The sequence below is a fragment of the Cervus canadensis genome, chromosome 30 (assembly GCF_019320065.1).
Source record: "Cervus canadensis isolate Bull #8, Minnesota chromosome 30, ASM1932006v1, whole genome shotgun sequence".
Taxonomy (NCBI): Eukaryota; Metazoa; Chordata; class Mammalia; order Artiodactyla; family Cervidae; genus Cervus; species Cervus canadensis.
Window position 1 is genome coordinate 43,933,504 of NC_057415.1, and position 144,179 is coordinate 44,077,682.

The window sequence follows — 144,179 nt, forward strand, 5'->3', positions numbered from 1 at the left end:
ATGTTATCCTTTATGAAAGGTAATTGTTTTCTCCCTAATAAGAGTTTAGTTAGACTATTAAATGATAAGCATAATGGTTGAAGAAATGTAACAATTCATTTTGAAACATGTAGTTAATTAACATATACCTGCTTTGGGAGCCTCTGAAGTTAGTTAATAGTTATCTCAAATAAAATACATTCCTTTTGGAGGGAAAGAGAAAATTGATTGTAGCTGAAACACTGGAGTTTTACACTGTTTACAAAAAAACACTTTTCCATCTTACAACGTACATCTCCAGTAAATATAAGTTAAACGCAGCTCTCCCCTTTATGATCCAATATTGCTTTCTCAAAAAACTAAATCAAATCTAGCAAAATAAATTATTTTTGTTGTTGTTGTTGTGTAATTTTCTCCCTTATCTTTTCTGGGCACTTCAGAGTGGAAAGCTGTTCACTTACTAAAGGAGGGAGTTAAATTTGTTAATATGAATATATCACCTCTTCTTGCCCAAAAACAGATGTGAAACTTGTAGAGATTATTTCAGTGAATTATCTTCAGCTTTTTGTAGGAAACTTCTATTTTGTTGTTGTTAAACTTTGCTGGTAACTATCATAGAATTACATAGCTTTAGACTTCAGAAACCATCCAGTCCAACCACCATTTCACGCAAAAGATAGGGGAAAGTCTAAACAATTTGCAAAACCAATTCCACATTTTTGTGTGATCCAGTTTACATATATTATACTTCAGTTTGCCTTAACCAGCACAAATTAATTTAGCCAATCAGATGTGTTAATAGTCTGTACAACACACATATTTCTGGTGATTGTAGAGCTCCAGAAAGTTCATTCTGGCAATACCACAAGTGGAAAAGCTCAGCAGAGATTCTAAATCCATGCACTCTTTTATGAAGTTGAAAAAGTTTGTTAAAAAGGCTCATCCAAACTGAGGGCACCTAGTCATTTCAGCCTGTGCAAAAATGGATGAACTAACACATGAACTGTCTGAGCCTTCATTGGTAGATCTCATGAATCTAAAGACTGACTAAATACCAGTTTTGTCACTGTTGTTTATACATCTAAGTATCTAATAAGCTGAGCTGAAGTGTTGGCATATATATAAATGGGTGATAGAAGCATTCATTCAAGAAATCCATTGTCTGTCCCATTTAAAAACTGTAAAATAAAAAAGGATAACAGTGATTACTATCAAGGCTTTTTTGACTGGTGTAATTTGGGGTGCAGTGGAAGATAGTTCTTACCGGTATTTTTTAGAAAAAAAATCTAGCTTTTGATACGGTAAGATTTAGAAAGAAAGATTATATGCAAATTTAAAATAATATGAGATTGGGCTAATTTCTTTTTTCACTGCAGCAAGATGTTTTTCCAAAAACAGATTTACACCAAAATATTTTTTCATAGAAACGTCACACGCTTCCACTATGCTGGAGGGGAGTCCAAAGACACCCGGCTGCACAGGGATGCTGCTGAGAGCTGGCTGGGAAAGACTTGTCACTAGGCGGTGCTCTCCGGAGAGCAGCGTGAACTCCATCTACACACAGAAGGGAAAAAGGAAAAATACCTCTTTTATCTGCCTCAGAGCAGTTTGATACGAGGTTTTACTTTTCTAGAGTACACCTTGACAGAAAGTTCACGTTTTAGTCATTGCTTGGAGAAAGAAAAAGTTCACTGAGAAATCAAACCATCTCCTTCAAACACATACCCCCCACAAGTGTGTGTGCAGAAGGGGTTGCGTTTAGATGACCACGATTTTTCAGCCCTATTCTATTTACCCCACCCGACTCTGCCAAACACTTTCCTGAGGACGCGGACCGCCGGGAGGGAGCGAGAGGAAGAGACGCGGAGACCAGCGCGGAGTCCGGCCGGGGTCGCCGCGCGCCCGCAGCGTCCCGGGAGCATCCAGCCGACCGGCGGCCGCCGCGCTCGCGGCAGAGGTTTCCATTCCCGCCGCCGCGCTCCCTGCGGGTATTGCGCCGAGAATACCTTTCCCAACCAGATCGCCGGTTTGGAGGAGGTCCAGCTCTTGCCCAGAAAGGGCCAATAAAATGGGAAAGTGCGCAACTGATTGATAATACATTTTACAAGAAGAAAAATTAAAGGAGGTAAACTGTTGAGTTCTCACAAATGGGCCTGCTTACAACCTAAAACTTTCTGCAAGACGCGGGCCTGGACGGAGGGCCCGGGAGCGCTCCCGAGGGCGTCGCCGAGAGAGCCGGCGAGCCCGGGGCCGAGGGTCCAGCGCGCCGTCCTCCGGGGGCTCGCCGGGCGGGTGAGGGTGGCAGGGGGCCGCCGCGGTCCAGCTGGGGGGCTGTGTCCGGGGGTCCCAGCGCTAACCCAGACCCTGCCCTCGACCGGTCTGGGGCGAAGCGACCTCGCTCCCGGGAGTGGTCCCCAGCCTCGCCGGCAGATCCCCCAAAACACACAGACTCTCGTTGACTTATTAAATGTGAGGCAATCAGGCAGCTCCTTTTTTAATAGCCCGAGATCTACATTTAGACAAAAACAGATCCGAGTTCCTGGTAAAGGCGTTTCTTCTCATCCTGTCATAAGTGACAGGAACGGAGGGAAATAGACTGAAGGAGAGAAGGGGGGGTAGAAGGGGAGGAACAAGGAGGGGAGGGAGATGGGAGAGGGGGCCGCCGGGGTGGGGGTGCAGGGTGGGCAGAGGGGGAGGGGGAGGGAAATGGGGGAGACGGGGAAAGGGGGATCGGGTGCGCGGGGAGAAGGGGTGTAGGAGGGGTCGGGGGGAGGGGAGGGGAGGAGACGAGGAATGTGGGGAGACGGGGCAGGGAGGCGGGGAGGAGGGGGAGACGCGGAGGGGCGATGCGGGGGGGGGGCAGACGGGGTGGGGAGACGGGGAGGAGATGGGGGTGGTGAAGGGGGTGTCTGACGAAGATCCGCGCGGGGATACGAACACTCCGGCGGCTTCTAATTAAAGACCCGAGCCGGGCCCTCGGGGACCCGCCTGACGTCGGCAGCCGCGGGGATAAGAGGCGCCCCGAGGTCCGAGGCCGGACTCCGCCAGCCCGCACCCCAAGCCACCGCGAGTTCCGCGCCCGCAGCTCGGAGGCTCCGCGTCCCCTCCCCGCGCGTCCAGTGCGCCCCGCGGCCGGGCGCCGCCGGGCATGGAATAGGGATCCGGGCGCCAGCTCCGGGGCGCGGGGACTGACGCCGGAGGACGCGCACGGCTGCGGGGCGCGGGGACGGGCGACCCGGCCGGGTTCCTGCGCGCAGGTGGCCTCGCGGCTGGCGCCGGGCAGGTACGAGCCGGGCTCCCTCCCCAGGGCAAGGGGTTTTCCAGAACCGGGCCCAGCGGGCGTCTGGGGAGAGGGTCTCGTCGCGGGGGCTTCTCGGCGGAGATCGGGAACACAGGGAGGAGGGGGCGACCGCCACACAAAGGCGCTGCTGGAAACTTGAGCCCGGCCGCCGGGCAGGGCGCCCACCTCCCGCCCCCCGACTCGCCGGGGTGCGCTGCGGATCCCTGAGGGAGACGACTGGGCCCGAGCCCCCGAGCCGCCGCTGGCCCCTGCTCGGCGCCCGTGGGGGACGGAAAGTTGAGGCGCCGCGCCGCGGGGCTCCAGCCGATGAGCCATCTCCAGGAAAGTTCGGGGCCGCGGCGGGGCCGAGGCGCTTACAGCCCGGCGCGGAGGGCGCGCGGCACCCACAGCGCGCTCTCCACGTCGCCGCGAGGGGCCTCGGAGAGGGGGCGTCCTCGTGCGGACCCCGCCCAGCCTCCCGCCCCGGCCCCGCAGCGGCCCTCCCGGTCCGGACGGCGCGGGGCGCCCCTCCACCGGCTTGGCGCGCGTCCTCCGGGGCGCGGGGGCCGGGGCGCGCGGTCCGAGGGGAGTGGCCTCGCCTCCCTCCCTGCCGACCGGCTCTCCGGGTCTCCCCGCACCCTGTCCCTCCAGCGAGCCGAGCTCCGGGAGCGAACCGACCCCACCCGGCCCGGCCGAGCGCAGAATGCACGGACCCGGGCGCCCCCTCCTGCTGGGGCTGCTGCTCGTGCTGGGGGCGGCGGGGCCCGGCAGGGGCGGCGCGGAGCGCCGGGAGGCCGCGGACCGACAGACACTGCTGCGGCTCATCGTGGAGATCGTCCAGGAGCTCAGGAAGTACCACTCGGGGGAGTCCAAGAGGCTGCAGCTCTCGGGCCGGCAGGACTACATCCTGGACCGCAGGGAGGTCGCCGACTACGCCTACCCCGAGGAGCAGAGAGTGGGTGAGTCCCCGCCCGCCCGCTGTGGAGGCGAGCGCGCCGCCTGCAAAGGCCTCCTGCGTGTGGGGCTGGCTGAGCCCCCGGGTCTGCCTGTCCTGTATCAGGGGACGCTAGAAGATCCAGGACTTGCTTGGAGATAGAACTCTGAGAACGCATACGTAGTTTTAAAATATAAATGCATTTCTACTGTTTAAAAAAAGCTGGGAAATATTTTTATTTAAAAAAGGATATAGGAATTCCATGAATGATGCCTGGCAGATAACATAACTACCCCTCATCCACATCTAAGACGTGTGAGTTGTTACCCTGGTCGGTAATTTCAGCATGGAACTGTCATCTGTTATTTTGGAAATGGAAATATTTTCAGCAAAGCAGTTTCAACTGAGACAGAAATGTTTCAGAATCCCCCACCCCCATCCCCACGGCAGAGCCTTCCCAGAGTGGCTGCCCTCTGGGAAATTTCCAAGGAAAGCATGCAAGCTTTTAATGCTTTCATGACACAATCAGGTCAAATATGATAAGGTCAATTTTATATAGACTGACTAAAGTTAGTTGTAAACGAAGACTGACATTTAGGAGATGTCTAAACCTTGCAAGTAAGATTCTTATAGAAATTTTCCCTCTTTGAATGAGGAGAATTGGTGGTAGTGTGACCACATGCCATCACATTACCAGTGCAGATCAGGTGAGTAAAAATGAATCCAGATGACTGTTAAAAAGAGCAAACACAAGGCTGAAAGCAGAAAGGATGTCAGTCAGGCTAGTCACCAACTCCAGCTAGGACTGCGCAGACACATCTTTCCCTGGGAACTGTGCTTTTAGCTCCTCTACGCGGTTCTGTCTGTCTGCATGCATTCATATCAGCCTTCACAACAGGTGGTACTGACATAATCTCACCCTTTTTCTAAGTAAATACCTAGAAGAATATGCCTATAGCAGATTTTTTTGTTTGTTTGAAGGATGATATCAGGTTTTCTTCTTAGAACTTTGAGAGATTGTTGAATTTGATTCTCTAGGTCTTCAAGATGAAAATGTCTAGAGTGATTTATTCACTGGAAGATAATCGTCTCACACACACACACACACACACACACACACTCACTTCATGGTCCCTGACTCTCTCCTGGTGGTGGAGATTGGTGTTAGTAGTGGATCTTGGAGAGTTGTGAACCTGATTTGAGGACAATGTGCCCACTCACCCGTCCTCATATTGCCATGTACAGCGATCAAGGGACTGCTGTGATTGCTGTTTATAGCAGAATATCCAGTAATTTTAAACATCCACTTCAGATCACATGAGAAAGTGCTTCTTTTGGTCAAGTTAATAATTTATTTCTTTTCCCTTAAACAGAAATTGTCCCTCGAGATCTAAGGATGAAAGACAAGTTTTTAAAACATCTTACAGGTAAGCTTTCTGCTCATTCCTTCGCCTCTCCCCAGATACTGGCCTCCAGGAGCTCTCACTATCTGTTTCTTCTTGTGCGTTCCAGGTCCTCTGTATTTCAGCCCAAAGTGCAGCAAACACTTCCACAGACTTTACCACAACACCCGAGACTGCACCATCCCCGCATGTAAGTGACCGCATCTGAATCGCTGGGCCCTCCACCTGGGTGAATAGGCGCCTGCCTTGTGTCACCTAGACTTGCTAATATTTACTCCCTGTTGACTCTGCAGTCAGGGGCTGGGCTGAGTAGACCATTGAGGAAGATAACGACAAGCAGCAGCTAGTGCCAAACAGAACACGGTTTACATTTGCTGGAATTAATGAACTCTTGGAATGGGCTGGAATCTCCCATGCATTTCTTGAATTCTGGCCTCGTGCCTGTCCTTGTATCCACTCAACTCTAACAGTGGAGCAAATGCTTAAGATGAGTTGCTGAGATGACTACTATAGGGTGTAAAGTATTGAAGGATGGGTCTGGACCATTCCCACCGCCCTGGCCACAGACTTTTTGTTTCTACCAGTAATTATAACCTCATCACCCAAGAATTTTACTGCTATTTCAAAACTTTGCTCTTCTGCTTGGCTTCATCATTCATTCAGAAATGCAGGTGCCCCCTCCATGTGGCTCTCAGCTGCAACTTTCTGGGTTATCTACAACAAAATGGATTTCATTTCCCCCAAAAGTGGCTCCTTGTGCTCTTCACAAAACCTGCAGTGATGACAAGTAGCTTAGTAGGTAGAGTGACATGTGCTAGAGCCCTAAACCAATTTTTGTGTGTGTAGGGACCACAGGGGGACAGCTGTGCAGATAAGTCAGGCCTCTTAGGAGCTGCTTTCAGGACCATCCTTAGCGGCAGCAGACCAGCTCTGCCTGTCCTGCTCAAAACACCAAGCCCCTTTCCATGAGTAGGCAGCAGAGCCACCTCATGGAGCTCTCCTACCCCCAGACACAGCAGGAAGGCAGGGAGCTCCTGCTGGAGGGAGGGGCGGTGGCCTCGGGCAGCGCTGTCACAGGACCAGCGGCACACGCGCTATCTGTGGGCTTTGCAGACGCCACAGGCTCATCCACAGACCCTCCCCGGGAACCCCGCCCCCGACACTTGCTGCCTCTTCAGCTAACATAACTGAGTCACCCACGATTCTCCTGGTCACCCAGAAGGTGAGGTGGCAGGATCAGGGCGCATCACGGCTACACCTGGACCTGGAGATAGGTCAGTGCCCTGGACGCGTGGCTGCTCACATGGCTTCCACCAGCTCATAATGAGCTTGGAGCCGAATCTGGGCACGTCTGTGCAGTTCAGGGCTGCATACAAGGGTTCCCAGAATCCTGGCAGGTCAGACAGAAGGAACAATAGACCTTCTCACTCAAGGTGTGATCTTGGGATGAGCTCCTTTGAAGAGCAGGACTTTTGAGTCCATCACACCCACTGAGCAAAGTCGGCACCTTAAGGGGACCCCCCCACCAGGTGGCCATCAGAGTGGAGAACATGTTTTCCAGCAGGGAGATGATTGACCTCGGGATCTTAGGGCATGTGTCAAATGCCAGTATCTTCTTTGAGCTCATATAATCCACTGTATCACATATGGTCTGTTTAGGAAAACCACATCCTAAAAAACGTGGTGCATCTGGTGAAGAGCCAAAAAGTCAGGAGTCCCAGTGACCCTGCTTCCAGCTGTCAGATCATCCTTTGAGTCCAAATTATGTCCTCTAAATATTTATCAGGTGTAATTTTTGAAGAATTAACTGCTTGTCTACCATGCAGTGCATATTTATTGCTGTCAATTTATTCATTCACTCGGAATTTTGGCCAAGAGTATGAACTCTTCTGTCTTTAAGTAGGATTCTGTGACTCTTGAGAAGTAAACTCTGTCTTGAGGAATCCCTGTGTGGGCGTGACTGCTGAGCTGCCTGTCCTCTGAGGCAGCACCTATGAGACGAATGGCGCAGGAAACCGCGGTGGCTAGGAAGGCCAGGCTGCACTCAGAAACCAGCCCTTGCTTCCCTCCATCGTCCAGCCAGGTGTTTTCACTCTGGTACTTGGCTGCTGACCCACTGTCTTTAGAATTTTTGTGTGGAAGGCTTTATGTTATGATCAACTCAAGAGGGGACCCGGCCTACACGTGACCTAAAAGTTAAATAACACAGGGCACGGAAGACCGTCTGCCAGGAAGCAAACGAAAGCCATTTTGATGAGCCCAGCAACCACTGTGAGGAGCAAACAGGCAGAGAGCAGGCGTGTGGACGTCCGCGTCCCTGCCCGCCATGGCCCCCAGTCACATCACTTATCTTCTGTCACGTGACACTCACGGCCCAGAGGTGCCATAAATTATTAAGTCAGCAGCTTCAAGCCATGATTGCAGATGACAGTCTGCGTACTGCTTCCAGGGAATTTAGAGTGTTTAAAGGAATGAATGGCTTTCGCAGCTGCTATGGTTTTTAGTGAATGCTGTTCATCTAAGTTGCTGAGTTATCTGACAAGGGTCTGTGATCTGTCCTCACTTGCAGACTACAAGAGGTGTGCCCGGCTTCTTACTCGGCTGGCAGTCAGCCCAATGTGCATGGAGGGATAAGGTAAGCTGGCGGCCCGGTCACCATGGCCTGCACACCAACAACGGGGTGCGCCTGGGACATGAAAAATTCACGGGGGTTTAGAGACAGTCTTTCTCAGCGAAAGTAGAGTTACTGTGGGTCAGGCTGACAGAATACTCCAAATGTCTTTAAATACTGGCCAGCAGTAAAACACACAGCACCGCAGACAGCTGCTGGGACCCAGTCCCAGGAGGGCGCGCTGGCCGAGTGCACATTGATCTGCACACAGCCCGCTGGCTACTGACCTCAGCACGTGCTTGGTGCATGTGTGAAGTCCTGCTCACCCACTTACAGGCTCTCATTCAGACATTCACAGGTGAGTATCTGACTGACTGTATCCATGCAGATTCTAGAGACACACTGTTTGAGGCGGACTTCTACCAGGATGTCAGGGCACTCAGGAACAGCTGCGAACAGGCATCCTCTGTGTCTTGTGTGCCGGGCCAGCCAGATGCCGGGTCTGCCTGCGTCTGATGGCTGCCCCTGCGTCTCCCGTGAGTCGAGCAGGGGTGCTCTCTGTGGCAAAGGCCACGCTGACCAAGGTCTGCGCGAGTGCCCGGGGCAACCGCCGTGGGTGCTGCGCTGGGCTCCGCCCACAGCACCGCTTCTCCCCAGCGGGAGTCCCTCCAGCAAACAGGGGTTCAGGCAAACAAGCGGTTACTGGAGGCTGTGACCCCACACTCTCCACAGGCTCATGAAACTTACAACACTTCCTATCTGGGAGGAGTGAAAGCACATTTTTTAAAGTGAAAGCTGTGAAATTCCTCCTCCTTCATTTTTCATCTGAATGCCGTCCAGTTTCTCTTCCACTGCCCACGTGGCAAACAGAACACTTATTTTTAAAACAATGAATGGATTATTATAAGTCTCCCAAAGTACCTGCCAGGAGAGATGAGAATGCTTTTATTAAGTATTTCTTTATAGTTAAAGCATCACTGTTTCCAAAGATGAACCAGGCACATCCTTGGAAAACAACTGCCTTTACTCACAAGTGGGGAGACCGACTCAGGCCGCAGGCTCCCCGCCTCCCTGCCTGTGAGCTGACCCCTGCGTCCCCTGACTGCTCTCCTGCAGAGACAGCTTGCCCGAGTGCAAAGGCGGGAGGAGTGGCCCCCTGGAGCCCTGGTGGCTGTGGCTCGGCTCCCAAGAGTGGTCCCGCTCTGCTCTGTGTCAGGAAGCACGCTTGTCACCACTGTCAGGAACCATGTTCATTTTGGCCAAGAAAGGTGTCATTTAGAATACAGATTCTCATGCTAAAATACCTTTATAGTACTTTAAAAGATTAATTTCTTCCAATTCCAGAAGCTTTAAGCCCCAATTGCAAATGCTTAACTGGTTGGTGACAGTGTAGACAGTCAAGGGTCGCCCTGACCCCCTGGAGGGCAGAGCTCACATTCTGCATCAACATCCGACTTCGCTTGCAAGCCATAAGTTGTGCCCAAGCGCCTCTTCTGCGGTCCTAACCCACGAAGAAGTCAGGACGCTCCTGCAGAGGGAGATGCCTCTTCCCACGCCAGACCATGACCTCAGCCTCTTAAAGGCTGGTCTAAGGAAGTCAGGCTTCAGGGGGTCCTGAGCATGGAGCCCCTCCACTCCATGATCTCAGAGCAGAGCCCTCTCCTTCTTTCTGAACCTCACAACCTGATCTCCTCCAGCCAGAGGAGTCTAGCTTTCCAGCCCCTCTCCCACGTGGCAAGACAGCCTCCCTCACACCCTTTCCTTGATCTGGGCTTCCCCTCGGTAATTTCAAGGCCTTAGGCCAGGAATATTTTCAGAGGAAACAAGTAGCAAGCATCCACCTCATTCTACAAAATGCAGCCTGATCTGAGCAGCCCAGGACCACCCTAGTCAGTTAGACTGCACTGCCGAGAACCCACAGCAGACGCGGCAACACTGCGCTCGTCTTCAGCCCGACAGGCATTCTCTTCATCTGAGACAATTTCACTCCTTCAGCACAGCAGGCCAGTGGTGACAGCAGGACTGAGTTACTTCCCACAGTAAAAGACTCACAGGAACATGGGGAAACATGCAGACTCAAATTCCTCAGGTCTGGACACACATCACTGTCAGTCACTCAGTCTGTCTGACCCATGGACGGTAGCCCACCAGGCTCCTCTGTTCACGGGATTTCCCAGGCAAGAACTCTGGAGTTTTCCTTCGCCAGGGTATCTTCCTGACCCAGGGATTGAACCTGGGACTCCTGCATCGCAGGTAGATGATGTTACATGTAGTTTAACATATAGGTCTTCCAGTGTGAGTCATTTTAGGAGACCAAGCCTGTCTGTTTTGCAGTGAGCAGAGCCGTGCAGCAGCCCAGGACCCATGAGAAGTGCCTTGGAGACCAACAGGACAGAACCCACTGCCTTCTGAACACACCCCGTGAACAGAGATTTATTTTTGCAGACAGACTCTTCCATAATTCCTTTGAGTTTCGTATGTTGTTGACACCATATGTGGACACATTCAGTAAATTTGTGTGCCTGACAGCAATGCTTGCCACTCATCATTTTAGACAACAGGACTGCATTTGATGTGTCATGCTGTGAAATGGCAGAGAGAGATCTTTTTTCCTGATTAGGTGACATCACAGATATTTCTTTAGAAACATAAGCAGAGTCAGCAGAATCTAAAAATATATTTTCATATAGCATATGGTATTAATATTTTATTATTTTTACAATTAAATTCCCAGAGTATTATTTGGAGCTGCATGGAAAAAAAAAAAAAAAGAACTTCAGTGTGGAGACATCTGTGTACATGCTCAGGCTAATTTCATTTGTCCTTTTGTAAAATAAATGTAAAATAGTATGCAGATACTGTGCAATATGTAAATACTGTAAATAAAACACAAGTAATAAATGAAGTGTTTGTTACAGTGAAGTCTTCAGAGTGACTCTTTACTTCTGAAAAAGTTTATCTGGGGAATTTGTGATTTACAAATCTTTATGAGACTGAAATACTGGCAGAAGTCACAGAATATAAAAGGTATAAATAAACTGAGAAAGCTACAAATTCTTGTAAGGGACAATCAGCATTTTCTAGGAAGTGGTACTATATTGGTGACATACTCCATAAGATACGTGATTTGGTAGTGAATAGTTCAAGTAAGTTTGCCTCTGTATTTCCTGTATGACTTTGTAATGGAAACGTGCAACTAAGCTTCCAAGAAGCTCCAGATCTTATAGGTAGATATATTTTCTAGGTAGATGTATTTTATAGGTAGATGTATTCTATAGGTATACCTGATATATTTTGTAGGTAGATATTTGATATGTTTTGAACAAATCTGACTGGATCTGACTTTTTTAAAGACAAGTGAATCCAGCAGTGAGTTCTTCTGTTCAAACGATCCCTGGTCTGAACACAGCCTGACACGTACTGTGCTGCTGTGTCCGTCATGTCGGACTCTTTGCAACTGCATGGACTGCAGCCCGCCAGGCTCTGCTGTCCATGGGCTTCTCCAGGCAATAATACTGGAGTGGGTTGCCATGCCGTCCTCCACGGGGTCTTCCCAACCCAGGGATCTAATCTGCGGCTCCTGAGGCTCCTGCCTTGCAGGTGGATTCTGTACCGCTGAGCCACTAGGGACGCCCCAGATAGAGCCTAGGGACAAAGTCAGCTAGAATCCGAGGATTTGTGTGATAATCCGCATGTAAGACATAAACATTAAGTAAACTATGAACATGAAAGAACAGAAAGAGTAAAAAATTCTCTTGCTCTGAGATTATTAAGCAATTACTAAATGGTCAAGACTCTGGGGTTTAGCTTCTGAAGTACTTTACTTTCCTGTTTTCTAGCTGCAGTTAAACTTTTCCCCTTGATTCTTTACTTTTTAGAGCTATCATTATCAAATCCTCAGTCCACCTAACTCTCAAGTCTTCAGGATAAGTCTCACGTAGCAGTCTTCTGGCCAAACCTCCCCAGCGTTTCACCTCTGCTAACCCTGACGGCCAGGGGTGACGACAGCCTTATTCGTCCCTCAGGCCCAAGTTAGTTTAGGACTAAATGCCCCCACCTGAGGCCCTCATGAGACTGAGGCCTGGACGCCATGCCTCTGAGCTCTTCCTGCTTCTGAGTGACCGTCACTCAGACTGATCTGAAACTCAGTGCTCCCAGGATTTCAGGTCGCCAACTGTGGACCGGGGTGAAGACTCGGAGAAACGGAGAAACGCGGTTCCTCATCCAGCCCTTCACGCAGAGTCTCTCTTGAGTTCCCAGCCCCGCCCTCTGCTGAAGGTAAGGGAGGCAAGGCGGCTACATAGGGCTGAGGGCCACCATCTTCCCCCATGAACAGATGAGTCAGGCAGAAGCAACGCGCTTGCTTAGTAGGTCCGCTCCTCAGGCTTCTGCCCGACCCTCAGCAGAAGGCACACCACACCCCAAACACAGAGACGGGGGAGCCCGGGCGTTCTGACTCTTCCTCCCCTCTCAGTAAAAAGCAGGCAGACACCAGACTTGCACCTCAGTTGTATTTTTCTAATTTCCCCAGTTTATTTGAGAACAATTTTGTCTGACATACATTCATATGAATTTTAGATCAGTTATTTCAAAGTGCGCACAAATTATGTATATTTCCCTACAACCAGGCACTGACAAAAGAATACTTAATATATCAATATTTAAGTATTCCAACATAAAAGGACTTTTTCCAACTTAATACTTTTTCCTACACAAGGTGATCTATAATTGGCATTCAGGCAATTATATGCATGTAGAAGCAGACACAGTCCCCAAACTGACCATAAGATAAACCAGCACACACTTCTCCTGGATATAATTACATTTCCAGAGGCAAAGGGGTTCAAATGGGAACAAATAAGCTGACTTCCTTATGAAATAAGCTACACAGACACAAACTAAGAAGGAGTGAAGGTGCTAAAGGTGAATCCCACAAATCTCTCTCCTTCCTGTCCTGAAAATACACGCGTGGGCACTGTGAGCGCGTGACACTCGACCAGCGTTGCTGGACGCCAGGCCCTGGCATCGAGAGGTAGTGCAGGCAGGGGCCCGTCCGGAGGGAGAGGTAGTGCGGGTTCCTGGAAGGACGTCTTATTCACTTCATCATGTTCTACTGTGCTGCTCCACTATTTCCACTGTTCCACTGTTTTTGTAACTGGGGCAAAGTGGGAGGTTTGTAACTGGGGCAAAGTCTAAGGAACTCTTACCCCATAAACTATCTGAATCAAAGATTTTTTATTTACTCTTGCTAAACACAAAGACTGATTTCCATCTACAATTATTTTGTCAGGTGAGAAACAGCGAGTAAGCTGAAGGGAGGGCTGCAGCCTTGGCTCAGAAGGGACACTGTTGACAGTTGACACATGGCCTGGGGGGACGAGCCTGGGCCACAGCGGGACGGCCTGGTCAGCGGACCTTCTCCAGGAAGGCCCTGCAGCACCGCACGCACTGCTGGTAGACGGTCTCAAAGTCCGCGTCGTTGCCCTGGAAGGACAGGGAGAAGGGAGAGTAACAAAAGCACTCAGGGACTCGCCTTCAGGGCGCCTGCCTCTGACCCCCAACGGCAGGCACTCACGCGGGCTCTCTGTACGTCGCCCTTGTCTGTGAGCATCAGGACGGAAGTGAGACCACACTTACATAATAGGGATCTTCAATGATAAGTTGTTTTTGTGGATCATAGCTCCCGAGTAGTTCGATTTTCGCTCTGCAGTTTTTAACTTGATTACTTTTTCTATTCAAATCTCTGTAAAATTGAAACATGAACTTAGTTTTCTGATCTATGGCTTCCAGTTAAACTGGGACATCTGCTAGGGTTTTATGAAGTATCCGTATCAAAATCCAGCAAAAGTGACCTGATTTAAAAAGGAAACCAAACACTCGGCAGTTCGGCACAGCCTCCACGTGGCTGCCCCAGCGGGCTCTCTCTTCCAGGCAAGGGGGCTCCAACAGCAGCAGGCTTGCACAGAATGTGCACCCTCAGGTCGGACAATAATTAGCACTCTCCTCTGAAGCACATGTTCAGAAAGACCCAGGGTCAGCAACTGAGCAAGACAACAGGATGGAACTCCAAAAGCCACGAAGACCAGGTCCCAGAGGGTGGCAGGCTCCCTGGGGAGGTGTCCTGAGCAGACCCTTGGCCACTCCGTCTGCTCCCACCTCAGCCTTCTCACTGAGCTTTGTGGGGCCTGGTTAACAAACCTCCAAGGGGGAGGCCAGGGTCTTACAGGAATCCTGCAGGCCTCAGAGCACAGAGCCTCCCCGAGAAGCCACGGGGCTGAAACAAGAGGGGCGGGTAGGACTGGGATGGCAAGGGCTGCACCACCAAATGCCAACCACTTCCGGAAATTTATCTAGTAAACATGCCACACAGAGGTCTCTAGCAAGATGCTGCTGACAACGCTGATAAGCTATTCAGTGAGAAAAATGAGGCCAAACAAGTGAAAAGCAAAAACACAAAATATACGCATTTTAATGGACTTAATGAAAACCCAGGTAAGTTTGGTGCATCTGTACCTGTCCGCTCCACAACAGAGACTCCAGGAAAGAGTTTCTCTTCATTAAACGCAGGCGCATTTACGGGTTAGTAGGGAAGCAGTCAGGGTAGCCCTGTGCTCACGCGGAGGGCTGCTCTCTGTCCCCTTGGTGTGGGCAGACGCTGGGGGCCCTGCAGGCCCTGCAGGCAGACTGTGACCTCCCCTTGGTGTGGGCAGACGCTGGGGGCCCTGCAGGCAGACTGTGACCTCCCCTCAGTGTGGGCAGACGCAGGGGGCCCTGCAGGCAGACTATGACCCGCTGTGTGACAAGCAGCTTGGCGCCTGCCTTACAGCGGGCACAGGTCACACAGTCCTCTGAACTGTCAGACACACTACTGTATTCACTTATCTTTGCACAGTCGGCACATTATATCATATTGTTTGTTAGGTTTAATTTTCACACAGGTGGCCCACCCTAGATGTCACAAGAGAGGCCCAGGTGACCAGTGCCAGGCACACACCGCTGCAGAAACGCCACCAAGCTCCTTGCTGCCCAGATTTAGGTCCCGAGGGCCAAACCCACGTAAGTGACAGCACAGTGGTGGTGTGACTCACGTGTGCAGAGCCGAGGCCTAACGTGGGCCACGTGCACCGCTGAACCGGGAACCTGGGCAAGCGACGAACCTCCCTGTGCCTCCAGCTCCTCTGCGATAGCACGGGGCAAGCCTGCAGACTTGTGGGCTGAGTCTCTGGTGTGCAGAGCCGCTTTTGTCTAATACCTTCATCTGACAGCTTTTGTTTTTAAATTGTTTAAGGCAATGAACAATTTAAATGGAGTAAAAAGTCTTTTTTGGTCAGTCTTTCTTTCGGGGTGGGCTGGGGCAGCAATAAAGGGGAGTAAGATGAGAAACACAGTAAAACACTGTGCTGCCCATGAGTCATCAGGGCGAGAACACTCTCTCTTCTGCAAAACAGAGAGTCCCTTACATATCAGACTTGTCCTTATCCAAAGATGCGTCTCAATCAAACACACCTATGAGACTCAATTCTAAATGACTGGATTTCTCACTCTTCTAAATAAATAATTCTGCATATTATGACCATCACTATTTATTAAAAGTTTAAGGTAATAAAAAAGTCATTTGAACAAACTGCTTGGCCTATTACTGAAATGAGTTGAAGAGAAATAGTTTTTAAAAATGTGATTACCTCAGATTGCTCTCATCCATACATAGTATATAATCAAAAGTGGCAAAGTCTTCCTTGGTAACCTGAAAGCAAATGAGAAATCAAAACACAGTGTTTACATTCAGACCAATCAAGCCTAGAGGACCAAAAACAGAACTTAAAAAAAAAAAGCTATACTTGAATCTGCTACTAATTAAGTTGAACCATTTAGGGCACTTTAGAGTTAAAACAGAGTTAACCTATTAGTAATTTCCTAGAATTGTATCACAAAGTTTTATAAAGCTTCCTGGAGAAACCATGAGATAGTCTTTTATCGTATGTGCATGCCAAGCTTATACTTCATCTTAGACTTCTCAGAAACAAGGTGTAACACAGCTAACTCATTGCACACTCCACATCCGAGTCCTGTTCTTCACTCTCCAGGCCCTCGTTCCGAGCCCCCGTGATGGGCGCCCCCTGCAGGGTAGACAGCTGTCTTTGTGGGGCTTCCCCCACGCAGGGCGGGCAGCTCACGGGAGTGACTGTGTCTCATGGAAAAATAAAGCAGAGAAGAGGGGAGAGGAAGATGACATGTAAGTAGGGGTCAGGGAAGATGAACTAAGACAGAAACGCATGAGTGACACTCTCTGGATCGTCTTTCTTCTGACTGAATATTTATAATCTGGACATGACACAGGAACAGTGCCACTCAGTAGTTTTACAAATTCTAACCTAAACTTAGCATTTTGGGGGGATCCCCTCATAGCTCAGTTGGTAAAGAATCTGCCTGCAATGCAGGAGACTCCGGTTCAATTCCTGGGTCGGGAAGATCCGCTGGAGAAGGGATAGGCTATCCACTCCAGTATTCTTGGACTTCCCTTGTGGCTCAGCTGGTAAAGAATCTACCTGCAATGTGGGAGACCCGGGTTTGATCCCTGGGTTGGGAAGATCCTCTGGAGGAGGGAAAGGCTACCCACTCCAGTATCTAGAACTAAGAAAGAAATGCATGAGTAACAGTCTCTGGATCTTCTTTCTTCTGACTGAATGTCTACAATTTGGACACGACACAGAAGAGAGTGCCACTTGATATTTTTTACTGATTCTAACCTGAGCTTTTCATTTCTTGACATTTATAAACACACGCCTGCTAAAATATAAATGAAAAATTATTTTACGAGTTTTTACTGTTATAATGACAATAAGAAAGGAGCAACTATATTCAATTTTAATAACCTATAAGGGAAAAGAATCCGAAAAATATATAGAATAGAATCACTCTGCTGTACTCCTGAAACTAACACAGTATTGTAAGTTAACTACACGTCAACTAAAAAAACAGCAGGAAGGGAGGGAGGGAAGAAGGAAAACATGCCCCAAATCAAAGGTGGAAGTAATTTCTAGGAATGCAATTTCAATAATCATCTTCATCACTAAAAAAAGTCCTCTGAAATACAGTGGTACAGTGACACCACAAGGAAGATTCTGATAATCTGGTTAAGCAGAGAAGTGATACTCGACTATACTCAGTTTTGCAAAAGAACAATAAATATACTCATTATTCTGTTAAAAATAATAAATTTTGGCTCTCAGTATGCATTTGCATTAGTTTTCAGCATACTATATTAATAAAATACTGGAATCAATTTTGTTCACATTCCCAAGGTACTAGATTATTTCAAAATGTATTAGAACAAACATTATAAGTTATTGCCCCAAGTTAGTTGTCTGAAAATGTCCTGGGATTAAACATTAAACATTGTCTTTAATTTTGGAAAGACTGTGACTACAGACCCTAAAATTTAGTAACTGACAGCTACATGTAGCTACGTGATGTTAAGATGTTAAAATAATTGCTAAAGAGTTGACAATTAACATAAAGAATGCACAGTAAAGGATTTCCGCTTGCACCTATAAATGAAATAGCTGTGACAAAACAACCCTATTGCTAAAAAAACCTAGAAAATGCCCATCAAAACCGAACACATCTGCACAATCATTAACTCGCTCCCACGACAGCCAGGCTGAGAAAGACCAAAATCCCAAGTGCCTGTGCAGAGCCAAGGGTGCAAACCCAGGGGCTCTGCTGCTGCGGACAAGCCTGGCTGCCTGAGAGGCTGACCTGCCAGAGGCAGCCAGCAGCCTGCTCCCGCCCCCAGAGCACTTGCTGACCCTGCACCTCGGCTTGGGATCAGAAGAGAGACCTTAAACTTCTTGGTTTTAACTCTTAAGATGTTTACCAAAGTTATTAAAAGTAAAATTGTTATAAACTATTTGCTTAAAATAATAAAAATTCATGACTTGTTATTATAACATTTTTGTAAATGAAAAACAGCTATACTTTCCACACTGAAACACAGGCAGGAGGAGAGTTGCACTGTTTTACATCTCTGCAAATTTCTTAAATATCTGCTTATTCAAGATGGGTGGTTATCCTGTGTGCTTCAGCATCTGATCGGCTGAAATACCCAAGCCCAGCCTCACACAAGTACATAGCTTGAAAGAAGTCTTTTAACACCCATTGTATGACTGTGGATCTTCTTTGATCTAACACCAAAACTCACTAAGCAGTGATTTCTCACAGGTCTCTTACAATGCGGAGTATGAAACCACATCAGCAAGCTTCTCCTCTGTCCACGTTCACTGGCTAGTCTGACCCTTTGAATGGACCCCTCACTCACACATTTTGACCTCATGACCGAGGGTCCCTGGACCCCACTGTGGGGACCACGCTCTAGACTCACAGGAGGGACTGTCAGCAACATCTGAGTACACTGTGATCACAGCAATGGGGGGTAAAGTGGGTGCTCAGCATCAGGAGGGTAGAACCATGTGGCCTCCCGGGCCATGAGAAGCCTGGGCAGAAGCACCAAAGGACAGCCAGCAACCTCACCAGTCGGAGAAGCTAGAGGCAAGGATGGCAAGACGGCCAGAGGAGGAGGGAGCCCCAGAGAGGGGAGCCTGGCCCCCACAGGGTCTCTCTCAGAGCACCTGGTGAGCTCCTAACAGACTCAGCACAAGAAGCCGAGAGGACAAGCGGCAGGCAGCAACAGCAGACCCAGGGAGGGAGAAACAGAACTCTGCCTCCAGACAGAAGCAGGCACCCCGATCAGGTAGGGCTCCTGAGTTCCCCCGAGAGGAGCCGACCAGGATGGTCAGAGCCCGGTGAAGCAGGACGAGCTCCCAGTCAGCTCGGAACCAGACCCTTCCCACCAAAGCGAAGCCCCGAGGGCGAAGGACCTGCACGCGGAGCATCCACACAGCTCACAGATCAAGCTCGGCATTTAATCCAAATCAGCACAGAAGCAATAAGCAAAGGGGAAGCAGAGGAGACTCACAAGGACCCAGGTGTCAGTCACCAGACTTTATTTTATTGGGTTGGCCAAAAACCTCATTTGGGTTTTCCAGAATATGTTACAGAAAATTCCAAACAAACTCTTTCCAAATAAACTCTTGTTGCCGTTGTTCAGTTGCTTGTTGTGTCTGATTCTTTGCAACCCCATGGACTGCAGCACACCAGGCTTCCCTGTCCTTCACTTTCTCCCAGGGTTTGCTCAAACTCAGGTCCGTTGAGTCAGTGATGCCATCCAACCATCTCATCCTCTGTCACCCCATTCTCCTCTTACTCTAATCTTTCCCAGCATCAGGCTCTGTTCCAATGAATTGGCTGTTGGCATCAGGTGGCCAAAGCATTGGAGTTTTAGCTTCAGCATCAGTCCTTCCAATGAATATTCAGGGTTGGTTTCCTTTAGGATTAACTGGTGTGATCTCCTTGCAGTCCAAGGGACTCTCAAGAGTCGTCTCCAGCATCACAGTTTGAAAGCATCAATTCTTTGGCACTCAGCTTCTTTACGGTCCCACATACATACATGACTACTGGAAAAACCACAGCTTTGACTATTTGGACCTCTGTCGGCAAAGTAATGTCTGCTTTTTAACATGCTGTCTAGGTTTGTCAAAGCTTTTTGGCCAACCAAATAAACAGCTATGATCAGAATTGTTCAAAAAAATATAGGGCAAATTGCATAATTTCACCCGAGGGTTGGAATCAATTTTTAAATGAAATAAAATGTATTAAATAAAATAACAGACATCAAATATTCCATAAAGGCTTATATCCTGGGTGTTCACTGGAAGGACTGATGTTGAAGCTGAAACTCCAAAACTTTGACCACCTGATGCAAAGAGATGACTCACTGGAAAAGACCCTGATGCTGAGGAAGATTGAGGGCAGGAAGAGAAGGGGACGACAGAGGATGAGATGGTTGGATGGCATCATTGACTCGATGGACATGGGTTTGGGTGGACTCCGGGAGTTGGTGATGGACAGGGAGGCCTGGCGTGCTGCAGTTCATGGGGTCACAAAGAGTCAGACACGACTGAGCGACTGAACTGAACTGAACAGTTTGAAAACACAGAAAGACTAGTATATCACAAAACAGGTCAGTAGAAAATCTCAGACTAAAAACCAGAGTGAAAAGGATGGAAAAAGTAGAAAAGTCATAAGAAATTTATGTTTAAAATACATTTAGGTTGAATTTCAGAAGAATGAGGGGAAGAAAAATATACACAGATAACAGCCCAGAATTTTCCAGCACTGATAAAAACCATCAAGACGCAAATTCAGGAAGTGAAGTTGACCACATAAAATTGCCAGAAACTACACACCAAAGAAAAGCTAAAGACAGCAGAAGAAAATGATAGCAAGTGTCGGAAACAACAAAATTAGGATGGAGCAGATGAACCCTTCCCAGACGGTTACAGCAGAGACATTGTCGCTGTTTGGCGAACGTTCTGTAAGCGAAGAGAATATCAGGCCACCCGTGTTACAAGGCCGCTCCGCCCAGAGGCACGATAAACAAACTGCCACTAACTGTGCAATGACCCTGAATCCACAGATGAAGATGACTGAAGCTCTGCTATGAGCAATACGGAGAATCTCACAAAGGAAAATGCTGACAGAAAGATATGCACTAGAGGATTCTACCGCCATAAAGGTCAGAAGGCACTCTGAGTGGGGCCCTCTGCAGTAGAGGAGGGGAGCCGGTATGACGCAAGATGCACTGAGCACCCAGACATCTGTGTATGTGTCAAATAAAGTTTACTAGAAAGGAAAGAATGTATGGTAAAGTAAACAACCCCACAGAACTAACCGGATGAGAGTTCACATACTCCAGAGAACTGATTTACACGCGATACAGAGAGAAAAGCACCCCAAATGTATTTTGTCTGTTAAACTCAGGTTTAGTAGAAGTATTATAGTTCTCATACAAGTTGTGACACTAAAGAGGAAACCTGTAAACATTAGAAAATGCTAAAAAATAACAAAGATCTGATGTGACACTGACATATCCTACTACAACTTCAAAATTTAAAAAAAATCTCTGTTGAGAAGTTTCTTAAAAGCAACAAGGAAAAGGAAAAAGTAGATTATGTGGAGATACCACTTCTAAAACGGGTAATAATTTCATAAGCAATAACTTTCTAGCTTTGTTTTTCTAAGGCATGTGTATTTAAAATACTTCATTTGTGCCCATTTTTATTATAAACTTAATGTATGAAAAAAATCTGATCTTAAAAATAGAAAACATGAAAATATGATTGCTCATAATTCTCAAGGACTACTCAAAATAAATCTGTTATTTAAAAAACAGAAAGTAGAAATTGGCAAGGAATCCAAAACCCTGAAGAGATAAGAATGGACAAATGATATAAAAAATGTTTAATCTCTGTCCAATGAAATTCCACTTAAGAAAGGGTTTTAAAATAGTTAAATAGTAAATTGTTAACACACACAGTCAACTGACATAGCCAGAAAATTAGTTCACAGATCTCAGATTATTCTAAGACAAAAATAATCTGTGTATTACTAATTCCTGAGACATAAACATGTTAAAACTATTTCTATAGCAATTTTGTTTTGTGGATTTTCTGGCCTACATTCCACCAAATAAACCTGTAATTAAATCCAAGTTCTACTACTTGGCAGCTGGGTAACCTTTAATAAGTCATTTATTTTCTCTCTGGAAGTGTTTCTTGATCTGAAAAATGTGTTTATCAACTACTTCCTGCCACAACTGATAAAAATTAAGACAATAATAATTTAAAATATGATGCGTGGCAAAGCAATCTGCAAAGTTTTCAGCAAAGACAAGATTCAGTGTAACAATGACTAAGGAATCTTTATCTAGTTTTACAAAAAGTTCTGATTTAAGCACTAGTACTCAATTATAGTTCCCACGCTGCCATCCATACTTATAAACATGCAATATATTTGACAAGCGATTTTCAAAATACTTGGCTTCTCATTTTGAAGGCCTCAAAAGCTCTTCCCCAGGCGTGGGCTGTCATGCTCTGACACCAAGCCACAGCCCTTCTTGGGCTGTGTGTGGTTCAGCTGGAATCCCAGTCCACAGAGCTACATTTTGTTAGGATGATACAAAACGAAGTTCAAAGGTTTTAGACAGGTTTTTTAAAACATCCAATTGAATCTCCACAAAATAACTGCACCGATAAAAGTAACAGTTCCCGTAGAAGAACACAGCAGTCAGGAAGAAGCCTATTTCTGCAGAAGCTGGTCCCTGTGCCTACAGAAGCTCCCCGTGCCAGCACCCGCTGCAGCTTCTAGACAAGGAGAGACAGGGTTGGCTGCCCTTGGGCCCCGATGTCTTGCCAGGCACGCCGCTATGGAAACCTCACTCCCCCACCCCATAGTCCCATGTGAGTCTGGAACCCCATAGGCACCCACCAGACCAAATGGCTATTGAAATGTGTTATAATTTAAAATTCAGCTCCCATCACACTGGCCTTATGTCAAAAGTGCAAGAGCCACATGCAGCTGGTGGATTCCACCCTGGAAAGCAGTAGATGCACCCGCCTCAATGCAGAATGTTCTACTGGGCCACACTCCAGAACCCAAACTCAGAAGTAAAACTGCTGTGTGCAGAATATGCATCCATAAAAATATCAGCATTACCCTGTATTTCTAAGGCACTTCACAGTTGAAAATGATTTTGTATTAATAGCAGCACTGTATTCTATTGGGTTGGCCAAAAAGTTCGTTCAAGTTGTTCCGTAAGATGTTATGAAAAGCCCAAACAAACCTTTGGGCCAAGCCAACAGTAACAACCTTGTAACGGAAGCAGACTAAGTCACCATGGACCAGAATACAAAAGGACACCAGAAATACAAAGGACACGACAGCTCAGGTCACCCAACGCTCAGTCACGGCTCTCTCGACCTCGCACTCTAATAAGCCAATTCCAAGGTCACACAAACCTTTCAGAACTGTGGACCCAGGACAGGTGCACTGTGGCTGGTTAAGCCAACCCTACATAAACACATTCATTACACGTAAGTCTCATTAAGCTTCTCACAACTCTCAGGTTATGGGATCAACGTATGAGAAATTAAACAAGGTTTCTTCTACCTGTCTTGCTTTATGGGCTGTGTTAATGCCATGATTTCTTAGGCAGCTCACAGCTCTTGGATCTGGTGACCGGCCCACGTTCCAGTCAGAAACAGCGCCACTGTCAATGACCCACTGCAACATAAAACACACAAGTGCACTTTCAAGGTCAAGTACGGTACCTGCCGGGCAACGTGACTCATGGGGATACCATGCTTCTTCATGCAAGCCTGCCCCCGATAATCAGGAGGGTTTCCTAGTTCATACGTGGATGTCGCTGCACTGTCTATCCTCCACTGCAGGAGAAAAAAAGAATTCTTTTCACAACTTTCTGCCCCAAAGCCATTCAAGTTGGCCTCTTTAAGACAGTAACAGTACTTACATTATCTGAAATGTTTTGATCAGTTACAAGTTTCCTGAAAACCGCTTCTGCGATGGGTGATCGACAGATGTTACCTTAAAAAGAGGTGGGGGAGCAGAGAGTGAGCGTCTGGTTTGAGGGAAGTGCAGGTGTTGAGCCCAGCACAGAACAAGCTCACAAGACTCCACACAGCTGGGGCAGCGAGGGAGCAAGGCAAACACTCTTCCCTGCGGTGACTGTGCTACCAGCACGTGGCAGGACCCAGCAGGACAGCTGACCCAACCCCACTCGATGACTGCAAACCAACTGTCCAAATACACAAAGTACAATGACAAGGACATTAGAAATCAGAACAGTTAGGACCAAAATCATCGTTTTTCAGTTTGCTATCACTGACCCAGAAGCTAATCATGAAATCAAATGAATGGGTTGCAACCAGTCTATTTTAAAATGATATAGAACAAGAGTTTTAAAATATGTACTTTCAAGTATACTGCACACAATAAAACAATACATTGTTTCATAAAATACAGAAGCAAATACATTTAGGCCGAACAGTGGTTCTACACAGACTCCTACTGAAGGACCCGTGCAGAGCCCTTGCTTGAGCGCCGTGCCCCCAGGAGCCGGAGCTTGGGCAGGGACGGGCCTCCAAGCTGTCCAGTTGGCCCAGAACTTCCGCCCAGAACCAGCTGCAAGTTCATCGATTCCCAGGACCACCATCAGTTCAAACTAGCTGGCCACAAATTTGGGGGTCCGCACCTGATGTGTAGAGCTGACTCAATGGAAAAGATCCTGATGCTAGGAAAGACTGAGGGCAGGAGGTGAAGGGGGTGACAGAGAATGAGATGGTTGAATGGCATCATCAACTCAATGGATATGAATTTGAGCAAATTCCAGGAGATAGTGAAGGACAGGGAAGCCTGGTGTGCTGCAGTCCGTAGGGTCACAAAGAGCTGGACACGACTTAGCGACTGAACAACAACAGGTTCAATATTTCTTTAAAAGGATTGTAGAATTCAGGAAAATGTTATAGTTTTACTATTACAAAAAGACACAGAACAGAACCAGCCAAACTCAGAGGGCATATTGAAGATTCTGGAAGAGTTCCAAACAGGAAAGTCTGGTCTTCAGGGACAGGTCACCTTCCCATCATCCATGTGTGACTCTACTCAGGGTACTGCCAACCCAGGATGCCACCCAGAGCTCCAGTGCCAAGGACTTACTGGGAATGACTACAATTAATTTATTGCTTAATTAACTATAATTAAACTCAATTAAAACAAGAAAATAAATGCTGATAGATACAAGAGAACAGGAAAAGAAGACAACATTTCTTATAAGAAAAAAGAACAATTAGGCTTGGTTTGTAAAGTATGAGAAGTATTTATCAATAAATACTGATTAATTGTAGGAAAAAGGTCACCTGACATCACTGTGTTCTCATTTCCCACGGTGCTGGCTGGGACAACATAGTCCATCTGCCTGGCAAAAGTACTGAATACTTCATAGTCTTGCCAAAATTCTTTTCTGCTATCACCCTTACCGATGGTAAACATGTGACACTTTTCTGCACTTCAGTCTGGCTCAGAGGTTAAAGTGTCTGCCTGCAATGCGGGAGACCTGGGTTCGATCCCTGGGTCGGGAAGACTCCCTGGAGAAGGAAATGGCAACTCACTCCAGTATTCTTGCCTGGAGAATCCCATGGATGGAGGAGCCTGGTGGGCTACAGTCCACGGGGTCGCAAAGAGTCAGACATGACTGAGCAACTTAACTAACTAAATGTTTGAAGGAATAAAACTTTCACCTTTCGGAAATGCACTGCTGTTACTGTTCTGCATACAGGCTGCCAAGTGAAATGGCAAACTGTGACCTCAAATCCCCTCAGAACTCCACGTCTCACCCCCTCCACCAGCAAAGCTCTGGTCCAACACACACGCTCTCTTTCAACGGTGGGTCTCCCTCTCATGGCTTTCGCTCTTCTTCAGTCCAATCTCAACACGACAGCTGAACGGCCACAACACCTGAACTTCCCACCTCTGCTCAAAACCCTCCTAAGGCTTAACTCACTCAGTGATCCAAGTCCTTACACAGCTTCACCAGATCCATTTTCCACAGGACCTAATGTGGGTCTGAAAACTAGGAATCAGGACCCACCACCTTTGTACACAGTTCTCAATGCTAAAAATAATTTTTACATTTTTAAGCAATTGAAAAAACTCAAAAGTACAGTATGTTGTAACATGAGATTATACAGAATTCAAATTCCAGTGGGCACGAACAATCACACCGAGCATGACTGTTCACGTACTGGCTAGGGCTGCTTCTGCACTACACTTCTGGTATGACCGTCAAAGCACAATATATTTGTTCTCTGGCTCTTCAAAGGGTTTGCTGACTCCTGCCCCAGCTCACTGCACATGCACCAAGAATGGGACAAGTTTCGGATCCACTGGGCGCTGAGAAAACAAGTCAACATTATCTCCGAGTCCTCGGGAACTGAGGCAAGTCTGTTCAGAAGCAACTAGAGCACCAGACCCAGCGCTGCAGCTTCCCTGCTGAGTCGTGAACATGGCCAGAACCTCTGTTCAGAATCTTTCACCTGCTTTCCTCCAGGTCCAGATGCTTTTCCAAAATACCCTATGCTTGCTTCCCTACTTTTTCCAAGTCTCTCTTCAAATGGCACCTTCTCAGTAAGGCCTCCCCACAAAACCCTTCTTACAACTGCACTCCACTCCCGTCCCCCCTTCCTGCCTTAGTGTTAACACCAGCTGACTGAGTAGCCAAATCCTTGACTGTTGATGATACAATGTGAGCTCTTGAGAGGCAGGGATTGTTGTCTGTTTTCCTCACCACTGTATCCCTAGCACTCAGAACAGTGCCTGGTACCATGGCAGTTGCTGGAAAAAGAAAGCGTACTGAAGATAAACACACACAAGCAGATATCTCCCATCAAGAGCCAGCAGAGTGCACCATGTCAGCCTAACCAACACTGCTAAGTAAAATAAGCAAAGCAATGGAATCCTGTTAGATACTCAACATAAACCGAACTGCCCTTTAATAAAGCTGTTGAGTCCATCAGTCAGCCTTCAGTGTAGAGCTTAAAATCAAATGACGCCCACTGTCAACGTGAAACAAGGACGCCTTTTACTTTTTCCTTCATAGATATCCAATTCTACAAATATTTGGTGAACATATTTTGTCTTAAAGCTGTAAACAGAAAGAAAAATAAGCCACAGTCATTGCCTTCAAGAGAGTTAAATCTAGCTATAATTGCAGCAGGCTTTCAAGTAATTATAATAAAATTTGTGTGAGGGAAGATGTATATAAAGCGTCATGGGAACAATTACCTGTACCAAGAGGATCTGGAAAAAGTAAAGAAGGGAATGCTTGGGTCTGACCTTTTAGAAAGATTCTCCTGGAAAAATGCAAAGTGAGTTCCCAGAAAGAAGTACACAGTGGAAGGCACGCTGAGCAGCTGAAAAGCAGGGGAGCAGGCAACCAGAGGGCGTGTGGGTAGGAAACAGGAAACCAGGGAAAGTGGGAAAGGCCAAGCAGATCTCTGTGGTCTTCCATAAGAGTGCATCTAAGGAGGAGTGGAAAAGCTATTATTCTGCAGGAAATGCAGGCTCATCCAGAGCTTTTTATGGACTACTGGCCATTTAGGCCTTTCTGGGAATTAAGGAGATGGGGTGAAGTGCTGAGATGCGGTATCAAATGAAGAGTCCCGAAAGCTAAAGGAACACTGAACTCTATTTTAAGAATGGAAGGCTGATTGCTGAAATCTTAAAAATGAAATAATTCCGAGCTGGAAAGTACCTAAAGAATTAAAAGGGAGAAAAATACCTTCATTTCATGTAGAGAAATATTGGCACATGGGGCTGTTACACAGCCACCTAAAGAATCAAATCTCCCAGGTTTGAATTTTACAACAAGAAATCCTAAGCCTTCGCATTCCATCTGCCTTTAAGTGCGCTCCATCTGGGAGCCTGAGGCAAGGAAACAGGCCAGCAAACCAGTGCTATCATGGGTCTCGGGTATCAGCAGACCCTTAAAGGTCAGATCAGTTCAGTGGCCTGGGGTTTACCTGCAGGGGAAGGAGCTATAGCCAAGTACAACGGCAAGACCCCGGCTTGGAGTGCAGATGCTGCAGGTGAGCGGGGACCCGGGCTTGAGAAGACTGAACAAAAGCTAGAGACCCAGACCTGCACAGAGGAGTCGGCAGGCGACAGAGGTTCTGACTCAGACACCTGACTTAGAACCGGGCTTGTCAAGAGCACCCAGCGTGCAGAGCCGCGCTGCGGCCGCGGGGCGCACACAAGGGGCGCCGCGCACCGACCACCCTCGGGTCTCCCATCTCTGGCCGCCTCCCCATCGCTTTCCCTGGTTCAGCAGCGCAGAGCAGCTCAGAACGCATAACGCCCTACCCAGCCCTCCGGAAAGCTCAGAGCAGGGCTAGATCGGCGCCGTCTCACCCAGACACACGAACAGCACCGACTTGGTCACCTGCTCAGCCATCTTCCCGCGCGCGCAGAGGCGCCCAGTAAAAACGTCGGAACGCTTCCGACGCAGCGCATGCGCAATGCGAGCGGCCCGCCGGTGCGCCTGCGTAGTCCGGCGCCGACCTCTGGGGCGAGCGGGGCGGTTTTGCGCTGGCGCAGTCTGGCCCCAGCGCCGCCGGCTGGAGGCGGAGCCGCGAGCCACCTGGAGGCCTTGGGGGAGGGGGATGGCGGGGCGGTGCCGAGAGCCACCTGAGGGGGGAGGGCCCCGGGGAGGAGCGGGGTGCGCGCCGCCGAGTGACCGCCGGGACCGGAGTGGGCGTAGCCCCGGGCCACAGGGGTTCGTGGGACCGCAGGGCGAAGCAAGCGCGGCGGGGCCTGCTCTGTCCCCTCGGGTCCTCGGAGAGCGGAGGGCCAGTCCTGCGCTCAGGTGAGCGCCCGTCAGCGAGCCACCGGCTGCACGTGACGGCCGCCCTCGGGGGGCGGGTCCACTCGCGCCTCGTGAGACCTGGGGCCCCCGCCCCCGCCCGGTGGGACCGCCGCGTTCGGCCGGCGCCGCGCGGGACGGCCGTGGGCTGCGCGCTTGTCAACGACGGGCTGCTTCCGGGCCCGAGGGCGGGCGCGCCCCCTAACTGCGAGTCCGTACAAAGCGGTGCTCCCCCAGTGGGAGCGTGTGGACCTGCCCCTCACCTGCCTCAGGTGTGCGCCGCCCACCGCGGCCATACCTGCCCAGGTGTGCGCCGCCCACAGCGGCCCCCGCCCGGAGGCGGAGCCGCGGCAGCGCTCTTCCTTTCCCTGGGCGCGGTCCACAGCGCCGGGGCGCCGGAGCGGGCCAGGCTCGGGGTCGCGAGTGAGTAGGGGCGTCGGCGCGGGCCTCTCCTGGCCTCGGGGCCGCCGCCGGGCCACGAGAGTCTCGCTGGGGAGGGCCAGTCTTCGGGGGAAAAGGGAGAAGCTGTGTCTCTGGGATTGTTTGCTCTTGCGCGTCTTTTAATGCTGTCATCCCACAAGCTGTCAGAAGTTAAAAGGGCTCTCCACAAACGTGGTGTGATGCGGACTCAGCCCCCGTCGATTCGATTCACAGTCAAGCTCTTCTTGTTTACAGTTTTTATGGTTATCGTTCATTTTATACGATGTGTAAATATCTAAAGCTTGAAAAGCCAGGTATTTGTTGCTGTCCTTTCCGTTTCCTGTGTGTAAGTGCAGGTTATTCTGGACCTCTGTCAGAGCCGTCTGGGTTGAGCCTGCCTCTGACTCGGGCAAGAGTCCAGGTGCTGCCCTTGCTCCGCGACCTCCTGAGGCGTAACTGCCAAGCCCTCCAGGCTCACCGGCCCCGCATAAGCCGCGCTTTGCGGGTATCGCTTAGGGTAGACTGACTGCAGCCTGGCTCTGGGGGCCCTGGACCCCGTATCTCTGTGCTGTGATAGCTTTTCCTTGTTTAAAGAAGCAGAAAACTGCTCTGAGTTGGTAGACGACCAGACGATGATGAGATGTGCCCTACTAGCTGGAAATGTGTCATTTTCACTTCCTTTCAATTGGAGTGTTGCCACTGCTGCTGCTGAGGCTGAGTCGGAGAGAATGACACAGACAGGGGACCCCTGCCCACAGACAGTAGGAAGCTGATGGCCCCAGAATGTTCTACCAAAGAGGTGAGGTTTCTAGGTTTTATTTTATATACAGAACATACAGTGTTCTGCGTTTTTGTCCTCATGAAAGTTTTATTGAGATGTGAGAGATGCCTGAGTTAATAATGGGTTAGTCAGAAACTCTGCACACACCCACCTCAGAGAAACAAGTTTCCAGTGGTGCTGTTTAGTTCTTTGTGTGGCCTGCTGTTGAAATACCTCTGCAGTGACCAGCTGGAGGTTAAAGGAAGTTATTACTTCCAGCCTGTTTATCGTGCTTAAACTAAGGAGAATTGGTTACCTGGTTTACAAATGTTCTATTTAAACAAAGTTTCTATAAAACTAGTTAATACGGCGCCTCATCTTTTGAAAGATTAAAAAAAATACTTAAAAGAAATCGTTGCTCATCAAGAGTGATTTGATGCTTTTATTCCATTTAGGAAATTTTCTCAGGGAGTTTCTCTCTGTTTAGAAATTAGGAAGTGGTATTTGGAAAGAAGAGATTGCCGTCAAGTCAAGGGGATGCTGCTGCCGTGTCGCTAAGTGACCGGTGGGCACAGACGTCTTTCTGTAAGTTGCTTTATGAGCAAGTGGTCGTGGTAAGACATCATCCTGTGCAGATGAAGACCTTAGCATATTGAATTTTTATTTTCTTTGGGAGGAATCAGTTTTTCACAGTCAGTGATTGGACTAGAGTGGCATATGTAGTCTTACTCTGAGCCAGGATCACTCTTCAGTTTGAGAAATGGTAAAGCGAGTATAAGTCAAGGGTCTCCTTATGCTGGAAGTTATGGGTCTCGTCAGTCTACACTTCTGTCTCCTGTCCAAAGCCTGCAGTCAGGGGAATGGAAAAGAGGCAAAGGCCACGATAATGTTTGGGGGTTCAAATTATCAGTTTGGTTTGAAGTTTGGACTAGAAGGTTAATGGCCTGACCAGAGGGACCCGTTTTGATTTCTAGAACTGACAGACTTTGTCTCCTTAAGACAAAGGAAGCAGTTAAGCCTGGGCCACGGAAAGATAAGAACTGGTTTAAGAAAAAATGGCCGTAGTTCTCAGGCAGTGGTGTCCATGATGATAATATACTAATAAAGCTAAAGGCAATATTTCAGAGGTTTTTGAAAGATCACATACAAAGTTTCTTTTAGCTAAGATTTATAGCCAAAATAAAAATTTGTAAAAAATTTCCTATAGATAGCCTTCTCGTAATTGAGACTCTGTTGAGGAAAATAATATATTGGATGCTTTTGTCGACAGAAGGAAAGTTTGGAAGCCCTTGAAGTCTTATGATGAGGTGCTGGGAGGGGCCGTGCCTCTTCTGCATTCATTCCAGACCTCTGAAGGGCCAGACAGGAAACTAGTCAGTCTTCTCCCCCAGGTGGCAACTTTCTCTGGGTAGATTCTAATGTCCTGGTTGCCCCCAGTGCCCCCCGCCCTGAGTTTAATACTCTCTGATCAATATGGAAATTATTTCTACATCTTAAGGTCATTTCAAGGTTTTGAGGTTTCAAAAGTAAAAATTTTCTCCTCAGTATTTAAAAAAAGTCCTCTCAATTAAAAAAAAAAAAAAGACTTAGTATGGGAATTTCAAATATTTTAGTTACTTTTTTAAAATTTTAGTTTATCTTTGGCTGCACAGGGCTTTTGTGGCAGGGTGCGGGCCTCTCATTGTGGTGGCTTCTTTTGTTGCGGAGCACTGACTCTAGGCACGTGGGTTCAGTAGTCGTGGCTTATTTGCCCTGCAGCATGTGGGATCTTCCAGGACCAGGGATTGAACCAGTGTCCCTTGCATTGCAAGGCAGATTCTTAACCACTGGACCACAAGGGAAGCCCTATTTTAGCTACTTTTTAAAGGAAATTTCCCTCTATTTTCTTGGCTTGAGGTTTGGCAGCCATCCTTCTCTTGGGAGGAAACTCAAATATTTATACATAATTTGCTTTGCCTTGGAATTCAAGAGACTTAAAACTTTTATGAATGTTCAGATGCAAACCAAGACTTAATAGTGACCTGTATCTTCATAACTTCAGGAATATAATGATACCAACTTTCTGATCAGACCATGCCCCTCTGCCTTATGGTCAGCAGAGGAAAGTGGAAGAGCCACGTGATACTGAGGACTGGAATTGAGGCTTGTTTCCAAATCATTATTGTTACTTGTTGGCTCTGGCAGAGAAATTCACTATACACAACTGTGACTGGGCAATATGCTTTTATTAGAGATTTAACAGGATCTGTGCTATTCAAACCCATTAGCCCGGCTCTTCTGGAGCTCAGCTGGACATGACGCTGTCTGCACCACTGCCAGCTTTGTGACGTCAGTTCTCAGTGACCAGGGCTGTGTCTGGCGCTCAGGCTCAGTGGTCTGCAGGCATCCCAGCTGGACCCGAATTCCCCAGCCCAGTAGCTGCCCTTCCCATGTTTATGAAAGGCTCTGACCTTCCCTAAACAGGATGTTTGCAATAGCAACTCTCAACATGGAATTTGCTTGTTTAACTGGTTTAACTCTGCTTGATTGATAGAGTTCAAAGTAGAAGGTCTTTTGGGGGTAGGATTTATGATCATTTACTAAGCTTTAGTTGCACGTTCCAGAAAATCTGATCCAAACTGGCTTTAGCAGAAGAAGATTTTCCTGGCCCATGTGCCTGAAGAGGGGGCTTCCCAGGTGGTGCTAGTGGTAAAAAATCCGCCTCCAGTGCAGGAAATGCAAGAGACTGCGGGGCTGCTTGTGGCTTCAGCTGTGGCCCAGCTCAGGGCGGAAGGAGAGCCAGCAGAGCCCGGCTTCTCTCTCTAACTCTAGTCAAGAGCTTCCCTGCACAGCTCTGCTCTCAGGCTCTCCCCAGTGGTGAAAAAGTCTTGCAACAAGTCAACACAAGTGCCTGCAAGAGAGTTCTGGCAGCTCCCACACAAGCCCAGCCAGATGCTGGTGTGGATCAGCTTTGGTTACAAAGCTCTGCTGTGGCGCAGGGAAGACACTTGTTCTGATTCAGCAGATGGGTCACCTGTCCTGCTCTGGGTGCTGCAGCAGGGGGAGCAAACAAACTGCTGGTCCCCCCAAAAGACATAGATATTTAGCAGCCAAAGGAACCAATTTCCACTGCAGTTTATTAATGCAAGGCAGTGAGAGAGATTGAGCATCTGTGTGTATGGGTGGGGCTCTGCAGGGCAGTGCTTTGTAAAAGCACTCCTTCTGACCCGTGAGGACTGCAGCTGAGTGGCGGACAGGTGTGTGGATGAGTCTCAAACCACACACTCAAGTGCCAGAAATGTAAGCATTTTATCCTGAGCCCTCCCGCTCAGTCACTTTTCAGAGTGGGTTTTGAGAAGAGGAGTTGGGTCTTTGCCGTCTCTGCCTGGTCAGGTTTGCTTTTGGTCTTCACTTGTCGTTAATTCTGAAGATGACCCTGGTTGCACTCACCAAGTCTGACACTGCAGCTCCCGGGTGGAGCAGCGGGCATTCCCTCAGGCACAGCTGGCTTTCCTGTGCCTTCTGGGCGGAAGTGCTCTCAGTGGGGTGAGCACCACTTCAGCTGGAGCCACACGCAGGTCTCCTCACCTTCAGTTCAGCTTGGTTTTGTCTTCCCTTTCCTATGACAACTTTGAAAGGACTATTTTAGGGACTACACCACTTATACCTTACTACCCCCTTACCCTCCACTCTTTTAAGGTCTGGGAAATGTTACAGATTCTGAGAGGCAGGGAACCTTTGCTCTTATTCAGCACATATTCTTCTAAACCTACTGGATTTTCCAAGTAAATGAATCTTTCCTAGTCCACACAGAGATTTGACATTTAATTCCAAAAAATCACAAATGCTTTATTCATTTAACAAATATTTATTGGGCACTTACTGTATGCACTTATGATGTGTGTTGGAGATACTACACTGAATAAAATAGTCAATGTGCTTAACCTGTGGCACTTACATTGTAGAGAGAGAGATGAGGTTAGAAAGATTAGACAGACAGGGGAGCGATACAGCCTGTGTTGTTGACATTCAGTCGCTAAGGGGTGTCTGACTCTGTGACCTCACGGACTGCAGCACGCCAGGCTCTGCTGTCCTTCGCCATCTCCCAGAGCTTGCTCAAACTCATGTCCATTGGGTCGGTGGTGCCATCCAACCTTCTCATCCTCTGTCACCCCCTTCTCCTCTTGCCCTCAGTCTTGCCTACCGTCAGAGTCTTTTCCAATGAGTCAGCTCTTCACATCAGGTGGCCAAAATATTGAAGCTTCAGCTTCAGCATCAGTCCTTCCAATGAATATTCAGGGTTGATTTCCTTTAGGATTAACTGTTTTAATCTTGCGGTCCAAGAGTCTTCTCCAGCATTACAGTTCGAAAGCATCAGTTCTTTGGCACTCAGCCTTGTTTATGGTCCAGCTCTCACATCTGTACATGACTACTGGGAAAACCATAGCTTTGACTCTATGGACCTTTATTGGCAATGTGATGTCTCTGCTGTTTAACACACTGTCTAGGTTTGTCATAACGTTTCTTCACTAGTGGATCAGATGGTAAAGAATTTGCCTGCATTACAGGAGATCCAGGTTTGATCTCTTGGTGGGGGAGATCTGCTGGAGAAGGGAATGACTACCCTCTTCAGTATTCTTGCCTGGAGAATTCTATGGACATAGGATTCTGGCAGGCTACCTTGTCCCTAGGAACACAAAGAATCAGACAACACTGAGCAGCTAACCCTCTCACTTTAACTTTTCTTCCAATTAGCAAGTGTCTTTTAATTTTACTGTCCACAGTGATTTTGGAGCCCAAGAAAATAAAAGTCTGTCATTGTTTCCATTTTTTCCCCATCTATTTGCCATGAATTGATGGGACAGATGCCATGAACTTAGTTTTTTGAATGTTGAGTTTTAAGCCAGCTTTTTCACTTTCCTCTTTCACACTCATCAAGAGGCTCTTTAGTTCTTCGATTTCTGCCATTAAACCATCATCTGCATATCTGAGGTTGTTGATACTTCTCCCAGCAATCTTGATTCCAGCTTGTGAGGAATCCATCCTGGCATTTTGCATATGAGCTCTGCATATATGTTAAATAAGCAGGGTGACAATATACAGCCTTGATGTACTCCTTTCCCAATTTGGAACTAGTCCATTGTTACTTGTCTGGTTTTAACTGTTGCTTCTTGACCTGCATACAGGTTTCTCAGGTGACAGGTAAGGTGTATTCCCATCTCTTTAAGAATTTCCACAGTTTGTTGTGATCCACTCAGTCAAGGACTTGAGCCTAATAAATGGACAAGTAGTTTTCTTTTTGGAATTCCCTTTCTTTTTCTGTGAGCCAACGGATGTTGGCAATTTGATCTCTGGTTTCTCTGCCTTTTCTAAATCCAAATTATACATCTGGAAGTTCTCTGTTCATGTACTGTTGAAGCCAGCTTGAAAGATTTTGAGCATAATCTTGCTAGCATGTGAAATGAGTGCAATTGTACTGTAATTTGAACATTCTTTGGCATTGCCTTTCTTTGGGATTGGAAACTGATGTTTTCCAGTCCTGTGACTACTGCTGAGTTTTCCAGATTTGCTGGCATATTGAGTGTAGCACTTTACTAGCATCATCTTTTAGGATTTGAAATAGATCAGTTGGAATTCCATCACTTCCAATACCTTTGTATGTAGTAATGCTTCCTAAGTCCCACTTGAGTTAGCCCTCCAGGATGTCTGGCTGTAGGTCAGTGATCACACCATCATGGTTATCCAGGTCATTAAGACCATTTTGTACACTTTTTTGTGTATTCTTGCTACCTCTTCTTAATATCTTCTGCTTCTGTTAGGTCCTTGCCATTTCTGTCCTTTATTGTGCCCATCTTTGCATAAAATGTTCCCTTCATATCTCCTTCTGAAGAGATATCTAGATCTTCCCCATTCTACTGTTTTCCTCTGTTTCTTTCCATTGTTCACTTAAGAAGGTTTTATTATCTGTCCTTGCTTTTCTCTGGAACTCTGCATTCAGTTGGGTACATCTTTCCTTTTCTCCTTTGCCTTTCACTTCTCTTCTTTTCTCAGCTGTCTGTAAGGCCTCCTCAGACAACCAGTTTGCCTTCTTGCATTTTTTTTTCACTTGGGGATGGTTTTGGTCACCAACTCCTGTACAGTGTTATAAGCCTTCATCCATAGTTCTCACTCTCGCATGTCCAACTCACATCCATATGTGACTACTAGATGTGACTAGATGGACCTTTGTTGGCAAAGTGATGTCTCTGCTTTTTAATATGCTGTCTAGGTTGGTCATAGCTTTTCTTCTAAGGAGCAAGTGTCTTTTAATTTCATGGCTGCAATCACCATCTGCAGTGATTTTAGTGAGTGAAGTGAAGTCGCTCAGTCGTGTCCGAATCTTTGCGACCCCATGGACTGTAGCCTACCAGGTTCCTCCATCCATGGGATTTTCCAGGCAAGAATACTGGAGTGGGTTGCCACTTCCTTCTCCAGGAGATCTTCCCAACCCAGGGGTTAAACCCGGGTCTCCCACATGTAGGCACACACTTCACCATCTCAGCCACCAGGGAAGCTCTGCAGAGATTCTGGAGCCCCCAGAAGTAACGTCTCTCACTGTCTCCCCATCTATTTACCATGAAGTGATGGGACTGGGTGCCATGATCTTAGTTTTTTGAATGTTGAATTTTAAGCCAACTTTTTCACCCTCCTCTTTCACTTTCATCAAGAGGCTCTTCGGTTCCTTTTCACTTTCTGCCATAACGGTGGTGTCATCTGTGTATCTGAGGTTATTGATATTTCTCCCGGCAATCTTGATTACAGATTGTGCTTCATCCAGTCTGGCATTTCACATGATGTACTCTGCATATAAGTTAAATAAGCAGGGAGACAGTATACAGCCTTGATATACTACTTTCCTGACTTGGAACCAGTCTGTTGTTCCATGTCCAGTTCTAACTGTTGCTTCTTGACCTGCATACAGATTTCTCAGGAGGCAGGTAAGGTGGTCTGGTATTCCCGTCTCTTGAAGAGTTTTCCAGTTTGTTTTGATCTACACAGTCAAAGGCTTTGGTGTAATCAATAAAGCAGAAGTAGATACTTTTCTGTAACTCTTGCTTTTTCAATGATCCCACAGATGTTGGCAATTTGATCTCTGGTTCCTCTGCCTTTTCTAAACCAACTTGAACATCTGGAAGTTCACAGTTCATGTACTGTTGAAGCCTGGCTTGGAGAATTTTGAGCATTACTAGTGTGTGAGATGAGTTCAATTGTGCAGTAGTTTGGGCATTCTCTGGCATCGCCTTTCTTTGGGATTGGAATGAAAAGTGACACTTCACAGTCCTGAGGCCACTGCTGAGCTTTCCAAGTTTGCTGGCATACTGAGGGCAGCAGTTTCACAGCATCACCTTTTAGGGTTTGAAATAGCTCAGCTGGAATTCCATCACCTCCACTAGCTTTGTTGGCAGTGATGCTTCCTAAGGCCCACCTGACTTTGCATTCTAGGATGTCTGGCTCTAGGTGAGTGATCATACCATCGTGGTTATCTGGATCATGAAGATCTTTTTGTATATTCTGTGTATTCTTGCCACCTCTTCTTATATCTTCTGCTTCTGTTAGGTCCATCCCATTTCTGTCCTTTATTGTGCCCATCTTTGTATGAATTGTTCCCTTTGTTATCTCTGTAATTTTCTTGAAGAGATCTCTAGTCTTTCCCACTTTATTGTTTTCCTCTATTCCTTTGCATTGATCATTGAGGAAGGCTTTCTTATCTCGCCTTGCTATTCCTACTTCAATTGCTATTCCTTCAATTTGAGCCTGCATTTTGCAGTAAGGAGCTGATGATCTGAGCCACAGCCAGCTCCAGGTTTTGTTTTTGCTGGCTATATAGAGCTTCTCCATCTTCAGCTGCAAAGGATATAATCAGTCTAATTTTGGTATTGGCCATCTGGTGATGTCCATGTGTAGAGTCATCTTTTGTGTTGTTGGAAGAGGATGTTTGCTATGACCAGTGCATTCTCTTCTCAGAACTCTGTTAGCTTTTGCCCTACTTCATTTTGTACTCTGAGGCCAACCTTTCCTGTTACTCCAGATATCTCTTGAGTTCCTACTTTTATATTCCAGTTCCCTGTGATGGAGAAAGTGTTAGTCACTCAGTCGTGTCCAACTCTGTGACCCCAGGGACTATAGCCCTCTAGGTCCTCTATCCATAGGATTCTCCAGGCAAGAATACTGGAGTGGGTAACCATTCCCTTCTCCAGGGGATCTTCCCAAGGCAGGGATCGAACCTGGGTTTCCAGCATTGCAAGCAGATTCTCTATCATCTGAGCCATGAGGGAAGCCTATTATGATGAAAAGAACATTTTCTTTCTTTCTTTTTTTTTTTTGGTGTTAGTTCTAGAAGGTCTTGTAAGTCTTCATAGAACCATTCAATTTCATCGTCTTTGGCATTAGTGGTTGGAGTATAGACTTGTATTAGTGTGATGTTTAATGGTTTGTCTTGGAAACGAACCAAGATCATTCTGTTGTTCTTAAGACTGTATCCAAGTACTGCATTTTGGACTCTCTTGTTGACTGTGAGGGCTAGTCCACTTTTCCTAATAGATTCTTGCCCACCGTAGTAGATATAATGGTCTTCTGAAATAAATTTGCCCATTCCCGTCCATTTTAGTTCACTGATTCCTAGAATGTCGATGTTCATGCTTACCATCTCCTGCTTGAGCATGTCCAGTTTACCTTGATTTACCTTGATTTGTTGGACCTGGACCTAACATTCCAGGTTCCTATGCAGTATTGTTCTTTACAGCCCTGGATTATACTTTCACCACCAGACACATCCACAACTGAGTGATGTTTCTGCTTTAGCCCAGCCTATTCATTCTTTATGGAGCTGTTTCTCTGCTCTTCCCTAGTAGTGTATTGGACACTTACTGACCTGGGGGGCTCATCTTCTGGTGTCCTATCTTTTTGCCTTTTCATTGTGTTCATGGGGTTTTCAAGGCAAGAATACTGAAGTGTTTTGCCAGTCTCTTCTCCAGCGGACCACGTTTTGTCAGGCCCTGACTAGCAGGGACGTGCCCTGCAGCCATTCCCCGTAGCCGGACAGCATGCTGGCTCCCTGGTTGTCCCACAGCTGGTCCTCACTGAGCCTGTAAACCTTTACTGGCCACCCAGTGTCGATCAGCTTGCCACCTAGGGGCCTTGGCAGAAGCCATGCTGAAGTACCCGGAAGGGGGCCTGGGGAGGCAGGAGCTGAGGTTGGAGCACACCCGGAGTGCGTGGTTCCTCAGCTTCACCGCTGCCACTGGCTGCCCTGGGGCTGATCTGCCGCCCGCATGCCCCGCAGCCTGCCGAGCTCTGGGTCCTGTCTGTCCTCTCCTCTGGCTCCTCGGCCTTATTATTTATTCAGCCCCAGCAAGCCCAGTCACCCCACATCTGCCCCACACAGATATAGGTTATGGTGCAGGCTAGATATGATGGAGGAACTTTAAGGGATGTTACCAGTGGACTGCTATTATTTGAGATATTACTTAGAGCATTTCTTTAGAGAAATGACCACAGGAGTTCAGGACTGGAAACAGAAACGCCAGAGGAGGCTGTGGAACGGACACCACAGACTGATACTCCCTGGGCCAGGCTGGAGGCGGGAGGAGGGTGAGCTGCAGTCAGATTCTAAGCTGGAGGTTTGTGTTGGGTGCTGTGTACTGGAGGGTGTCAAGGCATGAGAGAAACGTGGGAGTCCCAGCTGGTCTGGGGTCTGAGCGTGAGCCCCCCGATGGATGAAGCCCTCCTGGAAACGGAACTTGGGGAGCAGGCGGCAGAGGGGCCAGGCGTCCCTGTGACGTCTAAATGCGATTAATCTGAGATGCTGACTTGGTTTCAAGGTTCAATTAGTACTTGATACTCTTGAGTCTGGCATTTCGGGAAAGGATTACCAGATATAAATGGTGTTTAAAGTCACAGGCCTAGGGTTGAGTGCGAATAGAAAAGGATGGCACCTTGGGGAGGCTGAGAGGACCGCAGCCTCCACCTCTTGGCTCATTCCTGGAGGCTGTTGACTGAAAGAGATGCACAGCATGAGATCTGAGAGTTCAGCTTGTTTGGTGCAAAACGAGGACCGTAACCGAGCAGTCTCGGAGGTACTGCTGAGGAGCTGCTCTGAAGAGATGGGGCAGGGAGGCCAGCACTTCTGTTTTGCTGAAGGGGGTACCTGCAATCAAGCACACGTTTTGGCAGGAAGTTGCTGCTCGTCACAAGGAAGAGGTGTCTCCATGATTTTAGCGCTCTTCTAGATATGAGAAAAGGCAAGAAATTGGGCTCTTAAAATCTTCTTCTGAAAATAGCTAACTATCTGAAGGCCTGTTCTACCAGTTTTTCCAGAGGACAGAGGTCTTTGTTCCTGACCTCTAGCCCAAACTCCTTTCAGGGTTTGTGGAAGGTCAGCAACTGCAGTGACCTAATCTTTGTCGAGTCAGATGACAAGTGACAGTGTTGAGTTGGCAAGGCAGATGAAGTCAGCATTAGCAACCATGGTGTTGCTGGCCCCCGGGCCTCACCCTCTAGGCATGGGGTCAGGGTGTTCCTCACCCCTCAGCTCACCTGTGTTTTGTGTGGTCCAAGTGGTGAGGCTCTGCCTAGCTGCCCCAGGAAGGGATGACCCGGGGCAGGGGGGTGGGTAGGAGGGCTTCGTGCCAAATCTCAGGCCTGGTCTAAGATTTCAGTTCCTCAAAGGGCTGTCTGCGTGCAATGATTTCAAGTAGAAACAGCTTTTAAAATTGATCTTGAAGAATGAATGGTATTTTAAGAGGTCAGAGGTTGCCATTTTTTTCCTGTAGGGCCAGACAGCCCGTAGATCAGGCTTTGGAAGCCAAGAGGCAAAACTGTGTATTGACACTTAAACAAGAGAGAAAACTATCTTCCACAAATTTTTATTGATAACTGGATTATAATAATAACTGAGCACTTCTTTTGTAATCCAAGTGTACTGATGCGTGAACTGTGATTCTCTTTGTGGGAGAACACTTTCGACTTGAGCTCACTATTTAGTGCCCTTTACCACGACAGGTCACGAGTGTTCAGCTGTCAATGCTGATCTAGGACGGGATTTTACCTATTTCATCTTTGAAAGTGTGTTTTCACCCAAAACGTTCTTTTGATTCAGTTTTTTGCAACCAACCAGTCTCACATCCAGGCCATAGGAGAACAGGTAGCGGCTGGATTTGCCGAGTCCTTGGAGCTCTCGGCTCCACACGCGGCCTTCAGCGTGTGCCCTGGGAGGATCAGCAGAGCTCCTTTAGAGGGGCCGATGCCAAGCTTCCTCAGGAAGAGTCAGGCGGGGTCAGCGAGTGGTAAGAGGGCATCCGGCAGAGCCTCCTGAGCCGTAGGCCCAAGAAAGGCCCCTGGAGAACTCCGCATAGCCCCCTGCACTCAGAAACTGGAGCCCCCACGGGCTCTGAGGGTCCTGCCCCTGCCTCACCCAGATCCCACGCCTGCCTGTACCCCCGGGCACAGCTCCCAGAGGGGCCCCGCCAGTGGAGCAGCCGTCCGCAGCTGAGCCTCGCCTCCTCCAAGGAGGGCTGCATCCTTGCACATGTCCCCCTTCAGAGCAAATGGTTCTCACAGTTAAGGTCCACCTGCTGTCGGACTCCGCCTGCTGCACCTCCTCCAGACGAGTGGGGGAGATTACAGCCGGAGGGGCTGGCATAACTCGGGGGGCGCAGGAGGGGAGCACAGGGAGGACCCCCTGATGTGAGGCTGTTTCCAGGCTCGTGCTAACTAAGCACTCAAAGCACTCGGGGCACCCAGGATCATCTTTTCATCCATTTTAACATGTAATGAGAAGGCAAAAAGCACACCTTTGCTTTCTTTAAGGAGGACTTGCAAATAGTCTATTATAAAAGCTATGTAATCAAAGAGAAAGATATTAACATAGGTATGTTATATCTTAAAAGTGTTTTTACCCATTTGTCTACCTCCCCAAATTAATTGAGTGATTAGAATGTATATAAAACAAGTCAAGTCTAGTTCTAAGTTAGAAAATAAAAATTGCAAATATTTTTCCATATTCTGTAGCAGATGCCATGGAGAGATGATAAGTTTCAGCCACAACAACAAGCCCACAAGTCTCGATTTCTTGCCATGATAAGAGTTATTTCCCCCTCATGCTCCAGGTCATGGGCAGCTCCCAGCAGCCAGTAAAGGAGAGGGAGAGGGTGGGGAAACACGATGCCCTGCCCTGGCGAGAAGTACCGCATGACGCTGTCCGAGCAGCCGCTCCCTAGGATGGCGCTGCGTGTGTGGGTGGGAACTCCTGCCCAGCCAGTGCAACTCACCCAGCAGCCCTCTGCGTGCAGCCCGTTCATTGTGTTAGGAGGAAGGCTGCGTAAGAGAATAGAGGCCTGTCTAGTCGGGTGCAGTGTGCAAACAGGTGCACACTCGTCAGTTTTCCCGTCGTGTCCCAGTGTGCCCTTCTGACTCCTGCCGGCTCAGCTCCTCCCTCCTCCTTGTGATCACTGCAAGTGGGGCTGGCTTTCATCACGTGTTCACTCTGGCTGTGGCTTTCAGAGTCTGTTCACTGTGTCAGTACTGTATTGAAAACTTGGAATTGCCCCCACCATATACGCTTTTTCTTGATCACTGTGGAATATCAAAAACAGTTATATGTCTTTACCCTGCTACTGGTGGCACTAGTGGTAAAGAACCCACCTGCCAATGCAGGAGATGTAAGAAAGGAGGGTTCCATCCCTGGGTCGGGAAGATCCCCTAGAGAAGGAAATGGCAACCCACTTCTGGGTTCTTGCCTGGAGAATCCCATGGACAGAGGAGCCTGGCGGGCTACAGTCCTTAGGGTCACAAAGAGTCGGATATGACTGAAGCAATGTAACACAACATTAATCAAGTCATGACTAACAGCTTCTTCTATAAAATGTACTTTAATGGCCCAAATATCTACATAAATATGTTCATTTGGAATTTTTCTAGGTTATATTTTTCTAAGACCTTTTAAATCCAGATTGTATAACCAAAGCACTGATAATAGGAAATGTTTAAAATGGCACTTGTACATTGACATACTTTTAAATGGGTGTTTTAAGATTCCTTCCCTATTTAAAAATGATGTGCTTCTGAGAATTTTTCTGTGTTCATCTTTGTGCTTCGTATCCAGCACTGAAAGTGGCAGCAGAGTACTGAGAGCATCAGCCTGTCCGCATCTTAGTGCCGTCAGCAAAATGGGGCAGTGTGGTTTTAAATACATGACTGGGGAGACGGAGAGCAACTGTACATGGTTCCTAAAATTAAAATTTAAGAGTTAGCAATAATATACAAGTGCATATAATAATAATTGAATATCTAGTGTGTGGCTACTCACCAAATCCCTGTCCTGTGAATTCTGTGTGTGTTTGTGTGTGTGTCCACAGAGGCACAGAGAAGGGGAGGCTGTCTCTACTCTTGTTTGTGTAAAATGTAAGGATATATTTTTCCCTTTTCTATACCTCTTCATACAAGACATGTTCGTTCTGAGAGGTCACATTTTAAACAAAAGAAAGTGTATGGAGTAATTATTCATAATATACATTTTTTAACAGCTGGGGTCATGCATTTCCACTACTACATTAAATATTTAATTGTACAATATTCAATTTATGCTGAGCAATCTTTGTTATGTAATATTTCATACATACAACATACAAAGGACTATTGAGAATAACAATTTACCTCCATGACTTACTATACATGGCACACGTTTCCAGCAAGCTTCCTATATAAGCCTTCCCCACACCCCACAGCAAGTATCATTATACTTTATATATAAATATTTATATAAACATTTACATAAGTGTGTGATACCCTATATATCTTTATGTAGCTTGCTTTTCCTCCTAATATTCATATTTTGCCATGCTGATACATGTAAACCTAGTTTATTTGGAGTTCTGTATAGAATACAGTTTTAATACTATACCAAACTAGGTATATCCATCCTCCTCTTGAGGGGAATTTGTTTCCTGCTTTGAAGGTGTTTGTTTTTATGTGCTATTCTTACTATTTTGCTATTAAAAGCCTTGCCCCCCGTGAACCTTCTTACACATGTAGTACTGGTTTCCTGGGCTGCATGACAAGCTATGAGGAACTGGTTGACTTACAGCAACAGGCAGGCGTCTCCCACGGGGGAGGCCTCCCGTGGGGAGTCAGCGGCCGCACCTGGAGGGCCCCGCTTCTCCAGAAGGCCCGCCTTCTCCCCAGCTCCCCGGCCAAGTGCTCCAGGCTGGCGGCCGCATGATGCCGCCTCCCCTCCTCTCCAGGTCTCACCCTTTCTGTCTCCTTAAGGACAGTCATCCTGCACTTAGGGACCACCTGGGGAGTCTGGAGTGATTAACTTAGTTACATCTGCAAAGGCCCTTTTGCCAAGTGAGACCCCTTTCACAGGACCTGGTGGACGTGAATTTGGGGCCACCGTCCCGCCCAGCCGCCACTGTCTCCGTGAGCGCATCCAGGCATGGAATTGGTGGGTCACCTCTGCTGTCCTCAGAGAGCTCCCGCAGCAGCTGCCCTTCCTCAGGACCTCACCAGCGGGGCACAGGCTTCCCTCCGTGCCCCTGCATGGCCTGCACATGCGCACTGGCAGGCTTTGTTCATTGCTGTCCACCTAAAGGACGAGAAATGATAATGCGTTATGGTCCGGCTTTGCACATCCCTGGTATCTTAGGAGTTTGAGCCACTTTTCATGTATTTATTGGCCATGGTGGTCTCCTCTTCTGTGGATTAGTTAGTTGAATATTTTGCCTAATTTTCTATAGTAATTTCATATTTTTTGATATTAAAAGATCTTTATATATTCTTGAAGTGGTACATATATACAGTAGAATATTACTCAGCCATAAAAAGGAATGAAATAATGTAAGTTACCACAACGTGGATGGACCTGGAGATTGTCACACTGAGTGAAGTAAGTCAAAGACAAATATCATATGATACCACTTATGTGTGGAATCTAAGAAAAAGGTACAAGTGAATTTATGTATAAAACAGAAATAGAGTTACAGACATAGGAAACAATCTTATGCTTACCACTGCTTAAGGGGTAAGGAGGGATAAGTTGGGAGACTGGGACTGACATATACATATGACTATATATAAAATAGATAATAAGAACCTACTGTATAGCACAGGGAACTCTGATTAATGTGCCTATATGGGAAAAGAATGTTTAAAAAAATGGTAGATAAATATGTAAGTGACTTCTGTACAGAAGAATCTAACAATATTGTAAATCAACTATATTCCAATAAATTTTTTTTTTCTGAGAAAGGAGAAATTGAAGCAAAATGTGCAGAACCAAAGATGGATTTAAAAAGTCTACATGAAGAACTCTAAATTTTAAATGACAAAAGAAAAAATACTAAGGATATGATAGAAATGCAAATTGAAAAATTCAATGATTTGTAATTATAATAAATCAATAACCATAAACTATATCAATCATAATAAATGTAAATACATTTAAGTTTATGTATTAAAAAGTAAAAGATCTTTATATATTATAAGTTCTAAATCTCTGTCATACTTATGACAAATATATTCCAGTCTGTGGTTTATATTTTTATTTTTAAATATATGTTGATATACAACTTTTTACATTTTAATGTAGTTGAATATATCTGTAGTTTCCCTTTATTTTGTGCCTTGGTTATACCATTCCTCCATCCTCAGGTCATTAAGATATTCCCTATTCTTTTTATTCTAAAAGTACAAAGTTATGCTTTTAATATTTAGGCCTTCAGTTACATTGAATTTTTTGTATGATGTGATATTGTAATATTATTTTGTTCCCCTTTGAATGACCCAGAGTTGTCCCAGAACAATTTATTAATCTACTGTGTCATCTCTCATATATTTTTAAATATATGAGTATATATATTTATATGAATACTCCTTTCTTGCTTTTGTTGTGAGTATAGCATTGTTAATTAAGTGCTGTGGTTTATTCAATAAATTGTGTCAAATATGTTTAAAATATTAGGTTCTAACTTCACATCCTATACAAACACAAGTTTGAGGTATGTCAAATATTTAATGTAAAATAAAAGCTCTGAAAGAAAATCTGAAATAATACTTGTAAACTTTGTTCTTCAAATAAGACTTTTAGTCACAATAATAGAAAGATGATAATGGTAGAAAGCCCAGGGAGGTATTGTCACATAAATGAAAATAAATACTGAGAAACTATACATAAAAGTGTAAAAAACAAGAAGCTGAGATGGAAACTTGCGACATGATTAAAATTATAGATAAAGGCGTATAGGACCAGAAAAATAGGCAAAGAGCACCAACAGAAAATATGCAAAACAGAATGTAAACAAGTGAGACCTCGGCTGGTGTGGGATAAACTCAAACATGAGTTTGCTGCCCTGTTCTGACATGCCCACCCGGCCTCTGCGGCTTCCCTGGTGACATTACATGTCTCATGGTAACACTCTGTGGTTCTAAGGTTGGAGAATAATTTTAGAAGGCGACCTGATAATGGAAAAAAGCCTAAAAAAATTTTTTTAAGTCATTAATTCCAACTCCTAAGATTCTCTCAAGATAATTACTAACAGTGGTATCAATAAAAGCTAAAAATGAAATAATCTACTTGTTTAACAATAGGAACCAACTGAAGCACACGCTAAATGCAGACAGCAGTACTGGTGAATATCAGTGGTAGGAGTGTCTTTTTTCCTTCAGTATTTGCATACCTATGCTTTTTCCTTTATTTTTATAATGCACTTATGCCATAATTTTTTTTTTAACTTTTCGTCTCAAAATTCACGGGCCTTTTACGCTATGAATTTGAAAAGTAATTCTCCCAAAATTTCTAGTTCTTTTATGGTTTGACTTTTGGCATTTTGAATCATTGATAGATTTGGAGTTTATGTAATGTGACGCTGAGGATGATTTTTTCCCCCCAAAGGACCACTATTTATTGTGTAAGGCAATTTTTCCACATTTATTTGAGATGCAGTATTCATCACATATTAAATTCACTTATACATTTGGGCCAATTTTTGAATTTTCTATTTTGTAAAGTTGATTTTTCTGTCCATATTTGTATCACTAGGAGGTAAATTATTGAGGCTTTATAATATGTTAGACGGAGCTTTTCACCCTTATTTTTCTTGTTTCACACATTTTCTTCTAGCCTTTCTTGCTTATTTTTCCAAATGAATTTGAGGACTACTTTGTTTTCATTTTTTAAAAAGTAGAAAAACTATCATAAGAAAATTGAAAAGACAAATGACAAAGAGGAAATCAATGTAACTTGTATTCTAGAAAAAAAGGTTAATTCTTTAATATATAAATCAATAAGAAACAGAGAAATACCCTCCCTAAATAGACAGGAAATATTAAAAAAAAAAAGATTTGACAGAAATGGAAGGATACTAATATTACTTATCATAAAAGAACAAATTAAAGTGCACTGAGAGCTTCAAACGAAGACACTGGTATTGGAATCGCCATTTGCGTAACAGCCAGAAACTGGGGGAAAAGTTTCCAGCATCAGTTTTTACACTGAATGACAGCAAGTGGATCTAGGATTCCTGAGGGGAGGGAAAGTTGAGGTGAAGGCCAGGATTTCCGCTTTTCTGCCTGGAAGCTGCAGTGCAGGAGAGAAGCCCACCTCTGCCTGTGTTCCTTACAAACTGTTGCTATTCAGTTGCTAAGTCCTTTTAAGATCCTTTAGATCTCTGTGATTTTAAATTTCTGAGATTTTTGAGAGTTTAAGGTTTCCCAATCTCAGAGTGAATTTAATTTATTAGGAAAATAGAGATGAAATGATCACTGAATAAGGATTTTCAATTTATTTCCTTTGGTAAGATACAGTTTGTTAATGCTTAATTGTGTATGACAAAAATGAAATTACAACAAACTTCTAACTTCTATTTAGTAGATTTTTTTCATTAAAATCACTTTTTTAATCTTTTAGTGAACAACCCTATACCTTCCAATTTGAAATCTGAAGCAAAAAAGGCTGCTAAAATTCTAAGAGAATTCACAGAAATAACTTCCAGAAATGGACCTGATAAGATCATTCCTGGTAGGTGAATAACATAAGTACTTTCCACTTCTACATTTGCTCTGTTTCCCAAATTATCTTCTCAACCCTTGACTGCACACAGGTCCTCAGACCACCTTTCTGCTCTGGGCCTGTCTTCCCCACCGGGCTCTGGGCGGTCACCTCTCCCACCTGCCTTGTAAGACCCCTGCTCCTTCCCCCTTTTGGGGGCGCATTGCTATAAGTATCCCCGTGTCCTTTGCCAGCGCCACTTCCCTCAAACTCACAGGTCCTTGTCCGCAGTTTCTGAGGACGTTGCAAACTCACTAGCTAATCTCATAAATAAATTTTAAATTTGTGTTTTTTCTTTCTAGAAAAGATAGTTATACCTTACAGTGGTTTAAGAAGGCTAATCAATGATTCCCAGTACAACTGCAAATCTGTGTTCCTGGGGTCAGAAACCTCAGTTCCTAAGCTCCCCCAGACCTGCTGAATCAGACTCCGTGATTCTCCTGTAGTCAGGCGGGCCACACCAGACCTGGTCCAGAGGCAAGCCTTTGGGAACCACTATCTGTTCATTACTACTACCAGCTGTTTCTAAAAGGTGTTTCAGAAAATACTTATCTGATGCTAAGAGACTCATATGCAAACTAGCTTGGGCAGGCAAATTTCCCTCTTAGTGCAGGACTTTCATCCTTCATTTAAGAAAGGAGTTTAATTTCTTAAGCTAGATTTTCTGAAGTTGTTTAACAGATCTTTAAATGTTTTTAAAAATTACTAATTTGTTGTTGTTATAATAATAATACTAATTGCTCTTATTTTGGCCTAGCCACTCCTCTCATCTTAAGAAAACGGGGGTTTTTAGAGCATTGATACTTTAAGTGCAGACTGGACAACATTTGAGCATCACCTGGGAGCTTGTTAGAAATGCAGGACCTCAGGCTCTTCTTAGACCTAAGGAATCATAATCTGCATTTTTCACAAGATCTCCAGTGAGGTGCATGCAATTGAAAGTTTGAGAAGCACTGCATAGGACTTGAAGGAAAGTCAACCAGAAAATTTGAGTTTTCTTAGCTCTGTTCTGAAGCAGGAGGTAGAAGACATTTCTTGGTATATATCAGCTACATATCAGGCTAGCCCAACTTAAAGATGAAGTGTATTTCCTACCATAAAAATATCTGGGTATGGATTATTTCTCAAAGATTTTGTCCAGCAGAATTCTGTCTTGCCTTTTCTGCCTCCAGTTAAAGGCCACCCAACTCCTTTTCACTGGCTGTCACTCAGGAAATGAAAATCTGTTTACATAGGAGCCTCAGGAAGAGCTTGCTCCCAGGGTATGCAGACTGTGAGTGGAGGGATGGGGGTGGGAGGCAGGAAGGCCCAGCTGCCAGGGGAGCAAGCCTTGCCTTTCCATGGGATGCGGAGGGAGGAGCATTATGTTTACATTAAAACTGGGGAGCTCTGTTATGAAACAGAAGATGAAGTCTCAAAGCATTTTAAAACAGAATGCCCAGACCTTTAGACCTCCTTGGCTGTGAGTTCACAGTTTTCTGGTGTAAGGGCTCTGAGATGTGAGACTGAATTTAGAGAGTAAATTTGCAATCGATCCATCCTCATTACAAATGAAGAGCTAACTGGACAATTATTTAGTGATTATTGGTAGTTTACTGTCCCTGAACTTGGGTGGGTAAGATATTAAAAATACACCTGACATTTGAAATGTGTTCATTAAAAAAATCTACTTTTGTTCTATTTAATGTTTCTGAACAGAGGCAGTGCTCACTGTAAAAGCACTGAGAACGGCCTGTGAGGTGCTGAGGATGTTCTGCCAGCATGTGCTGTATAAACAGGCTCCCTGACGTGTAATGAAACTGTCCATTATCATTACCTTGTTACACCCGGTAGAACTTGAACTCAGGCCCCCTTAGCAGGTGGCCCTCTGAACAGCATCACTTCTCTCCCTTGCTTCAGCACCAGCAGCTGCAGAGACAGTCTGCATGTCACCCTCCATGTGCCTGTGGTCGAATCATCTCTGAGAGTCTGTTATTAATTTAAATTTTGAAATGGTATGCATAATTGTATTAGAAATTTAGTGTCTCCTAAAAGTCGGACACAACTGAAGCAACTTAGCAGCAGCAGCAGCAGCAAGGATACATACAAAGTCTTTTTTGTGTATTTGAGTACACTATTTGGTTTGACTTCTTCAAAATAAGAAGGGCATGGCAACCCACTCCAGTATTCTAGCCTGGAGAATCCCCATGGACAGAGGAGCCTGGCAGGCTACAGTCCATGGGGTCGCAAAGAGTCGGACACGACTGAGTGACTAAGCACACAAAATGATGATAAATTAAACTACCTTAGAAGTAGTATTGGGATCCAAGAATAATTTCAGTCTTAAGGCTTCCTTTGTTATTTGAAAGATGTACTATTGTGTAAATAAATCCACAGAATAGTGAGGCACTGTGTTTAGTAGGCCCTATGTTAATAACCTTCCTTTTATGGAATGAATTTCCCTGAAATGTGAATAAACCAATATTTTGTAAATGGAATTATATTTTCAGTGCCTTGGTAGTTATGTGTTATTCAAATACTGATCAAATCATTTTATAAAGTTAAAAACCTTTTTTAAGTGGCAAAATCATTAAATTTTTCTGGTTTTGAATCCAGATTTTCATATTATTAGCAGGTGAGCTCAGTGATGTGGCTTCAAGCTCAAACACTGCCACACACTGCATATCAGTCACTGTTTAAGTCTCTCCTTAATACTCTGTAGATCTTAATTTCTTTGAATAAATTTGAAAATTATACATTATGTTCTAAATTAATTGAAATCTCCAAATTATTTGTCCTGCTACTAGACATCAGCATGGTCTCATCCCAGGCTCTCATTTCTTGTGGCCACTGCAGAATTTCTGAGCACCTGTCCTGTCGGGTTAGGGCCACCAACGGCTTCAGGCTCATGTGGGATGGATTTTCCTCAGTTACCTGTGCCACTCAGACCAGGGAGACCCGGGTCCGGGAAGCACAGCTCCATGCCCAGGCCTGACCCGTCCGGGCGCACACTCTCCTCTTTTGCAGCACATGTCATCGCCAAAGCCAAGGGCCTCGCCATCCTTTCTGTGATAAAGGCTGGGTTTCTGGTCACCGCGAGAGGAGGCAGCGGGATCGTGCTGGCGCGCCTTCCAGACGGAAGTAAGTCAGTGACTCTTCACCGGGAGGAGCAGAGAGCGCCTCCCGCTCGTGTTCTGTTTCCATTGGAACATGTTTCCTCGGGAGGGAGGCGGATTTTCTGGTCCCACCGGAACCGCCTCCCTTGGGCCGCTCCCTGGGTGTTCTCTGTGAGTCAGCCAGCCTGGGAGCCTCTCGGAACACCGGAAGGCGTGCCCCCGCCTGTACATATTTTCTCCTCCTTCCGTGGAGCAAATACTAAACGTTGACATTATATTTCTCTTGTCAAATATGTATTCTTATTCATCAGCTTCAGGGTACTACTGTTTTCTTCTGTTTTATGGAAGCTGATGAAGTGAAAGAACATCTGTAAGCTTTTCCCCCATTTTTCCTGTAGGAGACCTTAAAAACTGAAACATTTTAAAGAATATCCATCCCCAGGGCAGAATCATGTCAAGATCAGTATAATTTGGCTTTACTTTCTGGTGTGAAATCTAATACCTGATTTTTCAGACATGACATCAAAATATATTTGCCTTGAATCTCAAGAACCAACATTTACCATATTTGAAATGTGTGTAGGTATGTGTAGGGGCTTCCCTCATAGCTCAGTTGATAAAGAATCTGCCTGCAATGCAGGGGACCAGGGTTCAATTCCTGGGTTGGGAAGATCCCCTGGAGAAGGAAATGGCAACTCCGGTATTCTTGCCTGGAGAATCCCACAGACAGAGAAACCTAGCAGGCTGTAGTCCACGGGGCCGCAGGAATCCGACACGACTTAGCGACTGAAGCCCCACCAGGTGTGTCATAACCGTCTAAAAGCCTTTTTATATGAATTTAACATTAGCTGTTCAGTTATATAATTGAACACATTTTTCTGTTAATGTGTTAATGTGTTGGGCTTCCTTTGTGGCTCAGCTGGTAAAGAATCCGCCTGCAATGTGGGATACCTGGGTTCAATCCCCTGGAGAAGGGAAAGGCTACCCACTCTAGTATTCTGGCCTGGAGAATTCCATGGACTGTATAGTTAGGCTCCAGGTTTGCAAGAAGCCTCCATCTCGCCCGGCAGGTGTGCACTGTGGTGGACAGGTGCCTGTCAGAAAGCGGAGGAGCTGTCCACCCTGGGTCTCCTCTCAGAACCTCAGGGGGACCTGCCCACTGGTTTAAGTACCCAAGTTTCTCTCTCCCATCTTCCCAATTAGCTGGTGGTCACTCTGCAGAGGGTATTTCAAAAGCCACCCAGTGTGGCAAGCAAATTCCCGGACCCTGGCCAGGTGAGCCGTCTTTAAACGGACAGTCCCTAACCGAGGAAGTGGAAAACAACTTTGGGGTTATGAGACATTAATTTCTATAGTCAAAACTCCCCTAAGCCCAGACAGAGGAGTTCTGGATACATTCAGGCACCAGCCGTCATCCAGGAAGCCTGGCAGCAGGGAAGCGAGGCTCAGGCACCACCGAGCGCCTTCCTGCAGGACTCCAAGGTCACCCCCACCCCCCGGCTGCTTTTCTCTAGACTTGTTTAGCATAGTTGTGTCTACATCAGGAAATATTAAGCATAAGTAATCCTGAAATGTACCGTATCATGGCAAACGGAGTTATTTTGCTTAGCTTCCAAATGTCAGGATAGGTATCTTGTTAGAATTTTAATAATCTTGAATTGATAATCTGTTTCTTGTGCTTCTACTAGGCACAAAGGGTGTCAAAACAGGGTTTGCCCTCAGAGACTTACAACAGAAACCGTTTAGTATTATGTTACCCTTAGAAGTGACTATAGTACTCTTGAATCCTTTTGCTCTCATATCTATGATAAAGTTCTAAATAAAGACTAGAATTCCAGCTCAATTATCTTACGAAACATTATAAATAGTGATGGTTGAAATTGTCAAATGCTATGTATAGTTAATCAGTGAGAATTCAATAGTTTGGTATTATGCATATTTATTATGCATTTTTTTTGTGACTTCCCTGGTGGCTCAGATGGTAAAAGCGTCTGCCTACAATGAGGGACACCTGGGTTCAATCCCTGGGTCGGGAAGGTCCCCTGGAGAAGGAAATGGCAATCCACTCCAGTACTCTTTCCTGGAAAATCCCATGGACGGAGAAACCCGGTAGGCTACAATCCATGGAGTCGCAAAGAGTCGGAGATGACTGAGCGACTTCACTTTCACTTTCTATGCATATTTATAGGGAAAGATTGGAAAACATAGACTTGTGAGTCTATGAGGCTCATAATACATATCTAACACCTTTCAAACATTTTTAACTTAAAAAATTACATATGTTTATTAAAGAACATTTAAAAACATAGGCAAAAATGCCAAAGTCTCATTATTTTAAAAATAAACACTATTCATTCACATTTTAGCATCTTTCCTCTCTATATTTATATGCCAAGGAGTTTTAATGTTAGAATTGCTTGTTTGTTTCTGTTAGAATGGTCTGCACCTTCAGCCATCGGGATAGCTGGGCTTGGTGGAGGATTTGAACTAGGAATAGAGGTGAGTAGGTGATGTGTGTATGTACAGTTGCCTTATTCTCTAAATGCAGCTGATACATGAAAGGTGAGAGATTTGAGATTTCCTCCTGTTCTTGTTTTACCACCTGTGGAAATTGTTCCCCTTTATTTTCTTGAATCTCTGCCTAAAACTATGGAATGGTTATCATATGTCTCTTTTTTTTCCTTGGCTGTAGAGTTTCTTCCATATACCATGTCATATGTTCCCATCTTTAGCACATCTGAAAAGCAGTTATTCTCAGATCTGACAAAATTTAATTGGCAGCTTCTGGCTTCTGATTGCAGTCGTGGGTGCAAACAGCTTAACGTTATATATCATCATTTCTGGCAAAATCCAGTTTGTGTTACTACTAATGTTCAAATTACTTCAAATTTTTTAAGTACAAATTGTCTTTGTATTATTTCATTTTGCAACTTTGCTCTAATTATGGTTTCTATCAAAGGGACTAGAAATCACACCAGCACACACTCCTTTTCAGAGGTCTCGCTAACAGGGAGCATCTGCACAATATTAATCTTTCATCTGTTGTTTTACTGCTGAGTGATTGGTAAATCAAATCTCCTAATGTTCCCAAATCATTTTTTTCTCAAATTTCAGCCAGTTTCTTCCTTTAATGAATTTGCTCTGTTGCCATAGTTTAAAATGCCCTTGGGCTTCCCAGGTGGTGCTAGTGGTAAAGAACCTGCCTGCCAGTACTGGTTAGATGTAAGAGACATGGGTTCGATCCCTGGGTCAGGAAGATCTCCTGGAGAAGGAAATGACAGCCCACTCCAACATTCTTGCCTGGAGAATCCCATGGACAGAGGAGCCTGGCGGTCTACAGTCCCTGGAGTCACAAAGTGTTGAACGTGACTGAAGCAACTTAGAACCCACAAACGTGGCCTTATTAGGAGGAAATACTTCCACTACCGTTTTTTTTTTTTTTCGACCTTTACTTGCTGCTGCATAAATCTGTATCATAAAAAGAGGAACATATTTTAGTTTTGCTATTACGACTGCCTTTTGTTGTATATTCAATGAAATCATAGCCTTCGGCAACATGGCACTTGTATGCAAAGTGTGTTTTCAGCATCTGTTGTGCACCTCTGCTCACACCTCCTGGCACTGTACCCACGTGTCCCTGTTGTCACTGCCCTCTGACCCCAGACTTTGAGGCTCCATCTCAAATAACATTTACCTACATGTGCCATCTTTGGGAAATTTGGGGCTTCCCTGGTGGCTCAGATGGTAAAGAATCTGCCTGCAATGCGCGAGACCTGGGTTCAATCCCTAGGTTGGGAAGCTCCCCTGGAGAAGGGAATGGCTACCCACTCCAGTATTCTGGTCTGGAGAATTCCATGGACTATATAGAGAAACCGGAGATCAAATTGCCAACATCTATTGGATCATCGAAAAAGCAAGAGAGTTCCTAAAAAACATCTACTTCAGCTTTATTGATGACGCCAAAGCCTTTGACTGTGTGCATCACAACAAATTGTGAAAAATTCTTAAGGAGATGGGAATACCAAACCACCTGACCTGCCTCCTGAGAAATCTGTATGCAGGTCAAGAAGCAACAGTTAGAGCTGGAACAACAGACTGGCTCCAAATTGGGAAATGAGTACGTCAAGGCTGTATACTGTCACCCTGCTTACTTAACTTATATGCAGAGTACATCAGGTGAAATGCCAGGCTGGATGAAGCACAAACTGGAATCAAGATTGCCGGGAGAAATATCAGTAACCTCAGATATGCAGATGACACCATGCTTATGGCAGAAAGTAAAGAAGAACTAAAGAGCCTCTTGATGAAAATGAAAGAGGAGAGTGAAAAAGTTGGCTTAAAACTCAGCATTCAGAAAACGAAGATCATGGCATCTGGTCCCATCACTTAATGGCAAATAGATGGGGAAACAATGGAAACAGTGAGAGACTTTATTTTCTTGGGTTCCAAAACCCCTGCAGATGGTGACTGCAGCCATGAAATTAAAAGATTCTTGCTCCTTGGAAGAAAAGCTATGACCAAAAAGCAGAGACATTACTTTGCTGACAAAGGTTCATCTAGTCAAAGCTATGGTTTTTCCAGTAATCATGTATGGATGTGAGAGTTGGACTATAAAGAAATCTGAGCACTGAAGAATTGATGCTTTTGAACTGTGGTGTTGAGGATCCCTTGGACTGCAAGGAGATCAAACCAGTCAATCCTAAAGGAAATCAATCCTGAATATTCATTGGAAGGATTGATGCTGAAGCTGAAGTTCCAATACTTTGACCACCTGATTCGAAGAACTGACTCATTTGCAAAGACCCTGATGCCAGGAAAGACTGAGAGCAGGAGGAGAAGGGGACGACAGAGGATGAGATGGCTGGATGGCATCACTGACGTGATGGACATGAGTTTGGGCAAAAGCTCCAGGAGTTGGTGACGGACAGGGAAGCCTGGCGTGCTGCAGTCCATGGGGTCACAGAGAGTCGGACACGACTGAGAGGCTGCACTGTGGAAACTTTGAACATAACTTACCCTCGTGGCTGTATAGAAATTAACTCTGGAATTCTATTTGAATATTGTACATGGAAAATACATGTTAACTTTGAAAAATATCCACTTCAAGTAGAGATTAGACTGTCGTAGGAGTTTGTGCCTCTTGAATATGACCCGGCTTTGCTTCCCCAAGCACAGGTGTAAGGTTAGAGTCGTCAGCCGCTTTTCAGTGCTAGGAAGAGGCCAAGCTGGTCCCTCAGGAAGCATCTCAGTCCTGGACAGGAGTGTGTTTCCCTTCTGGGCACACCCCTGACCCAGGATAGGTGAGGAAGCTGGTAGGTTGTTGGCCACGAGCCCACAGAGCTCCTGCTGCTGGATGCTTTTGTTGGCCCAGCTCTGGTCCCAGTGAGATGCAGCAGAGCCATGGCCAGTGGGGGCTGAAGACCCCCGCCCCAGAGTCTGCAGCCCCCCGGGCTTCCTGGTCCTCCCTCTGGTGTTCTTCTTCCACCAGACACTTGCTGCTAGTGAGATGGAGTGCTTGACACATGATCCAGCCTGGAGGTTTTCTTGTCTGGCCTTTATCTGAATTGTCAGTCCCTCGTACCTATGTCCTTAGACTGACCAAGTATCAACCACAAGTAGACACACAAAATGTCTATTTCTTTAAAGCACTGGCATCAGTGGTTCAGACTATCAAATATTTGTTGAATAATTATCTGCCATTCTGTTTTAGAATGGAATAGTTAGCAATAATGGTTATAGTCTCCTAAAATGCTCACATATCTTCTTACAGAATCATTTCCATACCATAGTCATGAAGGATGTCATTGTGTAGATAACTGAGTTATGTGACTCCTCCAGTGGAGACAGGCAGAGAGGGACAGGCTGGTTATTCAGAGGGAGGCCTCTGGCCCCAAACACAGTCGGCGAGTTGTCTGCAACCCTGGGTGCTGGTTCCCTCATGAGACGTCTCGTCTGGGCCGCCTTTCGCAGGCAAGGAGGTGGAGGCTCGGAGACATCGAGTGCTGTGCGCTTGGTTCCTGGGCTGCTTCCGGTGCCCCATTTGGTCTAGACTGTAACTGCCCGTCCCTGTAACATGCTGTGGATTTGAGGGCATGCATGAGGTAGGCAGGGTACCTGAGAGTATTTCAGCACTCAGAGATGCTCGGCACCATGCAGAGGTGGTGTGTGGTTGTCTCTGATTGGTTTCCCTGGAGACAGAACCTGAGACGGGACTTGGGGCACACATGATTCACTGAACAAGTGTTCTCAGGGGGACTGTAGGGGCCAAGGGAAGCAGACAGATAAGAAGAAGCATCCGGGCAAGGCTATCATCCCCAGTAAACTCAACATGGGCTGATGACAGGGAGCTGAGGCTCATCCTACGACAGAGGAGAAGCAGCCGGTGTCTGGGGACGGCTGCTCTCACCACCTGGCAGCGTGAGGGGGCTGAGTGCTGGGTGCAGGGCTGGAGGAGCCGGGGGTGCCCCTGCCGTGTGACCAGACCCCTCTCCTGAGCCCAAGACCCCAGTGAGTTTCCACCCTCCACGCTCCCTCCCATGGGTGGCGACCCCTCCCATACATGTGGAAATGTGGATTTGACCACCAGGAAGTCTAGATTTATCTCTGCTTTGCAATCTAGACCAGGCTAAGACTATGAAGTCCTTCATAGGACTGTCATGTTTTGACAGGATCTGTTGGCCTGTATTAGCTTGGACATTAGTTAAATATATATTCTGGCACTGGTCCACTTGAGAGAACTGCTGAGAATTCCCAAGGTTGTATAACTCATACATACCCACCAAACACAATAACAACAAAGAAAAGTTTTAAAAGTCAGTGGAGTCAGAAAAGATAATGCTAAGACCTAGTTTAAATGCTACTAATATTTTCTTTCCAGGACAATTATAGCAGAGCCCAAAGCTCTGAAAACCCCAGTACCTCGGATTATCCCATTGTTTGTCGTTTACCAAAAGCCAGAATCCACACTGGGCCATCGAGTCTGATCAGTCTCACCCAAGACTGTAATGTGAAAAAAATGGCTCAGTCTTTCCCAGGAGAATTTGGATGAACTCTTTTACTTTAATAATGAGAAAGGCTAGATCTAGGCTTAAACTGAGAAGCTACTGTTAGAGATCAGAGCTCAGTGTCTAAGTCCCCTAAGGTTCTGTGCAAGAGAGGATCTGTTGCTGTGAGGAGTGAGAGGCGCTGGGAGCCTCTCAAGTTTGGGTTGGATGTTGAGGCTGATGATGCCCCTGAGTGAGAGCATGAAGCTTGTCACCCACAAGAGGAGGCTTTCCAGGGGAGTGGGGCAGACTCCTGAGCAGAATGGCTGGAGAGATATAGAAAAAGACCGTCTGAGCTTCTGCAGAGGGTGGAGGAGGTGGAGGCAGGTCTCACCAGAACTACAGGAGGAGCCCTGGGCTTTCTCACCAGGTTGCCTGGATGTGGGGCTTAATCACAGGACCGCAGCATCGGGGACTCGGGTCCACGGTGGGTAAACCTCTGAGGGCAGAGGGCAGGGTGTGTGGGGCAGGGGGCCGGGGAGCTGTGGCCAGTGGCTCCTGAGAACACTTTTCGCTCGCCTGCATGATAGTGATTTTTTTAAACTCTTGTTTAAGAATTGGGTTTAATTGTAAAACTTGCATTTTATTTACAAGTTAATTGTATCTTAATTCAAACTTCTTAAGAAGCCCTTGTCAGATTCTCAACTGTCAGTCTTACATGGCTTATTTGCTCGCTGTTCCAGTTTTCTTTCAGGAAACCCACTCTGCTTTTCATTCTAAGCTGTGGAAATAAGTAAAGAGCCATTGGCACTGTTGCTGCTATTCAAACTGTGGAGCTTTGGACCTGGCTCTCTGTCTAATTGGTCGTGTCACCGAAGAACACAGGATTATCTTACTCTTATTTCAGGAGAACTGAATTGAGATTGGACATAAACTTAAAGGATTAATTTATTTTCTTTATTGACTCATAGTTGTGCCTTACTTTACTAAGATGTACCATCTGCAGGAGACATACAACTAGAGTACCTACAAGGTCATGACTGGAGATTTAGTACTTAGTGTGTATACACTAAGCATTATGCAAAGTAATTTCATGTATATTATCTTAAAAAGTATGTATGGTTTGGTGATACAGTCATTGGCAAAATTGCTTAACTTTGCATGAGAGATGCTAAATAATTCTGTATCGTTAAACACCATGATCCCCAGAATTCTTCGTGTATAAAGTAGAAATAACAATTGATATGAGTCAGCGGTATGTTTTGCATGGGTCAATTAGCTGGCATATTTACTCTGTCCTGTAGAACCTGAGTGTACTTTTTCATGAAGTGATTCAAATTAAACTGTATCAGGAATTCTACTAGACCCTTCCAAGTGCAATCACATTTGATAATAATTGGATTCTTCTGTCAGATGAAGGCATCGACTTGAAAAATGTAAAGAACAGTATAAATGAAGTCATCTTTTAAGAATTAATCTGCTTGGCCTTTGCATATTTTATTGAGATGTAGTGAATACGCCAGGCTTTACAAATTATTTCAATTCATCTTTCAAACAACTATGTCTGTGCATGCACATATATACATGCATAACAGCCGACTCAGTGGAAATGACTCTGATGCTGGGAAAGACTGAAGGCAAAAGGAGAAGGGGGTGGCAGAGGATGAGATGGTTAGACAGCATCACCAATTCAGTGGACGTGAATTTGAGCAAACTCAGGGAGACGGTGAAGGACAGGGGAGCCTAGCATGCTGCAGTCCATGTGGTCTCAAAGAGTCGGACACAATTTAGTGACCGAACAACAATACACATGCCTATGTGAGTACATATACTTATAAATGTGGGCACTGTCATTACACCCACTTTATAGAGACAGAGACTGAAGCTCTGAACTGCTCAGTTTGCCCAAGGTCACACAATGTGCTGGAGAAGGAAATGGCAACCCACTCCAGTGTTCTTGCCTGGAGAATTCCATGGACGAAGGAACCTGGCAGGATACGGTCCACGGGGTCGCAGAGAGTTGGACACGACTGAGCGACTAACACACACACACACACACACACACACGTGTGCAGGGGGCATAAGTGGAGTTATCACCCAGATGGCTTTAATTTTGAGCCCAGATATCCAGCTAAACCCTCCTGCCTTTTGTTTTCTGGGCACTTGACCTCCACGTAGCTTAGGGGGTAGGTCCTGTTGTGGACTTTAAATATGAAAAGGCCAAAGCTACCCCTGGTGTCCCTGGGGCCCTGCTAGCTTTTGGCCCTCCTGGCGGTCCTGCCCCAGAGTCTGAAGAATACACCCCCCAGGGCGTGTTCTCCCTCCAGCTTTGCTTTTATTGTACTTGGAGGACTAACCGTGGTGATAGGCACAGCTAGTGGCAACAAGTCTTCCTCCTGACATCTTGCACGTTGCAGGGTGGGGTTGGGGGCGTGGGTGGGATCCGGACTCCAGATCCCTGACCTTCTAACCTGCTCCTCACTCTACTTTGCCGGCTCAACCTTCGCCGAGTGTTTAATTTGAGGAAGTCCTTTGACCTTTCACACCTACCTGAGTGTGAGCCGGTCACTAGGACACCCACCTGGCCTCACTCACCCACGAGGCTGCAGAGAAGCTGCAGTGGCGCCGGAGGCCCCCAGCGGGGTGCCCGACCCCTCTCCTTACCTGGGGGGAGGGGGCTGCTTAAGTCCTCAGCTGAAAGGAAAGCGCGACTCTGCTTTCCTACTCTTTGACCACATTGGAATTCTTGCTGCATTACATATTGCATGTTTGAGTTGTAATAAACATATTTTAAATGATATACAGGCGGGGTTATTTAAAAATACTTGGTTCTACATTGCAGGTATCGGACTTGGTAATAATTTTGAACTATGACAGAGCAGTAGAAGCTTTTGCCAAAGGTGGTAACCTGACACTTGGCGGGAACCTCACAGTGGCCGTTGGGCCCCTGGGAAGGTGAGTGCTCTAAACCCTTTCTGAGCAGCTATGGACAGTAAAGACTTTAAAAACCATATTGTTTTGCATTAAGAGAAAATTGAATTAGAATGACACAAATTTATGATTTACACATGTCCCAGAGGATTTTCCCAGGTGGAGCAGTGGTAAAGAATCCGCCTGCCAATGCAGGAGACAGAGATGAGGATCTTTGGATAAGGAAGGGCCCCTGAAGGAGGAAATGACCTCCCACTCCAGTGTTCTTGCCTGGGAAATCCTGTGGACAGAGGAGCCTCGCAGGCTACAGTCCATGGGGTCCAAAGAGTCGGACATGACTGAGCACACACACATGCATAGAGGGTTTGAGGTTGCTTACAAATAAGAAACTTACACAACACAGCCAGTGTAATGAAATGAGAAAGTCTGAAACTAACACATGTAAAGAGAAACTAAATTTCAGAAATGCAGGCTGTTGTACCTATCAGAGTTAACATAAAATTTATATATATGCTTTGAAGGAGCCAGGTCAAGTCAGTTTTAATTAACTGAGAAAGAGCAGAATTGATCAGGGGGGAAAAAAAAGCATTTTTCCAAACTACACTGTGAAAAATTGAAGTGGAAGTTTTACGTGAGTGACGATTACAAGATTGTGGTCTCCCCTCTCTATTACAGTGCTGTGGTCGCCCCTCTCTATTACAGTGCTGTGGTCGCCCCTCTTTATTACGGTGCTGTGGTCTCCTCTCTATTACGGTGCTGTGGTCCCCCCTCTCTATTACAGTGCTGTGGTCGCCCCTCTCTATTACAGTGCTGTGGTCTCCTCTCTATTACGGTGCTGTGGTCTCCTCTCTATTACAGTGCTGTGGTCGCCCCTCTCTATTACAGTGCTGTGGTCGCCCCTCTCTATTACGGTGCTGTGGTCTCCTCTCTATTACGGTGCTGTGGTCCCCCCTCTCTATTACAGTGCTGTGGTCCCCCCTCTCTATTACAGTGCTGTGGTCCCCCCTCTCTATAACAGTGCTGTGGTCTCCCTCTCTATTACAGTGCTGTGGTCTCCCCTCTATTACAGTGCTGTGGTCTCCCCTCTATTACAGTGCTGTGGTCCCCCCTCTATTACAGTGCTGTGGTCTCCCCTCTATTACGGTGCTGTGGTCCCCCCTCTATTACAGTGCTGTGGTCCCCCCTCTATTACAGTGCTGTGGTCTCCCCTCTATTACAGTGCTGTGGTCTCCCCTCTATTACAGTGCTGTGGTCCCCCCTCTCTATTACAGTGCTGTGGTCTCCCCTCTCTATTACGGTGCTGTGGTCTCCCCTCTATTACAGTGCTGTGGTCCCCCCTCTCTATTACAGTGCTGTGGTCTCCCCTCTATTACGGTGCTGTGGTCTCCTCTCTATTGCAGTGCTCTGGTTCTCCCCTCTCTATTAATGAATGACTGTTCTTGAGTGAATTGAGCAATTAAATATTTTAAACTCAGACTGTTTGTAGAAGTTAGTAAAATCATTTAAAAGTATTTCTGAGTTCTATGAAAATACTCATAGTAAAAAGAACCACAGTCTTTACTCTTGAGATGCACTTCCCTGTTTTGGTAAAAGAAGACAAAGTTGGAAAATCTCAGCTTAACATGTTTTCTTCACGTGTATCACCTTGTCCTACAACCATCTTGCCTACTATGTCTGTGCTGTGAACTGTCCTTTCCTCTGAACCACCTTCAACACACCTAGCTTAGGCCAGCAGGAAGTAAAATATATAAAAATAAAGTAGGTATAAAGTGAGAAGTAGGTATAGAGCGAGATCCTTCTTTTGGGTTGGAAGTTAGTGCCAGTCAGACAGTCACCTTTAGATGAAGATGCTCAAGTGCTGGGATGCTCACCTTCTGTTTTGCAGGAATTTAGAAGGAAATGTCTCCCTAAGAAGCTCAGCTGCCGTCTTTACTTACTGCAAGTCAAGAGGCCTCTTCGCCGGCATATCTTTAGAAGGCAGCTGTTTGATTGAGAGGAAGGAAACTAACCGAAAGTAAGTGTAAGGCAAATAATTTTAATTGATTTGAAGGGAGTAAGGCTTTGTAGATTCACATGGTTCTTAAGCGTGTACAGAGAACCTTCGTGTGGCAAGTCTGCTGGCACCACATTTCCAACGGTACCTGCTCACCTCGCGTCTCTGCGTCTTGTTGTGGTAATTCCTACAGGATTTCAAACTTTTTCATTATTACATCGGCCCCAGTGATCTGCAATCTATGACCTTGGATGTTACGGTTGTGATTGTTTGGGACACCAGGCACTGCGCCCTGTCGGGGGAGAACCTAGTCAGTAAGCGCATCTGTGTTCTGACCGCCCCTCCCCGAGGCTCTGTCCCTCTCCTCAGCCTCCCTGTTCCCTTAGATACAATACATTGACATTAACAAGGACCTCCAAGTGTTCAAGTGATGTGCTGCACATCTCTTACTTTAAACCAAGAGCTGGAAACGCCTGAGCTTAATGAGGAAGGCACGTCAAAGCTGAGACAGGCCGGAAGCTAGGCCTCTTGTGCCGAATAGTCAGCCAAGCTGTGACTGCAAAGGAGAAGTTCCCGAAGGAAGTGACAAGTGCCATACCAGTGAAAGCATGGATGATAAGAAAGTGAAACAGCCTTATCACTGATATGGAGACAGTTTTAGTGGTTTGGATTGAAGATCCAAGCAAGCACAACATTGCCTTCAGCCAAAGCCTCATCCAGAGCAAGGCCCTAATTGTCTTCAACTCTGTGAAGGTGCCGCGAGGAGTGGAAGCTGCGGAAGGAAAGTGTGGCGCCGGCAGAGGCTGGTCCATGAGGCTGCAGGAAAGAAGCCATCCTTGTCACACATTAGGTTGGTTCGAAAGTAATAGTGGTTTTACATTGCTGAACTTTGTCATTTGATATTGGAATCCATTCTTAAATAAATGTTATGTTATACTTCATTTTAATGCTCATTTCTTTGCTTTATGTTTTTTGCTAATGACTTATTACTTGCTGTTTATTTTATATTTATTTTAGATTAGGGAAATGGTGTTAGACAAAAAGCAAATTCAAGTGATTTTTTTATTTGAGTTCAAAATGAGTTGTGAAGTAGCAGAGACCACTTGCAGTATCAACAATGCACTTGGCCCAGGAACTACTAATGAACGTACAGTGCAGTGGCGATTCAAGAAGTTTTGCAAGGAGACAAGAGCTTTGAAGATGAAGAGTGCAGTCGCTGGCCATCAGAAGTTGACAGCAATCAATTGTGAGCCATCATTGAATCTGATCCTCTTACAATTACATGAAAAATTGCCGAAGAACTCAACATCGACCATTCTACAGTCATTCTGCATTTGAAGCAAATTGGAAAGGTGAAAAAGCGCAATAAGTGGGTGCTTCATGAGCTGACCAAAAATCAAAAAAGTCATTCTGAAATGTAGTCTTCTCTTATTCTAAGCAACAATAATGAACCATTTCTTGACTGGATTGTGATGTGTGATGAAAGGAGGATTTTATTCGACAACTGGTGATGACCAGCACAGTTGTTGGACTGAAAAGAAGCTCCAAAGCACTTCCCAAAGCCAAACTTGCGCCAAAAAAGATCATGGTCACTGCTTGGTGGTCTGTTGCTGATCTTATCCACTACAGGTTTCTGAATCCTGGTGAAACCTTTACCTCTGAGAAGTATACTCAGCAAATTGAAGAGATGCTTCAAAAACTGCAATACGTGCAGCTGGCATCGGTCAACAGAATGAGCCTAATTCTTCTGCGTGATAACGCCTGCCACATGTCACACAACTGACACTTCAAAAGGTGAACAAATAGGGCTGCAAAGTTTTGCTTCACCCACCATATTCACCTGATCTCTCACCAACTGACTACCACTCTTCAAGCATCTCAACAACTTTTTGCAGGCAAAATTCTTCCACAACCAGCAGGAGGCAGAAAATGCTTTCCAAGAGTTCATTGAATCCTGAAGCATGAATTTTTACACTACAGGAATAAGCAAACTTATTTCTTGTTGGCAAAAATGTGTTGATTGTAATGGTTCCTATTTTGATTAATAAAGATGTTTTTGAACCCAGTTATAATGATTTAAAATGCATGGTCTGAAACCACAATTACTTTTGTACCAATGTAATAAAAGCGCAGTGTTCATCATTATAAGAGGTTCCCTATTGTTACACTCAGCCTTTGTCTTTCTTCCGTAACTCACAGACCAATTTTGATCTAAAAAAAATACAAGATTTGGAAGTATCCTAACAGGGAACAAGGAACTTCCTCTTTAACCTGGCATCTAGCTAATAGTTCCCAAAACTGCGCTGCCGAATGTCCACTAAAATGTGTCTAATTGCCCAGGAAAGGGTAAAACGCTAGGACTGAGAGGACGGCTTGGAGAAACTGCAGTAGTCCCACAACAGTAACCCTGACAGAGCGGGCCCTGCTGGTGGGGACCAGCGCCTGCTGCTCACAGCTGAGAGGGAAGTCAGAGCTGCGTGTGTGGCTCTTCCACCTGGAATCCCACACTCGTTCAGTATTGTTCAGTGCAGGCCTCAGCAACCAGAAAACGGGAGGAATGGGGGGAAAAGGAAGGCTTGCAGAACTCTCTGACTTGTAAAGTCAAGAGAAATGTTTTTACTTCTGGTTTTATTAATTTGAGAAATTTAAGTTAAGAATGCTTTTAGAAATGTGTTATTCTAGGCCTTTGGAAGATTTCCCCACTAAAGTTCACCTAATTCCTGGATAAACTAAACCAAATATACTTTTTAATCAACTGCAGGGCTTCCAAGCATATAAGGCAAATCCTTACATAATTTTGTTACAAATAAGCATTTTAGGGAACTATAGGTTGGCACCATTTTTATAAGAAACTTATAAAGCAAAAACCTGTAAAAATGTATGTGCTTGTAGGTACATGTGCATAAGTGTTTAATATATATATTTATATATAAATATTATATATATATGTTTTTATGTATAAATGTATGTGTATGTGCAGTACTTTTATATTATTGGGAAAAGGATATAAATATCAGACCACTTATGGCAGTTGCCTCTAGAGGTGAGCTTAGAGGGATGAATTCAGGGCCTTAACATGGGAAGTTAGTGTTTGAAAAGTAGTTTATGTAAGTACAGTAGGTCAGTGAAGCACACTAACATACGAGGGTGTGTGTCCTACGTTTACCTCTAGAAAAGATCTATGTCTGCAAAGTAAATGTTCTTCATGTTTCCTGTTAGATTTTATTGTCAAGACATTCGAGCTTATGACATTTTATTTGGCGATATACCACGGCCTGCTCAAGCAGAAGACCTTTATGAAATTCTTGACTCCTTTACTGAGAAGTATGAAAGCGAAGGGCAACGAGTCAACGCCAGAAGAGCCGCCCGGGAGCAGAAGAAGGCTTCGGTGATGCTGGATTTCTCTGTTTTTCTTAGTAGCTGCAGAGAATTTCTTCATATAGACTATTCTGCCTTTGATATTGAGCTTCCCAGGTGGCTCAGTCCATAATCTGCCTGCAATGCGATGGACCTGGGTTCCATCTTGAGCCAGGGAAGACCCTCTGGAGGAGGGCGTGGCTCCCCCTCCAGTATTCTCGCCTGGACATTTCCTTGGACGGAGGAGCCTGGTGGGCTACAGTCCACTGGGTCACAAAGAGTCGGACAGAACTAACACACACATCCTTCCTATCCGATTCTAAACACCCTACTAAACCTCCCTTGTAATTTCATTTGCATACAGTTCGTGTGAAAAATGTCATAAAACCTTGACAATCATCTATACAAATTTCAGGAAGAAACGCGGTTTTCTTTGATTGCCTTTCTGCGAGGATAGACCTTTATAATATTAATTAATAATTACTGCTGCCGGCCTAGTGCCTTGATGTGCAGAGAGTCTTCTGCGCCGGGTTCATAGCTTCTCTTGGCTCATCGCCGGCTCCTCCTGCGTGGTGGCGGGGCTGGGGGGAGGGACGCTTCCGGCTCCAGAAGCTCGGCCCCTGCGGTCACCCGCCTGTTGTCCAGTTCAACCAGAGGTGGCCCAGAGCGGTGTGTCTGCCCTGCTAATGAGTGCAGGGGCTAACGTTTGCATGTACACGCACTGGCGGGGGCGGGGGCGGGGAAGCGTCCTATGCTCCTAAGTAAAAACGGGGTTTTAAAATCATGTGCCTTTTTCCTTCTCTTCCCAGGCTAAACTGCCTCCAAAACCATCGTCAAGACCACAGCAATCATCTGCACAAGTGCAGCTGAGTTCTGGCTCTCAAAGTAAGTGTTTTTGTTGCAATTCAAATACAGTGATAATTAAGTAATTATGAAATATTATTAAGAAATCAAAAGTTATAGCTTTAGAGTCCAGTAGAAGAACTGATGCATATTAAAGAGAAAAAAACAAATGTTTAGCCTCTTCTAAACACATGAGGCTAATTGTCATTCCTGTAATTTGTGAAAATGTTTATTCTCATTCAGAAAATGCTTTTTCCAGTGACAGAGATTTACCTTTAAACTTTTTCTCTCTCTCTTTTTTTTTTTGCATCTCTTCTAAACACTGTTATCCTGCTGATTTGAAATGAAAGCAATAAACCTGTTTTTCTCATATACACATAGATTTATATTTCTGAATATTGATTTTACCATACATTCTTGGAAGCTTAGGGTTTCACAAAGTGGTTGTAAAATAGAATAAATTCATAAAGCATCAGGTTTTTGGCCTTTACTCCTCTTTCCATCACTCATTTTTATGACAGTCACTTTTGGAATTCTGATTTTCATGTACAGAGGCTACCCGTAAATAGCAATATAGTAAAGTAGGCAATGTTTCATATAATAATTAACTGTTATGCAAGTGGCATTGTGCTGTGGCTTTTAAGAGCACAGTGATGAAGCTAACTTATCTCCTGCCTTTAAAGAACTTTCCCTCTTGGAGCAGAGCGGTCACATGTGGAAAAGTAACAGCAATCACAGGAAGACGTACCATGAACTCTCGAATAATGCAAGGGTCTGGGGCACCAAACCCCCTTGCTAAAGTAAAAAAAAAAAAATATATATATATATAACTTTTGACTCCCCCCAAACTTTACTAATAGCCCACAGCTGCCTGGAAGCCTTATTGATAACATAAACAGTTGATTAACACATATTTTGTAAGTTACATATGTTACCTACTGTATTCCTATATGAAGCAAACTAGAAAAAATACTAAGAAAAAGTATAAGGAAATGAAAATATATTGATGGTACTGTACTGTATTTATTTATACCAAAAGTTTACATCTTTCTGTTTACAAGATGAATTGTCTGTCACTACCCATGTCAATATTGTCTTATGTGATACAAAACACTGTAAATGTTATATGTAATACTAACATTAAAAAATTAAAAATTAATAGGAAAAGAAATTCACATTTACAGATATAATGATGCATGCACTGATAAAAATAAGCAGCAATATGATTGCTTTATGGTAGCCTAGCCTGTATACTGATGAATGAAGAACTAGAAATTTTTTTGGCACACAATATTACAGCCATATTTATAATAAATATTAGAAACATCAGTACATTTTTTAAAAACCACTTACATGAAAAAACAACAAACCACTTACATGTGGTGAAGACTGATAGTTTCTACAATTACAAGAAGAGAGAGAGAAGCATGCTATACAGTAATGTAATTCTTTGAAAGCCAAGTTATATAACAGTAAGAAAACTAACACATTATTAATTTTGTATTACATGTGACTCATCTTAGCCTATGTGAGGATAGCCTATCCACTTCTGTACAAGTCTTGCACACAGTGTTCTGTGTGATAAACACTTAGGCGATGTTGGTGATGACATAGAGACCTCTCACAATTATTAGATTTTCACGTGAGGACATGTGCATACACAGCAGATAAGTTTGTTAACTGAATGACATGATGATTATTTACTATTTGTTAAGTGGAGGTGGATCATCACAGAGGTCTTCATCCTCCTCATCTTCATGTTGAGCAGGCTGAGGAGAAGGAGGGGGAAGAGGATGGGGTGGTCCTGCTGCCCCAGGGGTGGCAGAAGTGGGGTGGGGGGGAAGAGAGGCAGGCACCCTCGATGTCCCTTTATGGAAATACATCATGATTTCTGTCTGACTTTTTTGCTTTTTCATTTCTCTAAAAATGTGTATACAGGATCCCAGTCCTCCTTCCACCGTTTACTTTAGTTTCGGTCCCTGTATTATACAAGATCCATGTTGAAAAAGAAGTTTAAAAGCAGTCTTGAATAAGCAGGGCTTCCCAGGTAGCTCAAGCGTTAAAGAATCTGCCTGCCAATGCAGGAGATGTAAGAGATTCGGGTTTGACCCCGGGTTGGGAAGATCACCTGGAGAAGGGCATGGCAACCCACCCCAGTATTCTCACCTGGAGAATCCCATGGACAGAGGAGCTTGGCGGGCTGCAGTCCTTGGGGTCATGGAGAGTCGGACACGACTGAGCGACTGCTGCTTTCACTTTCACTTGAATAAGCAGAACCCTCTACCAGATTGTCTGATGTCAGTTTGTCTTTGGCACTGCTCCTACGTCTTTTTCCTCATTATCTGGCACTGATTCAGGAGCTCTCATCTACGTCAAATCATCTTTTGTTAATTCCTCTGATGTGGTGTCCATTAGCTCTTGAAAGTCTCCAAGATCCATGTCTTGAGACCCTTCACAGCCACGCTTCCCCCACCTATTTTGCTGTATTTGCAATCTATTTCCTGATTTCCTTGATTGGCTCTATTGTAAATTCTCTGAAGTCATGCATGACATCTGGAACAGTTTTCTTCAGCAGGAATTTATTGTTTCAGGCTTGATGACTTTCATGGCTTTTTCTACAAGAAATGGTATCTTCAGTGGTGTAATCTTCCAGACTTTCATACTGTTCTCGCTGTAGGCCTTCTCTTCCACAGCATCAACAGTTCTTTCTGTAGAGTACCATGTGGAGTGAGCCTTTAAAAGTCCTGATGATCCCCTGATCTAGAGGTTGGAAACAGAGATGTTGTGTTTGAGACCAATACCACTACTTGGTGGTCTGCTCATAGAGCTGAACTCATGGGGTTCTTGGGTGGCCAGGGGCATTGCCCAATATCAAAAGAACTTTAAAAGGCAGTCCCTTACTGGCACAGTACTTCCTGATTTCAGGGACCAAAAAAAGAAAAAGAGTTGTCATGATCCATGCCTTCTTTTTGCACAATCGAAAGGTTGTCAGCTTTTGTTTATCTGTTCCCGTTCTAGGTTTGGGGGTTAGCAGTTTTATAGAGGAGGGTGGATCATGAACTCCAGTGCCTGTGCTCGGAAGAGCAGAGCTTGTCTGTCCCTTCCTGCCTGAAATGCTGGTGTTCACTTCTCTTCCTTACTAATAAATGTCCTTGGTTGCAGTTTTTCCCAGAATAGGGTAGTTTCATCTGCATTAAAAACTTGTTCAGGCAAATATTCTTTCTTGTCAATGATTTTCCTAATGGCGTCTAGGACTTGGCTATTGCCTCTTGGTCAGCAGAAGCTGCTTCTCCTGTTATCTTGATGTTACTTAAGCCCAACTTCTTACTAAAATTATCAAAGCAAACTTGGCTGGCATTTAGTTCTCCAGTTTTAGATCCTTCACCTTCTTTCTGCTTTAAGTTGTCATATAATGACTTTGCTTTTTCTCAAATTTTATTAGAGTCTATTGCACCCACATAGAAACTGCATTTACAATATAAGATAAAAAGGTATTTCACAAAAGATGCAAGGTTTCTGTGCCTATTGGTGTAGCCGCAGCAACAACTTCATGGATTTCCTTTTCTCTTTTATTTTTTTTTTTCCTTTTCTCTTTTAAATATGGTTCTTACACTGAATTTATTTATGTTGGAATGGTGGGCAGGTGCAGTTGCAGACCTCAGATTCCACACATCAAGCAGTTCAGCTTTTGCTTGTAATGACTTTTCTCTGCCTCTTGGGAGCACTTCCAGGATCACTAGTGGTACTTTTTATGGGTCCCTTGGTGTTAATCAAGATTTATAGTATCATTTTAAACACAATGAAAAATACACCAGAACTGTGAAAGAGAACTTACCATAGTGATACACAATTTACTGGAGAGACAGCTCGTCATGTGGAGGCGATTAAGGTCAACACCTTTGGCAGTTGCTTGCAACACTCATCACCTCACCACAGCAACAGGGGGTGGCCACACAAGTGTTACAGTGGTACAGTGCGTATACTTGTGTGTGTACAGTAAGTATGTTCATTTATGTGATTATGATTGAATACTGCAGCTTCACATTTGTTTACATTTCTCTCCACTGCAAATGGAGAGTGTGAGTGTGCATGTGTGTAAGTTTTGATAAATTTTAACTCCTAGTAAAAGATTTGTGTGTATCTTATGGCTGCAAACGGTAAAACAGAATAGTATCTACATAAATTCCATGCATTCATGACACACCTAACTTTTAGTTATTTCTTTTGATATTTCTAGGCTATGTGTTTCATCTGAGTTTTTTCAGTTTGTGGCAAATCTCAGACAAATTTTCCAATGTTATCAGAAAAAATCCACTTGTAAGTGAACCCACACAGTGCAAACCCACGCTATTCAAGGGTCAGCAGTATATGATAAGCTCTGGGCAAAGGACTCTAAGTGTCAAACTGCTGCCAAGGCCATAAAGCTGGTCCTGCACCTCCCCCTCCGTGTTTTGTATCCATTTGCCCAGTTTTCATGCCCAGGTGAAAAATGAGCATGAAACCCAACTCATGGCCCTCATAGTGATTCCTGGCTGTGCCTTTAGCTTGTCTAAATTTACCTCATCTAGGAAGGTCCTCAGGAACTAGACCTATTCTTTATAGCGTGTATGTGCTCAGTCACTCAGTCCTGTCTGACTCTTTGCAACCCCATGGACTGTAGCCCTCCAGGCTTCCCTGTCCTTGAGGTTTCCCAGGCAAGAATGCTGGAGTGAGTTGCTACTCCCTCCTCCAGGGGATCGTCCTGACCCAGGGGTCAAACCTGTGTCTCCTGCATCTCCTGCATTGACAGGTGTGTTCTTTGCCGCTGAGCCCCACCCCACGCCCTAAACACACGCACAACTTGCTCTGTATCCTGTTCTCTTGGGATGCTGCTTTGTTCTTCCAAAGGGATCAGTTCAGTTCAGTTCGGTCGCTCAGTCGTGTCCGACTCTTTGCGACCCCATGAATCACAGCACACCAGGCCTCCCTGTCCATCACCAACTCCTGGAGTTTACTCAGACTCATGCCCATTAAGTTGGTGATGCCATCCAGCCATCTCATCCTCTGTCGTCCCCTTCTCCTCCTGCCTTCAATCTTTCCCAGCATCAGGGTCTTTTCCGATGAGTCAACTCTTCTCATGAGGTGGCCAAAGTACTGGAGTTTCAGCTTCAGCATCAGTCCTTCCAATGAACACCCAGGACTGATCTCCTTTAAGATGGACTGATTGGATCTCCTTGCAGTCCAAGGAACTCTCAAGAGTCTTCTCCAACACCACAGTTCAAAAGCATCAATTTTTCAGCGCTCAGCTTTCTTCGCAGTCCAACTCTCACATCCATACATGACCACTGGAAAAACCATAGCCTTGACCAGACGGACCTTTGTTGGCAAAGTAATGTCTCTGCTTTTTAATATGCTATCTAGGCTGGTCATAACTTTCCTTCCAAGGAGTAAGCATCTTTTAATTTCATGGCTGCAGTCACCATCTGCAGTGATTTTGGAGCCCAAGAAAATAAAGTCTGACACTGTTCCCACTGTTTCCCCATCTATTTGCCATGAAGTGATGAGACCAGATGTCATGATATTAGTTTTCTGAATGTTAAGCTTTAAGCCAACTTTTTCACTCTCCTCCTTCATTTTCATCAAGAGGCTTTTTAGTTCCTCTTCACTTTCTGCCATAAGGGTGGTGTCATCTGCATATCTGAGGTTATTGATATTTCTCCCGGAAATCTTGATTCCAGTTTGTGCTTCTTCCAGCCCAGCGTTTCTCATGATGTACTCTGCATGTAAGTTAAATAAGGGTGACAGTATAGTCTATTTTTATTTATGTTCTGATGATTGATTTGCTTATACCTTATTTTCATTAGCAAGATGTGAGCATTGAATCTATTTTTATTTTAGAATCTATTTTTATTTTAGATAGGAGTGGTTACATAAAATCTGACCTATGTGAATACTTCAAAATACAGTGTTTCTAAAATTTCCTTACTGAGGGAGTAGGTATCTATATCACACCTACCTAAAAATCCTGCTAGTCTTCAATATCAGTTACTTGTCAGTGTAGATTAAAAAGCTACTTACCTTATCTCAAGAAACTCCTCTCAGCTAACGATGGAAAAATCTTGGGAGGTTTGTTTCTCTTGCACATTCTCCCTGAGCAGGTATTTTAGTATCTAGCCTCATGGGGCGCGGGTCCCCCTGCTGCGCCAGCCTCGGCCCGTCTGTCTGCCGCCGTGACCTCGGTCTTTGGAAGCGCCCTGTCCCGGCAGGGGCTGCTCTTGCTGGTTCCGCAGGGTGCTTGCCAGCTCACCTTCTCGCCCGGGCATGTGTCTGCAGACTCAGCTCTAGTCACCACCCACTCTTCTTCTCACTTTACTTTTTCAGCTTCAGTATTTGTTGCTCAATTCCTGTTTTTTTCACATGCCCATCATCTTTTCTCATGTAGCATATCATGCCTGGTTGCGAACTCCTGGTTTTGATTCAATAAAAGAGTTTAAAATTTGTATCTATTTTTAACCTTTCATTTTAATATGACTTATTCCTAGGTGCTTTATTAAAAAACAAAATCTTAATTTTTAATTTCTTATATATCCTCACATATATAATTTTATATAGGTGTATATGTGATTCATAAATATGGTTTTTGAAAGCATTTTTTTTCTTTTTCTTTTAGGAGTCCTTCCCCTTTTCCCATTTCTCCTCTGTCCTTAATTGCACGTCACTCTCTTCCATACTCAAACCAGCAACAATAGGAATGATACTTTTCTCTGTGTTTCTATAGTTCCTCTGTATTTTCTCCATGTAGTTCCACTCATAAGCATGTGTATAAACATGTAGACCACACACAGTCCAAATGTTTTGTTGTCATCTCACAAAAATGCTGTTATAGTATTCATGTTTTACTATAGCTTGTTTGTTCGTGGGATTTATTTGTTCCTTTTGCTCAGCAACATCTCATGGAAATCCCTCAATCAACTGTGTTCTTGCAGTTATTGGATACTTACTCCTCTCTTAATTTAATTCTTTGTAGTGGATATTCAGTATTCCATCATGTAGATGGACATATTTTATTAGCCACTCTCCTACTGATAGATATTAACTTTCAACTTTTTTCCATGCCAAGCAGTGTCACAGTTAATTTCTTAAGCTGTCTACATAGTGGAAATTTTTTAAAGATAATTTCGAGGAACAGGCATGATAGGTGAAAGGATATATTTTTAAATATTTAAGATGTTTTGGTAGATTGATTTTTAAAAGTTTTTACTACTGCCGAGTCTTGTCAGCCATTTCCCACCACCTACGCTTCCACTGTGCTCACCCCTATCAGACACCCACACACCCTACTGTGTACACCCCTCCAGACACCTACACTCCCTACTGTGTACACCCCTATCAGACACCCACTCCCTACTGTGTACACCCCTACTGTGTACACCCCTACCAGACACCTACACTCCTCCCTACTGTGTACTATCAGACACCCACACACCCTACTGTGTACACCCCTACCAGACACCTACACTCCATACTGTGTACACCCCTACCAGTACACTCCTTACTGTGTACACCCCTGTCAGACACCTACACTCCATACTGTGTACACCCCTGTCAGACACCCACACACCCTACTGTGTACACCCCTACCAGACACCTACACTCCCTACTGTGTACACCCCTGTCAGACAGCTACACTCCCTACTGTGTACACCCCTGTCAGACACCCACACTCCCTACTGTGTACACCCCTATCAGACACCCACACACCCTACTGTGTACACCCCTACCAGACACCTACACTCCCTACTGTGTACACCCCTACCAGACACCTACACTCCCTACTGTGTACACCCCTATCAGACACCTACGCTCCCTACTGTGTACACCCCTATCAGACACCCACACTCCCTACTGTGTACACCCCTATCAGACACCCACACACCCTACTGTGTACACCCCTACAAGACACCCACACTCCCTACTGTGTACACCCCTATCAGACACCCACACACCCTACTGTGTACACCCCTACCAGACACCTACACTCCATACTGTGTACACCCCTACCAGACACCTACACTCCTTACTGTGTACACCCCTGTCAGACACCTACACTCCATACTGTGTACACCCCTGTCAGACACCCACACACCCTACTGTGTACACCCCTACCAGACACCTACACTCCCTACTGTGTACACCCCTGTCAGACAGCTACACTCCCTACTGTGTACACCCCTGTCAGACACCCACACTCCCTACTGTGTACACCCCTATCAGACACCCACACTGTGTACACCTACTGTGTACACCCCTACACAGACACCCACACTCCCTACTGTGTACACCCCTACCAGACACCTACACTCCCTACTGTGTACACCCCTACCAGTGTACACCCCTACACAGACACCTACTGTGTACACCCCTACCAGACACCTACACTCCCTACTGTGTACACCCCTATCAGTGTACACCCCATCCCTACTGTGTACACCCCATCAGACACCCACACTCCCTACTGTGTGCACCCCTACCAGACACCTACACTCCCTACTGTGTACACCCCATCAGACACCTAACACTACACTCAGACTACTGTGTACACCCCTACCAGACACCTAAACTACACACCCCTACTGTGTACACCCCAACCAGTGTACACCTACCACTACACTCTACTGTGTACACTTCATCTACACTGTCAGACACCCACACTCCCTACTGTGTACACCCCTATCAGACACCTACACTCCATACTGTGTACACCCCTACCAGACACCTACACTCACTGTGTACACCCCTACCAGACACCTACACTCCCTACACACCCCTGTCAGACTCGTGTACACCCCTGTCAGACACCCACACTCCCTACTGTGTACACCCCTATCAGACACCCACACACCCTACTGTGTACACCCCTTCCCTACTGTGTACAGACACCCACACACCCTACTGTGTACACCCCTACTAGTGTACACCCCTGAGTGGTTAGTGTACACCCCTATCTCCTACTGTGTACACCCCTACCAGACACCCACACTCCCTACTGTGTACACCCCTACCAGACACCTACACTCCCTACTGTGTACACCCCTACCAGACACCTACACTCCCTACTGTGTACACCCCATCAGACACCTACACTCCCTACTGTGTACACCCCATCAGACACCCACACTCCCTACTGTGTGCACCCCTACCAGACACCTACACTCCCTACTGTGTACACCCCATCAGACACCTAAACTCACTACTGTGTACACCCCTACCAGACACCTAAACTCACTACTGTGTACACCCCAACCAGACACCTACACTCCCTACTGTGTACACTTCATCTACACTCCCTACCTGTACACTCCACCACAACACTCCTCACAGTCATCCCTCATCACTCGTAGTGTTGAAGTGTCTTGAAGTGTTTACTAGTCTGAGGGTTAGTTATATCTCCTTGGTGATTGATTGTGTTTGTCCCTATTAGTGATGTAAGCATTTTTTTCATCTTATTGCTGGTGTTTGGAATTTGATCTTATCTTAAAAGTCTGTATTTCATTGGTTAATTTTTTTCTGTTGGAATGCTTGTTACATTTTCAACTTGTAGGAGTATTTTGTATATTAAGGGGTTTCTCATTTGGATGACAGTTTATTTCTCTAGATGTATCATTTGTTGATCTAAATTTTCATGTAGTTCATAATCTATATGAAACATAAAAGTTTGATATATACAACTTTCATTTATCAAAGTTTTAATGTTTATGTAAAAATTTATCTGTCACTTATTTTTTATAGATATTGTATTTTGTAGTTGTTGTTGTTGTTACTCAGTTGCTAAATCATGTCCAACTCTTTGCAGCCCCATGAACTGCAGCACACCAAGCTCTGCTCCCCTTCACTATCTCCTGGAGTTTGCTTAAATTCATGTCCATTGAGTCAGTGATGCTATCTAACCATCTCCTCCTCTGTCATGCCCTTCTCCTTTTGCCTCCAGTCTTTCCCAGCATCATGGTCATTTTCCGTGAGTCAGCCCTTCACATCAGGCGGCCAAAGTATTGGAGCTTCAGTTTCAGCATCAGTCCTTCCAATGAGTATGCAGGGTTGACTTCCTTTAGGATTGACCGGTTTGATCTCCTTGCTGTCCAAGGACCCTCAGGGTCTTCTCCAGCACCACAATTGAAAGCATCAATGTTTTAGCATGGTTAAGGTCTTCTCTCCTATACATTGCATTCATAGTGTCCTCGGTTTTCTTGAAGTATTTCATTCTTGCAGTTATTAGATACTTACTCCTCAGTTAATTTAGGAGCATTTTACCAATACTCCTGTCAACTACCAATATGCAATTCTGGTTAAAGTAATGTTATGTACTTATATGGACTCTATGATTTTTATATTAATTATAATAACATTACATGTATAAACTAATAAATTTGGCATTTGTATGATAATCTTCCTGTTTTATGCTTTCCATTTGTTGAAATATTATATTATGTCTTTCCTAAGATTTCATAGTTTCTGTGCCTTTCTTGTTAAATTTATTTCTAAGTACTTTGTAATTTTGTTTTGCTGTGTTGAATGGAAGACGCTTTCCCATTTATATTTCAGGGTGCTTCTTTTAATAATTGAGAAAGCCTTAATTTGCATATATTTTGTCTTATATATGGTCACCTACCCCAAATCTCTTACTTCTAGTCAGTTTTTTAAAGTAGATTCTCTGCTGTTTATACCCTCTTCCCCACCTTGCCAATACTTATTTTTATATTTTTATATTCATGAACTTCTTAGGCCAGTGGCCTTCACACTGATGCACCTCTGTCCTTAAGGGGTACACAGAGATGGGGAAGCATGTGCTTAGTCAGTCGTGTCCAACCGGTGACCCCATGGACCGTAACCGGCCAGGTTCCTCTGCCCGTGGAATTCTCCAGACAAGCATACTGGAGTGGGTTGCTCTGCCCTTCTCCAGGGGATCTTCCTGACCCAGGGGTCGAACCTGGGTCTCCCTGCATCACAGACAGATTCTCTGCAATGGGGCCACCAGGGAAGCCCTGAGGGGCACGCGGGGCCTGGGAAGAAGCCCCCGAGCACAAAGGCGATTTAAGACGCAGTCTACAGGGGGCCAGTTTCCACACCTGTCTTCTTGTGAACACGGCGTACACGTTGCCCTCTTTGTCTTCCATTCTTTCACAGTTGTTTTTCACACTTCAATAAGGAAAGCAAACTCCAAACTATCTTAATCATGCTACTACAACTTTGTCCCCAAAATGTAAGGACAATGATATAATTTGAAATATGAAAGTTGATATTAGTGTAGTGGTAAGTCTGATGAACAGTAAATAATTTTGTAAATTAGATGAACTACATTTTTTCTAGCTTTCAACAAAGCTGAAGGAAGACCTAATGGCACCATTATCTGAATTTACAATAAGAATAGTAATTAATATTATCATTATATAGGAATTATTTATAAAATCACATAGCTATCACCAAAATAAAAATTATAGTAGCAATAGCTTATTGGTTAATAAGTAATATTTTATTATTTCTATTGTTTTGATGATAGATCTCTATGAGAATTTTTTTACCTCTATCTAAGAAGGGAAATAAAAGAATTATGTTACATTCTTATAAAATATCTCTCTTGCCCTCTAGTTTTTCTATAAACCAGTTTTCTTAGCATCTATATCTTTAAAAAAGAACACTGAAATACAATTTTATGTTGAAGCTATGTCATTCCATAAATAATAGTTATCCTGTATATATGACCTAAATTCAGGTATGACCTAAAAGAAATCCCTTACGATATACAGTGGAAGTGGCAAATAGGTCAAGGAATTACATCTGATAGACAGAGTGCCTGAAGAACTATGGACGGAGGTTTGTGATATTGTACAGGAGGCCGTGATCAAAACCATCCTCAAGAAAAAGAAAGGCAAAGTGATTGTCTGAGGAGGCCTTACAAAGAGTTGAGAAAAGAGATGTGAAAGGCAAGGAGAAAAGGAAAGATATACCCATTTGACTGCAGAGTTCCAAAGAATAGCAAGGAGAGATAAGAAAGCCTTCCTCAGTGATCAGTGCAAAGAAATAGAGGAAAACAATAGAATGGGAAAGACTAGAGATCTCTTCAAGAAAATTAGAGATACCAAGGGAACATTTCATGCAAATATGGGCACAATAAAGGACAGAAATGATGTGGACCTAACAGAAGCAGAATGTATTAAGAGGTGGCAAGAATACACAGAAGAACTATACAAAAAAGATCTTAACGGTCCAGATAACCACGATGGTTTCATCACTCACCTAGAGCCAGACATCCTGGAGTTTGAAGTCAAATGGGCCTTAGAAAGCATCACTATGAACAAAGCTAGTGGAGGTGATGGAATTCCAGCTGAGCTATTTCAAATCCTAAAAGATGATGCTGCTAAAGTGCTGCACTCAATATGCCAGCAAATTTGGAAAGCTCAGCAGTGGCCACAGGACTGAAGGTCAGTTTCCACTCTAATCCCAAAGAAAGGCAATGCCAAAGAATGCTCAAACTACCACACAATTGCACTCATTTCACACTCTAGCAAAGTAATGCTCAAAATTCTCCAAGCTAGGCTGCAATAGTATGTGAATCGAGAACTTCCAAATATTCAAGCTAGATTTAGAAAAAGCAGAGGAACCAGAGATCAAATTGCCAACATCCTTTGGGTCATAAGAAAAGCAAGAGTTCCAGGAAAAGGTCTACTTCTGCTTCATTGGCTATGCCAAAGCCTTTGATTGTGTGGATCGCCACAAACTGTGGAAAATCCTTCAAGAGATGGGAATACCAGACCACCTTACCTGTCTCCTGAGAAATCTATATGCAAGTCAAGAAGCAATAGTTACAACTGGACTTGGAACAATGGCCTGGTTCCAAATGGGATAAGAGTACGTCAGGACTGTATATTGTGACCGTGTTTATTTAACTTATAGGCAGAGTACATCATGTGAAATGCCAGACTGGATGAAGCACAACTGAAATCAAGATTGCCAGGAGGAATATCAATATCAACCTCAGATATGCAGATGACACCACGCATAGGGCAGAAATCAAAGAGGAACTAAAGAGCCTCTTGATGAAAGCGAAAGAGGAGAATGAAAAGGCTGGATTAAAACTCAGTATTCAGAAAACTAAGATCATGACATCCAGTCCCATCACTTCATGGCAAATAGATGGGGAAGCAATGGAAATAGTGAGAGACTTTATTTTCTTGGGCTCCAAACTCAGTGCAGATGGTGACTGCAGTCATGAAACTTAAAGACGCTTGCTCCTTGGAAAAAAAGCTATGACCAACCTAGGTAGAGACATTACTTTGCCAACAAAGATTTGTATAGTCAAAGCTATGTTTTTTTTTCTAGTAGTCTTGTATGGATGTGAGAATTGGACCATACAAAAAGCTGAGCACCAAAGAATTGATGCTTTTGTACTGTGGTGTTGGAGGAGACTCTTGAGAGTCCCTTGGACTGCCAGGAGATCAAACCAGTTGACCCTAAAGGAAATCAGTCCTGAATATTCATTGGAAAGACTGGTGCTGAAGCTGAAACTCCAGTACTTTGGCCACCTGATGTGAAGAACTGACTCATTAGAAAAGATGCGGATGCTGGGAAAGATTGAAGAAGGCAGGAGGAGAAGAGGATGACAAGGATGAGATGGTTGGATGGCATCACTGACACAATGGACATGAGTTTGAGCAAGCCTGGCATTCTGCAGTCCATGGGGTCACAAAGAGTAGGTCACAACTGAACAATTTAAGTGAACTGAACTGTGTATATGAACTAATCTTTAAAAGTCTAGTCCGCCTGTTGAAATGTATTTCAAATAACACTTTAATGTTTAGTAAATTAATGAATTTATAATATTTTTGAAGTTTTGATCAATGTGTGCTTATAATGATCATGATAACTCAATCTGTAAGAAATTATTAAATAGATGATTGTGTTATGTAAATAAAATTTTTAAAATAAATTTATGTATGAATTCTTGTTTTAGAAACTTGCATAAGTTTAGTTCAGTTCAGTCGCTCAGTCATTTCCGACTCTTTGCGACCCCATGGACTGCAGCATGCCAGGCCTCCCTGTCCATCACCAACTCCCGGAGTTTACCCAAACTCATGTCCATGGAGTTGGTGATGCCATCCAACCATCTCATCCTCTGTCATCCCTTTAGGATTTCCTTTAGGATGGACTGGTTGGATCTCCTTGCAGTCCAAGGGACTTTCAAGAGTCTTCTCCAACACCACAGTTGAAAAGTACAATATTAATACACTGGTTAAAAATCTTTGGAACAAATGAAGTGAAAATATGATTTGAAGATTAAAAATGAACAGTATATAATTTCTGACTATTAAAAACATCTTGTTGATTTTCTTTAATGAATGGTGATGGGTTCAGATCACTATCATATTTAGATCTTTTTATCCAAAAAGGGAGTGATACAAATTTTAAGTAATTGACATTAAAATATGCTAAAAATACATCCTTAATCTTACATTTAACAATTTTAGGTATCAGTTTAAAAATATACATATAAATACTTCTTTAAAAATTATTTTAGGTGTTAAACAAGCAAGACTGTCTGAAAATCACTGGCTTGCTGATTGCAGATTTTCTTATTCTCGTATTTCTAGAAAAAGATGTGTCTGTGTTTTCTGTGAACATGTAATTGCAATGCTGTGAGCTGTAGTTTATGTGCCTGTGGTCATACAGATATTAGACATTTACTGTCTGCCTTATGTTTGGTCTATTTTTTGTGTATATTCAGGTGTTCCTCTTGATTGAAAGAGGATAAAATAATTATATTTCAATCAGTTAGAATGATTTAAAATATCTGCTTATCAAGAACAGTATTTGGCATTCTTGGGTATCTTATATACTAGATACTAATAAATTTTCTAATGTTCCCCTCTTTTATGTATCTATTTACTTTTTGCAGGTAGCAGAAACGAATATAACCTGTATCCTGAACTTTCCAGCTATCATGAGAGAGTTGGTAAGTAAAAATATTTCTGTTTTAAAAAGATTAGTTACCATCTTATAACACAAACCTCCTAACTAATTTGGCAGGTTGTGAAAATATCAATACTTCTTATTTCATTTATAGGATATTTACATTACTTTGAGAAGCACTTCATTTAAAACATACTCTGCACAACTGGACTGATCAAACTTGATGAGGTCAGCAGACTGGACCCACTTGGGAAAGGGCCACAGGGTCCTGTGGGTTTGGGGCCTTGACTACAGTTGAGCAGAAGTGGCGTTGGCAGTGTGACTCTGGGGACGAGCGTTCCTTTTCTCAGATTCCTTTCAAGTCTGTACCTGTTGTCTAAGTGCCTGATAAATATTAGAAATATCTCTTAAAAAGCAATGAGGGAAGATAAGAAACAAAACCCTAAGTGGGATCTGGAGACAGAGGCTCAGACTTACAGCCGGTACTTTTATTCTCTGGCTGTGTGTTCCAGACACTTTACCTCCCATGGTTGGTCGGTTGGTTGGGTTTTGCTTTTATATTTGAGGGTAGCACAAGCTAAGTGTTTCAAACAGTAGGTAATAAGTTAATGTTAATATTAATTTATTTTAGGCCTTTCTCAAAATATAAGGGATTTTGAAGAAGAAAATGCAAGGAAAGATTTAAAGTCTGTTTTAAAAATAAAGCTTACTTTACATTGCTGTGTGAAATCAGTTAAACTCTTACAAGAACTTCCTTATGCCAGTCTATCAGCCTTGCAGAGGAAAGTCCCAGCCCTGTGACCCCTCGGTCCTGAGGCCTGAGCAGGACTCCTGGCCGCCCGGCTGGCCCCCCTGGGCTGCCCCGCGCGGCGCGGGCACGGCAGTGGTTCTCCAGCTGTGCATGCTCTGGCCTCACTGCTACGGAAGCTCCAGCTACGAAGTCTTCTGGCCTCATGGTGAAACGGGGGTGAGCATCCATAGTCCTGTTCTCTAAGGTTTTTGTACCTGGAGGTCCGAACCTCCTTGGTCAGCATCCATCACAGCCCCCTGTCCACCCTCTGACTGGCAGGGGCCCCCTGGGCCTGGTGCAGAGCTCTCTGCCGTGGGGCTGTCCTGAGCTGTGTGTGCCTGAGGACGCAGGCCATGATGCCAGCAGGGCCCCTCCCCGAGTGTGACAACCACGGATGCCCTTCGTCTTTTGACTTTGCCATTTGAGAATTGCGGGTCTTGTGACCTCTGCCAGTTGGCCCCATCCAGCTCACTGCTCCTGCAGAGATCGAGGTCACCAAGGGTCGTGGACCCCACCCACATCCTGGGGCATGTGGATGCCAGGATCAAGTCAGCCGCCCAGCTCATCACGGCAGCAAAGGCACCACTTCTAGTGCGTCTTGGAGGGGATCTTCCAAGGTCTGAGATTCTTCTGAGTCGTGTCTGGGGCCAGATGTGTCGATGCCATAGGGGTTACATTATGCAGGCTCCACTGAGAAGTGAAATAAGACAGTGGCATCCTGTGGACGCAGACTTGCTAGTTATGAGCTCAGAGCAGCTGCCAGTCACCAAAGCTGACTGTAATCTGTTTCCTCTTAAGTGTAGCCCTGATTTGGGAGAGAAAAATAACCCCTATTTGAATAAACTTGAATATTTGGATATAAAATAGTCAATTGCTTCAAAGATCCTCCATATTTTTGCAAGTGTAGGAATACCGATCTTGAAGGCATGTGTCCTCAGTAGGGAACGCATCTGTGGACACTGGCTGTTTCAGTGACCCTGTGGGCTTTGCTTCCCTGCTCTCCTAAGTGGTCTCCCTTCCTGGAAGAACATGTCCTCTTGGCTGACCTCTTCTAATGAATTATATTGTGGACATTAAACTTCTCCTTATGGAAACTGTCCCTACTATTTACAGTAAAGAGGACCTTTGCATTTTGAGCTTATTGAAGAAAAAGCCAGCGGAGCCTGGCACCAGGTGGACGTGAACTGGTCCCTGGGGGGCGCCTGTGCTCACCCCGGCCCAGCTCTCTCCTTTTTTCCTGTGGATGAACTTTCCCAACAACGCCTCAAGACCCTCCTGCGCCCTCCTAGAATAGAGGGGTTTGCCTGACTGGTGAGTGGTAAGGAATTCGGCACACCTCTGCCTGCCTGTCCTGCCCACGCTCTTCACCAGGTCTGCCAGCAGTGACACCTCCCTCTCTGCTTCACCTCTGTTCAGGAGGAATGCTGAATGTCAGCCTCCTCCCACCCAGCAGCACTGCCTTGTCCTCTGCTGCGACTCAGAACCCCTGCTTGGCCCTTAGGCCCGTTTTTCCTGTTACTGTTTTCATCCTTATCTTATTTGAAAACTGCAATTCAGAGGCATTTAGACAGCCTTCAGTGGGGGGAGGGGCAGAGACTGAACCTGGTCTGCAATTCTTTCTGTCTTTTCTTCAGGTCATAATATCTTTCTTCCTCTAATTATTCATTATAAAATATATTTCTAAAACTACTAAGAACAAATTCAGTTATCAAATTCAGGGATCATCAGCAGCAGATATTCCTATTATTTGTACAGTCTGGATAACTCAGTGATGCAGGAAAATAGTTTGCCTAACCAAACTACAGGGAGGGAACACAGCCCCACCCATCAGCTGGAAATTGGATCAAAGATTTACTGAGCGTGGCCTCCCCGACCAGAGCAAGACCCAGTTTTCCCCACAGCCAGTCCCTCCCATCAGGAAGCTTCTACAAGTCTCTTATCCTTCTCTATCAGAGGGCAGACAGACTGAAAACCACAGTCACAGAAAACTAACCAATCTGATCACATGGACCACAGCCTTGTCTAACTCAATGAAACTATGACCCATGCCATGTAGGGCCACCCATGATAGACGGGTCATGGTGGACAGGACAGTGGAATGTGGTCCACTGGAGAAGGGAATGGCAAACACTTCAGTATTCTTGCCTTGAGAACCCCATGAACAGTATGAAAAGACAAAAAGATAGGACACTGAAAGATGAACTCCCCAGGTCGGTAGATGCCCAATATGCTACTGGAGAAGAGTGGAGAAATAATTCCAGAAAGAAAGAAGAGGCTGAGCCGAAGTGAAAACAATGCCCTGTTGTGGATGTGACTGGTGGTAAAAGTAAAGTCTGATGCTGTAAAGAACAATAGTGCATGGGAACCTGGAATGTTAGGTCCATGAATCAAGGTAAATTGGAAGCAAACAGGAGATGGCAAGAGTGAACATAGACGTTCCAGATATCAGTGAACTAAAATGGACTGAAATGGGCGAATTTAATTCAGATGACTATTATATCTACTACTGTGGGCAAGAATCCCATAGAAGAAATGGAGTAGCCCTCAGAGTCAGCAAAGGAGTCTGAAATGCAGTGCTTGGGGGCAATCTCAAAAGCAACAGAATGATCTTGGTTCATTTCCAAGGCAAACCATTGAGTATCATAGTAATCAAAGTCTATGCCCCAACCACTAATGCTGAAGAAACTGAACACGTCTATGAAGACCTACAAGATCTTCTAGAACTAACACCAAAAAAAAAAAAAAAAGTCTTTTTCATCATGGGGGACTGGAAAGCAAAAGTAGGAAGTCAAGAGATACCTGGAGTAACAGGCAAGTTTGGGCTTAGAGTACAAAATGAAATGACAAAAGCTAACAGAGTTTTGCCAAGAGAACACACTGGTCATAGCAAACACCCTCTTCCAACAACACAAGAAATGACTCTACACAGGGACGTCACTAGATGGTCAATACCGAAATCAGATTGATTATATTCTTTGCAGCCAAAGATGGAGAAGCTCTATACAGTCAGCAAAAACAAGACCAGGAGCTGACTGTGGCTCAGATCATGAATTGCTTATTGCAAAATTCAGACTTAAATTGAAGAAAGTAGGGAAAACTACTAGACTACTCAGGTATGACCTAAATCAAACCCCTTTCGATGATAAGTGGAAGTGAAAAATAGATTCAAGGGATTAGATCTGATAGAGTGCCTGAAGAACTATGGATGGAGGTTCATGACATTGTACAGGAGGTGGTGATCAAAATCATTCCCAAGAAAATGAAAGGCAAAATGGTTGTCTGAAGAGGCCTTGCAAATAGCTGGGGAAAGAAGAGAAGCAAAAGGCAAAGGAGAAAAGGAAAGATATACTCATCTGTATGCAGAGTTCCAAAGAATAGCAAGGAGAGATAAGAAAGCCTTCCTCAGTGATCAGTGAAAAGAAATAGAGGAAAACAATAGAATGGGAAAGACTAGAGATCTCTTCAAGAAAATTAGAGATACCAAGGGAACATTTCATGCAAACATGGGCACAATAAAGGACAGAAATGGTAGGGACCTAACAGAAGCAGAAGATATTAAGAAGAGGTGGCAAGAATACACAGAAGAGCTATACAAAAAACATCTTAATGGTCCAGATAACCACAATGGTGTGATCACTCACCTAGAGCCAGACATCCTGGAATGAGAATTCAAGTGGGTCTTAGGAAGCATCACCATGAACAAAGCTAGTGGAGGTGATGGAATTCCTGTTGAGCTATTTCAAATCCTGAAAGATGATTCTGTGAAAGTGCTGCACTCAATATGCCAGCAAATTTGGAAAGCTCAGCAGTGGCCACAGGACTGGAAAAAGTCAGTTTTCATTTCAAACCCAAAGAAAGGCAATGTCAAGGAATATTCAGACTACCACACACTTGTAAAGTAATGCTCAAAATTCTCCAAGCAAGGCTTCAACAGTACATGAACCAAGAACTTCCAGATGTTCTGGATTTAGAAAAGGCAGAGGAACCAGAGATCAAATTGCCAACATCTGTTGGGTAATAGGAAAAGCAAGAGAGTTACAGAAAAACATCTACTTCTGCTTCATTGCCTACACCAAAGCCTTTGACTGTGTGGATCACAACAAACTGGAAAATTCTTCCAGAGATGGAAATACCAGACCACCTTACCTGCTTCCTGAGAAATCTGTATGCAGGTCAGGAAGCATCAGTTAGAACTGGACATGGAACAATGGACTGGTTCCAAATCGGTAAAGGAGTACGTCAAGGCTGTTTATTGTCACCCTCCTTATTTAACTTATACGCAAAGTTCATCATGAGAAACGCTGGGCTGGAGGAAGCACAAGCTGGAGTCAAGATTGCTGGGAGAAATGGAGGTGACACCACCCTCATGGCAGAAAGCGAAGAGGAACTAAAGAGCCTCTTGATGAAGGTGAAAGAGGAGAGTAAAAATGCTGGTTTAAATCTCAACATTCAAAAACCTAAGATCATGGCATACTGTAAAGCAATTATCCTTCCATTAAGAATAAAATAATTTTTTAAGAAGGTAAAATATACCAATGAATCCAGGTTCAATCTATTGAATGCAATTTATGACTCCTATGTTTGCTGAAGACCCTGTGGCTTAATCTCAGTAGTGATTAAGATTGCCTGGAGACAGGCTTCCGAGATTTGAATCTTACCCCCTGGGCAGATCACTTAACATTTGCAAGTCTCTGGTTCATATTCTGGGAAGTGGGGTGAGAGCTCCCTCCCTGGAAGTGAGGAGCAAGTGTGTTTATCACAGCGCCTGGCTCAAGGACCCGGAGCCGCTCTACTGTATCCACGTGGAGTGACGCCTGCTATCATGGTGTTCACCATCCTGTGCATCCTTAACTGTGTAATTAGTGCTACAGGTGTGTGCATGTACTGCAGTTAAGGTGACTGTAGCTTCCAGAACATTTCCTCATATTCACAGGCACCCTTTTTGCTTGCTTCTGTTATCCACAATGTTTGGGAGACAAGAAAGGGGAGGAGGAGTTATTGAGGGCTTTCCTTAATTACGTTCGGTATGTTGAGACTGAGCTTTATATGTGGAGGTCATGGATACAATTATTGATAAAATCATCTTCAGAGTGATTGTGCTCTTTGGCATTAGCTTGCACGCTTCTGGTCTGAGCGCAGTGAGGATGTCGTGAGGACTCTCTGCGGGTTCCTCTCAGTGAAGAGCTGTAGCCACTTTTCATGGTGCACAGTGACGACCCTTCACTCATATACCTTAGTAGTCATTTAACTGCTTTGGTTTTATCCAGACTGTATCAAAACTTTATTCTTTTAGTGACACACTTTTACTCTTATTTCTTTAAAGTAACAGGTTAAAAGTAAATACAGTATAAAATATAAAAATATATAGAACTTCTCTGTTTTATAGATAAAAACTGTACCAGCAATATCACTAATACAGTTATGTTAGTTATTATTAAGGTTATTTCTTTAGGAGAATTCAACTACGTGGTACATGCTCTATTGAAAGAACTATAGCACCATCTTGTGTGAGATACAAATTCAGTGCTTCAGTAAATGTACTGCTATTAGAGTGTTGACTATTTTCATTTCTTACTAATAGGTCAAAGTCACTTTATTTTTTATGATTATAGTATTATAGATTCAAGCAAGTAAATAGATTTAGAATTTGGTTATATATGCTTTCAATATATCTGTACTAAGATGCATTTAACAAGCATCTAACTGCCTAATTCATGCACAAAATTATATGAAACATGGAAATACCAAATTCCATGTAGCTGAGTACACAGCAAATGTCTGTTGTTGTTGTTTTATCTCTTATGATTCTATACAATTTATAATAGTTAATGTCCTTTGCTCATGTTACCCATTTGGTCCTCAAGGTATTTTTTCCGAATACTTGTTAAAGTTCTGGTTAAACTTATGTAGACATGCTTCTTGACGTGCCAATTTGAATTTCATCTCTCTTTTGAGAGAAAGAATCAAGTATAGAAATGAAAACAGCCATAAAAGCTTAGGGGGAAATAAATTTCTACTGATGAAACAGCAAATGCATCTGAGCTGTAATCCTCATTATCAGTGACCACAGAGCATAGTTTTTAAGTTTAATCTTTTATGATACAATCAAGAGTGTAAAATATCAACTTTTACCTAATAGTGTAATTCATTGAAGCTACTATGACTATTCTATTAAAATAGGGAAAACGTAATAATATTATCTTATAGACTAGACAAATTTAAACCGTTATAACCACAGATATTTGCCAAACACATATTTAAGTATATAATAATGTACAGTTTGACTTGTGTGATTTAGGAAATGTTATTACCAAATATTTGCTCTTTACAAAGAAAAACATAAGGTTAATGATGTGATGAAAAATCACACAGACTGTGTGCTCTGGACTCTGCTGGCCTCCCACATTAGAATCCCAAGCCCTGAATTGCTAATTTATCTCTTCCCTACACATACTTCCTGTTTTTCTCATAAAAACGTGAATAAATATTTTTTTCTTGTTTTAGACAATTCAAACCAACCCATGGAAGTGACAGCACTATATTCTTTTGAAGGACAACAGCCAGGAGATTTGAATTTTCAAGCTGGAGACAGAATCACAGTTCTATCAAAAACAGACTCACATTTCGATTGGTGGGAAGGAAAGCTTCGAGGTCGAACTGGCATTTTTCCAGCCAACTATGTTGCCATGAATTAAAGTTTGTATTATTTTGTTCTTTGAGAATTACAAAAAAATTAGTTCTACACTGGAGGGAATTGCTATTCAGTTAAATGTTTAGTATAAATGTAAAGACACCTCTATTTATTCCTTAAACTTTTATCTAGTATGTAAAAGATATATCTTTTAGCTTACATATCTTTACTTTCCATTGATTTTTATCACACATACTATTTAATAGTTGATATCACATTTTTCTTGTGTTCATTTGTCAAATATACACTAAACATTTGATTTGGCTGTGTATATGGTGACTTGATTGTATCTTGAGAATCTAAGGATTAAGGTATGAATACCACTTCATATATTTGCAAAATGACTAGAAAAGAATAAATCAGCTTAAATAGTATATTAACTAATACTCAGAGTTGGAGATATTGACTAGAATAGTAATCCTTAAAAATTATCTCTATATCTTCAAAAATTATATATATATGAAACCTCACAAAGAATTTCAAAGAAATTCAACTATGCATTAAAAAAAGATGACATCTGTTAGCTTTCCTTCTTTATGAGGTGATGCTTGTTCATATGTAGCAGTAGAATAAAGTTATGTTGATATGATTCCATTGTCTCTAAATAAATGTTTTTAAAATGCTAAGTTACTATCTTGATTTTGTTTTTCTTATTTTCTTATTTTTGTTTTTCTTATTTGTAACCTGAGGTCTGTGGTTAGTCTGGAGGTTAAAATCCACCTCCACGACTGTGTTGCTAACTTCTTTTTTTTCCAGCTTTCTCAACATGTAATTGACAAAATTGTAAAATATTTAAAGGGCACAGCATGATGATTTGAAATACTTATGCATTGTGAAAGGATTCCAAATTAATTAAACATCCATCATCTCACATATTTACTTCTTTAATGAGAACACAAGTTCTACTGTCTTAGCAAGTTTCAATTATGTAACACAACATTGTCAGCTGTAGTCACATGCTATACATTAGATCGCCAGAAGGAATTGCTCCTAGAAACTAGAAGTTTGTATCCTTTGACTTGTATCTCTTAGTTTCCCCTCCTCCCAATCTCTGATAACCATCAGTTGACTCTCTGTCTCTATGAGTTTGACTTTTTCAGATTCCCACGTGAGATCACACGGGCTTCCCAGGTGGCTCAGTGATAGCGAGTACATGCCTGCTGAAGCAGGAGACGCAGGAGACACGTTTCCATCCCCGGGTCGGGAAGATCCCCCGGAGGAGGAATGGCCACCCACTCTAGTATTTGTGCCTGGAAAATCCCATGGACTGAGACTGATGGGCTTCAGTTTGTAGGGTTGCAAAGAGTTGGATACAACTGAGTATGCACACGTGTGTGCGCGTGCACGCACACACACACGAGATCATACAGTGTTTGTCTTTCTCTCAGAGAGACTGACTTATTTCACTTAGCATAGTGCCCTCTAGGTCTATCCATATTGTCACAAGTTCCAGGATTTTTTGCTTTTATTTATGTATACCGTATTTTCTTTGTCCATTCTGTTGATGGACTCTTGGGATTTTCACAGATAATAACATGCCATCTGCAAACGCAGATAACCTTACTTCTTTTCCAATTTGGATGCTTTTCATTTCTTTTCCTTGCCTTCTCGCTCTGGCTAAGGATTCCAGTACTAGGCTAAATAGAAGTGGTGACAATGGCATCCTGTTTGTTCCTGGCCTTGGAGAGAAAGTTTTCACATTTTCACTGTTGAGTGTGATGTTAACTGTGGGCTGGTCATATACAAGCTTATTGTTTAATCTCTACTTCTTTGTGAACTTTCCAGTTTTCTTCTTACTCTAGTTTCATAAAATGTAGTCAGAAAGATGCCTGATGCTGTTTCAGTTTTCTTAACTTTATTAAGACCTGTTTTGTGCTTAACAGAGGCTCTATCCTGGAGAATGTTCCATGAGCACTTGAGAAGAATGTGTATTCTGCTGCTATTGATTGAACATGTTCTTTAAGGACAATGTTTCCTCACTGATTTTCTGTCTGGATGATCTATCTGTTGGTGAAAGTGGGATATCAAAGTTCTGCACTATTACTGTATTGTCGTCTGTTTTTCCTTTCATGTCTGTTAATACTCGCTTTATATATTTAGGTGCGCCTATGCTGGGCACATAAGTATTTACAAACACATTGCCTCTTGTTGAATTGACCCCTTTATCATTATATAATGACCTTCTTTGTTCTTATTACAGTATTTGGCTTAAAGTCTGTTTTTCCTGATGGATGTATAGCTACCTCTGCTTTCTTTTGGTTTGCAGTTATGTGGCATATTTTTTTCCATTCCTTCATTTTCAATCTACATGTGTCCTTAAAGCTGAAGTGAGTCTCTTGCAGACAGCATATAGTTGAGTCTTTTTTTAAAAAGTCCACTTGTCCTCTCTAAGTGCTTCTACTAGAGAGTTTAGTCTATCTGTACTTAGCGTGAAACTGATAGGTGTGGACTCACTGTCGCCACTTTGTTCATTGTTTTCTGGTTATTTTGCAATTCCTTTGTTCCTATCTTCCCCTCCTGCTCTCTTTCTTTGTGATCTGATGATTTTCTGTAGTGGTATGCTGATTCATTTTTCTTTATATTTTGTGTATCTACTGTAGATTTTTGCTTTGTGGTTACCATGAGGGCTTATAAAACACGTGTTTATAAGAGTCTGTTTTAGGTTGATAACAACTTAGCACGTATATCATAGCATTTTCACTCTCCCTTTCCCTTCATGTATCTTTGATGTTACAATTTATCTCTTTTATCTGTGTATCCATCAGCAAACTCTTACAGTTATTTTAGCACTTTGTTATTTAACATTCATTTTCATACTAGATTTGTAAGTGATTTAACCACCACCACAATTGTAACAGTAGAGTATTCTGAATTTAATGCTAGACTTAGACTATTCTCACAGCTTCCAGCTTCAATTTCTTGCCTCCACACTGCAGCCAAATGATCCTCACACTCCAGCTTTTTTATCCTACTTTGTGATCTTATTGCCTTACATTTTATGCATAAATGTGTAGACTTTTTTTATAAAATAATTCTTAAGACATGGAAAAAGGAGAATAAAGAAATTATCATCACCCAGCAAGAAATAAAACAAACTTCCTTTTCTTTTTTTTTTTTCAAACTTCCTTTTCTAACTCAAAGATAATCACCATGCTGAATTAGCTATTTATTAATTCCATATATTTCTTTATATTTGTATTATTTATGTATGTGTCCCTAAGCACTATGTGGTATTGTCTTGCATACTTGAAAGCTTACAAAATTTAAACTTTTAAATTTTTAAAAATTATACTTGAACATACTCATTTGCAATCAGATTATCAGAAATTATGATGTATACATTCAAGGAATTAAAAACATGTTGGAGAATTTCAACAGAAAGTTGACACTATATGGAGAGCTAAATGAAAAAAATTGGGAGTGAAAAAATAAACTAAAAACACAATAAATGGATTTAATGATAATTTAGACTCAGCAAATAGAGAATCACTGAACTGACGGTAGGTCTAAAGCATAAGGGAGTTGAAAAAAGTTGAAAACACAGGAAAAACTTGTCTGCACATTTTCCCAAACTGATCGGATTTCAAGACTTTATGGTATTTTTTACGTGTAGCAGGGCGAGCAGTTCTTCTCACCCTTTTTTTTTTCTTCTGCAGGTTTCCCTGGCTGTTCTTTTTATTTATGTTACAGGTGAACTTAAGAATCAACTTAACCATCTTCAGGAAAATAGACTTACTATTTTTTAGTGGCATTGTGTTGTTATATTAATAATAATGTATTGACACAAGGAAAATTATCCTTATGATGTTCAGTTGTCCAAAGCAAGGATAATGGGTGTCTTTGTATTTGTCCTTGGACTGCAAGGAGATCCAACCAGTCCATCCTAAAGGAGATCAGTCCTGGGTGTTCATTGGAAGGACCGATGCTGAAGCTGAAACTCCAATACTTTGGCCACCTCATGCAAAGAGTTGACTCATTAGAAAAGACCCTGATGCTGGGAGGGATTGGGGGCAGGAGGAGAAGGGGATGACAGAGGATGAGATGGCCGGATGGCATCACCAACTCGATGGGCATGAGTTTGAGTAAACTCCAGGAGTTGGTGATGGACAGGGAGGCTTGGCATGCTGCGATTCATGGGGTTGCAAAGAGTCGGACACGACTGAGCGACTGAACTGAACTGAACTGAGCTGAATGTTGTCTTTAGAAGTATTCTAAAGTTCTCGCATGACACTTGCATACTTCTGCTAAGTTTCCATCTTGGTGTTTTATCATGTTTGTGGATATTTTAGTTTTGCATCTATCTACTTTAAATGTCTCAGAACTGCACTTGTTCATATGCTGCTCCTTTCACCAAAACTCTTGAGGAGAAGACCAAGCCTTACTCAATTTTGTATTTTCAGTGCCCAGCAAAATTTTCTGTTACTGAGTCAATTTCCATTTCTCAACTGAGAAAAAAATAGAGGACAAGACAATTAAATAGTTTGCCAAGACTCATGGACTTGTTAAGAACTGAAACTTAAAATACACTCTTCTGAGTCTATAGAAACACCCTGTATTTAACGGGATTAAACAAAATCCTCCAACCATTACTCATATATCACAAGATATTTGTTTTATATCTAAGACTTCCCTAAAGCCAGCTTTTGTTAAAAAAAAAAAAAAGACTTTTCTCTGTTCATCCAAGACACTCATGAATATTTCTTCAATATTATCTACAATTTGAAAGCTTTATCAAGAGTTTCAACCAGAATTGAGAGTACTTTCTTTTTTTTAAAGCTAGATGCCTAAACACATTTTGAGTTTTGTCTTTTGTCATCTGGAGTATTTTCTGTACTCTCTCTCTTCAATCTCAGTAATCTCATTTTCCTGTCTATTTAATTGCCATGTTAATTTATGGTCACACTGAGTGGTCTGGCCTTTGGGAATGAACACTGTGTACTGTCCATCAGAGCTGCACTTACAAACGATCAGTTCAGTTCAGTTCAGTTGCTCAGTCGTGTCCGACTCAGCAACCCCATGGACTGCAGCACACCAGGCCTCCCTGTCCAACACCAACTCCCAGAGCTTACTCAAACTCATGTCCGTTGAGCCGGTGATGCCATCCAACCATCTCATCCTCTGTTGTCCCCTTCTTCTCCTGCCCTCAATCTTTCCCAGCATCAGGGTCTTCTCCAATAATTCAGTTCTTCACATCAGGTGGCCAAAGTATTGGAGCTTCAGCTTCAGCATCAGTCCTTCCAATGAATATTCAGGGTTGATTTCCTTTAGGATGGACTGGTTGGATCTCCTTGCAGCCCCAGGGACTCTCAAGAGTCTTCTCTAACACCACGGTTCAAAAGCATCAGTTCTTTGGTGCTCAGCTTTCTTTATGGTCTAAGTCTCACATCTGTACATGACTGCTGGAAAAACCATAGCTTTGACTGTATAGACCTTTGTTGGCAAAGTAATGTCTCTGCCTTTTAAAATGCAGTCTAGATAGGTCATAGCTTTTCTTCCAAGGAGTAAGCATTGAGAGAGTCATTTCCTAGGCAGGTTGATAAGAAGTCCAGGGGTCCCCAAGGAGAGCGTGAAGTGAAGTCGCTCAGTCGTGTCCGACTCTTTGTGACCCCGTGGACTGTAGCCCACCAGGCTCCTCTGTCCATGGGATTCTCCAGACAAGAATACTGTAATGGGTTGCCATTTCCTTCTCCAGGGGATCTTCCCGGCCCAGGGATCGAACCCAGGTCTCCAGCATTCCGGGCAGATGCTTTAGGAGGGGGAAAGGACAAGTTTTTTGTCCCTCTACATTCCTTAGGATTATATAACAATAATGTATCCTGCTTGAGGACAGTTTCTGGAAAAAACCTTCTGGCTAATCCTGTAATCTAAAAATGTAAATTATGGAAGTGGGTCTAGTAAGGTCTCTACAACCTCCAGACATTCTTTTGATTCACTGTAATAAGTAATTAAAAAGTATGTAACTCCATGTCTAACACTAGCAAGGGGGGTATTCTTTCTGTCCCCTTCTGACATCTGTGTCAGAAGCTTTCTCTATCTCTTTTATACTTTAATAAAACTTTATTACACAAAAGCTCTGAGCGATCAAGCCTCAGCTCTGGCTCTGAATTGAGTTTTTCTCCAGAGGCCAAGAATCCCAGCATCTTTCATGGTTTAGCAACAACCTTTCAGCATCTTTTAATTTCATGGCTGCAGTCACCATCTGCAGTGATTTTGGAGTCCAAGAAAATAAAGTCTGTTGCTGTTTCCATTGTTTCCCCATCTATTTGCCATGAAGCGATGGGACCTGGTGCCATAATCTTCACTTTTTGAATGTTGAGTTTAATCCAACTTTTTCACTCTCCTCTTTCACTTTCATCAAGAGGCTCTTTAATTCCTCTTTGCTTTCTGCCCTAAGGGTAGTGTCATCTGCATATCTGAGGTTATTGCTATTTCTCCTGGCCATCTTTTTTTTCTTTTTTTTTTGGTCTGTTTTTGCCTATGCATTTGCTAATATTTTTCTGTTTTTTTAAATTTATTTTTAATTGAAGATAATTGCTTTACTGAATTTTGTTGTTTTCTGTCAAACCTCAACATGAAGCAGCCATAGGTATACGTATATCCCCTCCCTCTTGAACCTCCATCCCATCTCCCTCCTCATCCCTCCCCTCTAGGTTGACACAGAGCCCCTGTTTGAGTTTCCTGACACACACAGCAGATTCCTGTTGGCTGTCTATTTTACATACAGTGATGTAAGTTTCCATGTGACTCTCCATGCCCCTCACCCTCTCCTCTGCTCTCCCCACGTCCATAAATCTGCTATGTCTGTTTCTCCATTGCTGCCCTGAAAATAAATTCTTCACTACCATCTTTCTAGATTCCATATATATGTGTTAGTATATGATAATTATTTTTCTCTTTCTGACTCATTAGAACTGACTCAAGTGCATTCCACTTTATGGCTGAGTGATATGCCATGCTTGGCTGGATGAAGCACAAGCTGGAATCAAGATTGCTGGGAGAAATATCAATAACCTCAGATACACAGATGACAGCACCCTTATGGCAGAAAGTGAAGAAGAACTAAAGAGCCACTTGATGAAAGTGAAAGAAGAGAGTGAAAAAGTTGGCTTAAAACTCAGCATCCAGAAAACTAAGATCATGGCATCTGGTCCCATCACTTCATGGCAAATAGATGGGGAAACGAAACAAAGAGAGACTTTATTTTTCTGGGCTTTAAAATCTATGCAGATGGTTCCTGCAGCCATGAAATTAAAAGATGCTTGCTCATTGGAAGAAAAGCTATGACCAACCTAGACAGTATATTAAAAAGCAGAGACATTACTTAACCAGCAAAAGTCCATCTAGTCAAAGCTAATGGTTTTTCCAGTAGTCGTGTATGGATGTGAGAGTTGGGCTATAAAGAAAGCTGAGTGCTTTTTAAGAATTGATGCTTTTGAACTGTGGTGTTGGAGAAGATTCTTGAGAGTCCCTTGGACAGCAAGGAGATCAAACCAGTTCATCCTAAAGGAAATTAGTCCTGAATATTCATTGGAAGGACTGATGCTGAAACTGAAGCTCCAATATTTTGGCCACCAGATGAGAGGTACCTACTCGTTGGAAAGGACCCTGATGCTGGGAAAGATTGAAGGCTGGAGCTAAAGGCGATGACAGAGAATGAGATGGTTGGATGGCATCACTGACTCGATGGACAAGAGTTTGAGCAAGCTCCGGGAGTTGGTGATGGACAGGGAAGACTGGCATCCTGCAGTCCATGGGGTCACAGAGAGTTGGACACGACTGAGTGACTGAACTGAACTGAATATTCCATTGTGTATATGTACCACAACTTCTTTATCCATTCTTCTGTCAACGAACATCTAGGTTGCTTCCATGTTCTAGCTATTGTAAATAACGTTGCAATGAACAATAAGACATGTGTCATTTTCAATTTTTGCTTCCTCAGGGTATATGCCTAGGAGTGGGATTGCTGTGTTACATGATGGTTTTATTCCTAGTTTTTTAAGGAATCTCCATACCATCTTCCATATTGGCTGTATCAATTTATATTCCCACCAACAATACAAGAGAATTCCCTTTTCTCCACACTCTCTCCAGCATTTATTGTGTGTAAACTTTTTGATGAGAGCCATTCTGACCAGTCTGAGGTGATATCTCATTGTAGTTTTGATTTGTCTTTCTTTAATAATGAGTGATGTTGAGCATTTTTCATGTGTTTTCTGGCCATCTGTATATCTTCTTTGGAGAAATGTCTATTTAGGTGTTTTTCCCACTTTTTGATTGGGTTGTTTGTTTTTCTGGTATTTAGTTGTATGAGCTACTTGTATATTTTGGAAATTAATCCTTTGTCAGTTGTTTCATTAGCTATGATTTTCTCCCATTCTGAGGGTTGTCTTTTCACCTTGTTTATAGTTTCCTTTGCTGTGCAGAAGTTTTAAGTTTAATCAGGTCCCACTTGTTTACTTTCACTTTTATTTCCTCTACTCTAGGAGGTGGGTCATAGAAGATCTTGCTTTGATTTATGTCATTGAGTGCTCTGCCTGTGTTTTCCTCTAAGAGTTTTATAGTTTCTAGTCTTTTAGGCCTTTAATCCATTTTGAGTTTATCTTTGTGTAAAGTGTTAGGAAGTGTTTTAATTTAATTCTTTTGCATGTAGCTGTCCAGTTTTCCCAGCACCAGTTACTGAAGAGGCTGTCTTTGCCCCATTTTATATTCTTGCCTCCTTTGTCAAAAATAAGGTACCCATGGGTGCATGGGTTTATTTCTGGGCTTTCTATTTTGTTCCATTGGTCTATATTTCTGTTTTTGTTCCAGTACCATACTGTCTTGATGAGTGTAGCTTTGTAATGTAAACTGAAGTCAGGAAGCTTGATTCCTCCAGCTCCATTCTTCTTTCTGAAGACTGCTTTGCTGTTCAGGGTCTTTTATGTTTCCATACGAATTGTGAAATTTTTTTGTTCTAGTTCTGTGAAAAATACCACTGGTAATTTGATAGGGATCGAATTCAATCTGTAGATTGTGTTTGGTAGTATAGTCATTTTCACAATATTGATTCTTCCTACCCAGGATCATGGAATATCTCTCCACCTGTTTTATGCCATCTTTGATTTCTTTCATCAGTGTCTTATAATTTTCTGTATATAGTTCTTTTGTCTCCTTGGGTAAGTTTATTCCTAGATATTTTATTCTTTTTGTTGCAATGGTGAATGGGATTAATTCTTTAATGTCTCTTTGTGATTTTTCACTGTTTATAGGAATGCAAGTGATTTCTGTGTATTGATTTTGTATACTGCAACTTTGCTAAATTCACTGATTAGCACTAGTAATTTTCTGATAGTATTTTAGGTTTTTCTATATAGAGTACCATGTCATCTGCAAGCAGTGAGAGCTTTACTTCTTTTACTATCTGGATTCCTTTTATTTCTTTTTCATCTCTGATTGCTGTAGGTACAACTTCCAGAACTATGTTGAATAATAGTGGTGAAGGTGGACACCCTTGTCTTGTTCCCTTGATCTTAGGGTGAATGTTTTCAGTTTCTTACCATTGAGAATAATGTTTGCTGTGGGCTTATCAGATATGGCCTTTACTATGTTGAGGTAGGTTTCTTCTATGCCCATGTTTTGAAGAGTTTTAACCATAAATGCATGCTGAATTTTGTCAAAGGCTTTTTCTGTATCTATTGAGATTATCAGGATTACAGGACTGGAAAAGGTCAGTTTTCATTCCAATCCCAAAGAAAGGCAATGCCAAAGAATATTCAAACTACTGCACAATTGCACTCATCTCACATGCTAGCAAAGTAATGCTCAAAATTCTCCAAGCTAGGCTTCAACAGTATGTGAACCACGAATTTCCAGGTGTTCAAGCTGAATTTAGAAAAGGCAGAGGAATCAGAGATCAAATTGCCAACATCCGACGGAACATCAAAAAAGCAAGAGAGATCCAGAAAAACATCTAATTCTGCTTTATTGACTATGCCAAAGCCTTCAACTGTATGGATTGCAACAAACTGTGGAAAATTTTTCAAGAGATGGGAATACCAGACCACCTGACGTGCCTCTTGAGAAATCTGTATGCAGGTCAGGACACAACAGCTAGAACTAGACATGGAACAACAGACTTGTTCCAAATAGGAAAAGGAGTACATCAAAGCCGTATATTGTCACCCTGCTTATTTAACTTATATGCAGAGTAAATCATGAGAAATGCTAGACTGGATGAAGCACAAGCTGGAATCAAGATTGCAGGGAGAAATATCAATAACCTTAGATATGCAGATGACACCACCCTCATGGCAGAAAGTGAAGAAGAACTAAAGAGCCTCTGATGAAAGTGAAAGAGGAGAGTGCAAAAGTTGGCTTAAAACTCAACATTCAAAAAATGAAGATCATGGCATCCGGTTCCATCACTTCATGGCAAATAGATGGGGAAACAATGGAAACAGTGAGAGACATTATTTTCTTGGGCTCCAAAATCACTGCAGATGGTGACTGCAGACACGAAATTGAAAGACGCTTGCTCCTTGGAAGAAAAGCTATGACCAACATAGACAGCATGTTAAAAAGTAGAGACGCTACTTTGCCAACAAAGGTCTGTCTAGTCCAAGCTATGGTTTTTGCAGTAGTCATGTATGGATATAAGGGTTGGACTATAAAGAAAACTGAGTGCTGAAGAATTGATGCTTTTGTACTGTGGTGTTGGAGAAGACTCTTGAGAGTCCCTTGGACTGCAAGGAGATCAACCAGTCAATCCTAAAGGAAACCAATCCTGAATATTCATTGGAACTACTGATGCTGAAGCTGAAACTCCAATACTTTGGCCACCTGATGTGAAGAACTGACTCGTTGGAAAAGACCCTGATGCCGGGAAAGATTGAAGGCAGGAGGAGAAGTGGATGACAGAGGATGAGATGGTTGGATGGCATCACCGACTCGATGGACGTGAGTTTGAGCAAGCTCCAGGAGTTGGTGACGGACAGGGAAACTTGGCGTGCTGCAGTCCATGAGGTTGCAAAGAGTCGGACATGACTGTGTAACTGAACTGATTTGTTTGTCATTTGTTGCTAACTCTTCATCAGTTACAATCTTTTCTTATTTAGGAGATATCTAAGTTTTCATTCTGTAAAACCCAATAGCTATATTAGAATGTTTATTTTTATTTAAATAAAGGCCCAGGCCCTCACCAAAGAGGCCCAGGCCCTCACCAAAGAGAGTGCCCAGTGACCCAGGCTGAATAATCTGAGCAGCAAAACAATGAAAGCTTTCTATTATAACCCAGAAAATAAACACCCAGAGTTCATACTGCTATTACTAACTGAATAAATAAGTAAATGGGGAAGAAGGGCAGCTCTTTCTCAGGGAAAAATTCCAATCAATAATGTGAAAAGAATCAAGAAAATATAAAAGTGATCCTTTTCCTTGAACTCAGGCTTACATATAAATATTTGCTGTTTTCATTCATGTCAGAAGATACCAGTTTTCCATTTAGCATGCCAGTACAAAATAAAATTTCCTTTTAATAAGTGTTTAGTAACAGAGAAGATGGTTTTCTAAAGTGGTAAGAAATTGTGAAATTATATAAAAATGACTGATGTTTGAGAAGCAGTTCCTCAGTCTGGACATTTTTTGTGCTTTTCTGGACTCTGTTTCTGTTCTCATGCTTTTGGAAATTACTTATGTAAAAGAACCCAAGTGAACATCTAAGGTGCTACAATGTTGACATTCAGGTCTAGAGTGCAGTTTCCAGTAAACTTCACAGCAGTCTTTGGCGATAACCATGTAAATAAAGCATCATATTAAACTGCATCAAAGAAGGTGAAAGTGACATAACATGAGAGGAAAACGATACAATGAACCTAACTGTGTTGCAGTAGGGTCCCTGGAGGGGGCAGGAAGGAAAAGCCTTAGTCTAACTTTGACAGGATTTTGACTGAGAAAAACAGGTTCAAAATCATGCACAAGTCCCACACTCTAGCTGGTAAGTGTGCTCAGTGGTGTGGGGAGCAGTCGTAACTGTGCGTGCCCTGGGACTAAACAAGCAGGAAGGCCCTGTTTCTCACATGGAATAAGCTACACGTTTAGCCGCCGGGAATAAGACGAGAAAGAGCCTTCAGTTTGGGGTTGGAAACAGAGGCACTGACAGGTGCTCATGGCTTGCAGTACCTGTGCAGACAAATGGACACAGACCGTTCACACCACGTGTTCCCAACTCTGCACTGAGAGGGTCCCGGAGCCAGGACCCCCTGCTGTCATGGGCTTACCCAGCCCCCCAGACCCTCATTCTGAAATACCACGAAAATAGCAATACCATCTAAACGTCAATGAAAGAATTGGCCAATGTCACTATCGGAGGCAGGGAAAATGCTAGACAAGCCTGAGAAATCTTGTGGGGCCAGAAAGTAAGGAAGAGCTCAGAAAGGGTCTGGGATGGGGGCGGGCCCAGGCCCTCACCAAAGAGAGTGCCCAGTGACCCAGGCTGAATAATCTGAGCAGCAAAACAATGAAAGCTTTCTATTATAACCCAGAAAATAAACACCCAGAGTTCATACTGCTATTACTAACTGAATAAATAAGTAAATGGGGAAGAAGGGCAGCTCTTCCTCAGGGAAAAATTCCAATCAATAATGTGAAAAGAATCAAGAAAATATAAAATCACCTAAGAACACAATAGTAATCATTCTAGCAGGCCAGATCCACTCACAGATTCAAAATTAGGGGCAGGAGATTCATACATATTTCAGAGTGTCTCCCCAAGATAGCTGATTAAAATGGGAAAATGATAATCTTACAATGGGAAAGTCCAGTAGGTAGTACTTTCGCCATGTGACCAAGGCTAACAGCGTCAAGATAACATTGAGCAGCAGTTTGCATACTCTTGAAAAGCACCTTCTCATCATGAAAGATGGGAGACTGGGCAATGTTGCATGTTGGAGGAGAGTAAGGAGACTCCTGGAATAGCAAAGGGCATGGATGGGAAAACGTTAAATACAAATAAAGTCTAACGTTAATCATTTTGATAATTAATAAGATATTAACATAGGAAGAAGACAGGAAAATCTATCTAGTAGTTTTACAAACTTTCTATAAGTCTAGAAGTATGTCAAAATAAAAAATGCACAATTGCAATTAACTTCTGTGCATTAAGAGATTTTTTTAAAGGTTTGCACGTTTAAGCGTTGCTTGAGTATGCCTTTAAGGCTCAAATCCCTCTACTTGGCATTCTTTAGGGTTTAGGCTAAGTTGCTGTGCTTGGCTGGGTTGTTATTGTGTTTGGCTTTTCTGAATATTTTTATATGCACGTTTACATTATTTCATAATTGTGTTATTATTATCATAGCAGAGTAAGCAGACTTGTCTGTCTTCAGACAGCTCTTGTGGGACTACATCAGCAAAGGGTGGAAAGTGGCAACCAGGAAGGAGACTTTGCCTGAAGCAAAGCAAGGGGTCCTTCTCGTGAGCTTAGCAGGTCACCCGGTGGCCCTAGGGCTGCCTGCTCACGTAGGGAGAGAGAATCTGGGAAAGCTTCTCAGTATTAGACATTGGTTTGAAACAAAACATCAGTCCTGAGTGATTTCTCTGTCCTTTCTTGATCTGGACAAAGCCAAGCTGTGAACACACGCTCCTTGACTAGCTGGTTCCACCGGTATTTTCCAGACTTCATTTGGTTTTCACAAATGATTAAGGTTCATGTTCAGGTAAACTCTGTGGGGCTAGTTCACTCTATCAGACTGATCTCTCCATTAAATACCCCCAAATCCTTATTGGTCACAGTGTAAATCAATATAGCCTCTGTGTCATACTACAGAGATAGTGATTAAGGAATTTAGTTAAAAACAGCAATAAAACAGATGTTTAAAATCTTGTACAATTATTTTATATTCACAAAATGAACCATTTTTTTTAACATGTTGAAATGTCCATGCTTTCATTTAAGTCAAATAAAAATGTCAGATAGATGTGTATTTCAGACTTCATGGTTTATGAGTTACCTTCAAAACCATTCTTTCATTTAATCTTCACAGATGAACTAGTATCACTGTGCAAATATTAATGGTGCAGAACCTGAATGTTCAACCACACACTGCTAGTAAATGTCAGAACCAGAGCTCCAGAACAGGTTGGAGTGCTGGTTCCAAACTCACACAGACATGCCAACCAGCTCTGAGGCCGTGGGCACACCAGCTGTCTCACTGATGGCTCTCAACATCTGCTACTCAGGGCCTTTCTTCCAAACCTTTCAGGATCCCGTGTTTGAAGCGATTTATCAGTTCAGTTCATTTCAGTCACTCAGGTGTCTCCGACTCTTTGTGACCCCATGGACTGCAGCACGCCAGCTTCCCTGTCCATCACCGACTCCCGGAGCTTGCTCAAACTCAGGTCCATTGAGTCGGTGATGCCATCCAACCATCTCATCCTCTGTCATCCACTTCTCCTCCTACCTTCAATCCTTCCCAGCATCAGGGTCTTTTCCAATGAGTCAGTTCTTCACATCAGGTGGCAAAAGTATTGGAGTTTCACCTTCAGCATCAGTCCTTCCAATGAATATTCAGGATTGATTTTCTTTAGGGTTGACTGGTTGGATCTTCTTGTAGTCCAAGGGACTCTCAAGAGTCTTCTCTAACACCACAGTACAAAAGCATCAATTCTTCAGCACTCAGTTTTCTTTATAGTCCAACTCTCATATCCATACATGTCTAATGGAAAAACCACAGCTTTGACTAGACAGACCTTTGTTGGCAAAGTAATGTCTCTGCTTTTTAATATGCTGCCTAGGATGGTCATAGCTTTTCTTCCAAGGAGCAAGCGTCTTTCAATTTCATGTCTGCAGTCACCATCTGCAGTGATTTTGGAGCCCAAAAAAATAAAGGTTGTCACTGTTTCCATTGTTTCCCCCATCTATTTGCCATGAAGTGATGGGACCAGATGCCATGATCCTAGTTTTCTGGATGTTGAGTTTTAAGCCATTTTTTTCACTCTCCTCTTTCACTTTCATCAAGAAGCTCTTTAGTTCTTTTTCACTTTCTGCCATAATAGTGGTGTCATCTGCATATCTGAGGTTATTGATATTTCTCCTGGCAGTCTTGATTCCAGCTTCATGCAGTTGTGCTTCATCCAGTGCAGCATTTCTCATGATGTACTTTGCATACAAGTTAAATAAGCAGGGTGGCAATATACAGCCTTGATTTACTCTTTTCCCAATTTTGAACCAGTCTGTTGTTCCATGTCCAGTTCTAACTATTGCTTCTTGATCTGCATACAGATTTCCCAGGAGGCAGGTCAGGTGATCTAATATTCTCATCTCTTTAAAAATTTCCCACAGTTTGTTGTGATCCACACAATCAAAGGCTTTGGCATAGTCAATAAAGCAGAAGTAAATATCTTTCTAGAACTCTCTTGCTTTTTCCATGATCCAACTGATGTTGGCAATTTGATCTTTGGTTCCTCTGCCTTTTCTAAATACATCTTGAATATCTGAAAGTTCGCGGTTCAGGTACTGTTGAAGCCTGGCTTGGAGAATTTTAAGCATTACTTTACTAGTGTGTGAGATGAGTGCAATTATGTGGTAGTTTGAGCATTCTTTGACACCGCCTTTCTTTGGGATTGGAATGAAAGCTGACCTTTTCCAGTCCTGTGGTCACTGCTGAGCTTTCCAAATTTGCTGGCATATTGAGTGCAGCACTTTCACAGCATCATCTTTCAGGATTTGAAATAGCTCAACTGGAATTCCATCACCTCCACTAGCTTTGTTCATAGTGATGCTTCGTAAAGCCAACTTGACTTCACATTTCAGGATGTCTCACTCTAGGTGAGTGATCACGCCGTCATGATTATCTGAGTCATTAAGATCTTTTTTGTATAGTTCTTCTCTGTATTCTTGCCACCTCTTCTTAATATCTTCTGCTTCTGTTAGGTCCGTACCATTTCTGTCCTTTATTGCACCCATCTTTACATGAAATGTTCCTTTGGTATCTCTAATTTTCTTGAAGAGATCTCTAGTCTTTTCTGTTCTATTGTTTTCCTTTATTTCTTTGCACTGATCACTGAGGAAGGCTTTCTTATCTCTCCTTGGTATTCTTTGAAACTCTGCATTCAAATGGGTATATCTTTCCTTTTCTCCTTTGCCTTTCACTTCTCTTCTTTTCACAGCTATTTGTAAGGCCTCCTCAGACAACCGTTTGCCTTTTTGCATTTCTTTTTCTTGGGGATGATCTTGATCCCTGTCTCCTGTACAATGTCATGAACCTGCATCCATAGTTCTTCAAGCACTCTATCAAATCTAATCCCTTGAACCTATAATCATAAGGGATTTGATTTAGGTCATACCTGAATGGTTCAGAGGTTTTCCCTACTTTCTTCAATTTAAGTCTGAATTTGGCAATAAGGAGTTATATAGTCATATAAATTTTAAGTTAACATATATACTAGAATTAGACTGCTGAGCACAGTGGTTAAACCAGACCTGGACTCGACTATCTACAAGCTCTATGATTTATATAAGGGACCTTTCCATATTTGGATCTCAGATGTACCATATGTAAAATGGGTATGAAATAAGGTAACACATGTAAGTAATTTCATTGAGTGATGGTTGTTTAAGAAATGTTCAATAAGCATTATCAAAGTATTATTGCTATCACCACATAAAGTTTGCAACTTGAACAGGTGATCACCGTTAATCAATATGCACAAACCCAACTGCGTGCTCAGATTTCAGGCGCCTACAGAGCCAATATGCTTCATTTAGCTCTTGGCACTTTCTGGCACAATCATCAATAGACATGATCATCAAGGAACATGAAAGTGGGAGGTCTTGGACATCACAGAGGACTGTTAACTCAGCAATCTCTGCACCCAAGGGCTGTGTGGATACCTTCTGGTTCTAACTGCTGTTTCTGAGGCATGTTTATTTAGGACTGAGCCCACATATATTGTACACTGTATTTTCTATGCCTGCTTCCATTTGTATCTCCCCAATAGGACAGAAGTTTTGTCATTGTGCCCTTGGAATTTAACCTACTAACTAAACTGCCAGTGTAATAAATGGAAGTTGGGTAAGTCTTAAAATTCCAATGTTAAAATTTTATTACTGTATTTGTGCAAAATAGGAGGTGCCAATACGCTTGTCATTCATCAGGGTCTAGAAAAATACACAAGGAGGCTTTACGAGCAGAGTTTGGGGTTCTTCTGATGCCACACTATGAAATAAAACTGGAAGTCATCCAGGCTGCATGAAATCTGACCCTCTCCTTTCTGCCCCAGACACCTTGAAGTCAGATGCCTGCCACAGCCAGAAACAAGGCCGCCAGACACTAGGCTTTTCCTGGCTGTGAGCTACAATGGGCAGTCCGTGCCTTGCTCACCTACCCTCCCGCAGCCTTTCACAGAGTGCACGTCAGGTCACCAAAGGCCTAGCTACGCTGCAGCGTCAATAGCTTGCACTCTTCAAAGAAGTTGAAAACCAAATTTAGGCAGAAAAAGACCTAAATACATATGGGCATATGTTTGAGGGACTAAAAAATGATCAACAGACTAACAAGGCTAATTTTTAGTCAGCGTTTTGGATTCTTATCCCCCAAATTATTGTAAAATGGTTGCATTGCTTTATTCCCACGCAGTCAGCACAAGCAGAGGAGGAATACCTCTTTCCACAGAACTTGGCTGTTCTGAGCGGTACCCACCTCTCCAAAGGCACTCTTGATTTGAATTTATTTTTATAATTGCAAGCACGTTATCTAAAAGAAGCAAAGAACATGGGAAAAGACAAAGTTTAAAACAAACTTTAAACCTTGAGACTGCAGGTGACCCAGCTGAAGAAAAGAGAATGACAGGGAGGGTGAACCTAATGTCTGTGCTACAATATACTCACCACAGCAAGATGACCCAACCTTGGAGACAAGAACCAAGGAGGCAGAAATGGGGTCAATTAGTTTTATTTTTAAATAGTTAGTAAATTTCAAAGTATGTGAAGCCCAAGGAAAATCCAGCTATTGTTGGCCATGCAGGAAATACTGTTTCATTTTTTAAGGCCCATCATGGTTCAGTATTATTTTATTCACAGTCATATGAACAGTGTTGAGAAACTTTGAAATATTATACAGCCATTAAAATTATGACTATGACAACTAAATAACAACTCAGAAAAGTGCTTATAATATATTGTTCAGAGAAAATTAGAATACACAATTTTATATGCATTATGACAGAGTAAAATGTGCAAATAATTGGAGGTTGGAAGGGAAAAAACAGGTGAACATGGACTGTGTGCTAGGGTGCTGTGCAGTGAAACTTTCCTTTGTCTGACATTTTATATCACATTTTACTTTCTTAATAATAATAAAACCTAAAAAAGATTTCAAGTAGAAATTAATTTTTTTTCCAAAGGGCCAGGGTATTTGCTCTTCTTTGTCTGGTGGACCTTTGCCAAACCTGGCAGCAGCTCCAAGATTATAATTACAACATCAGTTCTGAGGGGTGACTTCCCAGGAGGCTACACGTCACCCCTGCAGAGGCCAGGTCAGTGCATTCCAGTGTGTATGGCTAGTGTGTCCCTAGATTGTGAAAGTTACCTGGGCAGCCATCTGCAACCGCGCACACACCTACCAAGTGCGTTTCCTGTTTCAGGCACCCAAAGCGAATCATCTCCTGCTGATCGAGAGTGACGGGGCGTGGCCGGGACTGGCCCCCTGCTCCCTGGCTGGGCGACACCAGAGGGGGCCTTGCTCAGACCTCTTGCCGCCCCCCGCCCAGGTCTGCCTTCGGGGGCAGCAGCAGTTAAGTGGGGTCCACGTGATCCAAGTTTTTAGCTCTCAACAATATTTGAAGGGTTTCTTAAATATAGAACTTTGAAAATGCTCTAAGATGTATAGTTGAAAAAGGTTGAGTTCATAATATATGCAAGCAGGCACAAACCACATCATTCTAGAAACAAGATGGTTAAAATCCTTCAGTTTCTGTTTCCCAGGCAGTGACAGTGGTTTCACTCAGGATCCACTTCCTATGGAAGTGCTGTTCTCAGTTTAATTCTTCTCCTAAGAAGAAGCACTCAGTATTGTGAGCTCAGTACTGCCGTGACTGGTGACAAGCGACCTAAGGTAAGAATTCAACACCACTGTAGAACTCCATACAAAGCTGAACTCTGGATATGGAATGAAATACATCCCAAACAAAAGTTATTTGTAACTACTGACAATGCTGAACTTTACCCAGCCCCAGGGTCCTAGCAAAGAGCCCTGGGCTCCCCACCCTGTGTCCTGAGAAGGAACCGACTGCACAAAACACCCTCCCCACGGCTGAGATGAGATTCCCTTGTTTGCCCGCGACGAGGCCAGGAGCAGACCCTGCACATTCCCTTCTTTGCCCACAAACGGCCAACTAAGCTGCTTTGTCTCCACTGATGCAGAGAACAAAATCCTGTTGGCTTATGAACTAACCTTGGGCTAAGATTCTCTCCTCCTAGAGGCCCTTGAACTTGGACTTCCCTTGAGCACTAAAATGAGCAGCTGACCTCTGACCTCCTCTCATCAGTCTTGCCCACGGCTCACACGTCTCTCCACCCGAGTCTACTCCTCCTCAGAAAGGCAAAGCCTCTCCTGCCCGAGCTGGACATGCTTGAATACCCCATTCCTCTCCATTGTCATAAAGTCCTCTCCTTTTCTTGAAACGCCTAAGTTGAGGTTTGTTTGATCTGACACCTCATTGACTGAGAATTACACCAAGTTCTTAACCACAATGAACATTAGTCCAGAGGGTTCACTCTCTGCAAAGTAGCGACCTGTGGGCCAGGGAGCCAGAAAAAACAAAAAGAAATAAGACATTTGAAAACTTACAGCTAAGGTTGCAGAAAAATAAAGGAAACTTTGGGGTCTAATCTCTAAGAACAGGCAAGTCCTCATCGGACTTGTTATTTCTCATTCTTTTGATTGAAGCCATTCTGGTGGGTGTGAGGTGGTATTCCTCTGTGGTTTTGATTTGTATTTCTGTCATGACTAGTGATGTTGAGGAGCTTTTCCTATTTATCGGCTACTTGCATTTCTTCTTTGGAGAAATGTCTGTTCAAGTCATTTGCCCATTTTGTTAATTTTTAAGTTTTTTATTTTAAAATAGATAAAAATTAACAAGAAGCTGTCAAAATAGCATCAAGATGTTCTCTATATCATTTGCCCACTTTACATAATGATAAATAATTAAACTAAAAGATAGTCATTAGTGCAACGTGTGCAGAGAGTTTCATATCATTTTGTCATGTGTGTGGATTCCTGTAAGTGATCCTGCAGTCAAGAATTTTTAACGAGATTGTTATTTTTTGTTGCTGTTGCTGCTGCTGACGCCTGTGCTGTGCTTAGCCACTCAGTTGTGTCTGACTGTGACCCCATGGACTGCAGCACGCCAAGCTTGCCTGTCCTCACTGTCTCCCAGCGTTGGCTCAGACTCATGTCCATTGAGTCTGTGAAGCTGTCTAATGATCTCATCCTCTGCCTTCCCCTCCTCCTTTTGCCTTTAATCTTTCCCAGCATCGAGTCTTGTGGACAAAATTAGTGATTTTGGAGCCCAAGAAAATAAAATCTGTCACTGTTTCAACTTTTTCCCTATCTATTTGCCCTGGAGTGATGGGACTGGATGTCAAGATCTTAGTTTTTTAATGTTGAGTTTTAAGCTAGTTGTTTCACTCTCCTCTTTCACCTTCATCAAGAGGCCCTTTAGTTTCTCTTTGCTTTCTGCCATTAGAGTGGAATCACATGCATATCTGAGGTTGTTGATATTTCTTCTGGCACTCTTGATTCCAGTTTGTGATTCATCCAGCTCAGCATTTCACATGATATATTCTGCATATAAATTAAATAAGCAGAGTGACAATAAATAAGCAGAGTGACAATATACAGCCTTGTTGTACTCCTTTCCCAATTTTGAACCAGTCTGTTCAGGTGGTCTGGTATCCCATCTCTTTAAGAATCACAAGTTGTTGTGATCCACACAGTCAAAGGCTTTTGCATAGTCAATGTAGCAGAAGTAGATATTTTTCTGAAATTGTTAAATGATGCAATTGCCTTAATAAAGAAAAGTTATTTTTTTCCCTTAAGTGATACATATGCCTAAAATATGATATTAGAGTTTATATACAAGCATTAAAAAATAAAAATATATCACTTTGAGATTTCATTTAGTTCAGGCTTCCCCACATGAACACTGCTGACATTTTGAACTAGATAATCAGTGCAGTGGGGGCTATTCTGTGCATCACATGTTTATAGTAACACTTGTCCTCCTCAACGGTGGCCAACACTTCTTCAGACACTGGTACACGCTGTGCGGACAGCGACCTGGACACCCCGAGCTGAGAATCACTTACCTAACTGAACAAGATCCAGTAGTCGTTTTGATACTGAAGCCTCATTGAAGTCTTATTCTGCGCATTACCCAAGATACCAAATACCTGCTTTATCAAGGTTAGCCTTTCTCACCCAAGTAGTATCACACGCTGGAGTGAGGGTGATTTTGTGTGCCTTGTCAGCACACGTTAGAGTCCAAAGGAAGATATCTACTTATTCTTCTTTTGAAGATTCCCCATTGGTTAAACTGTTGGAATACAAATGACTCCAAGGGAAAATGTTGATATTTTAGAGGAATTTATATTTTCTTTTTAGTTAAAAAAACCTAATCAGCAAATGGTTTGAAGCCAACATGGAGATACAATTTGTTGGCAAAACAACTAGCTTAGTATTATTTCGATTATATTTGACATGTGTACTGTACTCAAAGAATATAAATAAAACATCTTTCTCAAGATCACTTATAAATAGTCTTTAAAAAATAAACTCTCTGTGAAACTGCTCTTGAATTTTGGCATGCACACATATTCTTTAAAAATGACAACAAAAACCCTCCTTTAAATTCTCTCCTGGTGTCCACTTTAACAAATTATGTCTATATTTTGCTAAATTTCTTCAACACATCTGACTTAACTCTATTAATTATTAAAGAAAATATCAGATAAGCCATTATCTCTTCTCCTACAAAAAATGGAGTATCATATACATATTACTGTATATTTTTAGCATATATGCACATGACTATAAGTTATACAGATCAATTTGAAAATATATAACAGTATTAAGGAAAAAAGAGTGTTTCTTCCAGTCTATATAAGAATTAGAAAATGATTGAGATTGCACTGTGCTTTGCTATTTTTATACATTGTTTTCTAAATTTTAGCATGTCTCCATGCTTTAAAAAAGCCCTTAATATAATTTTCATTATTACATAATATTACATTTTTCTCCAATTGCTACATAATTTCTAATTGTTATATATAGGCATTATTTCTAACTTTTCATTGTCATACACATCTTTGTGTGTAAAGTTTTCTTATAGCACCCATTTGCCCAGGGAAACTTCTAAAATACTAGTCAAAGGCTATATTTCAAAACTTTTGATGTATATTAACAAATTGTTTCTTTAATAAGTTGCACCAATTTGTTCAACATCAGTAGAAATAAGTATTCTCAATATGATGTTTCCAAAAAATCATAGAGGCATGCTGCTTAGAATTATGTAGGTGTACATTCAAAAGTGATTAATTATATAGGTGTGCATTTACAGATGAATAACTATATGAAAGTGAAAGTGAAAGTTTCTCAGTCGTGTCCGACTCTTTGCGACCCCATGGACTGTATCGTCCATGAATTCTCCAGGCCAGAATACTGGAGTGAGTAGCCTTTCCCTTCTCCAGGGGATGGTGCCAACCCAGTATAGATCGGTGTGCACTTAAAGGTGAGTAACTGTACAGGTGTGCACTTGCTGGTGAACAACGCGGTAGGCGTGCACTGAAACGTGAGCACCATGAAGGCGAGCATGTAAAGCAGAAGGGTGGCTCAGATGGGAGAGTCTGCCTGTACTGCGGGCAGCCTGGGCTCAGTCCCAGGTCAGGAAGGTCCCCTGGAGAAGGAAATGGCAACACACTCCAGTATTCTCGCCTGGAGAATCCCAAGGACAGAGGAGGCTGGAGGGCCACTGACTGTGGGGTTGGAAAGAATCGGACACATGTGAGCAGCTGAGGCTTCCACTTTCAACTATGTAAGCATGCATTTAAAGATGGATACATTTTTGTTTATCAAAATAAAGATGATAAGCAAAGAAGTAGCTGAAGTAGCTAAAATATCTAACATCCATGTATTTTCTAAAGACTTTTTAGATTTTTCAAAAGAGATAACTTTATTTAAAAACTAAGTAGTCCAGTGCTTTTGTCTTGTACAATTTTTCTTTATTTAGGGAAATCAAGTTTCTTTCTTACTGCCTATTGTTACTCTGGACTAGATAATGGTACAGGATTTTCAAGATCCTGTATCTTTGATATGTTGAGCACAGGATTCCATTTGTAGATAACACACTCATAACTAATCAAAAATATAAACCCTTTTGTTTTTGTTTTTAAACATAATATTTTCTTTTTATTTTATTTGAAAAGTTTTATTATTGAGGTATAATTGACATGTAATATTGTATTTATTACTTTCAGGTGTACAATGTAATGATTGAATGTTTGTACACATTATGAAATGGTCTTACTTACTGTAAGTCTGAGTACCATCCATCACTGTTTATTTTTATACATTTTTTTTGTGGTGAGGACTTTAATTTTGCATTTCTGCTTATTCTCCCAACTTTATTAACTACCATTTTTATAAGTTTTAACTATTCTCTTCTTAAACTGATCTTTTACATTGGCCTTAAGGGTAATTTTTTATTTTGCTATAAATTGAAATAATTTTAAGAATATTATAAAAACTTTACTCTTTTTCTCCAGTTGTTTATATTTTGCTTCCTTTGCTTATTATTCCATAGATATCTATTTGTTTTTATATGTGCATATCGTTTTTTCTGAACCATTTGAGAGTAACTTGGAGACAGTGGGCCACTTTATCCCTAGAAACGTAGGTGGATATTATAAGAGTGAGAATTTATGGTGGAGGAATAGATTTATCTAATGCTATACAACAAATTACCCAAAACTTACTTGACTGAAGCAACCAGCGTTTCTGCGCTTCAGGAATTCGCAGGTGACACGCAGCTCTTCTGCTCTCGTCTCATCTCCCAGGCTGTGCTCTCCTCTGAAGCTGTGACTGATTCTGGCGCTGCTTTGGCCCTTGCCGCCGGCAGGGACTGAGTCCATGGACTGCAGGGTCTCAGCTTCCTATGGCTGCTTGCCAGAGGCCACCCTCAGCTCTTGGCCCTGTGGACCGCTGCACAGGCACACACACAACAGAGCACCAGGCCTCCGTCAGAGCAGGCGGAGATGAGAGCAAGCGAGCACCCCAAACAGGAGCTCCGAGTCTTCCTGACGCCTCTGCTGTGAGCACGTCCAGTCACCTCCTCCACAGTGTTTATTAGAAGTAGGCCACCAGACAAACCTAGACAGCGTACTAAAAAGCAGAGGCATCACTTGGCTGACAAAGGTCTGTCTAGTCAAAGCTATGGTTTTTCCAGTGGTCATGTATGGATGTGAGAGTTGGACCATAAAGAAAACTGAGTGCTGAAGAATTGATGCTTTTGAACTGTGGTGTTGGAGAAGACTCTTGAGAGTCCCTCGGACTGCAAGGAGATCCAGCCAGTCCATCCTATAGGAGATTGGTCCTGGGTGTTCGTTGGAAGGACTGATGTTGAAGCTGAAGCTCCAATACTCTGGCCACCTGATGTGAAGAACTGACTCATTGGAAAAGACCCTTATCCTGGGAAAGATTGAAGGCAGGAGGAGACAGGGACGACAGAGGATGAGATGGTTGGATGGCATCACTGACTCAATGGGCTTGAGTTTGAGCAAACTCCTGGAGATGGTGAAAGATAGGAAAACCTGGTGTGCTGCAGTCCGTGGGGTTGCAAAGAGTTGGACATGAATGAGTGACTGAACAACAACACCACCATTTCAACCCACCCTAGGGGTAGGAGTTTGTACAGAGGTATGAGAACCAGGAGACAGGATCATTTGGTGAGGGAACACCTCAGGGCTGCCTACAGCAAGAAAGATTTGAGCAATTCTGACCACCCATCTCTAGAGAGCTTCCAATATGAGTACCAATTTTGAGGCCGAATGTCACAACATATTCTCCAAAATCAGGTTGGTTATGTGTGCTTTATGTTACAAAAAAGCAACAAAAACCAATAATGCTTCAAATATTTATAATAGAAACACATTTCTATTGATGAATTACTTAACTGGTGTAACCAGAGTATTAATTTCCCTCTGATTAGTTCACATTCATGTTTCTGGAGGAACGAGAATATAAACCATATTCATAACAGTGTCCCTTCTACAATGAACAGCAGTGAATATTTTGAAGCCATGAAATAATTTGCACATTTTCTTTAAAACAGAGAGTATTCTGTTTATTTTTCTGTAAATATGCAAAGGAAGTTTTACACAACTGAATTCCCTTGGCTCCCTGATTGTCGCTTTACCCTGTGCTCAGTCGAAATAGCAGGATCATTTTTGTGGCTGAAGGACAAGTGTGTTGCTCTGGGGGATGTGCCAGGAACCAGGGAGCTTTGGGTGGCAAAGTCCCCTCTGAGCACAAGGGCCCGGGGGCCCCTCAGGATGCACCTCCACCAACACACTCACCTCCGGAGGCAGAGGACGGATCTCAGTTTGGGGCTGGGCCCACTTATTCCTTTCATTTTCTCTCTGACTCTAAAAGCATTCAGGGGAATCTTGAGCCAGGCCCAGTGGGCCAAAGAAGTAAGGTGCCGACCCTGTATTTTACCTGCTCTTAGGGCTACCGGGAAACGGGAAACGAGAGGTGCTCAGCATAACCGCACGGCAAGTGGGAAAGGTGCACAAACGGTCACCTTCCAGGAGAGGCCCAGCAGTGAAGAATCATGAGGTTCAGCTGCCGGTCCATCCACCCCTGCTGCCTGACTCACACAGCACCCAGTACTGAATAAACCTGTGCGGTTCAGCGTTGTTCTAGGCACTTCACCAGGCCACACGTTTCATCCACACTTTGGCCCTAAGACACAGATATTACTATTTTTCTTTAATTAGAAGAAAATTGAGGTTCAGTGTCCAAGCTCTGAAACCCAGTGCCTTTCCACATTACACTCCAAGTCCAGTTACTTCCTGAAGGACAAAAGGTTCTGAGAGAACTCGGATTCTTCACAACTTTCTACTCTGAATCAGAGCCCTCTAGCAAGATAATCTTCTTTGCAACTTTTATGGCAATAGAGGTATTTGAGGCCTTTGCCAGATCACAATGCCAAAGTTAAAGGTGGTCTTTTCTCTGTAATACACTGCATTGAGGAATTTATGACTCGGGAAAGAAAACTTCATCTGGCTTAGCCCTAGGCATTTGAGCTCCTAGACCAAGAGGGTTTGTTTTTCCAATAGCTCACTAAACCTGGCTTGATCACAGCGTGTAGGAATGCAACACCCCCAGAAGACCCCAGCATTTTAGAGAATTTTGTTTACATGACACTAACCCCTGAATGACCTTAAATTCTAAATAAAAGTTCTATAGGCAATTTATATAAGAAGCTTGTTTTTAAAGAAAATAAATTATATGGCAGGTTTTTTATATATATTACAAACTAGACTGGTGAACATTTTACTCAACATTTAAAAATCTTTAATTAAGACCTTTTGGTATATAAAGCTTACATGACAAAATCTAGGAGAAATCTACAAAATCTAAACACATTTCTAAAAGAAGGAATGGTGCCACTTAGATTTACTTGCTTAGGCTTCCAGGGAGGCTGCCCTGTGTGGAGACATGTGTGTTCTAACTGTCTCAGTGTTTTGCATCCAAGATAGTCTCAGCTCACAGGAACTTTCAAAGCACATTTGTTGGCCTGTATCCTGTGGCATTTGGCAAGTGAGACCTGTTTAATGTAAGGTGTCAATAAAGCACAGCTATGGTGTCTAAAAATAATCCACTCTAATCCCCCAGGACACTCAATTATTGTGCCCTGTGTTCTTGCGGGGTCCAGAATCTTACGCAGCGGCTCCCCTTTTTTTCCAAAAGAAGAAACAGGCAACCTGAGGATTAAGGTGACTTGCTAATGTTCACAAAGTTTAGAAGAAGAAGAGCAAAGAGCTTGTTCTATTGTTCTTTATTATTCGAGAAAGGAATGTCAAGTGCATTTGAAATCACCGTCATTAGTAATGCAACACACTCTAGGTTGCAAAGGCTAAAACTGAATGTTTTTTCTTGGGAGTCTCAGAATTGCAACTTGTTTTATTTTTACACATTTCCAAAACAGATCATTTGAAAGGTCAAAGAGGTCTGTGTTCACGTGGCATAAAAAATCTGAAGAGAGTAGCAAGAACACACTTCATTGTATCACACAGGAGACAAGAAGCTTCTTTCACCTCCAAGAATCTGAAGCCACCAGAGCTGACTGAGCGGTGATTTGCCTCTTTATTCCAGGAGGTCATGATGTTAGCTGGGACAACTGGAGAAGCAGCAGTTTTGGTCTCAGTGGGGGTCGTATGGACGCCCACAGATGTGCCCAGCCACCAACGTGGGGAATGAGGCAAAGCAGGTGTTTATTCCAAGTGTCCCTGATCTACGTGGAGGGATCTGGGCTTTGAGTGGAGGTTTGTGAGTGGGGAGGAAATGGGGGATTCCTGTCAACTTCAATGCTGCTGCACTGACAGAGGTGGCCATGTGTTATATCTTGACAACACCAGGCCTCTGCACTAATCTGACGTCTCTGCCTCTCACCGCTCCTCTGAGGCTGCAGCAAAATGCACACCCACAGCCACGACTCCGCTGCCCTTGCTGGCTTCCAGTGGCGTCTTTAATACCCTGGGGACGTCTGTGCTCTGTCGGGGCTCTGAGGGGCTGATGCCCTCCCCAGGCCCTGTGCCTCTCCATCCGCTACTCCTTCTCCCTCTCTCACAGCTGCTCTCTCTTACCCTATAGCCTGCATGAGAAAATGAAAAGGAAATCAGTTCTGATGAATCACAGAGGCGTCTTTTGGTTCTAAAAGGAGCTGAGCTGAATTCAGCAACCACATGGCCAGTAGTGTGTGAGTGGGATTCTGTTCAAGACAAGACAAGAAGATTCCAGTGGAGACAGCAGCGACCCTGCCCCTCCCACCACCCAGGTAACTTGTTTGTCCTTTGCTTGGACAGCTCACCACATGTGTGCACACACGTGTGTGTGAACATGTGACACACACTCATATATGAACAATGTACATAAGACCATGCACGCACATGCACATTCATGTGCATTTGTCACTCGTGTGCCTACATGTGTATGCTTGTCTGTATATGTGTGCAGGTGCACACATGCATGTGTGTGTGCTCATGCACGTCTTGTGTTCTGTATGAATGTTCATGTGTGTACATACATGAGTGTTTGTGTGCATATGTCTCTACATGTGCATATACATGTGTGTGTGTGTGGTGTGTGCATGTGTTCAGTTGTGTCTGACTCTCTGCAACCCTATGAACTGTAGCCCTCCAGTTTCCTTTCCTGGGATTCTCCAGGCAAGAATACTGGAATGGGTTGCCATTTCTTCCTCCAGGGGATCTTCCTGACCCAAGGATCAAGCCCACATCCCCTGTGTCTTCTGCATTGTAGATACTGGGAAGCCCTGATATATGTGGTACATTTGCTAATTTAGTCTCCAAACATCTAAGTCAGTCTTTCCTAAATTTTTATATGGGTATAAATTCATTTTAATTCCTTAACATGGACATTTGTGCAGTTATCTGGGTAATTCCTTCCAAGCGAGGATTTAATTGCTTCACATCTGGAATACATCAAGTTTACCATTTCTGGAGTTGTGTCACGAACGTTCCTTCCCTGGATCAGCTCAAGAAGCTGCTACCAACATGGTGCTCTGTGGTTACGTGGTTCCTTGGAGTTCTGACTCCATGGACGTAAGTTCTTACAGTTAAGGCTTCCTTCTCTTACCTCTGTTTGCATATTACCCTTCCCTTCACTCTGTCCCCACTGCCTCTGTCCCACATTCTTTCCAGGGTCTCATCTTGGCCAACGTCCTTTGGGCGGGGGAAGCAGAGGCCACAGAGTCAGTCAGCCTGACCGCTGGTCCCAGCTCCAGTTACTCGCTCAATTAAAGTGATGTTCCGGAGGAAGCTTCATTTATTTGGTCTTGGACTTCTCCACAGTTAACAATATTTAGGCGTATTAATTTAATTACACAGCTGTTTAAAGTAAAAACAAGACAGTATATGTCAGTCATTTTGCAAACTGTAAAGTTCAGATCTTGCAATCGTTGTTGTTCAGTCAGTCATGTCCGACCCTTAGTGACCCTGTGGACTGCAGTACGCCAGGCTTCCCTGTCCTTTGCTATCTCCCAGAGTTTTCTCAAACTCATGTCCATTGAGTCGGTGATGCCATCCACCCATCTCATCCTCTGTCACTCCCTTCTCCTCCTGCCCTCAATCATTCCCAGCATCAGGGTCTTTTCCAGTGAGTCGGCTCTTCTCATCAGGTGGGCAAAGCATTGGAGCTTCAGCTTCAGCATCAGTCCTTCCAGCCAATATTCAGTGCTGATTTCCTTCAGGATGGACTGGTTTGATCTCCTGTCCAAGGGACTCTCAACAGTCTTCTCCAACACCACAGTTTGAAAGCACCAATTCTGTGGTGCTCAGCCTTCTTTATGGTCCAACTCTTACATCTATCCATACATGACTACTGGAAAAGCCATAGTGTTAATTATATGGATCTTTGTTGGCAAAGTGATATCTCTGCTTTTTAATATGCTATCTAGGTTTGTCATAGCTTTTCTTTCAAGGAGCAATCATCTTTTTATTTCATGGCTGCAGTCACCAACTACAGTGATTTTGAAGCCTAAGAAAATAAAATCTGTCACTGTTTCCATTGTTTCTCCATCTATTTGCCATGAAGTGATGGGACCAGATGCCATGATCTTAGTTTTTTTGAACATTTGAGTTTTAAGCCAGCTTTTTCACTCTCCTCTTTCACCCTCATTAAGAGGCTCCGTAATACCTCTTTGCTTTCTGCCATTAGAGTGGAATCATCTGTGTATCTCAGGTTATTGATATTTCTCCTGGCAATCTTGATTCCAGCTTGTGAGTCATCCAGCCTGGCATTTTGCATGGGTACTCTACATATGTTAAATAAGCAGAGTGACAATATACAGCCTTGTTTCACTTTTTTCCTAATTTTGAAACAGTCTGTTGTTCCAGGTCTGGTTCTAACTATTACTGCTTGACCTGCATACAGGTTTCTCAGAAGACAGGTAAGGTGATTCTGGTATTCCCATCTCTTTAAGAATTTTCCAGTTTGTTGCGATACACACAGTCAAAGGCTTTAGCGTAGTCAACAAAGCAGATGTTTTCTTGGAATTCTCTTGCTTTCTGTATGATCCAATGAATGCAGGCAATTTGATCTCTGGTTCCTCTGCCTTTTATAAATCCAGCTTGTACATCTGAAAGTTCTTGGTTCACATACTGCTGAAGCCTTAGCTTGAAGGATTTTGAGCATTACTTTGCTAGCAAGTGAAATCAGTGCAATTGTATCTTTACCTAATTATAAAATCCTCCACTCCTTGCTTCTTCCTTGATTGCTGATCTGGATATTGAATTAATTTTATCCTTTCTATTTAAAGAAATTATTTTCTGTGAAATTGCTAGTATTAGACTATTCTCACTTATAAGAAAGTCACTTTCATGTGGTTTATCCTACTAATTAAAAATATAGCAAAGTGGTACATTTGCATGGCTAAAACCTAAACATGGCCATTAGATCAACAACATAAAAGTGTCACTTGTGTCTCATTTTGCTAAAGGGTTGGTTTCTCAAGAATAAGCATATTTGCTTGTTTCTTTTTTTTTTTTTGCCTTGAGATGGTTTCCCTTAAATGTCTGGTGATCCTTTATTTCCTGTTCAAACATAACATTGTCATATCAAAAAGGTGAACAGACTCTACGTTGTCATTAATAAAGTTTGTCATTAGTAAGGGGCTTTCTTTGGGGAAATTTGATAGGGAGTGCTCACTAAGCTGAAATTTCCCAAATATTAGAAAGTGATGTCTTCGATCCAGACTTCTTCGTTTCTCTAAAGAAAAGTCTCTCATCTCCTCTTGGGAGCAGGGTGCATGGTTGCTGGCACTTTGCTCACTGGTGGCAGGGAAGACAGGCTCGCAGGGAGGGTTGAGGTGGGTACCGTTCCAGGCACAGGTTTTCATAAATCCCTCTGTTTTCAGAGGGGTGTCTCTTTTCTGCTCTGGATGCCCTGAATCTCAGTGTCCAGAGCGCCTCCCCATGTGTGTGAACTGTGGTTTCCTTCACTTTGTGTGAACTTCAAGGCACCTGCTATGAAAGAGATACTGTAATAACACTGCTTTCTTGGAAGAAAAGGGCAATAAGGGGGATATTTGGTTCTCATCTTTAAGCTGGAAAGTTTCTCCTCTGACAGCAAAACTTGAGAACATATGCAGTAACTCAACTTTTGGGACAATTTTAACATTTTAAAGCACCAAATTATTGTGTTTCCTGAAAGCGGTGATAAAAGAATAGTTGATTATTTAGCTTCGGCTTTGTTTTAAATATATTATGCCAATCTTGTGTCATATTGTTCACCCTCAGAAAATACAGATCAAATTTTGATATAGTGTTTTCTTAGAAAAAATTACTTAACTACTCTTAAATGCCCTACTTAGGGTGTAACCAAATTTTATTTGAGAAACAAATTTATTCTTTTCTCTATATAAATTTTTCCCCAGATAAAGACATTGTACCTTGCAAAAGCATATATTATTTGGGAATTCTAAATGTCTTTATTGGTTTTCATGAAATATTTGGTTAAGACAAAATGACCTGATATTTATGGCATCACCAACTCTGTGGACCTGAGTTTGAGCAAGCTCTGGGAGATGGTGAAGGACAGGGAGGCCTGGTGCTGCAGTCCATGGGGTCGAAAAGAGTCGGACATGACTGAGTGACCGAACAAGACAATTGAGCATCTAGCTGGGAGCATGGAAGGAATGGGGACTTTTCAGAGGCAAACAGAGAGAAGGTGGTAACTCTCACTGTCACCCTTTCCCAGATTCATAAACTGAGCCTTAGAAATTTTTCAAGTGGAATTGAAAAGAGTGCCTGATTTTGTATTTTGTAATTGAATGTTCTTTCTCTTCCCTACTTTTGAATTTCTTGGCCAAGGCTGACTGAGCGTCAGCCTTCACACACTAAGCACATGTTCATGTCTTCTCTTTTGTTGGTGTGTAGCGTGCAGGTAGATTTGAGAGGAGTCTGTGTGGCCAAGTCCCTGTGCTTGGCACGTGGTGCCCAACTGGCTCCAGGGGACTCTGTCCTGGGCTGCGTCCCTGGCATTCTCACGCCGCCCTCTTGTGGCCGAGGCCCAGTCTGCAGCGAAGACTAGGACGCTTATCAGAGTCCCCACCGCCAGGGAAATATGCTCCTGCGCATGTGTGCTACGTCGCTGTAGTCGTGTCTGACTCTTCACCACCTTGTGGACCATAGCCCGCCAGGCTCCTCTGTCCATGGGATTCTCCAGGCAAGAAGACTGGAGTGGGTTGCCATGTGAAAAGTGAAAGTGTTAGTCACTCAGTCTGTCCTGCTCTTACCCTCCTCCAAATAGGTGCCCACATAGAGGTAAATTATCTGATTAGATTAGTGATACCTGAGAGGTTGAATACCTTTGATGTTATCAGAGTCAGTAGTTTTCAAATTGTGTTGAGAGAATTCCAAGAAGCTTCATAAGGTCTAAATTTTATATTTAAATTCCTGTTTAACCATTGTGTTTCCTCCATTCCTGGCATGCTTTTTCATGTTTTAATATTCCTGAAGTCAAGATGTGCATTACAGTTGATGCAGTGAGGTCTCTGGTCACTAGGAAAAAGTATCAAGTCATGGGTGGTGAATGTTCAGTCGAAAGGATCTCAACATCGAGAACAGTCAGGCTGTAGTCACTACCTATTCCTCAATGTTTAGATGCAAGAGGACCATATGTCTTTCTTTTTAGAAGTCAAATTATATCTAGTGGAGGCTCCCACATGTCAGGATGTTTCCACATCCTGTTCACAAGTTTCTTTTTGTCTTCTGCACCAGAGCACCAGCTTCCTGTGCGGCCCGGGGAAGCCCCACGGGATCCTGGTCCCTCTCCGGGACATCGCCTCGCTCCCGGCCCTGTGACCCCCATGTGCCGGCCCCTCACGGGATGGGAGAAGGGGCGGCTGCCCTGCTCTCCTGGGAGGGTGCTCCTCAGAGGACTTCTCGGAGCTCAGATGCTGGTGGCACTTTTCTCCTTAAACTGCGGTCCAAATTATATTTTGTCTCAGGTTGGTCCTTCTGCCTCTTGTCCGCACTCGGGGATCACATGAAGCTGACCTGTTATAGTGATCGCCTCGCTCCTGTGTATCATTTTGAGTGTTGTCCTCCAAATTTCATTCCTGTATTGGAGCCGGTAGAAAATATAACTAAATAGTTGCTCCATTTCTATAGCCACTATCAATTATAGTTTGTGTTTTTTGTCTCTATTTGTCATGCCAGTGGCCTTTTTTTTCCTTCCAGTTTATCCAACTGAAATAACTTCTGCCCAGGAAACAAAACACTCAGTATTTGGACAGCTGTGGGATTAACTTGTGCACCTTTTCCGGATGTAACTGAACTGACATGGCTTTGCTTTCCACACCTGCTCTCACATAATATCTGGCTAATGTTTCTCTGGTCAATAACACTGTGGTGCTTACTTTTATGTGTCAACGTGAGGCCTAAAAGTGCCCAGAGTAAGGGTTATTTCTGGCCGTGTCTGTGAGGGTGTTTCTGGGTGTAGTTAGCACTTGAATCAGTGGAATCAGCCAGGCAGACAGCCCTCTCTCTGCAGTGGGCATCATCTCGTCTGTTGAGGGTCTAGACAGAAGGAAAGGCAGAAGGAAGAGGGCTCACCCCTTTGCTGCCTGGCCTCCTAGACTTGGCTGAGGTTGGGGGCACTCTCTTCAACATGAATACCCAGGCCAGAGCCAGCAGCATCCTCAACCAGGGCGGGAGCAAGGGGGTGAAAGCCCTGCACTGAGAAGTAATTACTGTCAGCAGTTGGCAGGATTTCTCCCAGATAAGGTTTTTAGTCTATTTTGTCTCCTGTTTTCTTGTTTAAACATTATTTATGCTCTACATACTTTTCATATATAAAAGTATTAATGGCATTCATTGGCTAAATCAAATCTCATTTAACCAAAACATATGATTTATTTAAACCAGTTTCTTAGTTGGGAGTCTTTTAATAACTTTATTTCTTCTTCACTTTCTGTCTTACATATCTTCATATAAATGTGCCTAAACAAATTAAATCATTTAATTTGGATAAATACTGCAAGTGGAATTAATTAGACAAAGACTATGAACTTTTTAATAGTTCAAACTTACACTGTTGCTCTTCTCATCAGACAGACTGTGCTGGTGCATGCGTGGTTCACCGAGCCTCCCTCGTGGCTCAGTGGTAAAGAATCCACTGGCTAGTGTAGGAGATGCGGCTTGATTCCTGAGTGGGGAAGATCCTCTGAGGAAAGAAATGCAACCCACTCCAGTATTCTTGCCTGGAAAAATTCCATGGACAGAGGCGTCTGAAGGGCTACAGTCCATGGGGTCATCAAAGAGTCAGCCACGGACTAAACAACAGCACGGATGGTTCGTCACTAACGTATTGATAGCATTGTTTTCTAACTTTTTAAAGTCCATAAACTGCAAATATTTTGCTCTCATTTTATTAATTCTTTGTAAATGATGTTTTATATTTTTAAAATTATACTGCCCAGTTTCATAGTGTTTATGAATTATTTCTAATTATAAGTCCCTGACTTGGATGTTACTGTCTAGAAAATTTAACCCTGAGGTCCTTAATGGGAGTTATAGCTGCTCTATATTGTTATATAACCCATGTGTGAAGCATGTCTCTGCTTCATTTCGAGAGTCCTGTGAATTATCGGTACCACTTGTGGGTTTGGTTTAGCATGACGGCTGTCCAGCCTGTCACTGAGACACTCTCAGCCCCGTGCTTCTGGTGGGTACTGGACTGTCTTCTTCAGCTGACTATCCAGCGTCCAGACACACGATGGCATCATGAGCTAGGGAAACAAGCTAACTCGTAGTTTCTGATCACTGTGTTTTCAGGTCAAGAGGAGGCTTATCTTCTAAAGGCTCGGATCTCCAAACACTGACTCCAAGGGAAAATTAGCATGCTTGCTCTAAGTTGACCTTATTTTAATAGAAATAGTAGTAATGCTCTGGGCCACTATAAGTCACTGGCTTGATATAAATTAACCAAAGAATTCTTTAAGGTATGGTTTAATCATTCTAGCCGTCCAGAAGCCTGGGGATGATAAGGACTATGGTAAGTTATAATAGGCATTTATAGGGTTTTAGAGAGCCCTAAGTTACCATGGAAACAAAATCCCCTGTTGGATTCTAGATGGTTCGGATGATGCAGTCCAGGAGGAACTGGAGTGGTGTAATTCGGGAACACCGTGACCACCGTGTCAGCAGCACTGATTTTAGCCACTGAAAACACTTCCTCACCTTCTGATGGCAGAATTTCTAGAAAGCCCATTTCTGCCAAGTCCCAAGTCATGATGACTCCAGTGAGCTTCCTTGCCTTAGATTAATGTTCTTCAAAGGTAGTTTTTCTGACAAATGGCACTCCTTTAAATGGCAAGCCACTCCGGTATTCTTGCCTGGAGAATCCCATGGAGGGAGGAGCCTGGTAGGCTACAGTCCATGGGGTTGCAAAGAGTCGGACGCGACTGAGCGACTTCACTTCTTCTTCTTCTTCACTTCTATTGCAAGTGTGGTAAGAGTCCAAGATTTCCAGTGTATACTTTTGTTTGAATGAGTTTGCTTGCGGCATGAATAAACCCCAGAGCACACAGCAGCTGGGACAGGGCCCCTCTGCCTGTGTGTCTCACGTGGATAAGCACTGTCGAGTCAGCACGTGGACTGGGGACATCAGAGGAGCCAGACAGAGGGCAAGCATCTCCCTGAAGGGGAGTTTTTCGTACATTGCTTTCATATATTTATATATTTTACATTCTTGAGATCATAATTTTGTAGTATTTTGAAATCTGTCATTTTCACCCTTTACTAAACATATTCTAAATTTCTATATAGTCCTGTATCTGTGAACAGTGACTAAATAAGTTTTAAGAGAACTAAATGTGATGACTCTTCAAGTGCATGCTGTGAAGCTGTGAATGGTGTGCAGAGGTCAGGGTGTCCCTTCTAGCTCTAGGCCTAAGGAATGTCACCAGTGCCAGTGGGTGCAGCCAAGTCTTCTCTGGGATCTCCACGTCTGCCCCTCCATTCTTGCCTCAGTGCTCACACTAGGAGAGCTTTGGTGTTTGATATAATTTATTCAGCACTGTATTTATAAAGCAAATTATGTAAGCGCATGTATGCGGGTTGTAGGTCTTTTGCAGAGTGCCTCACTTCCACAGGGTGCAAGCTCCACGGCTGTGTGAGTGGCCGCACAGACTCTGACTCTGCCCTGAGCGGGCCCCTCTTCCTCACCTCAGGGGGTTTGCGACCACCTTCTCTGGAAGTGCCCCTTCTTGCTTGCTGGTAGATTTCAACAGACCCCATTGTCAGCACCATGACACTTGCACCAAAGGGCTATAGCTCATAAGTAGGACTAGAATTTTCCCATTTACATATTTTATGTCTGAAACCTTGAGGTTCTGCACGGTTATGATGTTGCAAGTTGATTTTCCTTACTTCCTTCAAAACCTGAAACAGAACGCAGTGCTTTTCTGTGCTTTTACAATGAGGAAGAAGTGGCGCGGCTGCCGTGTCAGCTGAGAACTGCTGCTGACGTTGTGCACTTCCAGGTGTCAGGGCACTGTTTCTGCCTTGTCTCAGAAGATCCTAGTCTAGGTCACCTCAGCCCAAGCGTCCACTTTCTCCAGTTCCTCAACTGTGGCCAAAAAGTTTCTTTGAGTAATTCGGAATTCCTGCAGCTTAGTTCCAAAAATACCGAAGTCTAGCAGTAATAATCCTGGCCATTTGGAACCGGAGGCAGTGCTGTCCTGTGACCGAAGCCCCAGCCTGGAAGGTCGGCGGTGGAGAGATCAGAGCTCACGGCTCCTGTTCAGAGTCCTCCCTGCAGGGCGCAGGGCAGCAGCTGAGCGCCGTGGTGCCCATGAGGCCTGGTCCCGGGCTCATCCCACAGTTCCAGGCCCGGTCCTACAGGGGGTGCTGAGTTCTCTTGAGGCCGTTATTCCAACGAACTGTTCTGTCCAGCTCAGCAAGTCTGAGCCTGTCATCACACAGCTTTACAGCTCATCATTAGGATATGAGCCACGCGTTGAGCATTAAGACATAATGGTCATGCATCAGCCATGGGTTCCACCAGATGCTCCGCTTCACAGGTGCTGTGTGAAGCCATTCAGTTCTAGATGTGTCTCTTCACATGAATGACCTGACCCTACAAGTGAGTTTTATTTCTGCTCACAGATTTCTGGGTCATTTCTTTGGGTCAAATCATGTCATTTCTTTGACATGATTCCAGATGAACAGAAGCACAGAATCTCCATGCTTTTTTAAAAAAAATGTCTTAGAGCATTAGTGAAAAAACATAAATATTCAATTGCTGTGGAGAGCAGAAAGTACCATCATTATAAGCACTGTCATTACTGAAACTCACCTCTTTTCAGCCCTCTGGAAGGTTGGGCTTTTCAAGTCCTTGATTCAGGTTACTTTTCTAAACTAAGAATGAGAGGAGACTCAGAAAACAGAAGTATAGACTGTGACCAGAACATGACATTTTGACTGGTTACTTTTCATTGCCTTTGAAAAGTTATTTAGGCAACAACCCTGATGACTCAGCTGGTAAAGAATCCACCTGCAATGCAGGAGACCCTGATTCAATTCCTGGGTTGGGAGGATCCACTGGAGAAGGGGAAGACCAGTATTCTGGCCTGGAGAATTCCATGGACTGTGTAGTCTCTGGGGTTGCAAAGAGTCGGACACGACTGAGCGACTTTCACTCACTCACTCATTCATAGCCCAGTGGTCTCGAACTGGCTGCATATTAGAATTATCCTGAAAACCTGAAAGAATAATAACAATCAGATCCCTTTCAAAGTCCTCTTACCATTTTAACAGTCATTGTTTGAAATCCATAAGTCAAATAATTCTAGAAATTTTGCATAAGAAGAAATTATGAAGAAGATATGATTCAATTCTGTTCTTTCATAGACAAGAGCCAAGGGATTTACTGAAGTCCTGTAATTATTGAGACAAAACGTGATGTAAAATCCAAGTGAGTTTGCCTTTTGTCAATTGTTCTTTGAGAAACAATGTCTTTTGTGCAAACTTTTAGCAGAGATCTCTTTTCTCTTCATTTTCTAAGTTCTAGTCTTTTCACAGTCCCTGATGGTTCAGTTGGTAAAGAGACTGCCTATATTGCAGGTAGACCTGTGTTCGATCCCTGGGTCAGGAAGATCCCTGGAGAGGGAAATGGCACCCACTCCAATATTCTTGCCTGGGAATTCCTATGGATAGAGGAGCCTGGCGGGCTACAGTCCATGGAGTTGCAAGAGTCGGACACGACTTAGCGACTAAACCACTACCGGGCTAGTCAAAGTGTCAACCAAATTTTAGTTAGAAGGAAACCTTTACCGATTTAAGAGCATACACTTTTATTTCTTGTTAAAAGAGGCTATCTCTGGGAACTCAGCACAACCTCTTTCAGTTAAGAAATCTCTTCATAAACAGCAATAAAGTCACTGATGGAAAATACGGGTTTCCTGGTTAAAGTCTGTAAGTCACAACAGCCTGTAGTGATTTATATCTGCTGTCCTTGGCTTCTGCCAAGTCGGCTGGTCCATTGTTTAAATTCCTTCAGAATTTTGTCTTGTCTTCCTCTCTGTAGCCCATAATATCTACCTTAATGCCAAAACAAAACAAGTCACACTTTTATCATCTCTCTTGTGTCTGACTCTATGAAAGGTTTTCAGAAAATAAATATGAATATGACTTGGAGGATAAATGTATATGTATAACTGACCCATTTTGCTGTTCATCTGAAACTAATCAGTTCATTTCAGTTCAGTCACTCAGTCATGTTCAACTCTGTGACCCCATGAACCGCAGCACACCAGACTTCCCTGTCCATTACCAACTCCCGGAGCTTGCTCAAACTCATGTTCATTGAGTTGATGAATCCATCCAACCACCTTGTCCCTTCTCCTCCTGCCTTCAATCTTTCCCAGCATCAGGGTCTTTTCCAGTGAGTTAGTTCTTTGCATCAGGTGGCCAAAGTATTGGAGTTTCAGCATCAGTCCTTCCAATGTATACTCAGGGTTGATTTCTTTAGGATTCTCTGGTTTGATCTCCTTGCAGTCCAAGGGACTCTCAAGAGTCTTCTCCAAAACAACAGCTCAAAAGCATCAATTCTTCAGTGCTCAGCTTTCTTTATGATCTAACTCGCACATCCATACAGGACTACTCGAAAAATCATAGCTTTGACTAGACGGACCTTTGTCAGCAAAGTAAGGTCTCTGCTTTTTAATATGCTGTCTAGGTTGGTCATAACTTTTCTTCCAAGGAGCAAACATCTTTTAATTTCATGGCTGCAGTCACCATCTGCAGTGATTTGGAACCCAAGAAAATAAAGTCTGTTGCTGTTTCCATTGTTTCCCATCTATTTGCCATGAAGTGATGAGACTGGATGCCACAATCTTCATGTTTTGAAAGTTGAGTTTTAAGTCAGCTTTTTCACTCTCCTCTTTCACCTTCATCAAGAGGATCTTTAGTTCCTCCTCATTTCTGCCATAAGGGTGGTGTCATCTGCATTCCTAAGGTTATTGATATTTCTCCTAGCAATCTTGATTCCAGCTTGTGCCTCATCCAGCCCGGCATTTCACTTGATGTATTCTGCATATAAGTTAAATAAGCAGGGTGACAATATACAGCCTTGACATACTCCTTTCCCGATTTGGAACCAGTGTGTTGTTCCATGTCCGGTTCTAACTGTTGCTTCTTGACCTGCATACAGATTTCTCAAGAGGCAGGTCAGGTGGTCTGGTATTCCTATCTCTTGGAAGAATTTTCTCTGTTGTGATCCACACAGTCAAAGGCTTTGGCATAGTCAATAAAGCAGAAGTAGATGTCTTTCTGGGACTCTCTTGCTTTTTCTATGATCCAATGGATGTTGGCAATTTGATCTCTCATTCCTCTGCCTTTTCAAAATCCAGCTGCAACATCTGGAAGTTCACAGTTCATGTACTGTTGATGCCTGGCTTGGAGAATTTTGGGCATTACTTTGCAAGCATGTGAGATGAGTGCAATTGTACGATAGTTTGAGCACTCTTTGTCATTGCCTTTCTTTGGGATTGGAATGAAAACTGACATTTCCCAGTCCTGTGGCCACTGCTGAGTTTTCCAAATTTGTTGGCCTATTGAGTGCAGCACTTTCACAGCTTCATCTTTCAGGATTTGAAATAGCTCAACTGAAATTCCATCACCTCCACTAGCTTTGTTTCTAGTGATGCTTCGTAAGGCCCACTTGACTTCGCATTCCAGGATGTCTGGCTCTAGGTGAGTGATCACACCATCATGATTATCTGGGTTGTGAAGATCTTTTTTGTGTAGTTCTTCTGTGTATTCTTGCCACCTCTTCTTAATATTTTCTGCTTCTGTTAGGTCCATACCGTTTCTGATGTCTGGCTCTAGGTGAGTGATCACACCATCATGATTATCTGGGTTGTGAAGATCTTTTTTGTGTAGTTCTTCTGTGTATTCTTGCCACCTCTTCTTAATATTTTCTGCTTCTGTTAGGTCCATACCGTTTCTGTCCTTTATTGTACCCATCTTGGTATGAAATGTTCCCTTGTTATTTCTAATTTTCTTGAAGAGATCTGTAGTCTCTCCCATTCTATTATTTTCCTCTATTTCTTTGCGTTGATCACTTAAGAAGGCTTTTTTTGTCTCTCCTTGCCATTCTTTGGAACTCTCCATTCAGATGTATATATCTTTCCTTTTCTCCTTTGCCTTTCACCTTTCTTCTTTTCTCAGCCATTTGTAAGGTCTCCTCAGACAACCATTTCGCCATTTTGTGTTTCTTTTCCTTGGGGACAGTCTTGATCACCACCTCTTGTATAATGTCACAAACCTCTTTCCACAGTTCTTCAGGCACTCTGCCTAACAGATCTAATCCCTTGAATCTATTTGTCACTTCCACTGTATAATCAAAAGGGATTTGATTTAGGTCATACCAGAGTGGTCTAGTCACAGTAAGCTCTTGGTCTTGTTTTTTCTGACTGTATACAGCGTCTCCATCTTTGGCTGCAAAGAATATAATCAATCAGATTTTATTGACTGGGGCTAGAAACGTTCACCACATCAATCAGTCAGATGGTATTGACCATCTGGTGATGTTCCTGTGTAGAGTCCATGTTTTTCTTACATGTCGTATTTCTAAGGAGTGGTCATCAAACCTCCGACTCCAGGGTTACAGACCCATTGTCTTCCCACCTTCCTGGAAAAGAGCTCACCCTTCTGGGAACTCTGTCTCTCGCCAAACTGTAATTACACAACTTGGAGTCATGCCCTGTTTTGGATCTGTAAAAGATTATCGAGTACTCATCCCAGCTTGTTACAGACGCAGGAACCAAGGCCCCAGAAAAGTTTAGACTTTTCTCAGGCTTCTAAAGTCAAATCGTGGTAGAGGAAAGGTTGGAACTAAGTGTTATGGCTCCTAGGCCTGCAGTTGTGTTGTGTGGTTTGTTGTGCTAGTTGGATATCGTTTTGACAGCTACAGTTCTTTCCTCTAACCCAGTACAGCAGACTGTTTAAAATTGACTCATAGTGAGAGTCAAAAAGAGAATAACTTTTAAGTTATTAGAAATGTTGCAAAATGACAGAAACAAATGTGTACCCTGTTAGAGGATTGTGTGCTGAACGTTTCCAGCCCCAATAATGGCATACGAAGTGCTGCTCCTTGCTTTTCTCCTCTTTCTGTGGTGCTGCATTTGTCCTTCAGAAATGTAGCTGTGGGCTGCATAGAATAAGCTCTGTCTCTCTGCCTTCCCTTCACCCTGGCAATTGTTTTGTACTAATCAGGAAAAAAAATGTACTTATTGCATGTATAGATTGATTCTTTTTGAGCTTGCAACTATATAGTAATCCTCTTTTAGCAGACCAATGTTTCTATGATTATCAGTAATTGCCTTTAGCTCACAGAATACTTCACAGACATGCAAGCAAAATATCAAAGAACCTGGCTCTAATTTTAACCTCAATTGGCAGTTTCTACATGCCCACAGCAATGGATTTTGATAATAATTAAAGGTGCAAGCAATTCCAGATAGTTCTTGGTTTGCAAATCACCAGGGGCCTCTGTTATAGTGAATATGGAGGCCCTTCCTTCTGTTAATAGGCTCCCCAACCTAATGTATTAGGTACAGAGTGGCAACATTAGAAGTGAACAGACTTAACTGCTATGATACTGGAAGAAGTGGCTCATATTTCATATCCTGGAAGAGTCTGGTAAAAACTCAGGATTGGTAAACTCCAGAAGCAAATCACTGAGCTCAGGTTATGTCCACCTCTGACTTGTTCATCCTTCAGCCGCGCAAGAGGCAGGGTGGCTCCTGCCACCAATTCTTTAATCTTTGCAGGAGGGCACTTCCTACACACCTTCCCTGTCAGCTCTCCACTGGACTGTGGGTTCAGTAGGGCACTTCTCTCTCGAGATGTTGTAGCATAACCCCCCACTCCTTAGATGTGGGCTATGTATGATGACTTCCTTCAAAGGGTGTGTATGACAGGGGGGATATACTAACTTTAAGTGAAGGAACTTGATAAACATGACCTCAGTCAGATGATGTAGGTTTGCATCAATGAGATATGTCATTGACTATATGCAGTCTTGGTATGATGTGATGAAAATGGCACTTTATCTTTGTGGCCTTTCTCCCAAACCACATAATCCCAATTTGATAATGGAAAAGGGCATACAGATTCTGAGTAAAGAATATTACACAAAATATTGGACCAGCACTCCTTAGTACTACAAGGCTGTGAAAACATGAAAAGTCTGAGAAACAGTCATAGCCAAGAGAAGCATAAGAAGAAATGATTACTTCTATGCAATTTGATATTCCAGCAGGATCTTGGAACAAGGACATTAAGAGAAAATGAAGCAAATCTGAACAAACTATTAACTTTACTTAGTAATGATGCATCAATATTGGTTCACTAATTGTGGCAAATATGCAACTAGTGTTAATAATAAGAGAAACTGAATATGAGGTGTAGGAAAGCTTTCTGTACCGTCTCTACAATTTTCTATAAACCTGAAACTATTCTAAAATTAAAATCTTATTGAAAAAACTGTCGCATACATGTAGCTGCTATATTGCTTTCCTTTGGGCTCCCTGGTGGCTCAGTGGTAAAGTCTGCCTGTGATGTCAGCGAGCCTCTTCCCCAGCACTGACTCGGCCAGTGGGACTGCCTGTCTCCCCCTGCTCCCCGCACCCTGGTGCTGGAGCCTCCGCACTGGGAGACCTGCTCCCAAGGGCCACAGTGGCTGCTGCGCCGGATGCCGTTTGTGCAGCTGCTCCCTGCACCCCAGGGCCCGAGTCTGGCCTTGATCCGCCATCCGGGGGGCCTTCCTGCAGCCGCACCTCAAGCCCTGGGCCAGGCGGCTGCTGTGCTGCCGTCCCTGGGCCCGTACCGTGGCGGTCCCACCCCACCGGGCCTGGGAGTCAGTTCCACTGGTTACCTGCACCCTCACACCTCACACCCTCACACCTCACACATCACACCTCACACCTCACACCCTCACACCTCACACCTCACACCCTCACACCTAACACCTCACACCTCACACCCTCACATCTCCCACCCTCACACCTCACACCCTCACACCTCACACCTCATAACTCACACCCTCACACCCTCACACCTCACACCCTCACACCTCACACCTCACACCCTCACACCTCACACCTCACAAACCCTCACACCCACACCTCACACCCTCCCACACCCTCACACCTCATACCCTCACACCTCAACCGCATAACTCACACCCTCACACCCTCACACCTCACACCCTCACACCTCACACATCACACCTCACACCTCACACCCTCACACCTCACACCTCACACCCTCACACCTCACACCTCACACCCTCACACCTCACACCTCACACCCTCACATCTCCCACCCTCACACCTCACACCCTCACACCTCATAACTCACACCCTCACACCCTCACACCTCACACCCTCACACCTCACACCCTCACACCTCACACCTCACACCCTCACATCTCACACAGTGCTGCAGCAGCTATGCCTGTGCCCCAGCTGCAGAGCCACAGAAGTCCCCAGACTCTCCTTACGCCAGGTTCTCTGCTGCCCTCTGAGCCCTGGGGTGCCACACCCGTGGCCAAGAGGGATCCCCTGGCTGGAACCTGCCCTCATGGGAAAAGGAGAACACGAGGACACAGCAGGTCACCACGTGACTGTGGTCTCCCCGAGACCCCTGCAGTGCTCTCCGGCATATCCTGCACTGTGAGCCCCAGAGACTTCACCCACCCTGCACCCTCCTCAGGACTGGATCCTGTACACCCCCCAGCCAGTGCCCCTTCTTTCCCCACCAAACAAAGTCCTAAAAGGCCAGAAGAGGGGGCATCCCCCTCAGCTGTACAGTTGTGAGAAAGTCATTATTACAGGGACAGTGAGGACTAGTTATTAGCTGTAACTGCTGCATGTTGACAAACCCCTCCACCCGCAAAATGATGGAAAGCAGAAAGTGAATCCCACCAACATTCCCCTGAACGTGCCAACAACCCTGCAGTGACAGAAAATCAAAGAAACTTCAGGAATTATACAAGAAGGAGGCAAGGGGCTTTTCTTCTTCTATAAGCTGTAGAAATGGGAACCAGTCTGGGTAAGTTCTCATCATAAATCATTCTTGAGAATGAATTCTTGAGAATTCAGCCCCTGGCACCATCTTCCTGGGGGAGGGAAGGAGACTCCGTCTGCAATCAGTACGGAGTACTGCAATACTCCCTTTGAACTCTGAGGTGGAGGAGAGCTCTCCTTGTCTGAGTGTAAACAGCTGGATTGTTTCAGACTCATTAAGCCCTTGTTCTAGCTTTCAAACAAAAGTAGCCCTCGCTCCTTACATAAGCCTTATGCCAGGAAACAGTCTCATGTCAGTAGATAGAACATAAATATCAAATCAGAAGGATCAGAAGAGACTAAGCAAAAGCAAAATTAAACATAGCTGTTTGAGAGCCAACATTTCAAACCACGGGATGTTAGGAGTCTACTGACATCTATTAAATGAAACATCTATTAACAGGCCGTTAGCCGAGTGTGATAAAGAGTGCTTACACCTCAGTGCCATGGTATAGAAGTGGAACCTGGTGTGACTTTTTACACCCTTGAGCTCTGCTCCACATCCTCTGAGACCGTGAGAGAGACCGTCTCTGCTTAGCAGAGGTGGTGCAGCACTGTGACCCACTGCAGCCCCTAAGCCCATCACAGAAGCACTTTGAGTCCTACATCCTGACTTCTGGGTTACACGTGCACATGTGTGTGTGACACACAGGATTTATTGGTCAAAACCACATTCATCATCAGGGATCTCATCAAAGTCTGCAATAGCGCCCGGCTCCCTCCTTCTCAGGAGCAAGGAGTCTTTATCTAAACAAAATCTTACGACCTGGTTTGGATCCTGGCTAACCATTTAAAATGAAATGTGTGATTTTAGTTACACACATACACACACACACACAGAAAAGATGTCATGAAAATGTCACTGTTATTTCTAGAGGTCCCATACTAAAAACAAATCAACAATGCATGGGGCACTACTATATATAAAATAGACAGCTAATAAGGACCTACCATACAGCACAGGAAATGCTTTATAATGGCCTATAGTAGAAAAGAATCTATCATTAAAAAAAGAGTAGATATATGTATATACATAACAGATTCACTTTGCTGTATGCCTGAAACTAATACAACATTGTAAACCAACTGTACTCCAATAAAAATTAAAAAACAAAATCCTTAAAGGAAAGAGCAAAGAATGAAAAGTGCAAAAAAAAAAAAAAAAAAAACACCCCAAAAAACCAACAATGCATGTGGAAAAGCAAAGCAAAATTCACCTTATGTTACGGTCTCAGAAGGTTAGTTACCAGAGTATTTGTTAAACATTAGTAATGAGTATTTATACTGCCTCTGTGCCCATTACTGAGCTAACCACTAAACATAGAGACAGAACATTCAAACAAGAGCAAACGTGGTCTGTTCTTCATATACGAGGAGAAGGAAGATGAATTTCTGGTGTAGTCTTAATTTTGACCTCTGGTTGCCATATTTATATCTCAAAAGTGAAAAATCTTACTGATCAAATTTCATTAACTTTCTATTCAATACACAGAAAAGAATACATTTAATGCTTTATTTCACTCAACAAATGTAATTCTACTCCAACTCAAGTTGATGCTGATCTTAATTCCAATCTACTTTCTTTACCTGAAAACATCATGAAAGGACAGTTTTGCTGGTTGGCACAATGTATTACCTTTTGGAGTATTAGGAGTTATATTCTTCTTGGTTTTATATTAGGAAGTTAAAGTTTAGAGGCTGTCTGAAAAATAGAAAATTTACTTATGCTATAATTCTCTATGCTCTGGTGAATATCAGTTGCTACAATACCAAAAACAAAAAAGTGAATGAGGTAAAGTTGCAGTAGCTGAGAACTCAAGTAAGTGAGCTAGCCCAGACACCAGCTCTCTCTAAAAGCCCAGAGATGACTCAGCCAGCACAGCGGGACTCTGGGAACCTCGGACTTCACCATCTGGGCGCTGCAGCAAAAGAAAGGAGTCACCAAGAGCTTTTTAAAACATAGCATATTCCCTTTGAGTATAATAATCAGTCATGAGTTTCAGTTAGAAAAAAATAATTTCAAATAAAAATAGCCACAATTAAAAAGCAGAGACATCACATTGCCTACAAAGTTTCTTAAAGTTATCGTTTTTCTAGTCGTCATGTATGAGTTGGACCATAAAGAAGGCTGAGCACCAAAGAATTAAAGCTTTAAATTGTGGTGCTGGAGAAGACTCTTGAGAGTCCCTTGGACTGCAAGATCAAGCCAGTCCATCCTAAAGGAAATCAATCCTGAATATTCTTTGGAAGAACTGATGCTGAACTGAAGCTCCAATACTTTGGCCGCCTGATGCAAAGAGCTGACTCACTGGAAAAGACCCCGATGCTGGGAAAGATTGAGGGCAGGAGGAGAAGGGGATGATGAAGGATAAAGATGGTTGGATGGCATCACCAACTCAATGGACATGAGTTTGGGCAAACTCTGGGAGATAGCGGAGGACAGAGGAGCCTGGCATGCTGCAGTCGGTTCTTTGCATCAGGTGACCAAAGAATTGGAGTTTCAGCTTCAGCATCAGTCCTTCCGATGAATATTCAGGACTGATTTCCTTTAGATGGACTGGTTTGATCTCCTTGCAGTCCAAGGGACTCTCAAGAGTCTTCTCCAACACCACAGTTCAAAAGCACCAATTCTTCAGCACTCAGCTTTCTTGGTAGTTCAACTCTCACATCCATACATAACTACTGCAAAAACCATAGCTTTGACTAGACGGACATTTGTTGGCAAAGTAATGTCTCTGCTTTTCAATATGCTGGGTGGTTGGTCACAGCTTTTCTTCCATGGAGCAGGCGTCTTTTAATTTCATGGCTGCAGTCATCATCTGCAGAGATTTTGGAGCCCCCCCAAAATAAAGTCTGTCACTGTTTCCATTGTTTCCCCATCTATTTGCCATGAAGTGATGGGACCAGATGCCATAATCTTAGTTTTCTGAATGCTGAGTTTTAAGCCAACTTCTTCACTCTCCTCTTTCACTTTCATCAAGAGGCTCTTTAGTTTTTCACTTTCTGCCATAAGGGTGGTGTCATCTGCATATCTGAGGTTATTGATATTTCACCCAACAATCTTGATTCCACTTGTGCTTCCTCCAGGCCAGTGTTTCTCATGATGTATTCTGCATGTAAGTTAAATAAGCAGGGTGACAATATACAGCCTTGACGTACTCTTTTTCCTATTTGGAACCAGTCTGTTGTTCCATGTCCAGTTCTAACTGTTGCTTCTTGACCTGCATACAGATTTCTCAGGAGGCAGGTCAGGTGGTCTGCTATTCCCGTCTCTTGAAGAATTTTCCAGTTTGTTATGATTACACCTGCCTTAGTGGCACTGACCTTGTGTCTCATTTGATTTGCTTTCAAGAAACCAAGAAATTTTTAATTTTTCTAATTTATTAGCAGTTCCTAACTAAGCCTGAAAGTCACAATGAATGAAGGATGGAGAGACTCTCAGGATTTGGGTAAATTGACAGCCAACCTGTACGTCATTACTTAAATACACACCAGTTACATGCATGTAGAACCAGCTTTTCAAACAAACACAGCCTCTTCCATTTTCCCTAATTTAAAGAATTTCTATTAATATAACATCTTGGCACAGCCAGCACTGGTTTTTGTCAGCTCATAAGTAAACTTTACCTTGAAAAGTTTATACTCCGTGAACACTCTCTTACAAAAAGAAAACAAAATTTCTTAAATTATTATGTGCCCTATCAAATCACCAAACAGAAACCTTACAGTGGTTTTTCTAAGGAATTACAGCAGGTGGTTTAAGTCACTAACTTAATAGAACTGTAAAACTGTCCATATTATGCAAATACTTTGCAAAGGAAGTTAAGCAATATACAGTTTATGATTAGTTCACAGATTTCCAACTTGTTATACTGCTGGGTCAGCACAGGATCAGAAGACAAAAACAGAAAAGTCGTTTACGGAAACTGAATGCTGGATTAACAAATTTTAGTTCAAGACGTCAGAGTAGAAATATGTGCACTCATCTCTGCCTGTGAGAGCACCAAAATCACAACTAGCTGTTGGATAACCATTGACAGGAGGACACTGGAACCCACCAAATAAAAAGATACTCCACGTCCAAAGACAAAGAAGAAGCTGCAGCGAGACACCAGGAGGGGTGCAATCACAATAAAATTGGATCCCACACCCGCCACATGGGTGACCCACAGACTGGAGAACAATAATACCAAAGAAGCTCTCCCACTGTCCTGAGGGTTCTGAACCCCAAGTCTGGCTTCCCAGCCGGGAATCCTCATGGAATCTGGCCTGGAAGGCCAGCGGGGTTTGATTACAGGACTTCCACAGGACTGGGGGAAACAGAGACTCCAGTCTTGGAGGGCAGCTAGACCCAGAGGAAAGGAGCAGTGACCCCACAGGAGACCGAACCAGAGCTGCTGCTCGTGTTGGAAGGTCTCCCGTGGAGGTGTGGGTCGGTAGGGGCTCACCACAGGAAGGGGCCACTGGCAACAGGAGTCCACGAAGCTCCCCCTTGGCAAAAGCCCTCTTGGAGGTCGCTATTAACTCTATCATGGAGCCCATAGACCCCAGAGCTGGGTCGCCTCAAGCTAAACAACTACCAGGTGGGGAGCCTGCCTCCACCCATCAATGCAGGAGATATGGATTTGATCCCTGGGTCAGGAAGATCCCTTGCAGGAGGAAATGGCAACCCACTGCAGTATTCTTACCTGGAGAATTCTTTGAACAGAGGAGTCTGGCTGACTATAGTCCATGGGTTGCAAAGAGTTGGACACGATTGAGCAACTACCGCTTTTTTAGAAAAACTAAAGAACAAACAGAGGTGAATAGTACAGTAGAAAGAATCAATAGCAGAAAAGCTGAGGCAGAAGAACAGATAAATGACCCAGAGGACAGAATGGTGGAAATCACTGCCACAGAGCAGAATATGGAAAAAAGAATGAAAAGAAATGAAGACAGCCCGAGAGACATCTGGGGCAACATTAAATGGACCAACATTTCATTATAGGGGTCCCAGAAGGAGGAGAGTGAGAGAAAGGACCTGAGAAAATATTTGAAGAGGTAATAGCTGAAAAGTTCCCTAACATGGGAAAGGAACTAATCAACCAAGTCCAGGAAGCATAGAAAGTCCCAGGTAGGATAAACCCAAGGAGGAATACACCGAGACTCATGGTAATCAAAATGACAAAAATTAAAGACAAAAATAAAATATTAAAAGCAACAAAGGAAAATCAACAAGTAACATACAAGGGAACTCCCATCAGGCTATCAGCTGATTTCTCAACAAAAACACTGCAAGCCAGAAGGGAATGGCATGATATATTTAAAGTGAGGAAAGGGAAGAAATTACAACCAAGAGTACTCTACCTAGCAAGAGTTTCATTCAGATTTGATGGAGAAATCAAAAGCTTTCCAGTCAAGCAAAAGTTAAGAGCATCACCAGACCAACTGTACAACAAATGCTAATGAAACTTCACTAGGCAGGAAACATGAGAAGGAAAAGATTTACAGAAAATAAACTCAGTACCTGTTAAGAAAATGGTAATAGGATCATAGGTATCAATAATTACCTTAAATGTAAATGGATTAAATGCACCAACCAAAAGACATAGACTGTTCATCTTGATGTTTGGTAGAAACCAACACGATATTGTAAGGCAATTATCCCTCAATTAAAAATAAATAAATTTTTAAAAAGCTAGTTAATTAATTAAAAAAATTAAAGAACAAAAGACATAGACTGGCTGAAGTGAGGCCTGGGCGGCCAGGAGGGCAGGGCTCAGGACCATGTCTGCCCATCCTCTGGGCCTGGGGACGAGAGCAGAGGCGCCAGGCCTCAGAACAGACCCAGCTCCAAGGCGCCCCCTGCAGGACCAAGGCCTGGCTCCCCCAGAAACCAGTCAGTGAACCCGTGAATCTGGTGCCTGGAGGAGTGGATTGAGGCCTGACCAGAGCCTCAGCCTGACACTCCACACTGGGGGTGCGTGTGTGCTGTGGAAATCCAGGATGCCGGGACCCCCTGCCCATAACCCCCTGCTTGTCACCCCACTTTAACTTTCTACCTGGAGCCCCCCACCTCACCTTGCTGTTTATTGCTGTAATCTAATGACCTCAAATATGTTATATAACAGACCTCACTCAGAGCAGGGAGGCTCCCCCCCACACACTTGGTGGGGCCCCATGGGCCCAGGTGCCAAGGGGAGCCTCTCTGCTCACCGCCCATCACTTGCTTCCCTCCCCCGCACTGGGGACCCCAGGCTGGGTGCTGGCCTGTTCACAAATACATCGTTGGAGAAGAGGGATGGGGTTTTGCTGTTTCATTGTGCAGGACCTGGAGGGAGGATCACATCCTGCTAGGCACCCTCCCCGGGAAGGGTGGCTGCCATCAGACTCCTGCACAGGCCACCGCCGCTGTCAGTCACCACAGAGCGCTCACCTCCCTCCAGAGTTTGGATAAATTCAGGTCAGACTGTAGGTGCGTGGCCCTCAAGTGTCGTGGTAAAGCTGGTCACTGATCCCTTCAGTCAGTGTGCACCCTTAATGCACACTGACGAGACACTGCTATTTTATGATCTTTTCATTCAAAGCTTGATTGAAAGAAAGCTAATCAATTAAAAATAAAAAAGAACAAAAGACACAGACTGGCTGGGCAGATGAACACGTGCCTGTGTGCACTTCTACTCACCATGTCACTCTGCCTGATCGCCCACATCATATGTGATTATTTTATATTGTTCAGTTAATCACATTCCCGTTATGGCTTGCAATTGTCTTTACCTTTTATTTTTGTCTGACTCTTGATTATGAAAATCTGATAAACATCTTTTACTATTATGATTATGTAACTATTACTCACTTGATACCACTGAATCATGATTGGTCAACAAAAAAATAATTGAACTCTATATCACCAAAACTGGGATTTAATAGAAAAACCTGCAATCACTTTTTAAAATCCAGATTCATATCAGAATTGTGTTGCTCAGTCTTTCAGTTGTGTCTGACTTTTTGTGACCCCACGAACTGCAGCATGCCAGGCTTCCCTGTCCTTCACCATCACTTGGAGTTTGCTCAGACTCATGTCCATTGAGTCAGTGCATCCAAACATCTCATCTGCTGTCATCCTCTTCTCCTCCTGTCCTCAGTGTTTCCCAGCATCAGGGTCTTTTCCAGTGAGTCAGCTCTTTGTACCAGTTGGCCAAAGTATTGGAGCTTCAGCTTCAGCATCAGTCCTTCCAATGAATATTCAGGGTTATTTCCTTCAGGATTGATTGGGTTGATTTCCTTGCTGTTCAAGGGACTCTTAAGAGTCTTCTCCAATACCACAGTTCAAAAGCATCAACTCTTCAGGGTTGAGCCTTTTTTATGGTCCAGCTCTCACATCTGTACATGACTACTGGAAAAGCCATAGCTTTGGACCTTTGTCGGCAAAGTAATGTCTCTGCTTTTTAATATTCTGTCTAGGTTGGTAATAGCTTTTCTTCCAAGGAGCAAGTGTCATTTAATTTCATGGCTGCAGTCACCATCCACAGTGATTTTGGAGCCCAAGAAAGTAAAGTCTGTTACTATATCCAATGTTTCCCTGTCTATTTGCCATGAAGTGATGGGACCAGATGCCATGATCTTAGTTTTTTTTTTTTTTTAGTATTAAGTTTTAAGCCAGCTTTTTCACTCTCTTCTTTCACTTTGGGCTTCCCTTGTGGCTCAGCCGGTAAAGAATCTCCCTGAAATTCGGGAGACTGGAGTTCAATCCCTGGGTTGGGAAGATCCCCTGGAGAAGGAAAAGGCTACCCACTCCAGTATTCTGGTCTGGAGAATTCCATGGACTGTATAGTCCATGGGGTGGTAAAGAGTCAGACACGACTGAGCGAGTTTCACTTCACTTCTTTCACTTTTATCAAGAGGCTCTTTAGTTCTTCGCTTTTTGCCATATGGGTGATGTCATCTGCATATCTGAGGTTATTGATATTTCTCCCGGCAATCTTGATTCCAGCTTGTGCTTCATCCAGCCCAGTGTTTCTCATGATGTACTCTGCATATAAGTTAAATAAGCAGGGTGACAATATACAGCCTTGACCTACTCCTTTCCCAATTTGGAATCAGTTTGCTGTTCCATGTCTGGTTCTAACTGTTGCTTCTTGACCTGCATACAGGTTTCTTAGGAGGTAGGTAAGGTGGTCTAGTATTCCCATCTCTTAAAGAATTTTCCAGTTTGTTGTGATCCACAGTCAAAGGCCTTAGAGTAGTCAATAAAGCAGAAATCGATGTTTTTCTGGGATTGTTTAGCTTTTTCCATGATCCAAAGGATGCTGGCAATTTTATCTCTGTACTAAATCCAGCTTGTACATCTGTAAGTTCTCAATTCACATACTGTTGAAGCCTAGCTTGAAGGATTATGAACATTACCTTGCTAGCATGTGAAATAAGTGCAATTGTGAGGTAGTTTGAACATTCTTTGGCATTGCCCTTCTTTGGGATTGAAATGAAACTTGACCTTTTCCAGTCCTATGGCCACCTCTGAGTTTTCCAAATTTGCTGGCAAAGAGTGCAGCACTTTCACAGCATCATTTTTTAAGATTTGAAATAGCTCAGCTGGAATTTCATCACCTCCACTAGCTTTGTTCATAGTGAAGCTTCTAAGGCCCACTTTACCTCACAGTCCAGGATGCCTGGCTCTGGGTGAGTGATCAAACCATCATGGTTATCAGAATTCTCTTGATTTTTTTTTTGAAAAATATAAATGCCCACCTATTGCTCCAGAGCTCCATATATGTTTTTAATGAGCAGTCATGTTTAAAAACAACTGGACTATATATAGATCTTTTACTTTTATCTAGTTTGTTTCACTTTTTCTATTTCAAGTGTCTGATGAATGACTGCAAAGACTGGATTAACTCTTTGTGTCTGTTTTTTGAATTTTTCACTGAAGATGAGTCCTTCTGAAGGCCCTGGAACCTCTCATGCACCCAACTGTCACACAACTGTAAATACACTCGAGGATAAGGTTCTGTGACCTCAGCAGACACACTGGACACATCTGAATCCCAGCAAGAGGAGGGCTGAATGTCTGCCCTTGAGCTTGAGAGCCACTTGTAGGCAGCCTCCCACAGATGCTGGGCAGGTTTTCCCAGATATGCCTAAATCCTGCCTAGATGAAAGCTGAGACTTTTTCTACATTATGCTCAGAATTTGAAAAATTTTAACAATCTTAAATGTTGTAACATAAAACTACTTTTTTTTCATAAACTACTTTCAAGCAATGTCCTCTGCTATTATATTTTTAACTGAAAGTTGCTAAGAGTTACTCACCATCTCAAATTTTTAAATTTAAGAATTTAAAATTAGAAATTTCTGTCAATCTTTGAAAAAAAATCACAACTCAAAAAAAGAATCCTCCTAGGTTTTTATGAAAGAGAAATGAAATTATATGTTCACACAAAGACAGTTTTATAATTCAAAATAATAATAGCAAGAATGAATTGTTTTCTATACAGCTTTTAGTTTATGTAGTTCAACATTTTCCTAATTAATTTCTGTTTCTGCCTTTACTAATACCTTTCATTTGCTTTCTTTTGATGTTTTGTTTGTTTTCTTTCTAGCTTTTTTAATTGATGGCTTAATTTTTTATTTTTTGGACATAAGTATTGATACAAAATTTCTTTTGGTAATTGCTTCATTTGGCTCTACAGATTCAGATATTATATTATGTTGTCATTGTTACTTTCTAGAAAATATGAAGTCTCAGTTAGTTAATAGCATGTCTTTTGGCTATAATTGGGTGAATGAACATTTTTATACTCTTATTTTATCATTCATTTACATTTTTAGCACATCATTGTTGGAGAATGCTAATATTTTAATTTATTGAGGTTTTGTGTCTTTCAGTT

The 144,179-nt window shown here is 43.5% G+C and overlaps 3 protein-coding genes across 11 annotated transcripts; 2 read left to right on the top strand and 1 right to left on the bottom strand.

The window, feature by feature from the left end:
- The first annotated feature begins 2,886 nt into the window (after nucleotides 1-2,886).
- Nucleotides 2,887-11,129, top strand: ALKAL2 (ALK and LTK ligand 2). The gene is made up of 6 exons (XM_043453626.1): nucleotides 2,887-3,262; nucleotides 3,911-4,218; nucleotides 5,567-5,620; nucleotides 5,706-5,786; nucleotides 8,166-8,231; nucleotides 10,542-11,129. Exons 2-5 carry the CDS (start codon nucleotides 3,963-3,965, stop codon nucleotides 8,228-8,230), a joined length of 456 nt encoding a protein of 151 aa, XP_043309561.1. The 5' UTR covers nucleotides 2,887-3,262; nucleotides 3,911-3,962; the 3' UTR covers nucleotide 8,231; nucleotides 10,542-11,129.
- A 1,589-nt stretch (nucleotides 11,130-12,718) lies between these two features.
- ACP1 (acid phosphatase 1) lies at nucleotides 12,719-28,234 on the bottom strand. 3 transcript variants are annotated; one of them, XM_043453127.1, is made up of 6 exons: nucleotides 28,089-28,228; nucleotides 23,635-23,708; nucleotides 23,435-23,548; nucleotides 15,890-15,951; nucleotides 13,845-13,950; nucleotides 12,719-13,691 (listed from the first exon to the last, which is right to left on the bottom strand). In XM_043453127.1, exons 1-6 carry the CDS (start codon nucleotides 28,129-28,131, stop codon nucleotides 13,614-13,616), a joined length of 477 nt encoding a protein of 158 aa, XP_043309062.1. In that variant the 5' UTR covers nucleotides 28,132-28,228; the 3' UTR covers nucleotides 12,719-13,613. The 3 variants fall into 3 exon arrangements, 2 of the variants coding, with proteins under 2 accessions (XP_043309062.1, XP_043309061.1); XM_043453126.1 differs by lacking the exon at nucleotides 23,435-23,548 and adding an exon at nucleotides 23,274-23,387 and having other exon boundaries at nucleotides 28,089-28,227; XR_006266611.1 differs by lacking the exon at nucleotides 12,719-13,691 and having other exon boundaries at nucleotides 13,877-13,950; nucleotides 23,274-23,548; nucleotides 28,089-28,234.
- Nucleotides 28,235-28,833: 599 nt separating this feature from the next.
- SH3YL1 (SH3 and SYLF domain containing 1) lies at nucleotides 28,834-90,029 on the top strand. 7 transcript variants are annotated; one of them, XR_006266609.1, is made up of 11 exons: nucleotides 28,834-28,962; nucleotides 47,640-47,750; nucleotides 50,787-50,900; nucleotides 53,310-53,374; nucleotides 60,701-60,813; nucleotides 62,675-62,803; nucleotides 66,002-66,170; nucleotides 66,949-67,024; nucleotides 81,909-81,965; nucleotides 82,687-84,023; nucleotides 89,217-89,353. XR_006266609.1 is itself a non-coding variant. In XM_043453124.1 (10 exons), coding segments are annotated over exons 1-10 (1,026 nt in total). In that variant the 5' UTR covers nucleotides 28,834-28,961; the 3' UTR covers nucleotides 89,408-90,029. The 7 variants fall into 7 exon arrangements, 3 of the variants coding, with proteins under 3 accessions (XP_043309059.1, XP_043309060.1, XP_043309058.1); XR_006266607.1 differs by lacking the exon at nucleotides 28,834-28,962 and adding an exon at nucleotides 29,563-29,758; XR_006266608.1 differs by lacking the exon at nucleotides 28,834-28,962 and adding an exon at nucleotides 38,437-39,978.
- The last annotated feature ends 54,150 nt before the right edge of the window (nucleotides 90,030-144,179 follow it).

Bases quoted from the DNA above. Each gene is read 5' to 3' on its own strand.
- ALKAL2 (XM_043453626.1), top strand. From the start codon at position 3,963: ATGCACGGACCCGGGCGCCCCCTCCTGCTGGGGCTGCTGCTCGTGCTG. The intron at 4,219-5,566 runs GTGAGTCCCCGC...TCCCTTAAACAG, and splicing joins CCCCGAGGAGCAGAGAGTGG to AAATTGTCCCTCGAGATCTA. The intron at 5,621-5,705 runs GTAAGCTTTCTG...TGTGCGTTCCAG, and splicing joins GTTTTTAAAACATCTTACAG to GTCCTCTGTATTTCAGCCCA.
- ACP1 (XM_043453127.1), bottom strand. From the start codon at position 28,131: ATGGCTGAGCAGGTGACCAAGTCGGTGCTGTTCGTGTGTCTGG. The intron at 15,952-23,434 runs GTACCGTACTTG...ATTTGCTTTCAG, and splicing joins TGAGTCACGTTGCCCGGCAG to GTTACCAAGGAAGACTTTGC. The intron at 13,692-13,844 runs GTAAGTGTGGTC...CTGTCCTTCCAG, and splicing joins TCATTGAAGATCCCTATTAT to GGCAACGACGCGGACTTTGA.
- SH3YL1 (XM_043453123.1), top strand. The intron at 47,751-50,786 runs GTAGGTGAATAA...CCTCTTTTGCAG, and splicing joins ACCTGATAAGATCATTCCTG to CACATGTCATCGCCAAAGCC. The intron at 81,966-89,216 runs GTAAGTAAAAAT...TTCTTGTTTTAG, and splicing joins CAGCTATCATGAGAGAGTTG to ACAATTCAAACCAACCCATG.